The sequence below is a fragment of the Ruditapes philippinarum genome, unplaced genomic scaffold (assembly GCF_026571515.1).
Source record: "Ruditapes philippinarum isolate M1 unplaced genomic scaffold, ASM2657151v2 ctg2111_1_1_1_1, whole genome shotgun sequence".
Lineage (NCBI taxonomy): Eukaryota > Metazoa > Mollusca > Bivalvia > Venerida > Veneridae > Ruditapes > Ruditapes philippinarum.
This window is the reverse complement of record NW_026859386.1, coordinates 93,968-238,146: the sequence shown is the minus strand read 5'-3', so window position 1 is coordinate 238,146 and position 144,179 is coordinate 93,968. Positions and strand designations below refer to the sequence as shown.

General features: G+C 32.6%; 5 protein-coding genes across 14 annotated transcripts in view; 3 read left to right on the top strand and 2 right to left on the bottom strand.

Annotated features, from left to right (window-relative positions):
• The window catches only part of LOC132756325 (uncharacterized), a 44,187-nt gene extending 23,436 nt beyond the window's left edge, over positions 1–20,751 (bottom strand). The window contains exons 1-2 of one of the 2 annotated variants that reach the window (XM_060747368.1): positions 20,615–20,751; positions 17,385–17,560 (exon numbers count right to left, since the gene is read on the bottom strand). The gene's annotated coding sequence lies outside the window, so the exon portion shown is untranslated. Of the gene's footprint in view, positions 1–17,384; positions 17,763–20,614 lie in introns of those variants that run through there. The other variant, XM_060747366.1, reaches the window with a different exon arrangement.
• Positions 20,749–40,834, top strand: LOC132756324 (uncharacterized). Of its 2 annotated transcripts, XM_060747364.1 has the most exons (5): positions 20,749–21,045; positions 32,488–33,546; positions 34,744–34,874; positions 39,529–39,619; positions 39,790–40,834. In XM_060747364.1, the coding sequence occupies exons 1-5, from the start codon at positions 20,891–20,893 to the stop codon at positions 39,914–39,916; spliced, it is 1,563 nt and encodes a 520-aa protein (XP_060603347.1). In that variant the 5' UTR covers positions 20,749–20,890; the 3' UTR covers positions 39,917–40,834. The 2 variants fall into 2 exon arrangements, with proteins under 2 accessions (XP_060603347.1, XP_060603348.1); XM_060747365.1 differs by lacking the exons at positions 34,744–34,874; positions 39,529–39,619; positions 39,790–40,834 and adding an exon at positions 33,999–34,649.
• Positions 25,970–30,799, bottom strand: LOC132756327 (uncharacterized). The gene is made up of 3 exons (XM_060747373.1): positions 30,659–30,799; positions 28,865–29,002; positions 25,970–27,460 (listed from the first exon to the last, which is right to left on the bottom strand). The coding sequence occupies exons 1-3, from the start codon at positions 30,776–30,778 to the stop codon at positions 26,048–26,050; spliced, it is 1,671 nt and encodes a 556-aa protein (XP_060603356.1). The 5' UTR covers positions 30,779–30,799; the 3' UTR covers positions 25,970–26,047.
• Positions 40,835–51,667: 10,833 nt separating the features above from the next.
• Positions 51,668–67,694, top strand: LOC132756323 (lysosomal-associated transmembrane protein 4A-like). The gene is made up of 7 exons (XM_060747363.1): positions 51,668–51,834; positions 55,020–55,227; positions 55,985–56,061; positions 56,853–56,981; positions 58,515–58,610; positions 59,993–60,094; positions 66,136–67,694. Exons 1-7 carry the CDS (start codon positions 51,736–51,738, stop codon positions 66,211–66,213), a joined length of 789 nt encoding a protein of 262 aa, XP_060603346.1. The 5' UTR covers positions 51,668–51,735; the 3' UTR covers positions 66,214–67,694.
• A 2,434-nt stretch (positions 67,695–70,128) lies between these two features.
• Positions 70,129–110,922, top strand: LOC132756321 (cytosolic carboxypeptidase-like protein 5). 8 transcript variants are annotated; one of them, XM_060747360.1, is made up of 18 exons: positions 70,129–70,250; positions 75,657–75,795; positions 77,233–77,326; positions 78,421–78,592; positions 78,842–79,008; positions 79,829–80,012; positions 80,616–81,881; positions 83,969–84,138; positions 84,511–84,646; positions 85,348–85,532; positions 86,128–86,327; positions 88,217–88,425; positions 89,275–89,606; positions 89,870–90,099; positions 90,973–91,002; positions 94,589–94,649; positions 103,780–103,882; positions 106,370–110,922. In XM_060747360.1, exons 2-18 carry the CDS (start codon positions 75,690–75,692, stop codon positions 106,487–106,489), a joined length of 3,765 nt encoding a protein of 1,254 aa, XP_060603343.1. In that variant the 5' UTR covers positions 70,129–70,250; positions 75,657–75,689; the 3' UTR covers positions 106,490–110,922. The 8 variants fall into 8 exon arrangements, 6 of the variants coding, with proteins under 6 accessions (XP_060603343.1, XP_060603341.1, XP_060603340.1 ...); XM_060747358.1 differs by lacking the exon at positions 94,589–94,649 and adding an exon at positions 94,964–95,024 and having other exon boundaries at positions 88,217–88,455; XM_060747357.1 differs by having other exon boundaries at positions 88,217–88,455.
• The last annotated feature ends 33,257 nt before the right edge of the window (positions 110,923–144,179 follow it).

Below are 144,179 nucleotides of genomic sequence, written 5' to 3'. Positions count from 1 at the left end.
AATAATTCAATACCAGCATCATGTTTAATTGAAAATACAGTTACCGTTGCAAACATTTAAATCTTTAATTTTTTTCCAGTTTTACTAGTGCCCCTTTGGGTATCAATAATCGCACTAACTATTGATGTTTCAAAAGCTTTGAATATGTCGTCAAACAATATTTCGATACCACGGTCATGTTTAATTAAAAATTAAGTTGTTGTTGCTAGCACACACGTGGAAATAACTACGAAACTATAAATTTATATTAATTTATATTATAAAATACTTATTAATAAGTTATAACTTTTAAAATGTAATTAATAAATATTATTTATTATGTAATAGTTATAGTATATGAAACGAGTTAGTTACGAGGGTATAACACTGGCTGGGGCGACATCAAGGGGTGTTTCTGCTAAAAAAAAATGGCGAGGCCAGCCAGTTTTATACACCCGTAACTAACGAGTTTCATATACTATAACTGTTTTATCGCAATGGCATAATGTTTTCTTTTTTGTATAGAAACAAATAAATAAATTAATCGTTAGCTACATTACAGTTATTTATCATAAGGCAGTATTTCAAGTTGTTTTCGCCGCCGCAAAAAAAATATACAAAAGACATCCAATATACTAGTAAGAGGCCGATTGTATACTGATACCAAGATTGATTTAAGATTAAAGGGCTTTTTTCATTTCATTAATTATCTTTGTTTATATTTTTCATTGTATAAATATTTATTTTATTTTATTTTATTGATTTCATTTTTTATTATCTTATGGTTTTTTTTGTTTTTTTTTTTGCTACTGGGAATGGTCGTTACCACTGCCCCATTGGAGCCTCTATGAAAAATCTGTATTGATATATACAAGGTGCGAAAAAAAACTCGACTGATATTTAACAGTCGAGTTTTTTTTTTCCTATATGAATCAATGAAAAAACTGTACTGTTATATATCAATACAGTTTTGAAATGCTCATTGAAGTGTACTGAGCATAATGGGTTGGAAAGAACAAAGGAAAAGCTCACAGCCATGCGATAATGATAATTAATAAATGATACTCCCAGTCTTCTGTACGGAAATCATTTGTGGGTTACTTTATTTTGATATACAGTGGTAGCTGACAAGTACAATTATAATCTGCGACTGATCTCTGTGACTAAATCGGACAACCGTTTCCTACAGGTCATGTGATATCGACACATTGTTATAATAGCATAGCTTCATTCATGAATACTACTTATTTATGTATAGTCTGTATTAATATAAAAGTATACATACATTCATACTGAATCTATCGAATTAAACCTAACATAAATCCATATAGAGATCTTCCTTCGAATCGTAACATGATCATTGAGCCCACCCCTTTACCGTTTAAACTAGCGATACTAACTTACAGTACAATACATCTATAGTAATATTTATAGGTATAGATCTAGCCATGTAAATATTAAAATTTGTTAGGAAAACCACACATGATGTTTCCATGCTAGCTGACTAAAATAGATCTACGGCACATATAACCTTCGTAAGTAACTTGATCATATTAAATGAATAATAGATCTAATAATAATAATAATAATAATAATAATAATAATAATAATAGACTAATTAGATCTATTTAGTGACATTTATATGAAATCATAAAGATTTCTAATATTATCAATTGAGTGCTGTACAGTACAGTAGATCTATTGGTAATAGGCCCTATCAGTATAGATAAAACGTTGCCGATCTACTAGGATCCTACATATTTACTGGACAATCAGTTCACCGGACAAAAGCTATTACTGCTGAATAGTGCTTTATTTTTTGCTTCGATTAAAAACTCATACAGTCTGAATCGTACACATTTCTATTTTAAAGTAAATAATAACAAAACCACTCTCCGATAAATATTCTTTATCTACTAACCGCTAACATGCCCTTATGTTTACTAGTTATTTCATGACCTGGTCATGCGGGCGAATAATCTGTTCTGCGCAGGCCCGAATATGGAGACCCTTAATGGGGTTTTTTAGATTCTAATTTCTAAATCTACTTCGGCATCGTAAGATCTACACAGATCTAATAGTTCTAAAATTTCTAAATATCTTTACAGTATTGATGTTTCAGCATTTAACATTTTTACTTCTAAATCAATAATTTAATCTAAAAAAATAGATCTACACCAATAAAAAAAAGACCACCTACTTTTGTACATTGCGTGGCATTTTTCTTCAGAGCAACCTCATGGAGTTTCTAATGACAAGATTTAATGACATCATTGCAATGACGTCATAATTAGTACAAGTACTATCTAGTACAGCACGGACATAACAACGAATATTTGCGTTTACAACAAAGGTTCAAAATTATGTTTAGGTTAAAGTTTATTAGCACTTAACGTTACGTATTTACAAAATTAAATTAGGTTTTGTTTAAGTGCAAACATAAAATTAAAAATATGTAAGAAACTCAGCTTTTTAGTATATCTAGAATCTAATAGTTACCAGGGGCGTAGCTAGAGCAATTTTAAATATACAGTATGCACAAATGTACACGCAGGAGGTCAAGGGGGCCGCGTAGGCCCCCTTGCAGGTCCAGGGCAGAGCCCTGGTGGGGGTTCAGGGGGCGAAGCCCACGAAAGCTCCACGGATTTAGTCATTTAAGGATGATATGATTATACAATTTCACATGCATTTAATATCACATAAATGTGGTTTAAATCCTAAAAAAAGCAATTTTATTAAAGACATATATATAGTACTCCCAGGAAGATACTAAACGGTGGCTCTATCTTATTTAAATGAGAGTCCTCGATACTTCCGTTGTACATAGAGCTCTCGACAAGAACAAAACTGAAAAGGGTTATAATAGTTTTTTTTAAATAATCCGATTTAAAAACTTGTTTTTCAAAAGTCGGAGAATGTTATGCCAAGCAGAACATCATTCTTATTGTTTTGGATTTTTCTTTTACTATAAATTTCGCCCAAGCAATGCTGCTCGATTTAATAGTTTGATGTTCAAATCAAAACGAAAGGATAGTAAGAATACGTACCCAATGAGCAAAAACTAAATCAAATAATCTAGATTAAAGACACTCTTTTTGAAAAACATTCTACATCTAGGAAATGATTTAAAATAACATTGAAATCTGATATTGAAAGTCATCTAATTAGTCATGAAGAAGTTTTTGAAAATAGCACATTTTATAGATATATAGCGACGTATTACACTTCTATTGGATACTGAAGAACCTTGCTAGTATCTCAATGCATTTGGAGATTCTGTTTTAGTACATCCATTAATATTAATAGGCATAATTCCACAATTTCGACACTTCTTGAATGGTTGTGTTGGCTCCATCACATTTTCGAGGGCTCTTTCGCATTGCCTATGACACCAGCACCGTGTCAATTGCTCATATTTGAATAAATTTTAATACTTTATTTATTTAATCAAGCTCTGTGAAATGCGTTTTGTATTCAGCCAAAGGGGAGGTTAGGATCATGTTCCATCCACGATAAAATTGGCAGATATTTACGGAAAGAAATCACACAAGTTAATATTTGGTAAACGTTCTAGCAACGTAATTTTCGGGTATTACCATTTTTACTTCGGTATTTTTGGTGTGTTTTCTTCAGATTTTTTTTTTAAAAAATGAGTCATTTCACTTCAATGGTGTTTGCAAGAAAATAATTGATATTATTATTTATCCTTCCAAAACGCATTGTTGAAACAATTTGCAACAGATTGATTTTCAGACGCTCACTTGATGCGACACATTGAACTTGTATGTCTCTAAACCTATAACTGTCGGAACTTGCACACATATTTTGTTATATCAATCACATTTAAATTCAGTCAAATCAATTTGTTTTAATATTAAGTACGTGCCCTATTCCGCTCAAAATACAACTTAAGTCACTTATAGATATTGATGATACATTTATAATACCACAAATTTAAGACATTTCGTTTTGACATACATGTATTGTCTTACATGTTTTTTTGTGATATCTGTTACATATCGATATTATCAAAATGTCTGCATTATTTTCTTTTATTCATTAAATTAAAAAGAATTGCAACTTTTTAAAAAGCATATGTATTATTTCGTAATATTTTACGGAAAGAGCTTATATTCAAGCTACTTTTGAGGCGAGTTTAATGCAAAAGTTGATCACTTTAAAAACGAAACAGAGGTACCTTTATCCACATAAAAACCAAATGCATAATTCTATATGTAAAAATAGAACCTAGTACATTATAATCAGTGTCTTTCTATTTGAAAGGCCCTGTTATAATCAAATACTCGTACAATAAATTGTGGACTTTTTCATACTTTGCTGAAGTTGACCGCAGTCAGGCCGGAGAGCACTAGTTTTTAAGCCATTTTTCGCATTGAAATGATTTTCTATTTTTTCACCTCCCAAAATGAATTGTACGCACGTGCGTATTTGGCGTATAGGCAGCTACGCCACTGGTTACAACAACACATCACGGATATTGCGTTTAAAACATGCTGTTATAAACTGTTTAGTATGGTGGCTGATTTGTGCCATTCGTGTGTTCGCCCCGCGGGAGAGAAAACACGCTATTAAGCGACGGACCGCAAAACGTCCGTACCGCAAAACGTACGCGTGTGGACGTTTTGCCTCGCATATCGTTCACATGTGAACGTTTAGCGGTGCATATCGTACTTGGTACGTTTTGAGGCGAGAGTGTGTCTTTGCGTCGCATATCGTCCATATTTTCTGTATTGAAATATATTCATTATAAACATTACTTTTATTGGTTCTGTCACTTTCATATTGTTTCAGGTAAAGATATGACGAAATAAACATTAAAGTGCAATATTTTTGTGATCCTTTATAATTCTGACCTTTTTTTATTTAAAAAAAGAAATATGCTTAAGCCGAGGATGTTTTTCGATTAGATTTTTTTATGGAATGGAACCAAGCAGCAGCAACAGCAGAGATATAAAAACAATGATATTGAAATAAATGTTATCTTATAGACATACAGAAAAGGACGGCTATACGGACGGACGAACCGGAGATTGGACTTAGTGAATGACAAAAAATATTAAAATTAAGCTTAATCCTTAGGCCATGCTAAGAAGGCAGTGATGGTTTGGCAACAGATATAACAAGTAAAATATAATTACTAAACTGTGTCCGCTTTGCCGCTCTATAATTATTTCTTTCTTTCGTATGCATGAAAATCTTTTCCATCAACGCCGTTTATCTTTTTTAAAGATATTTCTTGAACAACATTACTTGCTGTATTTACATACTGTCACGTGGTATGGTCTCCCTGGTTTTGCTAAATTACGATGAGGAAGGTTTTCGGCGTGATAGAATCGTTAAAGGGTTAGATACCGTAATATACGGTTATGTGGGTAAGGTCCCGTTATGGTTCCTTAAAGAACCGTGTATCCCCGTATCGGGTCAGTAACTAACCCTGTAACTTTTAACATATTTTCTCAAAGATGAGATTGTAATTTTTGAACATCATCAATATGTGGAAAAAAATGACGATAGTGCGAATTTCTGCTTGACGCGGCTCAAATATTTTGAACTACAATGCAAGTTTGAAATTGTCATAAAATATAACTTTGAAAAATGATTTAACGAACAAAACATTTCGCCTAAGGCTATAAGTTACATAGATAATGTGTAATAGAGTATATTATAACGTTACATATATAATGTGTAATAGAGTATATCATAACAAAATTCTTCCGCATAGGAAATGATGAAAAAGAAGTTCAATGTGTTCTACTGATAAAACTTAAACATATTTTAAAATATCGTAATGTAAGCGTTTTGTTTGAATGTCATAATGCAATTTTATAATTGAACAATGTAATTTTATAATTGAACAAAGCAAAAAGGTCATGGTGGCCTTATATCGCCCACCTGTCTATAGAAGCTCCACATGACAAGGGTAGATAGCATTGAATATTACAAATAAAAAGCAAGTACATTTCATGTACTTGGTCAGAATCTGGGTAACTGATATCAGTATTCAATTCTACGTCTGAAATGGTCATCAATATCCAAATATCTGTAAATGACAAAGATATGGTAATTTAAGCAAAATTCAATAGTGACCTTGAGGTCAAGGTCATTTCAAGGTCAATATTACAGTTGAACTATTCAAGATGTCCGTCCTGTCATAAATGTATCATTGACATCTGATCATTGATAACAAAGAAATGGCAGTTTTATCACAATTCAAAAATTTGACTTTAAAATATTTCTTTATTTTATTATTCAAATAACTCTTGACAAATTCAGTCGTTTTAGCTCATAAATGAACTTGATCGAGACCTTATTGTTATACATATTCTGTATAAAAAAAATTAAGAATGGAGAAGAAACGAAAGCACTAACAAGGTGAAATATAGTGAGTTTTTTTGTTGTTGCTTTTTTGTTAGACTTAGCCTATAATCTAACTTTGTTGAGATTTTATAGATATTCTGTTGAAAATTGTCAAGATTGAAGAAGAAATGAAAGCGTTGGAGTGGTAACAATGTGAAATATAACATATATTGTAATTCAAAGGCAGATAACTCTGGACATATTACTTAGGGTATGTGGATGCTAGAGTGGCAACAAGCTAAATTTGGACGGACAGACAGACAGGTGCATACTCAGGTGAGCTAAAATTAACACACAATAACACCTGATAATATCTGGTCAAAATTAACGAAAATTATATAAACTTTAAAATATGGACGCTATGCGGCAGGACCATGCCTTTTTGACGCAAAAAGAACGTCAGAAAAATGTGGACGATATGCGCCGCAAAACGTCAATATCACGGGGGAGGAAGTGTTACACGAAGGATGGAGTTCTTATGATAACTTGTCCAGGAGTTCTTGTGATAACTGTCACGCAGTTCGTCGGAAAACATCTGTATATACTACAAAAACACTGGTTAAAAATGGTTATTTTCATATTTCCAAAATGAGTTTAAGGTGCTAAATTAAACTTTAATGATTAAGCTTGTCTTACATCTTGTATTATGTGTCAAAAACTAATTCACGGGCCATTTTTAATCGCTCTTGCTTCAAACCTGGTAGTTTTGAGTAAAATTTCCAAATTATTCGCCAATTCACAAGTTTTGACCGGTGTATTTCTGGTCTCCATCCTTCCATACATAATTACCTAATTATAATGCAAAATTGCAAACATAAAGCACCGGCTAACAGATTTATACCCGAATTTTCAAATGTCCCGGAGTTCTTGTGATAACTCTGAAGATGTCACAGTGTTCTTATGATAACTTTTGTTATTGCCAGTGCGCTTAATCACTGAGATTGTAAATCATTATGAAATATAGTACGCTCATCCTTTGCGCAAAAAATAAGATATATAACGTTGGTTTTGAGTGAATTTAATTTCAATAGATATTTTTTCTTTTCCCCTGTTTCTTCTTCATAGTATTCTTTTTGTTTGACGCAGATTTCGTAGACTGGAAAAAAGGATTTATGTAACTGGTTTCCTAGCAGTTTCCGCCCCTAGCAGTTTTTCTTGCCCTTTATCATTTTCATCCAGGCATACAGTCTATTTTTTCTCAGTTAAGCATCTATGTTACTGCATCAATCAGAGAAACATTTGTTTTCTATGTAAAACAACAGTTATAAAAGTACAGCGATTAATATGTTTCAAAGTTTTTGTCTGTTGTTTTAAGTTACATTAGAGAACTAGCGACAATTACAAGCAACACCTGGGGAATTCTAGTTTGAATGCCCATGCACAATAACAGAAATCCCATTTTAGGTAAATCTGGAACCTGGAGGGACAGTTCAATTTTTTTCGAGAGATGGGTAGTTAGAGCCAACCGCAGTTGAGTTTTTATCATGTATCGTACTTTTTAAGACATAGGTGTGGAAATCATCCTGGTTATATACTTATTTATTATGGTATAAAATGATACAAACTACTTAGCCCTTAGGTAAGGGAAGCATGTCTATATATTGTCTGCTTAAGAAAGGTGGTTGCTTAAAACATGTGAAACTGAGAACAACGTGTACGTTTTGAGACATTTTTGTTTTGTGGTTTAAGCCATAATACTGCTGAATATCAGAGGCTGCTGGTTCAATTTTACTGTAGATGATAGCCTATCACCTATTTATCCTCTGCAGACTCTTGAGACCATCGTTTTATCCACATTTTTGTGCATAAGATGATCGTACTGCATTTCATAATGATTTACAATCTTAATGAATGATAATAAAAGCCAAAACGTGCCGTGATTTAGCGCAAGAAACACACTGGCAATAACAAAAGTTATCATAAGAACTCTGTGACATCTTCAGAGTTATCACAAGAACTCCGGGACATTTGAAAATTCGGGTATAAATCTGTTAGCCGGTGCTTTATGTTTGCAATTTTGTATGGAAAGGATGAAGTCCAGAAATAAACCGGTCAAAACTTGTGAATTAACAAGTAATTTGGAAATTTTACTCAAAACTATCAGATTTGAAGCAAGAGGCGATGAAAATTAGCCTGTGAATCAGTGTTTGACACATAATACAAGATGTAAGACAAGCTTAATCATTAAAGTTTAATTAAGCACCTAAACTCATTTTTGAACAATGAAAATAACCATTTTTGACGAGTGTTTTTGTAGTATATACAGATGTTTTCCGACGAACTGCGTGACAGTTATCACAAGAACTCCTGAACAAGTTATCATAAGAACTCCATCCTTCGTGTAACACTTCCTCTCCCGTGAATATACGTATGTTTTGCGGTACGGACGTTTTGCGGTGTTACAGCGCGGCAAAGTTTAAAAATTAAAACTTCGCGCGGAGAGCGCAGCGAGAAACAAGAAATAAAACGGCGGGGTTGCGGGACGAAAACAAGCTAATTAGCGGGGGCGCGAGGCGAAGGTTAATCAATAAAGTACATTAATAAATAAAACTTCACCGCGCGACCCCGCAAATTAGCGTGTTTTCGTCCCGCGAAGCGAATAGTCGAGAATTTACAAGTTACAATGTTAAAAATTATTTATTAAACTTCCCCGCGCCCCTGCTAATAAGCGTGTTTTCGCTACGCGCTCCCGCCATTTAAACTTTTTCGCTTGGCGGGGTCGCGTGGCAAAAACACAAATTGCTCAAATTAGCTACCATAGTTTAGCATAGTTTAAAATATAATGTAATGCAATTAAGATAAAACAAGAGCCGGTTGAACCGGGTGATGCTCCCCGAATAGGTTTTGGACACAGGAAGATATACCTCTTGTTGTGTCAGAGTTATGCCACAGACAAAGTTCAAAGTGTAAAAACAACCCAAATATTGTGCACAACACATTGTCTCAATATGGTGATCATTTTTGTGAAATAGTTGTAAAATCAGACTTCAAATAACGAAGTAATGCGCCGGACATGATTTTGCTGCAAGGTCATGCTGTGACCTTGACCTTCAAGGTAGGGACCCAAATGTTGCGCGCGACACGTCGTCTCAATATGGTGATCATTTCTGTGAAAAAGTTTTAAAATCAGACTTCAAATAACAAAGAAATGGGCGGGACATGATTTTGCTGCAAGGTCATGCTGTGACCTTGACCTTTAAGGTAGCGACCCAAATGTTGCGCGCCACACATCGTCCCAATATGGTGATCATTTCTGTGAAATAGTATTAAAATCCGACTTCAAATAATGAAGTTATGGACCGGACACGTTTTTGCTGCAAGGTCATGCTGTGACCTTGACCTTCAAGGAAGCGACCCAGATGTTGCGCGCGACACATCGTCTCAATATGGTGATAATTTCTGTGAATTTTTTTTAAAATCCGACTTCAAATAACAAAGTTATGGACCGGACATGATTTTGCTGCAAGGTCATGCTGTGACCTTGACCTTCAAGGAAGCGACCCAAATGTTGCGCGCGACACGTCATCTCAATATGGTGATCATTTCTGTGAAAAAGTTTTAAAATCAGACCTAAATAACAAAGTAATGGGCCGGACACGATTTTGCTGCAAGGTCATGCTGTGACCTTGACCTTCAAGGTAGCGACCCAAATGTTGCTCGCGACACATTGTCTCAATATGGTGATAATTTCTGTGAAATATTTCTAAAATCCGACTTCAAATAATGAAGTTATGGACCGGACACGATTTTGCTGCAAGGCCATGCTGTGACCTTGACCTTCAAGGTAGCGACCCAAATGTTGCACGCGACACGTCGTCTCAATATGGTGATCATTTCTGTGAAAAAGTTTTAAAATCAGACTTCAAATAACAAAGTTATGGACCGGACACGAATTCGGGACGTTCGTACGGACGGACGGACTGACGGACGGACGGACGGACAACCCGACGACTATATGCTCCCCCGAAATTTTTCGGGGAGCATAAAAATGTTGGTGGCATTGAATGATTCTTTTTCCATTGCGAACCAACAATGTAACTAGACCTACTGGTGCAAGGAAATTTCAGATCCCCTTTCTAGCATTATATCAGGCAAGTAGAAAAGAACGTAAGCTAGCAACTGATATAACGAAAGTTTACTATCTTGTTAACGTTTTTTGTGTTATTGTAAATCTATAACGATCTGTTTGTTGTGACCAAACATACTGACAGTAAGAAACATCGGACATCAGTGATGACATGTGTCGTCTCATGATAGCCATAACTTTGGCAAAAAATCATTCAACCTAAAAACCTGTGTAATATGCACAAGAATTTGAGCTATTGATCAATCCTGTAAAGTTTCATTGAAATTGCATAAGTGGTATAACAGGAGTATTCCGGACAAATTCAGAATTAAAATCATGAAAGGGCAAAAACTCTGACAAAAATCAATGAACCGAAAAATGTTGATGAGATGCACAACTAGACATGGTATTGATCATTTCCCTAAAATTTTGATGAAATTGCACCAGCAGTTTCTGAGGAGTAGTCCAGACAAACTTCTGTGAAGCTGGCAACACAAAAAACACCTTTTTTATTCAAGGGTAATAACTCATTCAAGCGAAAAACATGTGTATTATGCACAAGTACTTGACCTACCTATTAATCCTGTTAAGTTTCATTGAAATTAAATTAATGGTATATGAGGAGTAGTCCGGAAAAATTTTATTATTTCAAGAGCCATAACAGTTTAAAAATCATTCAAGTGCATTGAATCCCAACCATTAGTTTTTAAGTTATGCACTTGACAAGAAACAGTAATAAAGGGCACTAACTCTGTAATTAGTCAAGATGGAGTAATGATTCTTGTGCAATGTACTTTCTCTCAATTTTCTTGACCATTGTATGAAGTTGTACTGAATTCCAACTAGTGGTTTTCAAGCTATATATAAATGCTCTGGACGAGAAAAAAGCAAACGAAAAGTATCAAAGGGCAATAACTCTTTAAATTTACTCTGGATATAATTATGGTTCTATGCACAGCACTTTCTCTTATTGTGCTTGACCATTGTATGAAATAATTTTTAAATTCCAACCAGTTTACTTTTCAAGTTATGCTCCGGACAAGGGTAAGTAACAAAGGGCAATAACTCTGAAATTAGTCAAGATGGAGTTATTGTTTTCATGCACTGCACTCTCAATATGCTTGACCATTGTATGAAGTTGTATTGGATTCCAACCATTGGTCTTACGCTCCGGACAAGGAAAAATGCAAACGGACCCAGCTTTAAACTGACCGAACTCCTACATACCCCCCCCCCCCCTCCCCAACTTCGTTTCGCGGGTATAAGAACTTCACAGGAATGTTGATGATCATTTATAATTGCGCATGAGGGTTTCGCAGGTGGTTTAGTTCAAGGCTATTAGAGTTATTGCTACTGACTTATAATTATAAATAATTTGAGCTATTGATCAATCCTGTAAAGTTTCATTGAAATTGCATAAGTGGTATAACAGGAGTATTCCGGACAAATTCAAAATTAAAATCATGAAAGGGCAAAAAACTCTGACAAAAATCAATGAGCCGAAAAATGTTGATGAGATGCACAACTAGACATGGTATTGATCATTTCCCTAAAATTTTGAATGAAAAATTGCAACGCAGCAGTTTCTGAGGAGATAGTCCAGACAAACTTTCTGTGAAGCTGGCAACACAAAAAAACACCTTTTTTATTTCAAGGGTAATAACTCATTTCAAGCGAAAAACATGTGTATTTATTGCACAAGTACTTGACCTACCTATTAATCCTGTTAAGTTTCATTGAAATTAAATTAATGGTATATTAGGAGTAGTCCGGAAAAAATTTATTATTTCAAGAGCCATAACAGTTTAAAAATCATTCAAGTGGAAAACCCGTGTAATATGCGCAAGTGCTTGATCTACCAATCAATCCTGTAAAGTTTCATTGAAATTGCATAAGTGGAATGTGAGAAGTAGTCCGAACAAACTTTAAAAGATAAAAATAATTAAAAGGGCCATAACTCTGACAAAATTCACTGAACCATAAAAAGCCAATGAAATGCACAACTAGACTTGATATTGATTATTCCTGTAAAGTTTGGATGAAATTACAATGGTAGTTTTTGAGAGAAGTATTCCGGACAAGCTTTTGTGAATCTGGCAACACACAGAAAAATCACTTTTTTTCTCGGCAAAAATCATTCAACCGGAAAAACCTGTGTGCAATATGCGCAAAGGACATGAGCTTACAGATCAATCCTGTAAAATTTCATTAAAAATTGCATAAAGTGGTATAAGCACGAGAAGTCCGAAATAAACTTTGAAAAAAAATTATTAAAAGGGTCAATTTTAAAAACCTCGGACAAAAAAAAATCATTGAACCGGAAAATGCTGATGTAGTGTACATTAATACTACATATCTATACGCAGTCTGAATTATAATAGTGTACATTTATACTACATATCTATAAGCAGTCTGTATTATAATAGTGTACATTTATACTGCATGTCTATACGCAGTCTATATTTTAATAGTGTACATTTATACTGCATGTCTATACGCATGTCTATACGCAGTTATATTATAATAGTGTACATTTATACTGCATGTCTATACGCAGTTGTCTGTATTATAATAGTGTACATTTATATTGCATGTCTATACGCAGTCTGTATTATAATAGTGTACATTTATACTTCATGTCTATACGCAGTTGTCTGTATTATAATAGTGTACATTTATACTGCATGTCTATACGCAGTCTATATTATAATAGTGTACATTAATACTTCATGTCTATAAGCAGTTGTCTGTATTATAATAGTGTACATTTATATTGCATGTCTATACGCAGTCTGTATTATAATAATGTACATTTATACTGCATGCTTATACGCAGTCTGCATTATAATAGTGTACATTTATACTGCATGTCTATACGCAGTCTGTATTATAATAGTGTACATTTATACTTCATGTCTATACGCAGTTGTCTGTATTATAATAGTGTACATTTATACTGCATGTCTATACGCAGTCTGTATTATAATAGTGTACATTAATACTTCATGTCTATAAGCAGTTGTCTGTATTATAATAGTGTACATTTATACTTCATGTCTATACGCAGTCTGTATTATAATAGTGTACATTTATACTTCATGTCTATACGCAGTTGTCTGTATTATAATAGTGTACATTAATACTTCATGTCTATAAGCAGTTGTCTGTATTATAATAGTGTACATTTATATTGCATGTCTATACGCAGTCTGTATATAATAGTGTACAACATTTATATTGCATGTCTATTACGCAGTCTGTAATTTATAAAAGTGTTTCATTAATACTACATGTCTATACGCAGTTGTCTGTATTACAATAGTGTACATTAATACTTCATGTCTATAAGCAGTTGTCTGTATTATAATAGTGTACATTTATATTGCATGTCTATACGCAGTCTGTATTATAATAGTGTACATTTATACTTCATGTCTATACGCAGTTGTCTGTATTATAATAGTGTACATTTATACTGCATGTCTATACGCAGTCTGTATTATAATAGTGTACATTAATACTTCATGTCTATAAGCAGTTGTCTGTATTATAATAGTGTACATTTATACTGCATATCTATACGCAGTCTATATTATAATAGTGTACATTTATACTGCACGTCTATACGCAGTCTGTATTATAATAGTGTACATTTATACTTCATGTCTATACGCAGTCTGTATTATAATAGTGTACATTAATACTTCATGTCTATAAGCAGTTGTCTATATTTTAATAGTGTACATTTATATTGCATGTCTATACGCAGTCTATATTATAATAGTGTACATTTATACTGCATGTCTTTACGCAGTCTATATTATAATAGTGTACATTTATACTTCATGTCTATATGCAGTCTATATTATAATAGTGTACATTTATACTGCATGTCTATACGCAGTCTGTATTATAATAATGTACATTTATACTAATATCTATACGCAGTCTGTATTATAATAGTGTACATTTATACTACATGTCTTTACGCAGTCTTAATTTTAATAGTGTACAAAATTTATACTACATATCTATACGCAGTCTGTATTTTAATAGTGTATTTTATACAGCATGCTTACAACACGTATTATAGCAAGAGCCGGTTGAACCGGATGATGCTCCCCGACTAGATTTTGGACACAGAAAAATATATCTTTTGTAGTTTCAGAGTTATGTCCCAGACAAAGTTCAAGTGTGATAATTCCAAACTTAGGCAATACAAAGTTACTGTTCTTTGCACTGCATTTTTACTCAATTTAATCTATCTATCGACTTGCGCGCGACACGTCGTCTCAATATGGTGATCATTTCTGTGAAATAGTCGTAAAATGATTAATCCGACTTCAAATAACGAAGTTATGGGCCGGACATTATTTTGCTTCAAGGTCATGCTGTGACCTTGACCTTCATGGTAGAGACCCAAAAGTCGTCTCAATATGGTGATTATTTCAGTGAAATAGTTGTAAAATCCGACTTCAAATAACAAAGTTATGGGCCGGACACGAATTTGGGACGGACGTACGGACGGACGGACAACCCGGCGACTATATGCTCCCCCGAAAATTTTCGGGGAGCATAATAACATGTATTACATAGTAAACATTTGTACAGACAGCATGTGAATGTTCAACATGTACTAAGTATTATAATAATCAACATTTGAACAGCATATTTATATTTTACCTGTATTATAATAGTTAACATTTTCTACAGCATGTTTATATTTTATATTTTAATAGCATTCATATGCATACCATGTTTATGTTAAACGTTCATTATAATATTATGCATACAGCATGTTTAATGACTGACAGCATTATAAAAGTATACATTTGAACATCATGTTTATATACATTATGTATTATAATAGCATACATTTAAACATCATGTTTATGTTCATTATGTATTGTATTAGTATACATATAAACATATTGTTTATGTTCACTATGTATATAATAGTATACATGTAAACATCATGTTTATACTCATTATGTTTTATACATTTAAACATGATGTTTATTTTCATTGTGTATTATAATAGTTAACATTTAAACATGATGTTTATGTTCATTGTGTATTATAATAGTATACATATAAACAACATGTTTATGTTCATTATGTATTATAATAGTATACACTTAAACATATGTTTATGTTTATTATGTATTATAATAGTATACATTTAAACATCATGTTTATGTTCATTATGTATTATAATAGTATACATTTAAACATCATGTTTATGTTCATTATGTATTATAATAGTATACATTTAAACATATTGTTTATGTTCACTATGTATTATAATAGTATACATTTAAACATCATGTTTATGTTCATTATGTATTATAATAGTATACATTTAAACATCATGTTTATGTTCATTATGTATTATAATAGTATACATTTAAACATCATGTTTATGTTCATTATGTATTATAATAGTATACATTTAAACATCATGTTTATGTTCATTATGTATTATAATAGTATACATTTAAACATCATGTTTATGTTCATTATGTATTATAATAGTATACATTTAAACATCATGTTTATGTTCATTATGTATTATAATAGTATACATTCATACTGTAGGTTTCCATACAGTATGTGAACATACAATTACACTCGTTATATGATATGTACTCACATAAATGGTTTCATTGTGTACACCATAGTCCATGTAGCAACCGTAATGGAATACTTCACAATAAATCCAGAATTGTTAAATTGCAGTAAATTATTAATATGCTTATCACAAATTATGACCAGTCTATGAATGACAGAAAGAGCAACTTTGCTTCAAGCTGTATTGATCATTTATATGAATCCTCCTCTATTGATTATATTACAGATGTACTTCTAGAGAAAACAGTTCTTATAGAAGTGTATGGACAGTGAAATGAAGCATATTCGTTTATATGTCGGTAATAAAATGAATGAAAGAGCTTCAATGGGGTCGAATGGCCTAAAATGTAAAATTTGAAATCTTACATTATCAACTGGTGCATTTTTATACGGAAAACTATGCTAAGGATAAAAAAGAAATTATACTAAGAAATAAATTGAACGCTATTCTTAGCCTGATTTGGGTTTTAACCCTTTCATTTTAGCATGCACACTAAATGGTTATTCGTTAAAAAAATTCGAACAGAGCGATCGATGTGTAATTTAGCACACAGGTTATTAGTAGTCACTATTGGTAGAGACCTACATCAAATGGTACAAAATTGTGAGGAAAATATATCCAACCCTTGTATGTGAAAAAGAACCTCAGTGGTGTGAATAGAAACAACTATAGATAATTCATCCCTTAGTATGAGTGGTCAATGTTGCTGAATTAATCACAGTTGCTGGTACGAATCTCCTAAGAGACCTTGGACAATAACATATATGTTGCATTTATATTTTATAATTAAATAAAAAAAACTTATTTCCTTTTAGAGAAATCTCGATGTAAAAGATTATTTTCCTGCGGTTGTTCTATCTGGGTGCTCACTGGTATTATGAGGACTTATATAAGATTTCTTTTCTGATTGCAACGGAAGGAAGTTATTTTTAAATATTGATAACATGAATGTGTGACTAACCAAATTCCATTATCATTTGACTATATCACGTGCGTTCGACATATTTGACTTGCCATTATCATTAAAAAAAATCTTCCCCTGATCACCAATTGCCAAATAACTATCAAGCACCCGACAATACATAAAGATATAAATAATATATGCCGATGAAGAAAACTACGGCAAATTCAAATTCGCGTTTTTAATACGGCGAATATACGGCTAATTAGAGCGTATATCTATAATATTATAGTAAACGGATGCTGGGTCTTCGTGATAAAGGGGAGGTTATTTTATGATAATTTGGCCTGGCAAGACAAATGTGCCTATACCTGTGGGTAATATTAAATAGGTTTACTGCAAGTAATAAAAAAGAAGGGGATACGTACTCAGCGGTGGTCAACGCCATGCAATGTTTCATGTCACGCCACGCCTTTTTTGAAACGTGTTTCTTTAACGCGTGGTTATACCGCTGATTATGTCACATATTCCGGGAACGATTTTCTCCGGCTGTAATAACGTTTGCATTCCTATGATTCTACACTACAAATCCGGTAAACATTTACTGAAAATACAAGACAATCCACAAAAGATTAAAACAATATTGTGTATCCTTTATAACATATCCTTAGATACCACTTATACAAAATGTACGATAAGTGATTCTACACAAACATTTGATGAAATGTCAGCTGATCTACTAATGAAAATAAACTGCCGGAAATATTGTGTTATCTGGAGTTGTGTTTATATATTGTGTCATTAAGTGTGATTATTTTTCCTTATTGTTTAAAATTACTATGCACTGAACATGCACTACATAAATGATAAAATTAATGTTTTATATTGTTGGTTATATCTAGTACTTTTGTACAGGTTGATTGGCCCTCATTGTTTGCATGTGTCAAACAGCTAGTAGAAAATGAAATAACTTTAAATGAATTTAGGTGGAAAATTTCGGGCCCCCAAAATAACCAATATAAACTAACTAGTAAATTTAAGCTGGTAAAATAATGAAAGGATGGAAAGTTAGGCATAACATGCTTTTCCCCGCATGTTTTTTTATTCATTAAAAAAAAATTAACTAGTTACGTAACTGTAGTTAACCACATAACTAACTAGTTAATTCGTGTATATTATTTATAAACGTCACGTTTATCCAATGAAAAACGACGTTACAAACGTGCAGAACTATTGACCATACTATCTATATTTTTTAGAGTTTGGCCAAAAACAAAAATTAAGTATGAAATTCTTTTAAAGGGCAATAACTCCAGAGTTATGCAACATGAGTTATAGTTCTTGGACACTTATTATTTTATAAATTCTTCAATCTCCGAAATTTCTAGTTGGTACCTCTAATCATTTTATAGCTATGCCAGGAAGAATTAATGTATCCAATTACAAAGAGCAGTAACTTCAAAGTTAAGCAAAACAACAAGTTATGGTTGTGAGCACTGCACCTTTCATAATAGAGATTTATCCTCCTTGAAGTTTTGAATCTATACCTCCGATTGTCCATAGTCCCGAACGGTCGCACGAACGGCCTGACGGACATGCTGAATGATATTTGTAATCCTAGAATATTTTACCATTGAAATATTGGGTATTTATGTAGATAATATATTAAAATGATATTACATATATTATACAGAACTGTAAATGTCACCTGTATGCCATTAGTGTTACGGCATTTATAAACAATCTTTATGCAGTGCGTGTTCATGATTGGTGTAAAACCAATTTTCATGTTGTCAAAGTTGTGGTTGTATGATAAGCACGCAGGTGATAGCGAACAATTGTGTTAAAATCAATGATTAATCTATCAATTCGAATATTCATATCTTTTTTAATAAGCAGGTTATCGTGATTTTCTATGAAATCTACAGATATTCGTTTATCTTACGATTAACAAGAGCGATCAGTAATCACATGTGTCGCCTCATAATGGCCAATTTCATGTTGGGACAAATTTTGTGACAGACGGACAGACAGACGGACAGTGCACAACTAGACTTGGTACTGATCATTCCTGTAAAGTTTGGATAAAATTGCACCAGTTGTTTATGAGGAGTAGTCCGGACAAGCTTTTGCGTATCTGGCAACACACAGAAAAAAAACACCTTTTTATCAAAGGGCCATAACTTGGCCAAAAATCATTCAACCTGAAAACCCGTGCAATATGCGCAAGGACTTGAGCTACAGATCAATCCTGTAAAGTTTCATTGAAATTGCATTAGTGGTATAAGAGAAGTAGTCCGGACAAACTTTAAAATTAAAAATTATTAAAGGGCCATAACTGTGACAAAAATCATTGAACCGAAAAATGCTGACAATATGCACAACTAGACTTGGTACTGATCATTCCTGTAAAGTTTGGATGAAATTGCACCAGTAGTTTATGAGGAGTAGTCCGGACAAGATTTTGTGTATCTGGCAACACACAGAAAAAACACCTTTTTATCAAAGGGCCATAACTCGGCCAAAAATCATTCAACCTAAAAACCCGTGCAATATGCGCAAGGACTTGAGCTACAGATCAATCCTGTAAAGTTTCATTGAAATTGCATTAGTGGTATAAGAGAAGTAGTCCAGACAAACTTTAAAATTAAAAAATTATTTAAGGGCCATAACTGTGACAAAAATCATTGAACCGAAAAATGCTGACAATATGCACAACTAGACTTGGTACTGATCATTCCTGTAAAGTTTGGATGAAATTGCACCAGTAGTTTATGAGGAGTAGTCCGGACAAGATTTTGTGTATCTGGCAACACACAGAAAAAAAACACCTTTTTATCAAAGGGCCATAACTCGGCCAAAAATCATTCAACTGGAAAACCCGTGCAATATGCGCAAGGACTTGAGCTACAGATCAATCCTGTAAAGTTTCATTGAAATTGCATTAGTGGTATAAGAGAAGTAGTCCGGACAAACTTTAAAATTAAAAATTATTAAAGGGCCATAACTGTGACAAAAATCATTGAACCGGAAAATGCTGACAATATGCACAACTAGACTTGGTAGTGATCATTCCTGTAAAGTTTGGATGAAATTGCACCAGTAGTTTATGAGGAGTAGTCCGGACAAGTTTTGTGACGGACCGACGGACAGACGGACAGACAGACAGACAGACGGACAGACAGACGACGGAGAAGTAATCCCTATATGTCGCCACTACTCTGTAGAGGCGACACAAAAAGGGGACCAGTGCCTAATCCGTGGTAATTATGCCTCTAAGACAAGTGTGATCCTTTTGTCTTCCAGAAAAATGTCTCCAGCTTGTAGTTTTCGTATTTTCAGCTTATTAAGCATTCACATATATAATATACATGTATATTATTTGATCATTTAAACATGATGATGTTGTACAAAACAAATGATGCCTACATGCATATGTAGAAAAGTCACATCATAGTTATTGCCCACGAGACACATCTGAAGTTCGTGGTTGCTAGGGGTTGTATATATGTGTGGGGGACGGCGTCATAACTTAGTATACCTACATTCAATAAGGCAATAATGTTGTACATGCATGCTTGGCTATATTGCTTGGTACCGTAGAAGTTTCTGATCGCTTTTGACAGAACAACAACAACAAAAACAAAAATAAACGTACCACTGAGTCTGTCATTGTGCTTATGTAAAATTATTAACAGAGACACAGGTGTAGCGGAACACTCATATTTTCCCGTTTGTGTTAATAAAATGTACATGACTCTTACACTATTTATCACCTGTCAACCTCGTGAAGCGCGTGCTTTTCGGGCCAATCATCGCTCGACCGATTTTAAAAATAGATTAACACAATCAAGTACATGTCATGAAATGTACATGATGGAACGCTTCTGACATATAGACAAGTAACTTATTTACAGTTGATTTCTCCCGGAAAATGGAAGGGTCGCGCCATCAGACATGGCTAACGGAGAATATTGATCACAGTGAATCAAAAGGGAGCTCTGAAAGGGTCCAAGATCAAAATACAGAGGGATCGAATTGTGATACTTCAAATGAAGACAACAGTAAACACACACCCAAGTTCAAAAGGTGAGTATTTTAAAACTGTTGTAGCATTTGATTTTATCTCATATGAAGTAGTTTAGAAGCAAACGGTTGTATACGAACAAGATATAAGATGAACTTGATGGTCCTATATGGTCGATTTGGCCAAATTGTTTTCAAACTTTCCATTTTGAGTCGTTGCAGGATTTGACCTTTATTTGACATTGTTCTTTTGTATTTCAATAATTATACAGCAGGGATTTTTTGGCTTATTTTATAGCCGTTATTGGGTCATATTATTTTCCCAATCCACAGTAAAAAATTCCCAATTAAAAGTTATAAAATAAAATTATTGAATAAAAATTTCTATAATCTTTGAAAAATAGGGGCTCATTCACTGTAATAGTGCTTAAATGTTTGAAGATGCTATCCTAGACAGTTATTATTTGCATTCATTTAATCACTTCAAAATTTCAGTTGTGCATTTTTACCCAATTTTTAACAAAAAATCCCTTAAATTCCCAATTCCATGGGTATGGGTCATTTTTCCAAAATCCTGGAAAAAAATCATTGATACAGTTTAATGGCCTCAGTACAAACAGATAGGGCAATCAAGTGCATATGTCCGGAAAATTACTTCTTCGCTCAATGTAGTTCAACATGTTTTAATCTGTTAATCAATTGTCTTTTTATTAGCATGTTAGAATGGAAATGTATATTAATTTTTCTTGCATTATATTCTTTTATTTTAATGCACTGTATTGCACGGTTAATAGTTCAAATGCTCTATGTATTTATCACTTGGGCCTATCGCCCTTCGTGATTATATTCCTGCACATCTGAATAGAGTTGTGCGTTATTCTACAACAATGCACTCAAAACTGATATCTATCGTGCATACATTACTCTGCAGTCATACGTTTATTTCCCCAATACTCGTAATATGGATAGTTTCAAAAATTTAATCCTTCTATTCATTAAATTGTTTTTAAACAACTTGTATTGTAATTGAGTCTGAACCACCTGATTGAAAACGCTTGTTTTCCCAACACATTTTTGGTTCCTTTTTTGGGGTATAAATGTATTATATTGTGTAATCTAAAAGTAGCTCGTAAACATACCAGTTAAATTGTCAAACTGCTTGCTGTTGTTTTCTTCAAAATCATGAAATTCAATATTGGTTGCAGATAAAAAAGTAGAAAATGACGTTTCATTGAGAACAAAGTTTTAACTGAACATTTTGCCAATCAAGAACTTCAGAACTACGCAAAATTCACGCAAGTTCAAATTACAAGTGAGCATATAAACTACGTCGATTATGTTAATTGCAAGTTAGCATATAAACTTCGTCGATTATGTTCATTGCAAGTTAGCATATAAACTTCGTCGATTATGTTAATTGCAAGTTAGCATATAAACTTCGTCGGTTATGTCCATTACAAATTAGCATATAAACGCCGTTGATTATGTTCATTGCAATTTAGCATATAAAGTTTAAATGTCGTCGATTATGTTCATTGCAAGTTAGCATATAAACTAATAAACGCCGTTGATACTGTCCATTACAAATTAGCATATGAGCCGCGTCACGACAAAACCAACATAGTGCATTTGCGACCAGCCTGGATCCAGACCAGTCTGCGCATCCACGCAGTCTGATCAGGATCCATGTTGTTCGCTATCAGTATCTCTTCTTGTAATAGGATTGTAAAGTGAACAGCATGGATCCTGATCAGACTGCGTGGATGAGCAGGCTGGTCTGGATCCATGCTGGTCGCCAACTAACTATGTTGGTTTTGTCATGACGCGGCTCAATTATAAATTACGTCGATTATGTTCATTGCAAGTAAGCATATAAACGCTATTATGTTCATTAAAATATAGCATATAAACTTCGTCGGTTATGTTCATTACAAATAAGCATATAAACTTTGTCGATTATGTTTATTACAAGTCAGCATATAAACGCCGTCGATTATGTTCATTGCAAGTAAACATATAAACAAATAAACGCCGTTGATTATGTGCATATAAACTAATGAACGCCGTTGATTATGTTCATTACAAGTCAGCATATAAACGCCGTCGATTATGTTCATTGCAAGTAAACATATAAACAAATAAACGCCGTTGATTATGTGCATATAAACTAATGAACGCCGTTGATTATGTTCATTGCAAGTTAGCATATAAACGCCGTCGATTATGTTCATTGCAAGTAAACATATAAACTAATGAACGTCGTCGATTATGTTCGTTACAAGTTAGCATATAAACGCAATTGATTATGTGCATTGCAGTTAAGCTTATATACTCCACGTTTGTAACGTCGCTTTTCATTGGATATTCATGACGTTTATGTAGTTTTATATACACGGCTGCTGTCGACTCATGAAGAAATCTTACTTTTTTTCTTTAAAAAAATGATGCTTGCTGTATTATAAATTCGTTATAAAGATTGTTGACAGGTTATATTGCCGTATATAAACGGCTGTTTGCAATATAGCCCACACCTAGCGGCTCGGGTTATATTTACAAATAGCCGTTTATATAGGGCCATATGACCTGTCAACAATCTTTATAACTAGTAATATAAACGCTGTCGACTGTGTTCATTACAAGTTAGCATATAAACCACGTCGATTGTGTTCATTGCAAGTTAGCATATAAATGTCGTTGATTAATTAAGTTCATTGCAAGTTACCATATAAACGCTGTCGATTATGTTCAGTGCAAGTTAGCATTAAAACGCCGTTGATTGTGTTTATTACAATATTAGTTTTAAAGATCGTTGACAGGTTATATGTCCCTATATAAACGGCTATTTGTAAATATAACCCGAGCCATCGGGCGAGGGTTATATTGCAACAGCCGTTTATATACGGCCATATAACCTGTCAACAATAATTATGACGAATTTATAGTACAGCAGGCATCATTTTTAGAGAAAAAAGTAAGATTATTCATGAATCGACAGAAGCCGTGTATATAAAACTATATCAACGTGACGATTATCCAATGAAAAATGACGTTACAAACGTGCAGTATTATAAGTTAGCATATAAACGTTGTCGACTGTGTTCATTTTAAGTTAGTTTGTGAACACCGTCGATTATGTTCTTTGCAAGTAAACATATAAACACCGTCGATTATGTTCTTTGCAAGTTAGCATATAAAAACCGTCGATTATGTTCTTTGCAAGTTAGCATATAAACACCGTCGATTATGTTCTTTGCAAGTTAACATATAAACACCGTCGATTATGTTCTTTGCAAGTTAGCATATAAACACCGTCGATTATGTTCTTTGCAAGTTAACATATAAACACCGTCGATTATGTTCTTTGCAAGTTAACATATAAACGCCGTCGATTGTATTCTTTGCAAGTTAACATATAAACACCGTCGATTGTGTTCTTTGCAAGTTAACATATAAACGCCGTCGATTATGTTCTTTGCAAGTTAACATTTAAACACCGTCGTTTGTGTTCTTTGCAAGTTAACATATAAACACCGTCGATTATGTTCTTTGCAAGTTAACATAAAAACGCTGTCGATTGTGTTCATTGCGAGTTACGAAGTATACTAACATATCCTATGAATTATGTTAGTTTTATTATGCTCCCCGAAAAATTTGGGGGAGCATATAGTCGTCGGGTTGTCCGTCAGTCCGTCCGTCCATACGTACGTCCCGAATTCGTGTCCGGCCCATAACTTTGTTATTTGAAGTCGGATTTTAAAACTATTTCACAGAAATGATTACCATATTGAGACGACGTGTCGCCCGCAACATTGAGTCGCTACCTTGAAGGTCAAGGTCACAGCATGACCTTGAACAAAATCGTGTCCGGCCCATAACTTCCTTATTTGAAGTCGGATTTTAAAAATATTTCACAGAAATGATCACCATATTGAGACGACGTGTCGCCCGCAACATTTGGGTCGCTACCTTGAAGGTCAAGGTCACAGCATGACCTTGAACAAAAATCGTGTCCGGCCCATAACTCCCTTATTTGAAGTCGGATTTTACAACTATTTCACAGAAATGATCACCATATTGAGGCGACGTGTCGCGTGCAACATTTGGGTCGCTTCCTTGAAGGTCAAGGTCACAGCATGACCTTGAACAAAAATCGTGTCCGGCCTATAACTTGGTTATTTGAAGTCGAATTTTAAAACTATTTTACAGAAATGATCACCATATTGAGACGACGTGTCGCGCGCAACATTTGCGTCGTTACCTTGAAGGTCAAGGTCACAGCATGACCTTGAACAAAAATCGTGTCCGGCCCATAACTTCGTAAATTGAAGTCGGATTTTACAACTATTTTACAGAAATGATCACCATATTGAGACGACGTGTCGCACACAATATTTGGGTCACTACCTTGAAGGTCAAGGTCACAGCATGACCTTGAAGCAAAATCGTGTCCAGCGCATAACTTCGTTATTTGTAGTCGGATTTCATAACTATTTCACAGAAATGATTACCATATTGAGACAATGTGTCGCGTGCAACATTTGGGTCGCTACCTTGAAGGTCAAGATCACAGCATGACCATGAAGCAAAATTGTGTCCAGCCCATAATGTCGTTATTTGAAGTCGGATTTTACAACTATTTTGGAATTATCAAACTTTGAACTTTGTCTGGGACATAACCCTGAAACTACAAAAGATATACTTTTCTGTGTCCAAATCCTAGTCGGGGAGCATCACCCGGTTCAACCGGCTCTTGTTACAGTAAGGTTTTGTTGAACATTTCAGATCGTTACAGTATTTGTTCGAGGTAATAATATAAATAACACATAGGCGTTTAACAATTAAATATCATCCCTCGTAAAAGCACTTAACCTGAACGCCTCGGGTAACAATATTTAAATACTGTAACCCATAAACCTATGTTTGACTGTTGTTTTAATAATAAGGAGTATTATATTATATATATACTTTAAAAAATGCAACTATCGTGAATTTTTACTGGTATAATTAAGCAAAGTTAAATTGTAGTTTTGGCTTTCGTATTTTATATAAAACAAACAGCATCCGGTTAATGATAACGAGAAAAAACAAGCAGAGTGTTGTTCTCGTTTGTCTCTTGGAAGGTAGCCGCACTGTATACAAACGTAGAATCTAATGTTTCCTTGCTGATAGAAACTTTAGACCCTTTAATGTTATTTATCTTGTTAAAATTTCTATGTTCGTCTGTTTGTACTAATTGAGTTAAATATCCTTTATCTGTATGTCCTATTGTTGTAGAATCCGGTCCTATTGTTGTAGAATCCGGTCCTATTGGTATAGAATCCGGTCTTATTGGTGTAGAATCCGGTCCTATTGTTGTAGAATCCGGTCCTACAGTGGCTGAAATACCTATAGTGTCAGACAGATCGTGTTCCGGTGCAGAGTCTTTGAGATATCCAGTTTTGAATCTATTAAAGGTGTACTTGGAATCTTTAGCTAGTCTACCATCATAATTCTTTGCTGTCAATTTAACATCTATAACAGTATTACCTTTAGCATTCGTTTTGATACACAATGCAGAATCATCTTTGGGCGACCTCTGAACGGAAGTTGGTTGGTTATCAGTGCCGCCAATTTTTATGGCGGAAATAGACTTTTCTGTAACACATGGTTTGAAAGCGAAAGCAGATTTTCCTGTATGTTTGATTTGAATGACACTCGATTTTGATTGTGCATTATGTAATTTATTTTCTGTGCTGTCAGTTTGTAGTTTAGGTGTCCTGTTTTCATTTTCGTTTGCCTTGATAGTGGATGCAGGCTTTTCTATTTCATCTGTTTTAACAGAGGATGCAGACTGTTCAGTCTCTTTTTGGACACTGTCTGTAGAAGTTTCCACGTCAGCATTTTGGACAGAAGGTGAAGGCTTTTTAATATCTTCAATTATGAGAGTTGATACAAAATTTTCTGCGTCATTTTTGACAATGGATAAAGGCTTTCCTAATTCATTTATTTTGATAGTGGTTGTAGATTTTTCCGTGCTATCTTTTTGGACAGTAGATGTAGACATAATGGATGTAGATTCATCTATTGTATTTATTTGGACAGTGGGTGTAAACATTTCTATGTTGTTTGTTTTGACGGCAGATGCATACTTTTCTTTGTCTTCTCTGTTGTTGTAAGATACAGATTCTATAGCCCTATATGTTTTGTCATTGCATACAGTTGTACCTATTTCACCTCTCTGGACAGTGTTTGAAAAGTTGTCACAGTTAGAAGTTTGGGCTGTAACTGGTGTGTTTTTTGGTGAAGGTACACTTTTCTTTTTAGGTTCTACAAAATCAGATATTGAAGATTGTATGGTATCTGTTTTATGAGTGGTTAAAGAATGTTTTTGGCTATCTGTATCGAAGGAACTTACTGACCGCCTGTTGTTTACAGGTTTGATTGCATTGTTACGAGATTCAGATATTCCTTTATAAACTGTTTTGTTCGTGCTTCTTCCCTGCAAAAGCAAACATATTAAGAAAAGATTATACACTTGCAAATGATTCGGCGTACGAGTTTTACCAATAAAGTTACAAATATTACCGGTTAAAATAGCAATTTTAGTATTTATGACAACTGCGGCGTTCCGTTTGTTATTCAATTGTGGACTAATTGTTTAACATCGGTATCTAATAGGTGATTCTCAACAGTTTTCATCACCTAAGCAATATCGATGAGCATTGGTCAGCCATATGCCCGACTTGTTTCCTCTGTTGTATGGGAGATAGAAGAACTGGTTTTTCAAAACTGTTCCGTGATATTTCACGAGCTTTCTTTCCCGCCCATTTTTGCGAGCTATTTGTCATTAGAGTAGAAATCAACAATATCATCTTGTCTTTAACCCATTGCTGTTATTTATTATTGAATTCGTTCCAAATATAAACGAGATGAGAACTGGAATTATTATTGTTAGTAATTCATATGTATTCATATAATGTTTAAAAACAACTTCAAGTAAAAATTCATTTAAGGATTCCACCGATCTCTCGAACACATTTGCGTTCAAGCGAACGAAGTTCGACTGTATCTGAAATGCACTTGTTTCAACACACTACCGCGTGACCTTTTCCTTTGACTTAATGGATAGATCTCTACTCTGACCTTTTATTTGAATAACAATCGATTTAACCACAAACATTTGCTTGTGCTCTTTTGTTAACAAATATGTTGTGTATTCACTAACCTTATAACTAGAATTAGACATGCATAACACAACATCATCTTGTAATGGTCATAAGTAACCATAGCTGCCTCATGAGTAACAGTTAATGAGACATTGATCAATGATCATACATGAACGAATATACCAGTGTTAGTAATACACTTTATTCCCATGCTCTCACCCTCACCTTGACATAGTTGTCATGTATAATTGTCATAAGGGAAATTTCATTTTGAAGTTCTATCATGTATACAGAAGTAATGTATAAGACATAAACTGCGATTAATAAATATGAGAAATACTCATAAGTTCAGTACCCTGCTATGGCATTGACCTTTTGACCTCGAGAGTCCCGGTCCGAATCTCAGTCAGTTTGCAACATCTTTCGCAACATGTGACACACACTACCACCTCCCGTCATTTCATAGCGAGATAATAATAACCATATTATCATAGACACTGATTTTTAAGAAATCTGTAATGTTGGACATATAACTCCGCTTCGATTTTAATATCTTTTATTCATTTTACAGTACTTATTTTGTACTTTCACTCACTTAAAAGTCGAAAATATATTGTTTTGCCCTTGATTGACATTTTGGCCACGTGACCCAAAAATTTTTTTTTTATAAAATGGCATGGTTTTATTATTATTCGGCTCAATAATCACCATTTTACCAAAGAAAAAGACCAACATACCGTTTTATATGGGGTTGGTACTTTCTTGTACGAATGACATTGTTGGGAGCATGCGTATTTATTGTTTCTACACTTGTTTTGTCTACGTGACCTTGACCTTTTCATACAATCGTCCTGGTATTGAAGTAAGGCAATGCCCTGAAAATATATGGTTTCTGCAGATATTTTAGACTGTATGTAACTAGGAAAATTAATTGTTTTATCTGATGAGAACAATACTAACTAATATACAGCAAAAACAAATTAATAATAAGGTAATAATTTTTTATAAATACACAAACAATATGGGCAATGGCTATAGCAAAGGCATAAACCCATGAAAACCGTGAGAAGGTGGTTAATGTGCCTGCCAACCGTCTTAAATAATATTGAGAGAATCTTTTACTATACAGGAATCTAAGCAAATATGTGTCACTGTTTTAGATGTTTTCGAAAAAACATTATTGTCATGACTGTTCGTCGGCATTGGCTTCAGTTGAATTTGTTTAGGTTCATTTTTTATACAGTTTAGGAAGAGTTATATTTTATCCATATCAACTGTTGGTCAATCATTATTATAACTGTCAATCTTGTGAAATATAGTGTTAATTTGACAATGAAAAAAATTAGCATGAATAGAAACCGGACGATCTGTAGGTCAAATTCTATGCACTTGTGTGAAGATGAAAAATCACACACTCCACTAAAAAAGTACAATTTATTGGAACATAATTTAGAGATCAGTTTGTCAAGGTTGACTCTTTGAATAGGTCCAGCATTGAAAACCCCATTTCAAGAATAATATCCATGCAAAATATCACAGACACTTGGGGTTTGGAGCTCAAAACGCCTTTAAAATCCAAATAAAATGCATATTTGTCAATCCCAGCACATGTACTGATCATAAATATCAAAAAAACTTAATAAAAGCCTTTTTGAAAAAAAATCATATTTCAACATCTATATTATTATTATAAAACATGTGCTGGGATTGACAAATATGCATTTAATTGGATTTTAAAGGCGTTTTGAGCTCCAAACCCCAAGTGTCTGTGCAAAATATCAAAAGTTCTTATTTTATAGCTTATAGGGAAAATCAATAACAAATATCATACGAGTATACTTTATGTATACATGTAATATGTATTTAATGTATGTGCATGTTCTACTCTTTAAAATGAAAAAAATAAAATCTAAGTGTAATTTATTTTTAATATTATTCACTTTGGATCATCGTGAAATATCTATGTTATATTTAGAATAGATGACATATATAGTTGCTTTGTAATTTTCTTTATTTTGGGTATGTAATAAATAGAATATTGAATGAGTGTAAGTTCATCACTGAATTTATTGAACTCGTTGAATAAAATAATATGCTCCCCCAAAGGCTCGCATAATATAATTGTATTCAACTCGTTCAATAAATTCAGTATTGAACTTACACTCATTCAATTTTCTCTATTTATTAATAACTTTAGTGTTTAAATATAATTAATTTACTTACTAATCTTGCCTTCCATATGTTAACCTACCTACTTATAATTAAGGAATTGTAAACAACGATATTTTACGATATCTTCATCGGTTACCTTATATTTATTATATTATTCTTTATTATATTTTTTCTTATATTATTATTATTATTATTATTATTATTATTTTTTATATTATTTTTTTATTATTATTATTATTATTATTATTATTATTATTATTATTATTATTATTATTATTATTAAAATTAGCTAGAGATAAGATTCCCTGACTATGAATTGAAGTTAAAAAATGTTTAAAAAGTATATACATTATACTTACAATTACTATTTCCTCCATTTTGTGGTAATGGTGGGAAGTCTTGTAATCCGCCTTGTCAATGATTTTAATATATATTCTAATACAAAAAAATACACACTTATCAAATTGAGTATAGGGCATTTAATGGTAGCTATGGTAATGACGTAATGATGTATTAACTTTTACGTCTATGACGTCAATCAACTCAATATTATCGTCAAACAGCTCACAGTAATTACCTTCATTGGCAGAATTTAAAGACGTCACATTTATTTCATGCTTTCCGGTGTTTTATTGTAATATATCAGATGATTATATTCCGATAAACCACTAGTGAAATTTATAAAATATAATTTTCACTGTAGCCGGACTATATCTGAATGCGGATGAAAAGAAAATCATAACTAAATGGAATAACAGACAGAAATAAATGCCGTCATACGTAAATTTTGTTGTTTCTTTAGGAAAGAAAGTCGATGTCATCATACATCATGTAAAAAAATGGTAACAAAATTAGAGAAATTTAACAGAACTATATTTCAAAATTGATGACGTGACGTCATGATGAGATGACGTCACAAAGGAGAATGCGCGACGTTACGCGGCAAAATCAGTAATCAGATACTTAAAATCACTTAAAAAGTATGAAATAAAAAGAAAATTTATTTGTTTTACATATAAGATTGAAATATATTTCATTCGTGAACACCAGCTATTATATTTTCACTCGTGGCTACGCCACTCGTGTAAAATATTGCACCTGGTGTTCACTCAGTGAAATTATATTTCAATCCTACATGCAAAACAAACAAATATCCTCTATGAAGATGAACGTCATTTTACGTAACAACGATATCGACCGTTAATTAGAAAACCTAACGTCATTTTTACTCTTTCTGGTGTGTTATAGTTTATCAATTATATCAAAAGTATACAAAATAATGAAAAATAAATTCAAAAGCTAAAAAAATATTCTTCACAAAATACTGTTAAAAATGTGTGTTGGCAGAGATCTTTGTACTGATAAGGGGTGATCACTGCCTATCGTATACCAATCATAAAAGCGGCGTTCTGAATGATGTATGTCTGCAAAAATGGACATATAAACCCGGCGCTTATTTCACAGATGCTGTCAGAGACAAAATAGAAACTTCTTAACAGTATCGATTCATTCAGAGAATATGCATAAATACATACCATATTGTCACATATATCAACTTGCATATATAAAACACACAAAAAAAGCAACAAAAAATTATTAAATTGATTTGTATGTTTTATGATAACCTAGGATTGCCCTTTAAGCTAAAAGCTTATTTCCATGGTCAATTCTTTGTAAATTTTAATCTTTGAAACACAGTGTTGACGAAATTTGTCCAATGGTCAAATATTTGTAAATTTTTATCTTTGAAACACAGTGGTGACGAAATCTAACAGAAATAAACGCATTTACTGTTATTGGTATACGAAACAACAGATTTTTTTTTGGACTTGAGAGGACGATTGTCGATTCACCAGGCCAGAAAAACTATATATCGACCTAAATAGTCTATAATTGTATGATATTATTTACTTTCTTTATGTCGTATTATGTTATCTGACAGATCGTATTGACTGTGCAAATGTTTTGAAAAGAACGGAGATCAAAATCAATAACAGGTACACAGAATCAAGTCTACAATACAGATAACACCAAGGGAGAAAACTCTATGTAGAGAAAGTAGTAATATGTTCGTTATAAGCGCGCACTATTTAATATTATCGTTTCATGCATGATTTCTTACAATTACTAATGAAGAATGAAAACTGACGGGAAGGGATTATGCAAAACTTTTATTTTTTAATTTCAGCCCGACATACAATGCAGACGACAGTGGATTTGTCGACCTGTGTCCGTCACAGGAAGTGGATGATGACGTGTGGCCTACACGCAGAGAAAGTTTTCTTCAAAGCTCCACACCAAATAGGAGAACTTTACCAGATCAACATTCATCACGTTTTGAGATAACACAGAGTTCCCCAATACAAGTACGAAGTTTTCAAGTCCCCCCTCTAGCATTAAGATCTTACTTTATTGCACAATGCGACACTCCAAAGTGGAATGTTGACCAGCCAAGAAGCATATCAAACACCGTCCTGAATAATGTTGTTTCTAATCAGTATACTGGTATAAATTACCAAGATTACCACTCTAATCGACTTCTAAGTGAATACGCCAAACTCATATCTCTAACAAGCACTGGCAATGAGCAGAGTCACGTCTCAGAGTTAACCCGTGGTCATAGCACCATAGCCTCTTTGTTAAACTCACGTCCATTACATTTGGTAAATATTGCTCAAAGAAATCCGGAACACAACTTTATAAATGATATTGCAGAGGCTCGAAAAATTGTCGAAAGTGTTACGAATGACTCTTCGGCTGATACTAGCACCTTTTGTAAAATTGGAGAAGAAAGTTGTAAAACGGCTACCATCACGAGCCATTACACAACACCTATAATCAGGGATACAGTTGAATCTCAAAATACAATCGCCTATACATGTGAGGTAGATTCTGAATGTCTAGATGATAAACAAAAGTTCACTTTGAACAGCATGTCAAATGAATATGACGATGACTCACTAGGCATAGATAAAAACAATAATCTACAACTAGTTCAAAAATATAGCGATATAAGTGACGCATGCGTGAGCGACACCGAAACATCAGTTGAAGCATCGAGTTCTGAAGAAGACCCGCCTAAAGCGAAACAGGACATCATAAATGTGTCAAACAAGAGCAAGAGAAAAGCCAGATATCCACGTCGTAGTGCGGTGAAAGATGATCCTTCATTTAAAGGTGTCACAGTGCGCTTTCAGACTTCATTTAGTAACGGACATAGCCGCTTACATATGTCCGCATTTTATAGGTATATTTATTTTATTTTAGAATTAAACATTTTATTATACACCCCTTTGAAAATATGGGGATAATTTTATATTGTTTAACCCTGAAGTCCACACCTTTTCCGACCAATTACTTAATAATACCTTTGCTTACAGTCCTATGGTTTAGTGTTGAGGGTGGTCATGACAGATGACCCATATTGATTAAAATTGTCAATCATTTAAAGATAGATGCCACAGTGGCGTTGACCAGAAAATGTTTGTCCGACCAATTTCTAGAGAAAGCATAACAAAGCATAAACCTGCAATATCATTATTTTGTGTGGAGGTTGAACAAGGCTACTATTGATTGTTTGGTCAATAGTTTAAAGGTGAAGGTAACTGAAGCCTTGGACACAAAATGCTTGTTTTGCTAATAACTTGCGAGCGCACTGGTCTGTAGTCATGACAAGTTGTTGATCTATTTTGATTTTAGGTCATGTAGTCAAATGTCAAGGTCATTGTCATTGATTCCAACAACAGGAGCTTATCCGACCAACTAACAAAAGAACGCGTCGGGCTTCAGTCATTAAATTTGTGGAGTCAAAATGTGTGGTTGTTGATCATGACTAGTAAATGACCATATTGATTTAATGGTCATAAGTATTTAGTTTACATAAGGGTAGGGGGGTCGGCATACATGTTTCATAAACATTTTTGTTTGGTACAGTATTTAATGAGGTAAACAATATTTATATATACAATACCCCATGTATGTAAGCCGGGTGTAAACATTGAACAAATTGTATTGGGGAATGTTGAATCTTACAATTTATTGGTTATGTTGTTGCTAATTTTCTACATTTTACAAAGCATGTTGTTGTTTTTATAATGTTTTTTTTTCTTTTGTTTGTTTTTAAATTCATTGAATGTGGTAGTTAAGTATACAGTACAGGGTCGTCTTTGTCTTCTTGTAATTGCTATACATGTACATCTATCTTTGACCAGACTAACAAAAAATATGTTGTGTCTCTGGCTTTGATCGGACTGTGATTGTAATTAAATAAAACGTTAATATTTAAAAAAAAAACACGATAATCTTGAGAGCTTTGTAGACTGGTACGAAAGTTTGCCGAAATCATACGAACTGTAATTACATAGCGTATTTGAATAATATAACGCAGGGTAGATCTAATGCCAAACTGTTCACATATTATTTGTCAGTTATATTTTTGAAAAAGTAATGTGAAGGTGCGGTCACCAAGAAGACGATCAACAGTGTATGGTAATAGATGTTCTACACCACAATACACCTCCGATACTGACGATATATCCCCACCACCTTACTGTCATAAAGATTGTCATACAACAGGTACAGTAGTTCATTACATACATTATGTTGATATATCCCCACCACCTTACTGTCATAAAGACTGTCATACAACAGGTACAGTAGTTTATTACATACATTCTGTTGATATATCCCCACCACCTTACTGTCATAAAGATTGTCATACCACAGGTAGGTAGTTTATTACATACATTATGTTGATATATCCCCAACACCTTACTGTCATAAAGATTGTCATACAACAGGTACAGTACTTTATTACATACATTATGTTGATATATCCCCACCACCTTACTGTCATAAAGATTGTCATACCACAGGTAGGTAGTTTATTACATACGTTATGTTGATATATCCCCAACACCTTACTGTCATAAAGATTGTCATACAACAGGTACAGTAGTTTATTACATACATTATGTTGATATATCCCCACCACCTTACTGTCATAAAGATTGTCATACAACAGGTACAATACTTTATTAGATACGTTATGTTGATATATCCCCACCACCTTACTGTCATAAAGATTGTCATACCACAGGTAGGTAGTTTATTACATACATTATGTTGATATATCCCCACCACCTTACTGTCATAAAGATTGTCATACAACAGGTACAGTACTTTATTACATACATTATGTTGATATATCCCCACCACCTTACTGTCATAAAGATTGTCATACAACAGGTACAGTAGTTTATTTCATACATTATGTTGATATATCCCCACCACCTTACTGTCATAAAGATTGTCATACAACAGGTACAGTACTTTATTACATACATTATGTTGATATATCCCCGCCACCTTATTGTCATAAAGATTGTCATACCACAGGTAGGTAGTTTATTACATACATTATGTTGATACATCCCCACCACCTTACTGTCATGAACATTGTCATACAACAGGTACAGTAGTTTATTACATACATTATGTTGATATATCCCCACCACCTTACTGTCATAAAGATTGTCATACAACAGGTACAGTAGTTTATTACATACATTACTAGTATGTTGATATATCCCCACCACCTTACTGTCATAAAGATTGTCATACAACAGGTACAGTAGTTTATTACATACATTATGTTGATATATCCCCACCACCTTACTGTCATGAAGATTGTCATAGAACAGGTACAGTACTTTATTACATACGTTATGTTGATATATCCCCACCACCTTACTGTCATAAAGATTGTCATACAACAGGTACAGTAGTTTATTACATACATTATGTTGATATATCCCCACCACCTTACTGTCATAAAGATTGTCATACAACAGGTACAGTAGTTTATTACATACATTACTAGTATGTTGATATATCCCCACCACCTTACTGTCACAAAGATTGTCATACAACAGGTACAGTAGTTTATTACATACATTCTGTTGATACATCCCCACCACCTTACTGTCATAAAGATTGTCATACAACAGGTACAGTACTTTATTACATACGATATGTTGATATATTCCCACCACCTTATTGTCATAAAGATTGTCATACCACAGGTAGGTAGTTTATTACATACATTATGTTGATATATCCCCACCACCTTATTGTCATAAACATTGTCATACAACAGAAACAGTAGTTTATTACATACGTTATGTTGATATATCCCCACCACCTTACTGTCATAAACATTGTCATACCACAGGTAGGTAGTTTATTACATACATTATGTTGATATATCCCCAACACCTTACTGTCATAAAGATTTCATACAACAGGTACAGTAGTTTATTACATACATTATGTTGATATATCCCCACCACCTTACTGTCATAAAGATTGTCATAGAACAGGTACAGTAGTTTATTACATACATTCTGTTGATATATCCCCACCACCTTACTGTCATAAAGATTGTCATACAACAGGTACGGTAGTTTATTACATACATTATGTTGATATATCCCCACCACCTTACTGTCATAAAGATTGTCATACAACAGGTACAGTAGTTTATTACATACATTATGTTGATATATCCCACCACCTTACTGTCATAAAGATTGTCATACAACAGGTACGGTAGTTTATTACATACATTATGTTGATATATCCCCACCACCTTACTGTCATAAAGATTGTCATACAACAGGTACGGTAGTTAATTACATACATTATGTTAATATATCCCCACCACCTTACTGTCATAAAGATTGTCATACAACAGGTACGGTAGTTAATTACATACATTATGTTGATATATCCCCACCACCTTACAGTCATAAAGATTGTCATACAACAGGTACAGTAGTTAATTACATACATTATGTTGATATATCCCCACCACCTTACTGTCATAAAGATTGTCATACAACAGGTACGGTAGTTAATTACATACATTATGTTGATATATCCCCACCACCTTACTGTCATAAAGATTTCATACAACAGGTACAGTAGTTTATTACATACATTATGTTGATACATCCCCACCACCTTACTGTCATAAAGATTGTCATACAACAGGTACGGTAGTTAATTACATACATTATGTTGATATATCCCCACCACCTTACTGTCATAAAGATTGTCATACAACAGGTACAGTAGTTTATTACATACATTATGTTGATACATCCCCACCACCTTACTGTCATAAAGATTGTCATACAACAGGTACGGTAGTTAATTACATACATTATGTTGATATATCCCCACCACCTTATTGTCATAAAGATTGTCATACCACAGGTAGGTAGTTTATTACATACATTATGTTGATATATCCCCACCACCTTATTGTCATAAACATTGTCATACAACAGAAACAGTAGTTTATTACATACGTTATGTTGATATATCCCCACCACCTTACTGTCATAAACATTGTCATACCACAGGTAGGTAGTTTATTACATACATTATGTTGATATATCCCCAACACCTTACTGTCATAAAGATTTCATACAACAGGTACAGTAGTTTATTACATACATTATGTTGATATATCCCCACCACCTTACTGTCATAAAGATTGTCATAGAACAGGTACAGTAGTTTATTACATACATTCTGTTGATATATCCCCACCACCTTACTGTCATAAAGATTGTCATACAACAGGTACGGTAGTTTATTACATACATTATGTTGATATATCCCCACCACCTTACTGTCATAAAGATTGTCATACAACAGGTACAGTAGTTTATTACATACATTATGTTGATATATCCCCACCACCTTACTGTCATAAAGATTGTCATACAACAGGTACGGTAGTTTATTACATACATTATGTTGATATATCCCCACCACCTTACTGTCATAAAGATTGTCATACAACAGGTACGGTAGTTAATTACATACATTATGTTAATATATCCCCACCACCTTACTGTCATAAAGATTGTCATACAACAGGTACGGTAGTTAATTACATACATTATGTTGATATATCCCCACCACCTTACAGTCATAAAGATTGTCATACAACAGGTACAGTAGTTAATTACATACATTATGTTGATATATCCCCACCACCTTACTGTCATAAAGATTGTCATACAACAGGTACGGTAGTTAATTACATACATTATGTTGATATATCCCCACCACCTTACTGTCATAAAGATTTCATACAACAGGTACAGTAGTTTATTACATACATTATGTTGATACATCCCCACCACCTTACTGTCATAAAGATTGTCATACAACAGGTACGGTAGTTAATTACATACATAATGTTGATATATCCCCACCACCTTACTGTCATAAAGATTGTCATACAACAGGTACAGTAGTTTATTACATACATTATGTTGATACATCCCCACCACCTTACTGTCATAAAGATTGTCATACAACAGGTACGGTAGTTAATTACATACATTATGTTGATATATCCCCACCACCTTACTGTCATAAAGATTGTCATACAACAGGTACGGTAGTTAATTACATACATTATGTTGATATATTTCCACCATCTTACTGTCATAAAGATTGTCATACAACAGGTACAGTAGTTTATTACGTACATTCTGTTGATATATCCCCACCACCTTACAGTCATAAAGATTGTCATACAACAGGTACAGTAGTTTATTACATGTACATTATGTTGTGATTAGACCAGATTCCAAGCTACAATCTGAAAACTTGTGTTATTTTAGTTAAAATTGCTGAAACATTCCCTCATAGCTGACCTACTCTTGCTCTAGTTATCGTTAGGTACTGAAATATATTCTAACCGGGATCTTCCTTAAATCCTTCCTCTACTTTGTCATCTGTTTACTTTTTGTACGTTTTTATCAGACACCTAATCAATACATAATGAAATAAAATGAAGAGAATGGAATATTTTACCTCTTATTAGTTTGAAAATATTAAACGGATGAACTTTGAAACGAATACATTTTTGGACTTTAAAATCTTTCTTACATTTGGCGTAAAACATTTGTGACTATTTCTTAAAGATATGACCTTTGGCATATAACTGCGCGCGGCATGCACTGGAGTGGTTCTTGGCAGTTTTTTTTTTGTTCCATTTGAGATTTAAAGAAAGAGAAACGCATATTGAAATTGCAGATATGATAAATTGAATACAAACAAGTGTCTGATATTATAAAATTAATCAGGTCCGCACTAAGCCTTGCCTATATCAGACACTAGCATGGTATTCTCTATTTATTTTCAGTGAAGACATGCACCTCATGTAAGACACGTAGAACACCACTGTGGAGAGACGCTGAGGATGGTACCCCGCTTTGTAATGCTTGTGGTATCAGGTAAATTTATAATTATTTAACAATGATTGTTATTTCTTTGGGAATATTTTTCAAAAGTTTCAAATTTATTTATTTATTTATTTATTCGAATTTACTCATGTTTTACTGTAATGGCAGGTTTTCATCTTAACTTTATACACCTGTATTTAAGTGTTTATGGTTATCTTCAGATATAAGAAGTATAGACTCCGGTGTAGTAAATGCTGGCATATACCAAAGAAAGAGGTGAAAACCTACCCTAACTGCCCTGCATGTGGAGCTTCACTGAGATTCTCTTTTCACAAGAAATCCTGGTAAATTATACTGGAAAATGCAGAAGATTGTTGTCCTAGGTGTTTCAATGTGTGAAGTGTTTACACTTTGCTAGTTGTGAATATAAAATAATGCGTCATGTTCATTTCCCACACAACAAAAGTTATAAATGGGTAGACTTACCGATTTCAGACTGACCATCCGGCCTTCTTTGAACGCAATCTTGTGTGCGCTTCTCAAAAACCGCACAACCAATTATGATAAAGCATAATAGGAGTAATTTTCATGAGGTGTACTTGCGCCTGCATATCGTAAGAAAGTTTACCTTCATCTATAAATAACCTTGATCTTTATTGTTAATTTCTTGAATTTGGGTGAAAGAAGCTATACGTTATCGGCTGTATATTGTATTTAAGAAATAATATATCCCAAACAGTGATTTTATCGCTCAATAACATCACTTTGGAGTTCGGATGCGAGGAATTATATCACGAGGGCGTAGCCCGAGTGATATAATTATGCGCATCCGAACGACAAACAGTGATGTTATCAAGCGATAACATCACTGATTTGGATATATTATTTCGATTCTAACACGACATCAACAAATAAATGTTGCCGTACTTGATAGTTAAGCAAAATTGCGCCTGATTTGTTTCCGTACTTATTTTCAGCGCGTCGGATTTTTAGTGGTTACGTCACGTGTATAATGATTACGTCACATGTCTAAATATAGAACGTCAAACTGTGCATCTGTTGCATAATAACACACACTTTCTGTTCTTATATGTTCAATAGGGAAAAATGCGGGTCGTGTTAGAATCATACTTTGACATAATAACCCTTTTGATCTTAATTTTAAGAATATTCAACCCAATTTGACCTTGACCTATAAATGAATTGGATCCTATGGTAAATTCATTGAATTGTAAAAAAGTTGCCAGAGTTTTATTATTTATGAATTGATATTTTATGAATTCTTTAAAACTTTGTAACTTATGCATAGAATTTATATTTGATGCTCACACAGAATTGATAGATATTTAGACACAATGACATGTTTATAAACGTCAAACTGTCGGAAGTAAATGATTTTCAACTAGGAATCATCTTAAAGCTCATATTTTTATTGATCAAATTTGGTGGATTTGGTTTATACTAGGACAAAGCATCATTCCTGGCCAAAATTTTTAATGGTTAATTCAAATATGATCTTGATCTTTGAAAATAATGTCTTCCAAAATAATGTCCCTATTCAGTATTTTTGCATGTCGTAATCAGAAAAGCGTGGCCTCTGCTTTTAGCGGCTCTTGTTGTAGGAATAAAAACTGTCTGCGGGGCTTGGGGGATATTTATCACTTTCAGTTGGACAGTTTTATTTGTCTAAAAAAATATTTTGTTATGATATTATTGTAATGAGATTATCTTAATGTTTTTTTTGTGTGTATTTATTTATTGTATCATTTCCACTAGAATAAACATGTATTTGATAATAATGTTGTGTGTATGTGAAAGAAAGATGTACTGGTATCAGATTGTATGTGCTGAAGTTTTCTTTATTGTACATACAAAAGTTTATCTTCATTTTTCTGTCATTTATTACATCATTTTATTCACGTATCATTTTAATGTTTTAGTTTTTGCCATGTAGGGCCCATTTTTAAATGGGGATGTTCTCTTGGATATGTGAGGTAGATGGTATTGTGAGATGTGTGAGAGAATTGTCATCATATATATACATGATACTGTACAGTTACTGACCACCTTAGAAACCGTTACCGTAACTATACACTGTAATTTACAATAAGCCGTTATATTTAAAAACGTTTTTAGTCCCCTACCGGTTTAACCGGAGGGGACTTTAGGTTTACCCTCCGTCCGTCTGTCCGTCTGTCTGTCTGTCCGTCTGTCTGTCTGTCTGTCAGTCCGTCAGTCCGTCCGTCCACAAAACTGGATCCCGCGATAACGCAAAAAGTACTGAAAATATTTTTATGAAACTTGATATATGGATAGATGGCAGTATGGAGATTATGCACGTCTTTTTTTTCTTCCTATGTTGAAAATTCTGGTTGCTATGGCAACAAATAGTCTGAAAATATGGCAAATTTAGCACATAAACTGGATCCAGTGATAACTCAAAAAGTACTGAAAATATTTTTATGAAACTTGAAATATTGGTAGATGGCAGTCTGGAGATTATGCACATCTTTTTCTTTTCTTCCTATGTTGAAAATTCTGGTTGCTATGGCAACAAATAGCCTGAATTTTCAAGATTTCTGATTTAAAATTTTTCAGCTTTTTCACTATATGTTCTTTATTTCTTAAGGTGTTTACTTCAAACTTTAAATATAAGTTTCTGGTCATCAACCACATCATATGTGACAAGGCTTATAACTCTAGCAAAAAAATATCAGTATTACCTCCCTTGAACTTAGATTTTTTTAGGGGAAAAAATGTTGTCTTTTTTAAATAACTTCTTTATTTCCTAATGTATCTACTTCAAACTTCATATATATGTTTCTTATTATCACTCGACATTTTTGAGAAGGTTAAATACTCTAGCAAGACTATTTCCAGAATTATGTCCCCCCTTGAACTTAGATTTTTTTCGAGGAAACTGGTATTTTCACTCCAACTTCTTCATTCCTTATAGGATTTACTTTAAATAATATGACAAGGTTGTATAAACATAATTTCCTTACTAAGCATGGAAACTTAACACATTACTGTGATATAGACAAACTTATTTTATTATGTTTTGTGGTTGATATTTTCAAATACAGACTTCATCCTCAAATTCATTATAAATGGCAATATACAGGAGTGTATGACAATTAAAGAACTTTTTGAGGGACCGGTAGGGGACTACTGTATTGCCCGCAATACTATCAAATGCTTGTTACAAGTAGATTTTCTAAAACAAAAATGAAAAATTAGTTAAAAAGAGGATTGTTTTATTGTACTAAGAGTAATAATTATATAATTTTGAAAAGTGTTAAGATCTATGTTGAAAGTAGATATTGCTCTTGTATATGTTATACATGTATATATTTATATATTTGTTTATATTATTGGAGGATATTTACATATCTTTCTGTGTCTATTTGCTGCTTTATTGATCTTCACAGAATAACTGTTTCCAATACCTGATTACAACTCTTGTTTATTTTGATTGATATAGAACCAACGAACTATACAATGTCTACATTATTGTCATTAGATACAAATGTACTGCTTTAGGAAGACAATCAATCATTATTAGAACCATGACAACATATCTCTAGAGAATGTGATACTGTTGTTTTAAGTCACGTGTATGTTTAAATTCTTCGGTGCATAGTTACAATGCTTTTGTATTAAATTGTTTATTTTCTCAACTAATTTTGATACTATATATACAATATATATGTTGTTGTTATAAAATTGTTTAAAGTTATTTTCAATAAAATATTCATATATTCATTTATCTGTTATTATAACAGTGTCTACACAATAGACATACAACTTTCACTCACAGCTGTGGGTTCGAATCCCGATAGTGACTTTCAGGTGGGGGAGCTATCCATCTAGCTTACGGAACGTCGATGGTCCTAATCCGGTGCCCATTTGTACCTGAAATATGCACGGAATGGCACCTGAGGTCTTCCTCTACCAGTAAAGCTGGAAAAACGCCATATGACCTATACTGTGTCGGTGCGACGTAAACCCCAATCAAAGAACACATTGTGGCAACCATCCCACATTATCTGTATTGTGGTCAGCGTTTCACAATATCAGTATTGTGGTCAGCATCCTACATTTATCTGTATCGTGGTCAGCGTCCTACATTTATCTGTATTGTGGCCAGCATCCTACATTTATCTGTATTGTGGTCAGCATCCTACATTTATCTGTATTGTGGTCAGCATCCTATATTTATCTGTATTGTGGTCAGCATCCTACATTTATCTGTATTGTGGTCAGCGTCCTACATTTATCTGTATTGTGGCCAGCGTCCTACATTTATCTGTATTGTGGTCAGCGTCCTACATTTATCTGTATTGTGGCCAGCGTCCTACATTTATCTGTATTGTGGCCAGCGTCCTACATTTATCTGTATTGTGGTCAGCATCCTACATTTATCTGTATTGTGGTCAGCATCCTACATTTATCTGTATTGTGGCCAGCGTCCTACATTTATCTGTATTGTGGTCAGCATCCTACATTTATCTGTATTGTGGCCAGCGTCCTACATTTATCTGTATTGTGGCCAGAGTCCTACATATATCTGAATCGTGGTCAGCATCCTACATTATCTGTATTGTTGCCACTGTATTGTGGTCGGCGTCCTACATTTATCTGTAATGTGGTCAGCATCCTACATTTATCTGTATTGTGGTCAGCATCCTACAAATATCTGTATTGTGGCCAGCGTCCTACATTTATCTGAATTGTGGTCAGCATCCTACATTTATCTGTATTGTGGCCAGCGTCCTACATTTATCTGTATTGTGGCCAGCGTCCTACATTTATCTGAATTGTGGTCAGCATCTTACATTTATCTGTATTGTGGCCAGCGTCCTACATTTATCTGTATTGTGGTCAGCATCCTACATTTATCTGTATTGTGGCCAGCGTCCTACATTTATCTGAATTGTGGTCAGCGTCCTACGTGTATCTGTATTGTGGTCAGCATCCTACATTTATCTGTATTGTGGTCAGCATCCTACATTTATCTGTATTGTGGCCAGCGTCCTACATTTATCTGTATTGTGGCCAGCGTCCTACAGTAATCCTAATTGTGGTCAGCGTCCTACATTTATCTGTATTGTGGTCAGCATCCTACATTTATCTGTATTGTGGTCAGCATCCTACATTTATCTGTATTGTGGCAAACATCTCACATCTGCTTGTATCGTGATAAAAATTCAATAAAAAATATCTATTTTACCTATAGTGTGTGTGGTCAACAATATGTACATGTGCTGTGGTGTGTTTTTATTGCTATAAATATATTGTTAGAAAATACTTGTATTTCATACCGCATTGCCATATTGAGAGATTTGACTAAAAATCATATTCGCGTCAGTAACATATGGAAAATCCTTCATTAATGGCGTCCGTGGCCAAGTGCATGGTTATGGTCGTTGACTTTAAACAACTTGCCTCTCAGCGCTGTGGGTTCGACTCCCGCCATGGACTTTGAATTCTTTTATGTAAGTCACATGTAACTTATGGGACGTCGGTGGTTCTATCCGGGTTCCCGTTCGTGCCTACAATTAAGCACGAAAGAAACACCTGAAGTCTGGAAAGTTGCCATATGACATATTAAAAGTTTATATATCGTTTAATCAGGATATACTTAATTACTGTCCAAGGCATTGTGATATATCCAATGTGAGCATGGCAGCACTGCCTTTATATCAATAAGACTCATTGTGTCAGATTCTGTCGGAGGAAGGTAGTCTAGTACTGGTGTAACTCTCCAGGAACGATGGTTAGGAAACTACCCGCCTATATGACTGAAATACTGTTGAAAAAGGCGTAAAATGAAACAAACAAACAAACAAAGTGTCAGATTCTGTGACAGTATGGACTTCAATTTTCACTACTGCCGAAATCTAAACAGGCATTTATCAAGGTAGCATTGTATCCGGTTCTTTTCAATGTATGCAGTGCATGGCTGTGATGTGAGCAGCCATTTTACACTAGCGTAAATCCTCGTTCGTTGCTATAGTTGCCAATGACATCTTATAAAATAGACGACACACACACGCACACGCACACACACACACACACACACAAACACATAAAATTGTGCATTCTACAGGGAGCTTAAATAAACGCAAATTTATAACTTTGTCGTTATTTCGCGCTTTAGGCCTTTGCTCCGCGGGGCGCAAAACGAAAATTATACTTCAAATCAGAAACATCTAATACAGATTAAATATAGCTCTATGGTCAAACTGATCATTTTAACTTATTTCGTGTTTCCACCTTACTTTCCGCGGCACCCCAGACGAAATCACGAAAATGCGACAAAGAAACAACTTGTAGCTCTGCGGGGCTCAATGAAACTCAAATAAATTAAACTGCTCCTTTGCAATTTACTAAAAGATATAAAATATATGACCAATTAAAAGTTTCAACAACTGAAATTCACACTCCTTAGTTCCATACAAAATTTAAAAACTCAACCAACAACTTAAACAAAACGTGTCTTACATGGAAGTAGCTGATTTGTACTATAGTATAAGAGAAATAATCATGATATATTTCAACCAATAGTACAGCTGAGTATTTCCCCTTGGTAACTCGCTTTCCAGCTTTAAGACATTATTGTTTTGCATATCAGACTAATAGTATCTTTCGGGTTCGAATATCCGTTCCGAAGGGACACACTCATTGGGCGGTAACTACTTTAAGCTTTAAAAAATGAGCGGATAGTTTTACAACTGGTTTATGTAAGATTTCGTGAATAGTAAATGTGGAGTTCGCGTGTACGGAAGAAAACGCAAATGTATCTATTTGGTCATACTCTGTTTAAAATAGAAGTGTCGGTAATGTAATTCATTTAAGGTAGAACGCGACACTTTGCGAACTTTCGAGTCGCGTCTTGAAAATTGGCATGCAAAAAGTTGACCATATTTCTGATTGGATTTCGTTGATTTTATGCCAATTTTTGTACACACGGCGTCAAAGTTGACCATCAAAGCCCGTTTTTGAACATGACGTCGTTGCGTATCCTTGGCAACTTTTACGGGTATTACAACGCCATTGCCGGACAAAATATCTTAAATTCTACAGCATTCGACAGAAATTATTTTTTCCTTTAAGCTGATATAAAATTTCTTGTTTACGCCGAAAAATGTTTGAAAAATGGAAAGAAAATTGTCAATTTTGTGTAAAATTTGACGTTCAGTTTGGCCGCATTTTTCGGCTTTAAAGCGGCTTATTTAAAAAAATTCCTGAAATAAATTTTTGATTTTTTTTTCTTTAAACGTCCTTTAAAATGTATACTTAGTCAAAATAACGAAAAAAAAAATGGGGTCACCGACTCAAATTTTTCGGTACTCATGATTTTATTTCCCCCACCCTTTGAGTAATTTTGTAACGAAATTCGACGTATACAGATACGTTTGAGACTTCAAAGTGCGGCAATAATGTTCAGCTTATGAGGAGAATTGTTCTAGAGTTATACTTATACATATGAAACAACAACAACAATGTTCCATTGCAAATGCTTAAAATTTGAAATGAGACCTGACGATGAGAAAGCATATTTATATTTTTAAAAGATTTAGGCGTTGATATTTTTGCTTATTCATAACATACGCGCTATTTTTTACGAGCACGTCACAATTTCGGATTAATATATACTCGATTTTCTGACCAGAAGCAATGAATGGAATCCAAATAAACTCTCAATACAGATACATTTCAATATAAAATGTTACTTGAGCAAAAAGGAACTGTCAGCAGTGAACGAAACTCCTAGATATGTAACAACAATTGTCTAACTATGATGGGCTTGGTCGAAGTGCAATTTTATTGAATTTATTATTGCCTTTCCATTTTGTGACGTTTATGTTTGCTGAAAAAAAATGTACGGAAAACAAAAAAATTTTCTTCTTGTTTTTAAGCATGATTAATAACTTCATATGGAATTGTAAACAGACGAATGTACAGAAAATGACGTCAGGCGTTCAACGGCAACGCGTACGCTGCGCAAACAAATACAGCGGAGTGTTATCATTGCGGTGTAACGTATCGATATTGTATTAAATTAAAATTAATAAACTTGAATCGAGAAATATGCCATAAGGAACAAAAAGCAACTATATTATTTATGTAACTTTAGAAATTTACGGAAATTCAATCATATATTAATACGCAGTGTGCAAAAAAATTCTGCAAAGCTATAAATTTTGTACATGTATTACCCACACTATGAGTGATATACTGTGAGTGATATGTATTTTATTTCACCTATTAAAAACCAGATTTTGAATTTCATTTGTAAGCAAAAACTATTACAACAATTTGACAGAGTATAGATCTACATTAAATGGAGAAATAATCTCAAAAAAATATTTCCAGACTCGTCATGTCAAGAAAACGTTAGTGGAGTCCCTTTAATAGATCTTGCTACCTTTTTATATTGAAATACAGTGTGATAAATGGAGATTAAGGTCTCTTAGCTAAGATACAACAAATAATAGAAAGTTATAATAAAAATAATATAATTAGAAAGTATCATGAATAAAGTAATATTTTAAATGAACAAAAATGTTTTACTCTTTCCTAGTTATTGTAGCACAAAAGCGCTGAAAATTGTTTCTTTGAACAGCTTTCAGCGTTATTCATTCTTGCCGATGAATCGCTGTCGATGTTATCATTAAAAAGAGGCGAACAGCTGATGACGTTACTAAAATTTTGATGACACTCAAACTTAAATACCTTATAACTTTAACAGAAAAGCTTTTTTGAAGGTATGGTTTGGAATATTTAATGACGAAATGTTGACGTTTACGAATCGTATGAAAAAAGGATTTATTATCATGAGAAAATATAAGTTTTTGTGACTTTAAACTAAAAATACCGCATCTCATCGGATAGTGTGGTTATTTTCAGTCAAAATTCACGTGAAGTAAAGCTTGCACAGGGCCAGAAATTTGTTAGCATGCTCCTTTGGATGTTGACTATGAATCCATAACATTGATTTACTCGAACACAGTTTGGATATGTTAAAAATAGATGAATACTTACCGTACGTCAATTGTATTCCCCGCGCCGACATGTATATACTGGTACAGCTGTCGACGCTGGAACAGCTGTCTGCCCATTTGATTGTACGGTGTGTTACTAGTCCGACGCGTTAACCACTCGGCCATGCCGCCACTGTTTTATTTAAAAAAAAGTTTATTTGCAAGAATAAAAAAAAATCATATTTTGGAAATATCTGACCTTGTAATTAAAAATATTACGTATTTTAGTAAATAGGACATCATACAAAATTCCAGTATATTACGCGTGTACGGATCACGGTATATTAGACATATTGCATGATACACGGTCCCGTACATCTAAGTATTCAAATTTCACTTATTTTTCCCTGTCTATCTATAATATTCGGTACTCCGTACCCTTTATTGTATCCATATATTTTCTGCAGTGATCATAATAGCATAAAATTCCGTTTATAGCGGGATTTTGACACAGGGCGAACGTTTTAATGACATAAAAATAACAAACGTCCCGTGATAGCGTGACTTTTATCCAAAGGGGTGGGGGAAATAAAATCAAACGTACCGAAAAAATTGAGTCGGCGTAAAACAAGAAATTTTATATCAGCTTAAAGGAAAAAATAATTTCTGTCGAATGCTGTAGAATTTAAGACATTTTAAATACCCGTAACAGTTGCCAAGCATACGCAACAACGTCATGTTCAAAAACTGGCTTTGATGGTCAACTTTGACGCCGTATGTACAAAAATTGGCTGAAACTATTGAAATAAAATCAACGGAACCTAATCAGAAATATGGTTAACTTTTTGCATGCCAATTTTCAAGACGCTACTCAAAAGTTCGCAAAGTGTCGCGTTCTACCTTAAATATGTCGCGAAGAATAAATGGAAATTTGATAAACATGTAACATGCCGTTACTATTTCTAATTCGAAATTTAGTAAGAGACAAGCAGGACCTTTAATAACGTCCAAATAAAGTTCATACATGAAACTTTTTATGAAATTTTAAATAAGTTCTAAATTTTCCACCGTGTTTTTGTAGCATGTATCTTATCGTTCTGCCCATTTGGTTTTAAACTCACTAACAGCTATGATTTTTAACAATTTTCGATAAATTCTTACTATAATACTGATGCTTGGTTACTTTTAGTTTATCTAAAACAAAGATCATACTTGATATCCAACTATATTTGTTGTTTGCATGCAAGGATAAATTTTCTTGAAATGCAGAGTATATCAGTGAATTTGGTTTTGAGTATAAAAGCCTTCTAAAGTATTTTGTTGATATTTACATAAAATGTGAAGCATTTTGTTGCTAAATAAAATCTTTTAATTATGGATATATAACAGGCTTTCTGATTGGTCCTTGTTAGGTTAAAGGTTAATTTCATGCTTGACAGTTTCCATAGTATTTGTATTACTACGCTTTTTCTTATAAATAGTCGTTTTTGGCGCTATTTTGGTTACAGTTTTGTAAGACACGTTTGTTGATTGACGCTTTTAAAAAAAAAATCGCCACTCCCTCCAACCCTTTTTTCTATTTTGTGTGTATTGTATTCTTGTATTTTGTTTGTTTCTTTTGCCATGTTCTTTTGTTAATGGATGTTTTCCGCTTTATGTACATGTACATTTGTTGACTTTTGTTTGAGCTTTCAATGTATACTGCTACACGTATATGCAGGGGTTAATCATATATGTGTATAATGCTTGCCTATGTGTATAATTGTATAGTCTAGTATTATTTAGGTTGTATTGTCTTTTATATGTCTTTCTTTCTGGTGGATTTGTAGTATTCATATTAGTTATTTTGCTGTTAATGGTCACTGTTACTTAATTCGATCTTATTTATCATGTGACTTTTGTTATAATAGAATTGTCGTAACTAGTATGAATTATTTAGGATAATCATTTTGTGTATTATTCATTTTATGCCTTTGTGAAGTAATAACGTGTCTGCCTGCTCTATAAAAACTGATTATTTCTTACTTTGAGTTTCTGGTTATGACATAATTGATAGCATCATTTGCGGAATATTTATGAACTCCAAAAATGCATGTGCAATTTTTTCACAATAAAAGTTTTAAATGAGTTTTCAACATCATCATCATCTGTTTTAACAATACAGGAGTTAATATTCACGGTAGAGGGGGTCTACCCCAAATTTCACATGTATATAAAAGAATGGGTTTAACAGTATGATAAAAATAAGATTAAAAATGTTGTTATACTACTTTTCACATCAACAAAATATCTTGGTAGTTTAAAGCAGGTATGTATGTTAATATACGTACCTGTTTAAAGTAAGCTAAAATTGCACGTTTATACAGATTTTCTGGACAAACAGTAAATTAACCATTTGAACTGATCAAAATACCTAAATATGTGTAAGATGTTACTTGTTGTAAAGTATATTTTTATTACTGTTTATCTATAATAAAGACTAATTGGGATCAAATTTGCCTTTCCCAAATACTAACAATTGTGTCTTTTTAAGATTAACAGTTAAACAATTTTTGGTACAATAATCAGACAAAGTATCAAAGCAGAACGGATGAGTATCAGTATATATAATATAACGGAAGTTAAACATACACAGTAAAAAATAAACGCAACCGAATAAAAACGTACGTGCGTGCACGATGTTTCCGCTTAAAAAAACTATGGAACGCCGTGCAACTGCCATTAACATGTATTTCAATCTGTGACATACCTAAACAATACAAAATGTTCACACTAAATTATTAAGAATTGCGTTTAATATAAATTATGTCGAATCATCAACTGGGCGAATCGTTATAATGTCCGAAGTGTCCGTGGTCCGAAAGACAATCGGAATATCCTCGGCTATTATTATACATAAACCGGAAATGGTGAAAAGTTGCGAGAAGACCGCATAACTTAGTAAAAAATAAATCCTAAGAAATTCAGAAATGTCCTTATGGAGAATTCCATGTGCCAGTATTTCTTTTGGAAATCCGTCTTGAAAATATTTATATAATATACGGGACCATTTCAAATCATAAACTATCGTAAATTTTCAAAAACAGTAATTCGCGAACTACTTTGCACATTAATAATAAATATTGTTGAATGACGTGAGGAAGAAAAACAAAACAAGATCAATAGACAAGAAAGAAAATGAGATCGAAATACGACTCTGAAGATTCAAACGCATATAAATGTTGTTTCTGTTGTCATGTTAGAGTTGGGACAATCCTGTTAGGGCTGTGGCATTTGGTAGAATCTACTTTTATATATTATTTTGTAAATATTCAGTTTTGTTAAACATAATAAAATGACTTGTGATGGGTGGGGAATTAAAAAAAAAAGCAAATTCGGCTAGTATTCATGAATTGAGGGACCTGGGACCATTTTTATGAAAATAATCCCGAAGCTCACATTCTGATCCGAGGTCAGGGCTATCATTTTTAGAACCTGCCACAGAATGTCATATATATATATATGGCACAAAAAAGTGGCTAGCCATTTGGGCCTGTACTTCTACCAAAAAGTTACATGAGTCACTATCTGTATCTGTGTGAATACGTAGGAGGAACACTTCTGGTATATGTCCTACGGGGGACCACTAAAATAATTTTCAATGCCCATTAAAGCAGCATGGCTCCAGATTCATGCTAATTTTCATGAAAGTTTTGAAAATGAATTTAAAAGTAAAATATTGTGAAGTGAACAAAAAAAAAATTTACACATTGTAAACGGCACTTACAATCCACGTAAATTAGTTACCCAAAAGCAGACTTCCCGACAGTTAAAAAAGACTGTCAGACATTCGGTCTGATAAACCATGAAAATCTGTCAGACCCAAACGAAAGCTGTCAGACCGAATAAAATTGATCAAAATCAAAGAAAAACTTGTGTTTGTATTTTTAAGACAGTTTTTGGCTTTTATATTTTCGCAGTAAAAATCTGCACATTCTGTACAGCGCATTTTCATCTCCTCCCTGTCGTACAACAATGATTCATGGTCCTGCTTCCATTTTTCATTAAATTTTGTCTCAGGTCTATTCTTTTCATCCTTTAGTTGCTGTTCTGCGTGTGCTCCTCTGACGTTACTAGATTTTCGTTTTCCCCAGGTTTGGCACCTTTAGCGACGCCATTTTGTATAAATGCGGCTTGGATAAAAGTCGGACCTATCCGGAATAAAAAATCGTCTGACCTGATCAAAATTTATCGGACATGTCCGTCGGACCGACATATTTAGGGAAGTCTGAAAAAGAGGTCAAAATATACATAAATTCTTCTTACTGTATTAGTAACGCAGTAGAAATTAGTGATTGATACTGCAAAATAAGTCATTAATCGCACATAACATGTAAATTATTAATTAAATATTAAATCTTTTTTACTTCCTTAAGATCTTAATACATTTTTCTAAAGACTAAATTTCTTGAAATATTTTGGCTCATCTGTAGGCGTGCAGCTTTAAAAGTGATAAACATAATATTTTGTTACAAATGTATTACTGCTATATTGTCCATAGAAATGATTTAATTATGTTTCAGTTTATTTCTCATCATATTTTAGCACAGATATTAAATTAATAATCAAAATCTGTTATGAGGGAAAAAAAACTTTCGATCATCATATGCCAGAAATTAAAATATCCACTGTAATTGATAAAGTTTTCATGATATTCAATAAAATCTTTACAAACAATAAAATCTTTAGAAATATGAATTTCAATACAAAAACAAACACAACATTCATTATTGTGTAACAGTATTTATAACCTAAACTATAATCGGCTAACAGTACAGGTTCAAACAGCTAGCCACCACTTAGAAAAAAGCCAGATCTTATATACATAATATAGCGTGTTAAAATTCTACAATATTTTCAGGGTCTGGTTGCTATCAGATATGCCATCAAAGAAAACTAGACCCCCTCTCCATATACATCATGCCATGGCCATCCCCTGAGCTATAAGTTATTAACGGCAACCTCAGCTACTTTACAAATTTTCTTCCTTTCCTAGGGCTGTTTCCTATTGAAACACTTGCCCATCTTAGTTGCTCCACTCTTCACCCCAGAGCAGTTCAGTAGACAGTACAGACATAGATAATCTAGCAATGAACATATCTAACCCTAGTTTTTCAGCCCTTTTGATTCTAACATTTTAATCTTAAATTCTTCAAACTTTTTTTAACCTTCTTGTACTCTTTTACATGTAGGCATGTCCAGGTACATGCCAGAGGTATGACTGTTAGATATATCTACAGTATATTAAAGGTTTTTTTTTAAACCTTACTTTTCCTGTAATAAAAATTGCATGTAATAGATTGCTTAATATTTGTTTTGAATAATTGATAACTAATTTATAAGAAATCATACAATGACTAGGATTTTTAGTTCTGTATTTTTTAGCTTATGGAACCAAAGGTTCAGAGTGAGCTATTATTACCATAGGGGGATGCTGGGTCAACATTCATCTTCTCTGAAACTGCTTGGCAGATTTACTTCAAATTTGGTCTTTAGTATCCTTGTGACAGTCACACTTAAAAGTTGCTCATATTATTTCAATTGCCCCTTTGAGGGGTCAACAGAGCAAAGAATAGAGAAACCTTAAAACATCTTCTATTGAACTAATCAATGGATGATCACCGCATTCTTAGATAGTCTTTTATCAAATTTGCTCGTATTAATTTTAATGGCCACTTTTAAGGGCCTCTAAAGCTAAAAGTAGAAAAACCTTTAAACATCTTCTTCTGAACGTATTGATGGATGATCACCAAACTTTGTCTGTAGTGTTTAGGTAGTCTTTTATTGAAAGTGTGAGTTGGCATGCTTTACTTGTTACAGTAGATGTACAGTAACAATGAACTTTGGCCATTTGTGAAAGGTTCCTTTTTTTATTATGAAGAAAAAAATCAGTGTCATGAAATTATATAAGTAGAGGGGAAAGTTGAAGTTGAGCTTTACTTGCCTTTTGGCAAGTTCTTTTGAAAAATTATTTCTAACACTGAAAAACAGTTGTTTCTGGTGAGCGATTAAGGGTCATTATAGTCCTCTTGTAGTAAGTTAATATTCAAAGCAAACTTTGGGCAAACAATAATGAGCAAGTAAGTCAAAATATTTAAATGATGTTTAAAACTGCATTTCAATCAGAACTGCATTAATCTTTTGACCCTCATTTAAAAAGCATCAGCAATCTGACCCCTACAGCTTTATTTATTAGGCAATAGACCTACTGAAGATTTCATATATATATATTGACTTGTAGTAGTTTTAATAGACCATTAAATAAATATTAATTATTAATGTATGGTAAATGTTTCATGTTAATGTTGTGCCCATGTGGAAGCTTTGGCTGCCATTCTATATTGTAATTGATGAGTTCTTTTTTAAAGAAATATTAATTGATAAGTTCTTTTTTAAAGAAATAAGTATTATATATGTTATAGTTGATACATTTGCTGGTGCTGGGATGTCTGGTGTCAACTTCTCTACATCCAGAGCTGTTACGTGACAGTGTACAGCCTGGAAGTTCAATGAATACAGATGGTATTGTTGTGTACGAGACGGAGAGTGCTGACTTGAAGAAAGATGACCAGGAAGTTATCATACAGTACGAGACACCAAGTTTTAACTCCACAACTAAACTTAGAAAAGGTTGGTACTTATTAACTTAGTCAACAAAGTTGATGACTATCTTTCTATCCCCTTATTAAAGGCAAACACCTGGCTGGGACTTTAAAAAGACGTTTTTGTTTTGCAAAATTTATAATGGTCATTTGATAATCAATTAATTTATTTGCTTGTTGTTCAAATTTAGAGAAAAGAAATCAAAGATGTAGATCTTTATTTTCTGTTCAATGCATTATGAATGTTCATATGTTAAAGCAGATGCTCGGCGGCAGCAACCTAGAGGAAGTTCATTGAGCTGAAAGTTGCTGATAACATCCTTTGTCTTGTCATACCAAGATCTATATATAGAAATATCATTTCTGCTTCTTTTGCTGAAGGTGAACTATTGTGATTGGGCTTAATTGTCTTGTGCTGTCAACTTTTTGTTTAAACAATTTAATTGCTGGGCCAATATTGTTATAACCTAGCAGGAATAATTCTGATATAAAGCTTCTTCAAATTTAAACATTGTCTAGTAGACTTCTACCAAGTTGTTATTAGCATGAAACATTGGCTAGTAGAAGAAGTATTTTGACTTCCATACAAAATACTAATATTACTATAGCTCGTACTTATTGCATTAAAACAGTGGATGAAAAAGATGGTTCAAGCTTGTGAGAATTAATAATAAAAGCATTTCTAAGGCATAATGGACCTTTAAAGAAATAGCCTGGTAGTTACAACATTTGTCAAGTTACCTGTCAGTGATACCTATAGTGTATTATCTTCACTTTGTTTACAGAAAACTTATGTTTGTTCTTTGCCCTGGTATTGTGTACATTCCTGGTGGCTTTGATGCTTGTATATGGTGCATTGAGGGTAAGTATCATGTACTACGTATTTATATGATACTTAATTCTCATATTTGAAGTAAAAATAAATTTCATTTGATTAAAAAGTTTGTAAATAACTTACACAGAGTTCAACTTCACATTGGACTATTAATAATTATATTGTGTAAGGATGGTGCTTTAATCTATTAGCCGCTGGAGTTGTAGAGCTTAAAATAGAAAAAAACCTTTTAAAGTGCTTGCATACAGTAATAGCTGAATCATCACTAGGTTATTCCGTTAAGTATGTAGCATTCTTAGATAGTCCTGTATTAATTTTGCTCAGATATGTACAGCATCCATTATCAGTACTCATTGTACATGCATTTAGTTTACACATGCTATATAGTTGTATATAGAGTTGAAACTGTTTGAACAATTTTTCCAAAACCAGTGTGGGTGATGCAAAGCTGTTGTGTTGCTGTCGTTTTATTATTCCGTTGATGTTGAGGATATACATTTCTTAAACGGGAATCAAACATATTTTGGAAAGAGAATATGTTGGATGGTAATTGAACATGAAAAAAGAGAGATTTAGTTACATGTCAGACTGATATTTGTAGACTTTGTGTGTCGGTCATTATTTATACTCTACAGTACTATCATTATTTATATAAAAAAAGGCTAATTTATGTTAAAGTATATTTTTTATATGTCAGAAAAAGCAGTGTCTATTTTCACCTGTACTGTACAAACACCTTTGTTACATTTTAAGAATTTCTTAGTAATTAATTTTGAATTAGAATTATTTTCCTAAGTTTTATCATGTTTTTGTTACAGAGTCGTCCAAGCTGCTTAATGCCATTCTTCTGTCTGCAAGTGTTTGATTTTTGTTTAACCTGTCTTACAATTGTTGGCTACATGACCTATGCTCCTGATGTCAAAGTCTGGCTTATTCAACAAGGATTGGTAAGAGATTATTTCATATACAGCTCAGCTGTTTTGGAGAAAAGGTCAAGCTATATTGATGAATGCCTCATCATTGTAATGTGCAAAATGTTGTTAAGTAGCCCGTTATTCAAACATTTGTAAAGTTCAACACAAAAGCTGGTCATGACAAGGTGCAGTTGACATAATTATGAAATAGTTATGCCCCTTTTTAATTAACTTAGAATCTTTCGCAATACTGGATAAGCAACAGGGTCTTAATTGAGGTCACTTTTCTAATTATTTAAAGAAGAATACTGTTTGATTCTTTTGAAAGTGCCATTTTTTATGGTGTTGTCTTAATTTCAGCATGGTCACAGAGTAGCATTTCACTTTTCTTCATATTTATTGCTCTGACCCATATTCAGTATAAAGTTGGTGATTTATACATAAAACTTGAAAATGATGATACTTTTGGTCATATTTTTATTAATACGAGGGTTGATCAATATATTCGTGGACACACTCCATAAATTGTTTTTTCGGGGAAGGAAAGTTAATATAATTATATTTGACATTTATTCAATCATTTATCAATTCATGTGTAAGTTTCAGATAAATAATTTGTATATTTTATCCTAAATGACAGTTTTTAAGAAATATATGTAAAGCTGATCGCCGCAGCTCATTCGCAACCTACATTACGTTGTGACGAGGCGTAACATCTTCTAAAAAAATGCAGCACCAACTTCTACACATCGTTCATGCCTGTGTACCCACTGACTGAAAATGTTCTTATAAAATGAAGTATCAAATGAACGCAACACAGACAATGCCATGAACTGTAAATCATGGAACCCGGTAAACTTGTGTCCCTTTAACTCTGCCTTCCATTTCACTCACATAACGTTCGCATCGCACAAGTTTTTGTTGGTCTGTAGCATCTCTTATCATCCTGAAGTTCTTCTCTACCCTCACTAAAGCGTTTATGCCACTTACAAACTAACAAATGAGACACGTTTTTTGTGCCAGATACAATTTCCATATTTTCTTTAGTCTTTATACCAAGATTTACACATAACTTAATTACTGCCCTCTGCTTCAACAACGTCGTGCTCCTCTCTGGTGACACATCCCTGTCACCATTGACATCACCAACAAACAATAGAAATCGTAGCGACGCTTGTTTTTTTAAATGTTCTATAATGGATATGAAAAACATTGCCGTCATTTTCATATTTTAAAGAAGCACGCCAAAATAAGGATATTTTTTAAGTATTTTAAAATGGTAAACATAACTTTTTTTAAGCTGCGGCGTTCGGACAGCATAGGGTTGCTATGGCGATACATATAATCAACAAAATGAGATTTTTTTTTAAAAATCACAATATATTTGTAATAGTATTCAATTCTTCTCCTAAATATCAAAAATTCTTTATAATATCTTGATTAGTTATTATTAGCGTCCATGAATATATTGATCAACCCTCGTACTAGTGAATTTTTTAGTGCAAAGATTGACAAAATATTACAGTATAAAGATGGTAACATTGAGCTGTTGTTTTTGTTTGACAGGCTGATTATCCAGGTATGACTCGTATCATGGAGATGGAGGAACAATGGTTGATGCTCTGGTGTGTTATTGTCTTTGTCCTTATAATCACTGTCAAGGTAAGTACAATATAATACATATTGTCAATGTAAAATAAACCTTATAGTTACTGTCAAGGTAAGTTCAATATAATATATACTGTCAATGTAAAATAAACCTTATAGTTACTGTCAAGGTAAGTACAATATAATACATATTGTCAATGTAAAATAAACCTTATAGTTACTGTCAAGGTAAGTACAATATAATACATATTGTCAATGTAAAATAAACCTTATAGTTACTGTCAAGGTAAGTTCAATATAATATATACTGTCAATGTAAGATAAACCTTATAGTTACTGTCAAGGTTGAGTTTAATAAAATACTCTTCAAATTAATGTTAACCTCATGGTTACTGTCAAGGTTAAGTTTAATATAATGCACGTTGTCAAAATAAGGTTAACCTTATTGTTACTGTATAGAAGTCTAATCATATTCTTGCTGTCAATGTGTGATTAGCACACAGTCAAGGTTAGTATAGCTTTTATGCTTTGCCAAAGACAGATCAACCTTGTACACAATGTAGAGGTCTATTGATTTTCCACTCACTGTAAGGTCAGTAATTGATTTGTTACTCACCCTCAGTTAAATATACACATTGTTGAGGTTAGTTCCACTTTATATACCCTACCATATTTAGTTTAAAGGCACATAATGCCTCAGAAATTTATAGTTTTTTTTCCATCTTTAGAGTTCTATAAGGGTATGGTAATGGTTTTAGAGCAAGGCACAGGTCTACCTCTGGCAGATGCTGATCACCAAAAAAAAGTACCTCTGAATGTGACATCTTTGGCCATAAAAGTAGCAAAATATAAACATAGAAGTATTTTGACTTCCATCCAAAATACTAAACCACTTTAACTATAACTTTAATTACTAAAAAGCATCAGAAGAAAAGCATGGTTCTGGTAATTGCCAGTTTGATTAACAAGTAACTTTTTGGAATCTATAACATGACACCAAAAATAAAAGTGACTGTCAAGATCAGTTAACCTAATAAACATAATCAGGATCTGTTTAACCATAAGTCCTTGTCAGATTTTGTTAAGCCATTTTAAACTTTGCCAGGTCAGTTTAACAGTTAACCGTTATACATTATCAAGGTTGGTTCTACCTTTTACTCAGTGCTAAGGTCAGTTTAATTATGGACACACTGTTAATGTCAAGATTAGGGCCAGGATCAGCAGTAACTGCTGAGCTAGCAATATAGGGCCATGTCAGCAGTTACTCTAGGCTAGCAATTAGGGGCCTGGTAAGTTATAAAATGTTTTTTTTTTAATTATACATTTGACAGCAGAGTCAGTACATAATGCAAACTTAGCAGGGTAACAGTTAATAAATCCGAAACCTTCCTGACAGGTGCTGTGTAAATTGTGATAAGATTATTGTATATTTGTAGGCTTACCTGATCAACATGGTGTGGGCATGCTACAAGTACCTACAACTGAGGAATATGAACAGAAGTGTAGTGAGAGAATATACACTTGATCCTGATAGTGAGGTACATATACAATATATTGATAGTATTCATAATTCTGCTTATAATACACCTTGAACCTTAAATGAAAACCAGACGGTAATCTATATACAGTTATGTGACCCCGATGTCTTTTTCCCTTTTATAAATAAGAACAAAACTGAGGGTTACAGGTTTGTAAATTTAATTTGTAGTGGACACTATCATTCAAACTCATATATATATATAGATATTAAACATTCCATACTATCATGAAATATATAGTTTTATACATAACAATTCCTTAAATATCATTAATCTATTTTATCAACAGATCAGTCTATAGGAATAGTCCATTCATTATATCGTATCTAAATAAATCATGTACACATGAAATACATATTATAAGAATCTTACACAGACTGCCGGTACAGACTGGAATATCTAGCTCGAGGGTAACTGTTTACGGCGGTAACAAGCCTCTGTCGAGTTTCTGCTAAACAATTACCCCGAGAGCTAGATATTCCCGTCTGTACCGACAGCCGGTGTTTGATTCTTTTTCTTGCATGTTACATGTCAATTATTTTCAGAACAGAAATTACGAAAACTGATATTCTCATTGTACACACTTTTTTCTTAAAGTAGCGTATGAACTTACAACTTCATTCATAATGATATAATGACGTAATCCTAAGAATGCAATTCATTCATAAAAGGCGCGCGGCAATGATGGGTGTAAGACAGGGTTTTCTAGCACCGATGTAAACGGTAGATAATCCTGTCTGATATACAAGAATTAAATGTATTACATCGTATTGTACCTGCATCTAGTGACCACTTAATCATTTACTTAAAAAACAATATATGCTTAACTTAAAAATATACATTGTAGCTTCAAAAATATATAAACAATGACATATAAATTACAATATAACATGCCATCAGACACTGTGAACTATACCTCTTGTCACTCACACTGCTGTATTAGCTAGCTGTACTGCAATTACTGTAAATTATAAACATCAGTGCATAACAAATAGAAACAGTGATTTCTAGGAATTTCTGTAAGATAAGAACATATGCTGCCATTTTGAAATCTAACACTCAAGAACAATACAAATTTATCAAAATAACTTTTATCAAATCCACAACTGTATAGACATTAGAACTTTTAAGAATAAATGAATAAAATATACCAATACCAAATTCCTCAAACCTTAATATTTAAATAATTATTTCTAAGTTAGAAAACATATACATGTCACAATGACCAACAACTTCTGATTACACATTTACACATTGAATGACCTCAGGTGACCCTAACTTTATATATATCAACAGATAGCAAATTTGGTCAAAGGGACATAATCATACCAAGTTAAGAACCAAACAAGATTGACAGAGTTGTCTTTCTTGGAAAATAACAATAAACTAGGGCCGGGAATTATATTCGAATATTCGAAACACTACCGAATATTCGAACATTGAAAAACGAATACGAATATTGGAAAAAAAAGAGCAATGTTTTATTTTTAGCTCACCTGTCACAAAGTGACAGGGTGAGCTTTTGTGATCGCTTTTCGTCCGTCCGTCCGTCGTCCGTAAACTTTTGCTTTAAATGACATCTCCTCATAAACCACTGAGCCAATTTCATCCAAACTTCACAGGAATGTTCCTTTGGTGGTCACCTTTAAAAATTGTTCAAAGAATTTAATTCCATACAGAACTCTGGTTGCCATGGCAATGGCAAAAGAAAAATCTTTAATATTCTTCTTTAAACAACCCTAAGGAGCTAGAGCTTAGATATTTGGCATGAAACATCTTCTAAATGAGTGTCTACCAAGTTTGTTCAAATAAAAGCCCTGGGGTCAAAATTGGCCCCGCCCCAGGGGGTCATAGATTTCCCTATATGCATATAGTAAAAACTTAAAAAATCTTCTTTTAAAGAACCCAAAGAGCTAGAGCTAAGATATTTGGCATAAAACATCTTCTAGTGAATGTCTACCAAGTTTGTTCAAATAAAAGCCCTGGGTCAAAATTGGCCCGCCCTGGGGGGTCATTGATTTTCCCCTATATGCATATAGTAAAAACTTAAAAAATCTTCTTTTAAAGAACTGTAAGAGCTAGAGCTTAGATATTTGGGCATGAAAACATCTTCTAGTGACTGTCTGCCAAGTTTGTTCAAATAAAAACCTGGGGTCAAAATTGCCCCGCCCCAGGGGTCATTGATTTTCCCTATATGCATATAGTAAAAACTTAAAAAATCTTCTTTTAAAGAACCCAAAGAGCTAGAGCTAAGATATTTGGCATGAAACATCTTCTTAATGAGTGTCTACCAAGTTTGTTCAAATAAAGCCCTGGGGTCAAAATTGGCCCCGCCCCGGGGGTTCATTGATTTTCCCTATATGCATATAGTAAAAATTTAAAAAAATCTTCTTTTAAAGAAACTGTAAGAGCTAGAGCTTAGATATTTGCATGAAACATCTTCTAGTGAATGTCTACCAAGTTTGTTCAAATAAAAACCCTGGGGTCAAAAATTGGCCCCGCCCCAGGGGGTCATTGATTTTCCCTATATGCATATAGTAAAAACTTAAAAAAATCTTCTTTTAAAAGAACCTTAAGAGCTAGAGCTTAGATATTTTGGCATGAAACATCTTCTAGTGAATGTCTATCAAGTTTGTTGAAATAAAAGCCCTTGGGTCAAAATTGCCCCGCCCCAGGGGGTCATTGATTTTCCCTATATGCATATAGTAAAAACTTAAAAAATCTTCTTTTAAAGAACCCAAAGAGCTAGAGCTAAGATATTTAGCATGAAACATGTTCTAATGGGTGTCTACCAAGTATGTTCAAATAAAAGCCCTGGGGTCAAAACTGCCCCGCCCCGGGGGTCATTGATTTCCTTATATGTGTATAGCAAAAACTTAAAAATCTTCTTTGAAAAACCCAAATTGCTAGAGTTTAGATATTAAGCATAAAACATCTTTAAGTAAATATCTACAAAGTTTGTTCAAATAAAAGCCCGGGGGTCAAAACTGGCCCTGCCCAGGGGTGTCATTGTTTTTTAACTATATGGTATAGTAAAAAACTTAAAAAATCTTCTTTTAAAAAAAACCCAATGAGCTAGAACTTAGATGTTTAGCATGAAACATCTTCTTATGGGTATCTACCAAGTTTGTTCAAATAAACAAATAAAAGCCCTTGGGTAAAAATTGGCCGGGGGGGGGGGGGCTATATACAGGTGAGCGACCTCAGGTTTCCATCATGGCCCTCTTGTTTGTCATTATTTTCAAATTTCAATGAAGATCGTAAATTAAACCTTTTTCCAATTTCCTTGACCAGGTGTTCAAAAATATTTGTATGACGCCTGGGCCAATTAAACTGTGAAAACCTTTGGGGTCTAGTTGCTGTTTGCACAGTTTGCAAATTTACCCGTTTAAACAGTTTAATGGATTTTAATTATCCCTATTATTTTTTCGTTATAATCTTTCTGATTTATCAATAATTGTGCTTAAAAATTTTGTGAATAAGAATAAATCGCACGCAAATTAATCGACTTGGTTATGAAGCATGAGGAAGTGGTGTAAATTCCGTCAGAATATATTTATTTCCGTACGACATTAGACTCCGTGTGATATTTACATTGTAACTCGCGTATAATTTAAGAATTATTTTAAACTTTTATTCTAAAATTATAAATAAAATATTTTATATCAAGTTAAGTTCCAATATAAATTATGTGTTTTTAAGCTGCAACCTGTTCACAAAGTGACAGGGAGAGCTTTTTTGTGATGCGCTTTTTTTCGTCCGTCGTCCGGCGTCGTGTACCGTGCAACTTTTTACTTTAAAATGACATCTCCTCATAAACCACTAAGCCAAATTTCAATCCAAACTTCACAGGATGTTCCTTGGTGGTCACCCTTTAAAAATTGTTCAAAGAATTTAATTCCATGCAGAACTCTGGTTGCCATGGTCAACCGAAAAAGAAAAAACTTAAAATATCTTCTTTTAAAAAAACCGTAAGAGCTAGAGCTTAGATATTTGGCATGAACATCTTCTAGTGAGTGTCCTACCAAGTTTGATCAAATATAGCCCTGGGGGTCAAAATTGGCCCGCGCCCCAGGGGGTCATTGATTTTCCCTATATGCATATAGTAAAAACTTTGAAAATCTTCTTTTAAAGAACCCAAAGAGGCTAGAGCTAAGATATTTAGCATGAAAACATGTTCTAATGGTTGTCTACAAGTTTGTTCAAAATAAAGCCGCTGGGGTCAAAATTGGCGCCCGCCCCAGGGGTCATTGATTTTGACCGCCTATATGCATATAGTAAAAAACTTTAAAATCTTCTTTTAAAAGAACCCAAAGAGCTAGAGCTAAGATATTTAGCATGAAACATGTTCTAATGGTTTGTCTACCAAGTTTGTTCAAATAAAAGCCCCTGGGGTCAAAATTGGCGCCCGGCCCAGGGGGTCATTGATTTTCCTAATATTGTGTATAGCAAAAACTTAAAAAAATCTTCTTTGAAAAAACCAAATAGCTAGAGTCTAGATATTAAGCATGAAACATCTTCTAGTGAGTGTCTACAAAGTTTGTTCAAATAAAAGACCCTGGGGTCAAAATTGGCCCCAGCCCCGGGGGTTCATTGATTTTCCTTATATGTGTATAGCAAAAACTTAAAAATCTTCTTTGAAAAAACCCAAATAGCTACAGTCTAGATAATTAAGCATGAAACATCTTCTAATGAGTGTCCTACAAAGTTTGGTTCTAATAAAAGCCCTGGGGTCAAAATTGGCCCCACCCGGGGGGTCATTGATTGTCGTTATATGTGTATAGCAAAAACTTAAAAAATCTTCTTTGAAAAAACCCAAATAGCTAGAGTTTAGATATTAAAGCATGAAACATCTTCTAAGTAAGTGTCTACAAAGTTTGTCCAAATAAAGCCCTGGGGTCAAAATTGGCCCGCCCCAGGGGTGTCATTGTTTTTAACTATATGTGTATAGTAAAAAAAATTAAAAAAATCTTTGAAAAACCCAATGAGCTAGAGCTTTAGATGTTTAGCATGAAAACATCTTCTATTGGGTGTCTACCAAGTTTGTTCAAATAAAAGCCCTTGTGTTAAATTGGCCTGGGGGGGGAGGCCTATATACAGGTGAGCGACCTCAGGGCCATCATGGCCCTACTTGTTAAATTTTGGGGCTTACAAGAGGCTACGATGATTCATATTACTGTCAGTCAAGTCACGTGAGTTACCTTCCCGTTGATAAGACAGTGGTCGGGTTTACCGAACAAAAAGACAATCAAATTATGATTTTATTCAAGTAAACATATATCTCGATTACAATATATAAAATAAAATTAAACTTTAACATAGCAATAAAGGTCTTTTTAATCGCCGATTATTCCAAGCATTTTAAAGTAGTATAATATTCGACGCAATCAATTTCGGATACGTATACGTCAAAGAGAAATATCGGAACAAATGTTGTAAAAAACGAATATTCGAATATATTCGAATATGGAAAACGAAAATTCAAACATCCAATTCCTTATTCATTCCCAGCCCTACAATAAACCTTAAATATAGCACTTGGTTACAGTTAGTTTGTTTGAACTTAAATATTTTAGTAGCATCATATTAAATTGTAAATTGAAAATAAAAAACTATACATATACACACATTTGACTATGTAAATCATTTGCACAGTTCAATCTATAACACAGATATTTTACAATTCCATGTGGACATTTGTATATTGAAGAAAGTCATTTAGTTTATTGACGTCATATCTGTCATCAAGTGACATCATAACATTTCTTTTTTATGCTGTGCATATATATCGTATAATTATGCACTCTACTGTTGAGTGTTCTATCTGTTTTATAGAAGAATAATCTGAAGTGTGTTTGAATGTTGGCTGAACAACATTAAATCAACATCTTTACCACCTCTAAAATATAATAATGTGCAGTTAAATAAATGTAAGCTGAACAGATCTGTTGTAGAAGTTCACTTGGTTATGGATTAAACAGTTTAACATTATAAAATGTGTGTAATGATATTAATATTTACAGTATAATATATATTTTCAGATGCTACTACCACCCAAGTATGAGGAAGCTATGAAGTGTCAACCTACAGGTCCCCTGCCACCACCGTATACTGCTTAATCTCTCCAGCTACACTTCTTCTATAAAAAAAACAGCAAAAATATACACATATGAACCAAATGAACTTTGTGAATTTTTTTTTTTAACTTCTCTTAATTATATTCAATTTATATTTGAGTGGAATTTCAAGTGATCATTGAATTGTAAATTAAAAAATGTGATTTTTTTCTTGTGATTTTTCAGTGGAATATTTCTGATAGTCTTTATGTTATTGATATGAGGGACAATAAATTACAATATATTTTACTTGCTTAATTATAAACCTTGGCACTGTTATATATATTTAAATCCTGGTTGACAATAGGGTAGGAACATTTTATTTTCATGTTGTACTTTTCATGGAAGTTTGTGAATGCATGTTTGTAAAATCTGGATTACATCCCTGATGTATACTTTATGATCCACAAGGATCATGTAATTCCATTGTATGTATGAAAATATATAAACAAACTTAAAAAAACACTTCTTAGGGGGAAAAATGTCTATTTTTTCTTAACTTTTGAAAGAAAAATAGGAAAATGTTAAGAACTTTCGTTTACAGTAGACAAGGGAAAAAGTGGATGATAAAAAAAACACTTGTAAGAAATATTCAGTTAACAAATTTAATGAGCAAAAAAAAAATAAAGAAAAAAATCCCGCAAGTATGCATCAAGTATATATTATAACAGTAATGATAAAGTGTGAGAGAGGATGAATCATTTATTTAATGTTGTATTTTATTTATACCTATTTACTATGCCTACATTCTTCTATTTTGTCCACTCTCTCTCTCTTATTTCGAATTGATTCAAGTGCTCTAGATCTTGTAGGTTAACACATTTATTGTAGAAGTTTTATACTAGAATTTATTACACATTTGTTTTTTTTATAAACTCGTCTTAACTAGAGTATTTTGACAAAATAATATTTTATTTTTTAAATGACATTCTACAAACTTTTTTGAAAACTGATTTATAACTTTATTTATGAGCACTTTCTTCTATGTGTATGTAAACACTACACCTCTAGGAATGAGATTTAATAAGACATGGGATGTGGAAATATTGTGATTGACTGTGATAGAACCAAGATGTTGATGTTATCATATGTTACTTAATGACTCATTTAAATATAAATGAGCCGCGCCACGACAAAACCAACATAGGGCGTTTGCGAACAGCATGGATTCAGACCAGCCTGCACATCCGCGCAGTCTGATCAGGATCCATGCTGTTCGCTTACAAACTCTTTTACAAATAGAGAAACTGATAGCGAACAGCATGGATCCTGATCAGGCTGGTCTGGATCCATGATGGTCGCAAACACATTACGTTCGTTTTGTCGTGACGCGGCTCAATGGGCATTTTTGTTTCATGATAATGTTTTTATTGAAATAGGGACATTTTTGTCAGAGTTTCAACAAAAATCATGATAGTAACAGAATGTGTTTGTATTGAAATATGTTTGTGGAGATTTCAGAGGTAATAAAATCTTTTGTTTTTTATGTTCTTTATTGTTTATTCCACCATATCATGATAATGTTTATTATCCCCCGCTGAAAGGCAGTGGGGGATATAGAAATAGTCTCCTTCTGTCCGACATTTTTGTCTGGAGCATATCTTAAAAAGTATTTGAGATATCAACTTGAAACTTCATAGGTGGATAGCTCATAGTGAGGAGGAGAGCATTGCACAATAATGAATACTCTAACCTGCATAATTTTTCAGTTATTGCCCTTTGTTATTTTTCAAACTTAATTTTTGTCCAGATCATAACTTGCAAAGCCTTTTTGATATCAACATGAAACTGCATAGGTGGAGATATCTCACTCAGGAGGTGTGCAGTGCACAAGAATGATAACTCTTCCCTTCATAATTTTTGAGTTTTTGCCTTTTGTTATTTTTCATACTTTTTCTCCGGAGCTTATCTCAAAAGTGTTAGAGGTATCGACTTGAAACTTCATAGGTGGATAGATCTCATTGAGGAGGAGTGCAGCACACAAGAATGATAACCTACCCTGCATTATTTTTCAGTTATTGCCCTTTGTTATTTTCAGCCATCAGTATTCACATAGGTTTCAAGTCTGTAATCACTTCAGCCATCAGTTTTACCCATTACTAAAAGACCTCTTAAAATTGAATTATTCTTCTCTACTACATTTCATTCTTCCATTGAGCAAACACATTCGGTGGGGGATGGCCATGTTAGCATGGCTCTTGTTTAATGTCCTACTGTATATTGGGTGCTGTGAGTTTCAGGTGTCAAGTGTTGTGTGGCAGCTGTAAAAAGTTGCCCGGTACTTCACTTTGTTTTTGTTATATTTTTCTGGTCGTTCAGTATCATTGATTCCAGCATGTTAGTGTTGAGAATTTACCACTTTAAACCGATGCTGTGAGGCAGGAGAGATGTTGCACTTTTACACAGAATCAAACAGAGGTTGCACGTGAGATGAGATTGTGTGATTTTTATCATGTTATTTTACATGGTTTGAAACAATGATTGTTAAAAATCAAATACGTTCAATTTTGCTTAAAGTTTAACTTTCAGTTGCGCAAAACATTAAATTTATTACATGTACAGGTTTATAAAAGAGAAATTTAAACTTTACGTGACAGAGTATGAAAAAAATATATTCTGAATGTACATGTACTCAAAAAAGTGCACATTTGCAAAAACATATTTATAAGTAAACCTTTTAACCACTACGCTACTCAGGTTAACCTGTCCATACCAACTTTTATTCTTCTATATTTCAATAAAAATCCAAAATGTAATAATTGAATAACTTGCAAAACCTATTATATCATAGTGGTACGACCGAATAATGTAAAAGTTTTCGTTGACGGTATTTTTAGCTTTTACTGGCATTTAAAATCAGATTGTCACTGCCATTTGTAGGTCAATGTTCAGCTGCCAATATCGTAGTTTCTAAGTTAAATTTTGCGAAATATACAGTATTTCACTCTAGATGACACTAAACAATGGAACATGTATTAAGTTGTCTTTTTCCCGATAAAACGGGACTTTAAACAATTTATCAGATGTCTGTAGTTATTCTGGGGTAAAATAAACAAATATCGCTGACCAGTGACATATTCAGAGTCTGGGTTAGTGTTGCTGCATTTTTTAGCCAAGCGACGTGTTATTACGCAAGCGAAAAAAATGCTCGACTATTATATTGACAGGGGTGCACCCAGTATTGCGATATATAACGATACAGACAATCCATATTACAATACATGTACTGATTATGAACAAAGTAATAGAAACATAAAGGTACTTTTTTTATTCAAAATTTATAAAATCTCAATAAACTACGAAAAAAGAAAAGAAAACAAACATTACATTCGTTAAATGTTTAAAACACGTAATCTCGTATATGTGTGTATTTGTGAAATTATCAATAAATAATAACATAACCGTTTCTTTTTAAAATAACAACAAATTTCGTCTGGCAGAGACAGACGTACGGATTGACACTTTAAAATCTCCGAAAGTTATGTCTTATTTTTTCAACTTGCGTACATATTCCAATGTTAGCACGGACAATTTGATTTAAAGAAATAATTGGGTGTAACGTGTAGTATAGGCTCAAAAGAAAATTATTTAAAGAAAGATCAGCATAAAAAACCTTGGTACTTAAGATAAATTTTAAAATAATTAAAAAATCAAGCCGGTATCGCCTCATCGTCTGTTTCATTAGATGCGGCGATAATATGCAAAAAGTATATTTTTATCAATAAAGTGTACTGTAAGGCTAAAAATGTTTTATTCTATGATTCCGAATGTGGTATCATACAATGTCATACAAATAATGCAGGAAAAGAATTTAGTTGTATTTTCTCTAAAGTAGTTATTTAGTGGATTGATGCCCTGTGTACAAATTTTTTATCATCTTCCATTTTATGATCATGTGACATAGTATATCAGCCAATAAAATGTGTCTGTTTATGTCACATGGTAAGCAACCACCATAGTTTACAAAATGGCTGCCGGCTACAAATGGCAATGTTTATGAAGTAAATTTAATAAGTGCTTAATTTATGGACGGTGTGATGGTAATTTGGAGTTTATTTTCTAGATAAGAAACTTTTGCTTAATCAACTATTGACCTACTCGCCTACACTTGGTTTGTTTAATTTATAATAAAAGACACTTTTGCACTAGGCTATGATCATCATCAAAGAAAAGAACATGTCAAGGGTCATGAGCTGCACAAACATGATTTTACTCTGTTTAAGTTAGTTAGGTACACCAAATCTAAACCACATCTCTGCCTTGACTTTTGTTCATTGACATTTATGTGAAGATCAGCCTTTTAAAAGATACCGATTTTGGCTGTTCTTCAAAGGTGACATATTCAGTAACCAGAGCTCCAGATAATTTTTTTGGCCAAGGGGTTTTTACCCCTCAAAATTTAGAGTGAGGGGTAAAATGCAAATTCTGAAAAACTTAAGGGGTAAAATCTGTCAAAAAAGCATTTTGCATTTTTTTTAAACAAATTAAACTTATTGTTTTGTTTGTTTGTTTATTTTCTTTTTTTAGAAAAACCTTTACAAATTGAATACTGATTTAATGTGAAACAATACAAAGCATGCCATGTAAAGTCAGACTTCCAGAGTATACTGGAACTCAAGTTTAGGATACACAGCAAAATTATCAGGGCTTCCATTTTCAAAATTTGGAAGTCAAAGACTTCAAAATCTCTGATATTGGAAGTCACATTATATAGGTAAATAATGAAAAGTATTGATTTTAGGAAGTCACAGGCCAAAATGAAGGAGTAAATGACTCCCAAACTTCCACTAGTGGAAGGCATGAAATTATTTTATTTTCTAGGAGTCAATATTTTTCTTTTTTTATTTCTGTTGGCATGCACCTTATCATGTTCTCCAGTTTGAACAATTATAGTTGAAATTAAAATTAAAGAAACATAAACAAGATTTTTTTTATCTTTCCTTAAAAAAGGTATTGGTCTGAGAGAAAATTGTCCGTAACTGTAGACTGGGTACGAAAATATTGAGTACAAAACTGCAGGTGAAAAACATGTTATTTTGTTCCAACAACAAAAGTTAAAGAAATTAAAATATATTTTTGTTTATATTGAGGCATAAGCATGTCAAATAGATGCCTAAACAAACTTAAAATTGTGTTTACTCCTACGATGATTATCTGGCACAAATTTCATCAATAATTTCACAGGTTGATCTACGGGAGTTACTTCCCTTCTGTATTTCCTTTAACATGCGTTGTTGACAACAGAATATTTAGTTTTCAATGCAATAAAATGGAAATAAATTGTATTTTTATGCTCAAAACTTTTTCTTTCTACATATCAAATGTTTACACTTCTACTCTTTTACGCATAAATTTTGACATACAAGCGTATTTTCATTTTGTTGTGCGTAACTGTGACGCACGAATTTTGAAAGTGATGCGTATTTTAGATTTTCTATGCGTATTTTACGCTTATACGCACGCTATCTGGAGCTCTGCAGTAACATGCTATCGTGACAAATAATGGAACTTACAGCAGATGAACAACTGTCACCAGAAATATTGTTAGCCTAGGTACAGACTGGGGTTTCAATTCAGACCACTTGTTTACTCAACAGTTTACTGGGCAAATACTTTAATAATATGAAATTAGGCAAAGCCTATGAACGGGGAAGTTGTTAAAAATTCCTTTCATTCTTTCCGTTTTAAAGGTGTCATTCGGTATTACATGCACCGCTTTTGTTACACTCGGAACACTCGACGATTATCATTTATCCGAAAAGTTGAGATTTGTTCCGTTATCGGAATACCCCGCCTTTTATCATTGAGTTACATTGTAAATGGCGGCGCCCGACTAGAACTGACACTGGAAATTTCATTGATAGGTATACTGGTTTGGGAGATAAACTCGGCCGAAAATCAGTGTTTTGGGGGCATATTTCATTTATTTGTTTACGTTTACGTTGTAGTTAAAGAATTAGTGATTAAAAAAAATTTTTGCTTAGCTTAACAGAGTGAAGAAGAAATTAATTTAGTGGTATTCAACCTACACATTAGCATATAAAAGGAGCAATTAACATCAGTCTTTCAATCCATTCCACTTAAAGATTACAATTGTGTAATCAGCCTTTTTTCTGAGTTAGCAAGACAAAGTGAGTCTGAATTAAATCTACAAAATGTATACGTAAACGTCGTCTTCTTTACCGGTACTCGGTCAATATATAAAAGTACCCATGTGCAGGCCTCAACATGAGCATCTGCTGCATGGGCACAACAATGGGATTCCTGTAATGTTTATAGGCATGTTTTGTAAACAAACAGGTAAAAGATTGTGTTATTATGCCCCCTTTTGAAAAAAAGGGGGTATATTGCTTTGCACTTGTCGGTCCGTCGGTCCGTCGGTCCGTAGACCAAATGGTTTCCGAGTGATAACTAAAGAACCCTTAGGCCTAGGAACTTCAAACTTGGTATGGTGATTAGTCATGACAAGTAGATGACCCCTATTGATTTTGGGGTCAAGGGGTCAAAGGTCAAGGTCACATTGACCTTGTAAGCAAAAACGGTTTCCGATCAATAACTAAAGAACCTTAAGGCCTAGGAACTTCAAACTTGGTATGGTGATTTGTCATGATCAGTAGATGACCCCTATTGATTTTGGGGTCAAGGGGTCAAAGGTCAAGGTCACATTGACCTTGTAAGCAAAAACGGTTTCCGATCAATAACTAAAGAACCTTAAGGCCTAGGAACTTCAAACTTGGTATGGTGATTTGTCATGATCAGTAGATGACCCCTATTGATTTTGGGGTCAAGGGGTCAAAGGTCAAGGTCACATTGACCTTGTAAGCAAAAACGGTTTCCGATCAATAAGTAAAGAACCCTAAGGCCTAGGAACTTCAAAACTTGGTATGGTGATTGGTCATGATCAGTAGATGACCCCTAACGATTTTGGGGTCAAGGGGTCAAAGGTCAAGGTCACATTGACCTCTTGGGTAAAAACGGTTTCCGATCAATAACAAAAGAACCCTTAGGCCTAGGAACTTCAAACTTGGTATAGGTGATTGGTTATGACCAGCAGATGACCCCTATTGATTTTGGGGTTAAGTGGTCAAAGGTCAAGGTCACATTGACCTTGTAGGTAAAAACGGTTTCCGATCAATAACGAAAGAACCCTTAGGCCTAGGGACTTCAAACTTGATATGGTGATTGGTCATGATCAGTAGATGACCCCTATTGATTTTGGAGTTAAGGGGTTAAAGGTCAAGGTCACATTGACCTTTGTAGGTAAAAAACTGTTTCCGATCAATAACGAAAGAACCCTTAGGCCTAGGGACTACAAACTTGATATGGTGATTGGTCATGATCAGTAGATGACCCTATTGATTTTGGGGTCAAGGGGTCAAAGGTCAAGGTCACATTGACCTCTTAGGTAAAAACAGTTTCGGATCAATAACTAAAGAACCCTTAGGCCTAGGAACTTCAAACTTGGTATGGTGATTGGTCATGATCAGTAGATGACCCCTATTGATTTTGGGGTCAAGGGGTCAAAGGTCAAGGTCACATTGACCTCTTAGGTAAAAGCAGTTTCCGATCAATAAACTAAAGAACCCTTAGGCCTAGGAACTTCAAACTTGGTATGGTGATTGGTCATGACCAGCAGATGACCCCTACTGATTTTGGGGTAAGGGGTCAAAGGGAAAGGTCACATTGACCTTGTAGGTAAAAATGCTTTCCGATCAATAACTTAAGAACCCTTAGGCCTAGGAACTTCAAACTTGGTATGGTGATTGGTCATGACCAGCAGATGACCTATTGTTTTTAGGGTCAAGGGGTCAAAGGTCATGTAACATTGACCTTGTAGGTTAAAACGGTTTCTGATCAATTAACTAAAAACGCTTAGGCCTAGGAACTTCAAACTTTGTATGATGATTGGTGGTGACCAGCAGATGACCCCTATTGAGTTTTGGGTCAAGGGGTCAAAGGTCAAGGTCACATCGACCTTGTAAGTAAAAAGGTTTCTGATCAATAACTTAAGAACGCTTAGGCCTAGGAACTTCAAACTTGGTATGGTGATTTTTCATGACCAGCAGATTACCCCCTTTCGATTTTGGGATCAAGGGGTCAAAGGTCAAGGTCCCATTGACCTTGTAAGTAAAAACGGTTTCTGATCAATAACTAAAGAACACTTGGGCCTAGGAACTTCAAACTTGGCATAGTGATTGGTCATGATCAGCAGATGACCCCTATTGATTTTGGGGTCAAAGGTCAAGGTCACATTGACCTTGTATGTTAAAACGGTTTCGGATCAATAATAAAAGAACCCTTAGGCCTAGGAACTTCAAACTTGGCATGGTGATTAGTCATGACCAGCAAATGACCCCTATTGATTTTGGGGTCAAGGGGTCAAAGGTCAAGGTCACATTGACCTTGTAAGTAAAAACGGTTTCTGATCAATTAAGTAAAAACGCTTAGGCCTAGGAACTTCAAACTTTGTATGATGATTTGTCTTGACCAGCAGATGACCCCTATTGAGTTTTGGGTCAAGGGGTCAAAGGTCAAGGTCATGGCCAGTAGATACTTGATAACCCTTATTAATTGTTTGATCACTGGGTCAGAAGTCATGCATAATTACCTTATCACATGAATAATTGGCTGCTGATAGGGGGCATACATGTTTTACAAACATATCTTGTTTTTTTAATATCTTACCAAACTTGACAAAATTTCCAGATATTGTCGAATTCCAGCGATAGTATGAGATGGTGAGCTTAATTAGATTAAAAATTCCGATAACTCGATTTAATTATAAAAAGCCGAGTTTATCAACCAGCCGAAGTTATCTCCCCAACCAGTAGAATTCTATATATTTTTTAATTGTTTTTTAATTGATTTTCTTTTAAATATACACATGTAGTCTATAGCCGGGCAAGCCAAAGCCCGGACCCGCTTCGCGGGCCCGTTCTTTGACTTCCCCGTATAACATATTGCGAAAAGGGTTGTTCCTATAATCGCTACACTTCTTTTACTATTTTGAAAGGCAATCTTTTACTAGAAAAGTTGTGACCTAATCACTGTTCATGATCAAAATTAATGCTCTTGATGAATGTTAGTTATAAAGTCGTCTGTTAAGGACCTGGTAGAGGCAATGGTTTATTTTTCTGCCTCTAAATGATTGCTAAGTCATTTCTTCATGCCTGCAAATGACACTGGAAGTATTGATATTAGTATTCTGGTTTGTAAAAATTCTTACTCCTTTGCATCTATTTTATCCTAATAGCGCATTAGTTTGATGTAAAGACCATCTACAAGTCACTATAAGAACAAAAACAAAATAGACTTAAGTTTAGTAACATCAAGAAGATAACTATACATGTTTATCTTTATTTCATTACATGGGATGCATAATTACTTAAAGCAAACACAGATTCTTTCTTAAGAATGTTAATATGTCCGCTTTTTTACATTCACAGGTATATATACAGTACTAACATTAACTAACAAAGATGGAGGCTAGATGTGGAGGTCTGCTGTTTACGTCCAAGTTTGATTCAGGCAATCTTGCACGAGTTGAGAAGGTTACAAAAGATGATGATGACGATGACTCTGGAGGTATGATAAATCAGACACTACTCATGATAGAAAAAACTCATAACTTAACATGTCTATCAACAGTGTTTTTTTTTTACACAGTTTTAGGGTAGAAATATGGCCCTATTTACAAAGCCAAAAAGTGTCCTTTTTTCACCAACTGCTTTATTAAAATTCACAATTTTCATTTTCTAGTCTTTGGAAAAGTTGTCAAGACCTTAAAAACATGAAAAGCAGACATTAAACTATAAGACTTTATTTTATAGGGTGTTACCAGTGAATTTTCCAAAGCATGATGACAGTTTGTTTATGTTATAGCTAAATTTTAGCTGTATAAAATAGTACTATTTTCATAGATAATGGCATTACGACACTTACTATCACAATTCTAAGGACCCTGTAACCATTTACAAAACACTGGGAAAAATCACTGATCAGTTTTGAAACATAACTTTAAAGTTATCAATAGAGACCTATTAATGATTTCTTCTGACAGACATAGCAACTTTCATTATTTTCCAAAGGATAAAAAGATCAAAAACCAACACTACTTATCAAAATATGTTTCGTTTAATAAGTTTCATCAGTAACAAAGGAATGATGTAAACACACCAAACAAACATCTATGCCTGTGCCGCATATGGCATGTTAAAGGAACGTTATTAAATAAAATAAATCTTCTATTACTGTATTATACAAGAAATATGTGCATTTGTATTTATAGATGTATTTTTTTTTAAATAATACATATAATTTCCGAAAAGATTTTATTCTTATCTGTTAAGCTTGCAAAAATGTTTCTATGTGGCAATATTTTGATAAAAATATGTGTCATAATTTCTGCAACAAGCTACAATGGAAAAAATATGTACCATTGGAATCACAAAATATTTCCCTCGAACATGGTGCATGTCTTTTATTCAAATATCGAAAGATGTAATGAAAAAATGTTAAACCTTTTAGCAGTGACCAAACTTAACCATAAACAAATACTGCATGTTCAATAGAATCTTGGGGATAAATATAAATGTAAAATAACTGTTGTTAAAGGGACTCCATTGAGGTTTTTTGAAATGATCGGACTGAAAATATTTTTTCCAGATAAATGGACCATTTGAAGTAGGTTTAGACCACTAATCTTTGTGCAAAATTTCAGATCATTCGCGCACATTGTTTTTCTGGAATAATTATTCAAATTGTAAAAAATATAACACAAAATGAAAGACGTTTAAACGCTTTTCACTCAAAACGGCCTAAGAAAAGCATAAAAATACAATTTTCAATTTATTTCAAAGTATATTTCTTAACTATCTTTGCATATATTTCTGTTTAAAGTGCCCCAGCTCATGTATGTAATAAATTCAAATGTTATGTTTTTAAGCTTTAAAACCTCAGTGGGGTCCCTTTAACTGTAGTTGAACAAAGTAAATAACTAATAGTGTTGATGTTGTTTTCTAGGTGGTAAATACTTCAGTGAGATAAAAGCAGACTATGAGTTTAATGTGTGGACAAAACCAGATTGTGCTGGTACTGAATTTGAAAACGGCAACAGGTAACATATATACTAAATGTAACAAAATATAATCCTTCCAGTGATTTTTCTTGCTTAATTGGGAAGAGGCCTTAGCCTCTTGAATTTGGGAAAAATTATCGCTAAAATTGCTTATTTGGGAAGAAAAAAAGCAGGTTTAAGTTCAGATTTTTGGGAAAACTGCATGATTTTAAAGAAAATTTCAATTGGGAATAGGCCCTTTTTCGGAGTCTGTTATATAAGAAGGAAAATCACTGCCTTCATGGCTTTATTGTCAACATGTGCAATAATATATCCTAACAAAGTAAATAAATAATAAACAGCACTTATATACATATATACTTGTGTACATATATACAAATTTATGATTTTTTATAGCTTAACCTTAGATAAAAATGATATTAATAGTTTAGATATGATTTACTTCGGTTTCATCATACAATAATTGATAACATTCTTTTATACAAGCATCAAATGTGTGTTGAATATTCAATGATTACAGAATGGAACAGGGTAGAATTTTAATCTTCTAGTCTTAAAACAAATATACATTATCTTAACATGAAACTAATTTATATGGACAATAAAAATCACATAAATATATGTATAGCAACTGTTTTTAATACAAGCATATTTAAAGCTTACAAGTAAAGGGCACAAACATTCTAAGTGGATAAAGTTGAAAATTGAATTTCTTGACATCAAAGCTTTTGCATACATTTATCAAAATATTTCTATTACTCACACAAAGTGATGCAATTATATATACATTTAATGATTATTAAAACTGAATTAAATAAATCTTTATTTATTTTTACATTTTTAGACAATAATTATATTATTTGCATTTATTTTGTGTTATATGTTATGTTTGTTCAGTCTCCACAAAGTTTTTATAGTGTATATACATGTATTATCAAAGACTACACTCACTATGTCTACGTATTGTACAATTTATATATACAAATTGTGTATGTATATTTTTGCATGAGCCTCTGGCCTTTGAGAGAATAAAATTTATGTCATTGTCAGTGTATGTGAAAAAAAAAGTTATTTTTAGTTACTAATTGATAATGATATAATCAAATTATGAGACTAAACATTTTGTACTTCAGGTCCTGGTTTTATTTTGGTGTACGAGGTTGGAATCCAGGTCGTCTGATCAAATTAAATATTGTAAATATGAACCGTCAGGGAAAGCTGTATAGCCAGGGACACTCACCTATAGTTAAAACTGTGCCAGGGCGACAGAAATGGGAAAGAATAAGAGATAGACCTTCATATGAGGTATACATGTTTTTAGATATATATAACATTATTTTGTTTTATTCATTTAAACTATGTATCATACGATGAAATCAACCCTCTGGTAACACTTTGTTCTGCCCTGTATAAATCTGTATAAATGATTTTCAAAATTTTAGGAAGTATGTGTTCGTGCTTTTTGTAGGTAAATAATTGTGATAAATGTTACATTGTAATCATGAAAAACGCAGTTTCATATTAAAACATCACTTTATTACAATATATTTACAGACTGTGGATGGACAGTTTATCCTGTCATTTACATATCGTTTCCCAGAATTCCGAGGTGCTACAACTTATTTTGCATTTTGTTATCCCTGGTCTTATACAGAAAGTCAAGATTGCCTGCAGGAACTTGATAAAAAGTTCCATCATTGTAAAAATGTAACAAGTGAAAGGTAATATAGTTAATGTAAAGTTTACTAAACTTGTTGTTGGTAATACAGTTGTACAGAATACCAAACTGTGCAAACACATTCTTGGTAATATAGCTATAAAACAGAATAGAGCAACACTTTATTAATACTATTACATGTAGCAACACAAGAGTACACAAAGTCTAGTATATCAATATGTATTGACAAGTACAATGATTGTTCTCACTTGATTGTGAAGAAGCCTAAGCCCAGTGAAAGATGTTATTCTGTATGATTTAGATATTACAACTGTTTACAACTTTTTTGTTCAAAGGAAAGTTATTCAGTTCTTTTATTTTAAACTAATAGAGAGATAATCAATATTTTCTTCAATGAAAACTGTATTTATATGCAATTAGTTTTATTGATGATTTATATAACTATCAGTTTCTGTATTCATCTGTTTGTATTTTAAATGAAAATATTTTACAATCAATAATCTCATTATGGTTGATATGAAAAGAAATTATTTATTCCAATTGAAATATTACCTTTACTTTTATCACTATCCCATTGATTTTAATTGATCTTGTGAAATACTTAAACTTAGTTTTATGTTTAAATATAAATCAATTTTCAAGAATGAAAATGACAATTGTCATGATCAAGTTGTAGGTCTATTCTTTACAGCTAATGTAAGGAATAGGTAAAAAGTTTTTGTGACAGAAATTGTATATAACATTAACTTATGTAAATCTTGTCTATTAAGGAAAACTATAGCAAAAATTGAATACTTACCTCAATAATGTATATAAAGTAGTAATTGTTTCAAGTTTTGACCTGTTGTGTATATTTATTTCAGTGCTGCAGATAGTATCTACTATCATAGAGAATTATTGTGTTATTCGCTAGATAAGCTACGCATTGACCTCATCACAATATCCTCGTGTCACGGTATTATCAATGAGAACGAGCCTCATTTTGACTCAAACTTGTTCCCAGAGAGAAATACAGAACAAAGATGTAAAAAATTCAAAGGCAAAAGGGTAACATCATGCTATACATTTACCTTAGTGTCTGACTCTCAACCCAGGGATCATGGGTTTGAGCCCTATTTGGGTCATGACCATGTTTCTTCATATGACACCAGTACTGGTTGGTTTCAGGAAGTGGACTCGAAAGTGATCAATATAAGTTGCAAGAACTTGTTTCCCAATCAAGCTAAGATAAATATGTTTCAACTAACCTTAGTAAACTATCAAAGAAAGTTGTTTATTTATAGCTGGATAATATGAGTTGCTATCACTAAAGCTATTCACTTGAAACTCCACACTTGTCTTTGGGAAAATTATATGAATTAACTTTGTAAGATCTATGTTTCTTGCATGATTTTTGCTTAATTATTCCCTAATGCGCAATACATTCATGTCCTGTATACTAAGATTTTATTGTTATGTTTGTACATTTGATATTTGAATATGTCTTTTGATGATTTCTTTTTGTTGAAACATTTGGGTTGACTATCCATTTTAAAGTATATGCTTACTGAGGGTAGATTAATCTGGTGATAAGTGTCCTTTTTACAAATATTATCTTTTGTTTAAAAAGAAACATATTTTGGTAATAATTCTGCTGTATTATATTTTCAGGTATATTTATTAAGTAGCCGTGTACATCCAGGTGAGACCCCAGCAAGTGCTGTATTTAATGGATTTATAGACTTCATTTTACGTGAAAATGATCCACGTGCCAAATCACTACGTAAACATTTTGTATTTAAGTTGATTCCTATGTTGAATCCGGATGGTGTATCGCGGGGGCATTATCGTACCGATCAACGAGGTGTCAATCTTAACAGACTTTATCTAGATCCAAGCTTCGACTTTCACCCGTCCATCTATGCATCAAAAAGTTGTTTAGTGTTTTACCATGTTATGAATCGAGTTGTTCATGAGGAAGATGATAATGTTGATATTGATATAAATTTTCCTGGAGGATTTGTATTGTCTAGTCACAACAGCCACAATCTCTATGTTCATAGAAAAGAGAAAAATAAAAACATGAATGCTAACCCTCTTACAGAGAGGAGCACTATAAGTGCACATAGCTCGCAGAGTTTAACAAGTAGTGAATCAACTTTAAAAAGTTATCATGGTACACCAAGACAACAGCTGAATGCAGCTGGAAATTATGACTCTAAAATGTACAACAAAACTCCTAGAGGTACACCCAGACATCCGGAACCAAAACCTGCCCATGACTATGAGAGTAGTCATATATCAAATGGAGATTTAGAAATTTACACCATAGAACAAACCAGTCATAATACAGTATTTATGTCACATACTCCAAAACCAAGTCAAATCTCAGGTACACCACGACACAGCATTACTAAATCAGAATCTCCTACAAAGTTTACTTCTCCCAAGGTGGAGAGATTAAATCTTGGAGATTTAGTAGAATCAGACAGTGATAATGCCCTACGTAAAGAGAAATCAAACATTGCTGATTCTATACGGCTATCATCTTCAACATCAAGTTTTGCTAGTAGTTATCAAGGTGAGAAAGAGAGAGTTGATAGTGATCTAAGGTTAAGATTGTCTCAGATGACGATGTCTGATGATTTCCGTGGTCGTCTCTCTAAAGGAATCAGTATTATGAGTCAGCATGTGATTGACTCCGATGATGACGAAGATATTAACACAGAAAATCTCGGGAATGAAGGATCTGAAGACGAGAACGATAATACTCCATCTGTGATATCAAACAATAATGCCCCACATTTACATCATGCCAAGTTAAGGGATATCCCTCCATGTGACAGTGGTATAGCATTCTATGTGGATTTACACGGACATGCTTCTAAAAGAGGATGCTTTATTTATGGAAATTTTCTTGAAAATGAGGACACTCAAGTAAGTTGATTTATTAGATAAGGTTTAAGGAATCATTTATTAGATAATGAATTTAGAGCATACCAATACCATGCCTTATTCTCATGTTATTTGTACATGTATATCATTGACATTTGATCATTTCTAAGATCCCTGTAATATTTCCAGAAACTGACTCTCTTAGAACGCATTTTAAATACAGTTAATATAATATAATTGATGGTAAATTCACTGAAAATACTGCACATCCTGGTTTTATTTGAAAATCTTTTTCAAATGTAATTTTAGTGTCTAGCAAAACCAATTTCATTGCATCAAAAATGTTTAATAAAGGATTTATATCAAGGATTAAATAAAGATGCTGAACTCCTAAACAGGTGGTTTATGATATTTAATGTGAGAAAACTTAATATTTTAGAAAATAATTTAAAAGGATAGGTTTTAATAAATGGTCAAATGAATTCTACATATTAGTTTGTCAAGTAAATCTTGTGTTTTTTTTGTTAAATTAAAAAAAATTAATTTGAAAAAACTAAATAATGTATTATTTTTATATATTTGGTAGAATCTTATTTTGTTTTATTACAAGTCTTTTTTATGATGCTTTATCGCATGACCGCCACAACTTTCCTTTGAAGATCTGCGTTCTCTAAATTTTGGAATTTGAAAACTTTGGGGGTGCTCTAAATGAGGTATCAGTACGCTTTGGGGTGCTCTAAATGAGGTATCAGTACGCTTTGGGGTGCTCTAAATGAGGTAAAGCGATTACGCTTTGGGGTGCTCTAAATGAGGTATCAGTACACTTTCTCGTGCATGCCCAGTTTATTATTTTATTTCAAATCATAAAGTGAGTATACCCGAAAAAGAGCATAACAAAACATTACACAGTTGACAGAACTCTTTTTTTTTAAATATTTACGTATTGTCTCGATCTTTTTTTTCAAAACTTGAAAATGCAGTTATTATAAAGATGTTGACTCAAGTGGAAAGTAATTGCCATTTTCTGCATCCTGACCTCGAGGACAAACTAGTCTGAAACAATGATCAAATTATTCATTTTTCAGTAAAGCACTACACGTATTCTAGCGTAATTATTAATAAATGGAAGTAGTGTTAAGAAAAAAATCACTACAATGTCGTTAGTTTTAAAAAAAAACGCGTACAAGATATACTTCTAAAATATACACCGGGGCTCTTATTGACAATATTTCCTAGATTATATTTTGAAAATGAGCTGGAAAGATGATTAATATTTGGCATTCAGAAAAATGTATCAACTTACCTCGTCCAATGGTTATTTCATTCCAGTTCCTTCAACGGCCTCTAATGGGTATATTTCTGCGGGCATTTATTAAAATATTTATATGTTTAAATAAAGCAAATATTACGAGAGAGCGTAAATCTCCAGAAAATAGTCGTGATGGTCATGCGATAAAACAGTTACAGAATAAATACTCGGACTTCACCGGCTGGTATCAGCGCATGGGGCGACAAAAGGGTCAATCATGGAAATTAACCTCGACGTTCCGTCTCGATTAATTTCCTGTGATTGACCCTTGTTGTCGCCCCATGCGCTGATACCAGCCGGTAAAGTCCTCGTATATATTCTATAACTATTACTTGCATAATAATTCTATTTGACTTTATATATATATATATATTTATATATATATAGTTTTCCTTTATAGTGGTAATTTCAGACAATTTTTGCTGTACATAAAGTAGTGAAAATACTCATGTCGTTAATAATTATGTATAGTATTTTATTTTGTAAAAATTCTGAAGTTATTGTTAAAAGGTCTCCTGCTTTTGACAGACCTAGGCAGGTAAAATAAACAAGAACAAAAAATAATATCATGAAAATAATTATTTTTTGGTGGGGAGGCGTGATATTCTTTTTTCATTAAAAAATAAGGGGAAAAATAGTTGTTGTTTCTTATGGAGGAATGATGCTGAATTTACACACCAAAACATGAAGTGAGGATCCAACTTGTATCTGGATATTTTATTCTATTCAGTCTAATATCATGTTATTTTATTCTGTTCAGCCTAGTATCCTGTTATTTTATTCTACTTCATCAAGTTATTTTATTTTCTATAAATTTTAGGTTGAGAACATGTTGTTTCCAAAGTTGATATCAATGAATACAGCCCACTTTGACTTTACTGGATGTAACTTTACAGAGAGGAACATGTACACGAAGGATAAGAGGGATGGTATGTCAAAGGAAGGTAGTGGGAGAGTAGCAATATACAAGGCATTAGGCATTATACACAGGTAAACTGGAACTTAACTGGTTTATATAGCTTGTAATTTATAAGTAAAATCATTTGTTTATATACAGAATATATTGATTTACTTACTTCTTTAAGCACACAGGGATCAGTTTTCTATACACACATTATCAAACTGATATAAAGTGAATTCTTTGTATAAAGTTCACTAGAAAGTTTGATGTTCTTAGAAGTTAAGACAGTACATGTAAATGTTATCATTAATTAATATCCAAAATTTCATTTTTTGTCTTATTGAGACAGTAAATTATTACACATTTTTAACAAAACAGAAATAACTCAAATGTATTGAAAGGAGAATGTTCAATATGAATGTATATTGTTATTGATATAAATTAATGCAAAAATCTTTCAGTTACACACTAGAATGTAATTACAATACTGGACGTATGGTAAACCCTGTACCCCAGGCGTACGGGGATGATGGGCGGGCTACACCTCCACCACTGGCTGGTTTCCCACCAAAATACACACAGGCACACTTTGAAGAGGTATTAATTTATCTGTAATGGTCTTGGACAATGGAATTTAAAACACGCAATCAATTATGATATAAATAAATGGTTATTTGACCAGTGATTTTGTAAATTTGATTAGTAATTTTTAGTCTGACTATTTAAGTAAAGTAGAGCTATTGTACTAAAGCTGGTATTGCCGTCAAGTCACACTTTGGTGAACTTTTTGCATGCATGTTGGTATCTCCAAAACTAGTAAAGGGAATAGATGAAAACTTTACACTTGTTCTTTGTGATTACAAAATACATAGGTCTGAAAACATTGAGTGACCTTTTTAAAGTGTTATGTCGTTTTCTTACTGTCAGTAGCACCGAGAATAGTCAAGGGGACTTTCTTATGGACAGGTTTTGTTATAAGAGTATCTTGATCTGTCACTTGTTTTTGACTTAAGTTCACCTATGACAGCATACTATGCTGAAGGGCCTACAGTGATCCATTCCAGTTTTATTTGTGATAGCCTTATACTAGTAATAGATTATGATATTCTTTCATTGACCCTTGCATTATATGCCACTTCTAATTAAAACTTAATTTTTTAAACATAATATTATGTAATGGCATTACACCTACATCAGCATAATACTCATATACAATATAGATGTTTTTGTTGTGTGGTTTTTGTGTATGTGAAACATAGCAAATTTAACAAATTTATTTTGTATATGTCATATTACAGGTTGGTCGGGCTCTAGCTATTGCTGCTATAGACATGTTTGATGTTAATCCATGGTCACGACTGACCTTATCTGAACACAACTGTCTATCTGGTGTACGTGATTCTGTGAGAAGATTCCTTCGAAGTATACGTGGAGGTCCCAGAATTCCTAGAAACCCGTCTAAACCTCTCTCCAGGAGTAATAGGTATATATATATGATATTGTTTGTTGATGTAGTATGATTTAATCATCACAAGGAAATTATACAGATCTTTCTTAAGCCATAAATTATTAGTTTGGCTACATTTCAAATGTAATGCAATTATCAACTCTTTATTCATTTCTTATGCTTACAAACAGTTTGATAGCTATTAACAAATAATACTCAAGGATGTTAACTTCAGACCTTTCCTTTCATTTGCTAGAAAGAAGTGAACATTGTGTGAAATTTTATGATCTATTTATGTTAGGATTTCTAGTTTTCATTTCAAGCCATTAACAACATATTTACAACTTTAATTTATAGAGTGTGATGTATAAAAGTATATATAGGTGTTGATTCTAGTCTGAAGTATTTCATTTAGTAGATGTATAACATAATGACACTGGCATAGGTATTGCTTTTAAACTTAAGGTGATTTTTTCACAGTAATCTAGAAAACAGAGTCAGGGAATGATTCATAAGTTATTGGTCTAGACCTACATCAAATGGAACATAAATCTCAACAAGTTATTTCCAGTCCTGTTGTGTCGAAAAACTACAGTGAGTCATTTAATAAAGCAACATTATTTTCTTTCAGTATAAATAGTACAAGCAATCAGGGTGCTACACGAGGGTTCAGATTTGGTAATAGTAATGACAATTCTGGACCGAGTAGACAAACAATGTCCCGTCACAACTCAACAGAATCAACAACCTCCATGACAAGTGTTGCATCACGCTACTCACGACGGGAATCTGTCAACCAGAACAGGCGGGAATTAGGACCTGTTAGAGAAAGTATGCTTCATATTTCAATGTTGCTTTTTGTATTTTAAAATCTTTTTTTTTTAAACATGCCTAGATTTGATCTTGATATAAAGGAAGGATGTGAAATGTTAATGCTTTAAGATGAAATGAATTGATAACTATTATCCAGGGACCAGTTATTGATGCTGAATTAAAATCAAAAGGCTGCATGCCCATTAGTACTTTGAAATTGAGATTTTGATGATAGATGTTTATTCAAGGTCAGCATAATGATTGATCATGGTTACAATCTTGTTCTGTTTCCCTAAATTTCTAAAATTATAGCATCTATTAAATACATGGGAAGACATAACGTTAAAGATTAATGATTTTATTATGAATGTAATATGTCATTCTAGTAAGCCTTGAAAGTTAAGCTAAAAAAATGTGATAATTATGAAGCACAAAGGTTTCTTCATTTCTCATTAAATACTATTCAATTATAAATCTGACATGTAAAAAGAATCGACATTTTCCCCGCTAGTTTTTTGTTTTCTCATTAATCAGCTTGGTGAAATTGAAATAACATGTTCACAACACTGTCAGGCTATGATTTGTTGATAATGATGATTAAAACAGAATCTGCAGACAGCAGTTAACTCTTTCATACATCACAGAAATCTTGCTGTGTTGAAGTTTTTATTGACATTTACACTTTACATCAACATGTTCAAAGTATATCATCAGAAATCAATTTAAAGTGTTCCTAATTAAGTTCTGTGATAAAGTATTACTGGTTTCCTGTCAATTCATAAAAGCAAATTAAATTAGATAATGATTAAAATCTGCAGGGAAAGTATCAATTAAATACTGCACACGAGTATTGTTCCACCATACAATATTGTAAATTATTACTGTATTGTCCTCTAGAAACTGATATAGTGCATGCTTGATGAAAAATAAGAAGTTTTTTCACAAGGACAATTTTAAATCTATTTTCTATGTAACTGTACTCAAGACTAGACATCATTCTTATTGAAATATTAACATTTTTTTCAATTAAACAAGAGTTTCTGGTTGTTTCCCTTGCTCATATTTTGTAATCATGAACTTTGAAATACAATGTCTGCCATTTAAAGGAAGAAGCAAATACATCTTACAATTATTCGCAGAATAATCAAGCTAAAGGAGTCACCCATTTGTCTGCGTCGTCGTCGGCGTCCCTTTGTTTAAGTTTTTGCATGTAAGAAAGTATCTCCATAACTACAGAAGGGAATGGATTGAAACCACACACAATTGTTCTCTGTGATTATCTTACATGATTGGCACACGTCCTGTAACTCTGATTTGTTTTTTTGCATAATTATGCCCCTTTTTCAACTAAGAAATTTTTGGTAAAGTTTTTGTTTGTAAGCTGGTATCTCTATAACTACTGAAGGGTTTGTGCCTTTTTGGGGGACAATTTTATGCATTCACAATAATAAAGCAGTGATTTGCTCAATAAAACATCTTAATAACAAACCTTTGTACCTTTTCTAACAATTTTATGTATTCATATAGGTAAGCATTATTGTACTCAATGAAACACACTTGTGACAACTTTTTGAATAGGCGGACATCGCTGTCCTCTGACAGTTCTTGTTATCTATAAAGTTTTCTAATTTTTGACATTGAAAAGTTGCTATACACAGATAAAAAAAAAAGAATTTGTTGATTTTGAATATTTTAGATGGAGTTTAGTTTATACAAATTTATCTGTTTCAGAACAGCAATGAATGTTAAGTTTCTTGCTCAAGGAAACAACGGCTTGTCCCTGACAGGGTTTGAACCCACGTGGTCAGCAATCCTTACATTACTAGCCTGACGTGTTAACCACTTTGCCAGGCTGCCAATAAAAAGTATTTGACTTGTACATTAGAATAATGCTGATTATTTTTCAGCCACTCGGTCAAACATGGCACAGAATAGAAGACGTCCAAATGTTCCCAACAGTCAACCAGTGAGTAGATCAGCTCCACAAGCTTCATCATCCGGGTCACAACCAGTCAGTCTCACCATGACAACAGCTGCCATGGATACAAAAGAAGGCAGACAATATTCCGCTGGTAGTAATTTATCACAGTTGTCTAGAATGGCTGAAGAAGAGAAGGTAGAACAATTGAAGAATATGTCAAATTTGGTAAATCTTATTGTTAATTATATCAAATGAGTCGTGCCATGACAAAACCAACGTAATGGGTTTGCGACCAGCATGGATCCAGACCAGCCTGCGCATCCGCGCAGTCTGATCAGGATCCATGCTGTTCACTTACCAACCCTATTACAAGTAGAGAAACTGATAGCTAACAGCATGGATCCTGATCAGACTGTGCAGATGTGCAGGCTGGTCTGGATCCCTGCTGGTCGCAAACACACTTGGTTTTGTCATGACAAGGCTCAAATATTCTTGAAGAACAGAGGTCACATCATTGTCCCAACTGTGTGTCACATGTCTGGAGCATAACTTGAACAGTATTGGAAGAATTTAAGGAAAACTTCACATTGTGATCTAAATCAGTAAGAGGAAGTGTCATAATTTCTTCCATGCTTTTGATGGTGCAAGGGGTCACTTGGGTAAAGATCACCTTTGCTGAAAACATATTTTAATAATTTGCTTATACAACCTTTATTTATTGGCTGATATGCATTGAAATACATTGACAGATGTGTAGGTTTTGTGAGCATATATTGCTTTTAGCGATATTTATTGTTTTTAAGTTCCTAAATAGTTTTGGTAATGTAGATATTCAGTTTGAAAGTAACTTTTTATCTTTAAAAATTATCTTGTTAATAAATGAAGCATTTTACTAATTTCAAACTTTGATTATTAATTGATGAAAAATTTGGCAAAATTATTGTGAATAAAGGGTTTGAATGGAAGAAATGTGCACAGTATGGTATTGTTTGTTGTAGAAAGGTTAATTTTTATATTATAGAAAATTATAATTTTTCATTGCAGATGAATTTGGCCAAGAAAGGTCCAGGACCAAATAGTCGTATACCTCTTCCTACAGGTCGATATTTCCTGAACCTATCTCCTTCAGAAATCCCGCCTCCAAGGACTCCTGTTCACAGCAATGTCCGCCCACCTAAATCAGGTGGTATGCGCAAAGCTAGCATGGAACGAACATTACCTTTAGAATCACCTTCCACATATAGAGGTTTGACGCCTGTAGGTCAGTCTGGGAGAGAAATACTTGATATACCTAAAGCCAGTGCTACATCATTATCTCATCATCAGGCCAAACCTACAACCATTGAAGCTAACATGAACGTCAATAACAATGAATCGTGAGTTGTCACTCTAATTTTTTGTAATTTATATAATATTAAATGTATGAGTAATTTGAATATACTTATATCGGACAGATGATTTCTATAGACTTTTTGTATGTTTTTTATCAGTTACACCATGACAAGACATGTAAAAATTGTTAATGTTGATTAGAATTCTGCAGTTTAAAGATCTAGATATTGTAGTTACATTACTGACAATTTTATATTATCAACAACTTTACTATTTGGTTCGTTAACAAAATATATCAATTAAACAGAGAATCTCAGAAAAGGCGTCGCAGATACACGATGTTGAAGAGACGTAATTTAACAAATCAATCTCCGAGTTCTGGTAAAAACAGTGGTGGTAATATCCGCTCTGTTGTACGCCCAGCACAAGATTCAGGAAGTGAGGCAGATAAAGGCGGGAAATCAAAAAGAAAAAGAAAGAAATCCTCGAGAAAAAATGTTTCCATGGCTTCACCATCATCTGATGATACAGGCCAAGGTGAGAAATGTCACATTGTGTGGTAATTTATTCCCTTTAGCATGTTGTGTGTGAAGTCTGTGAAATGATATGTTTGTATTAATTAAACACTTCAGCATGAATGATTTAGTTCACCTACTGTTAACTTATACAGTAACACTTGTTGTCTGTAAATATTACTTGTAGAATTATAAATCTCTAGAAATTAACATAAGTCTATATAAGTCATGTTTTGACTGGCCTGATAATAGGTTTCAGTTAAAGTATGTCATACACAGATATTTGTTTTCTAGATATAAGGTATTGTTCTCTTTAGAAAACATTGTATTTATACTGATAGGATTATTGAGCTCCTTATTGAGAATAAATCACTTCAACCACTAGGCTGTCTATAATCTTTGTATGAGATGACAGTTATTATACAGCATGCAGTTTGAATTGAGCATGTTAAACGAGCTATAGAAACCTGTTTTATATTGTATTTATAATGAATTAATAATCTATATATAATTGAAACATATTCCACACAAGTTCATTATCTGTTTTATAATTGGAGAAAAATGATTTTCTATTGAAGATCTTTCTTACAAAGAAATCACAAAAGAAAACAGTTTTCTATAGTCTCAAATATCTGAACAAACAATTTGCTTGTTAGAAAAAGTATGGATATGTTTTATAGTATAAAAAATAATACTATAAATGATGAGCAGTAACAGCTATAGCCATCAAGTTACTTCTTTAATACTTAACCAATCTTAATAACAAAGTGTCTGCTGTTCATTTTATGGGAATGAAAAAAAAATGTTTTTTTTTTATTTTTTATCCAGCATGCATTTTGAAAAACTAACAATTAATATATTTTACTATTTTATCATTTATTTACTTATTTCATAGTACAAGGACCCTTGTTTAAGCCCGTGCCAGGTATAAATGTTACAAAAGTTGTTTTATTTATGTTAAGCTTTTCTAACTTGTCTCTCTAACAAATCTGTAGTGCAGATTTTCTATTTATACAGGGCTTTATTTAATTGTCTGATTTACACATGTATATAGAAAATATTAAATCTGATCTCTTATGTTATTTACTAAAAGTTAGTCTAAAGAATGTTGAAAAATTTAACATATACATGTATATTTAATGTTGATGATGTGATAATTGAAGGTGAAATGTTTGAGTTGTCATCTCTGTGTCTGCCTTATAAATCAACTATATTATCTTAAGTTTAGGATATAATATATGTTATTTTGGTTTTGGAGTGATATATGTGGATATATTACCTGCTAAGATTTTATATCACCCGAGCCGTTAGGCTCCAAAACCAAAATTTTATATCACTCCAAAACCAAAATAATAATTTTATTACCCTTCCCCTGCCGAGATTAGACAATTTTTTAAAAAATAGTTGTTTAAAATGAAACGTCGAAATAAGATTCCCTTTAGGGTACCCCTTCATGACAACATGACGTCACATAAATACATAACGTATTTTTCCCCCGTACCTAACGAATGTAAACAAGAGAAAAGGAGTAGTCTATTGAACGCACTTTTTTGTAATTAATATCAAGCTTTCACAAGGTCATATTTGTTTTCAATACTGATGAGAATATGTATCATTACTTTACTTTGGTAAATATTTATCATTTGACAGTTAAAAAGTGCTTTTAAATCGGAATTTACACCGTGTAAAATCGAACCGTACGCGCATCACCTCAGCGCATGTTGTTTACAACGTTGGGTACCCAACGGGGAAATTTAATGTGTATATTACCCGTCTGGCTCAGTTATATCAATTTCTCTTGAATTTATTTCAATAGAATATAAACTTCCAATTTCTTTCATACAAAACATATTTTTTATATTGTATAATTAATGTATTTTGTTATTTATGAATTTCATATTAGTTGGAGATATATGAGTTGTTAAAGTTTAATGAGCAAAAAATCTTCTTTTATCATGGTTTTTGTTTTGGTTTAAGTTTAGGTCTTAAAAGAAAAAAAGATAATTGAGAAATATTTGTATAAATTCCTGATAAAGTGAGGCCAATTTTTAATACAGTTAGGAAAATAAAATGTTGAATGTCAGTTATATGAATTTCAATTCATGATTTATGTATGTCCGGTATTGTTGAAGCAGCTACTTGTGTAAATCAGATATAAATATTCAGCTTCCTCTAACTATAAATATATATATCTAGTGTTTTTATCTGGCAAATATTATAAATATCATATTTTAGAGCTGTCTTAAAATGCAATAACAAATTAATATATGGAGAATGTTCAACAGTTCTCCTAAATAATGCGGTGTTTATGATGGTGAAATATTGTGTGATCATTGTTGCTTATATCATAGACTTGTGTCACAAAAATGTTATACACAGCAATGTTATATGTAGCTTATCTTTTTATATACCGGTACTTAATTTGCTTTACTTATTATGGCAAGGGAACTAACTCTTTGTAACCAAAAGATCTTGCTTAGTGACAGCAGTGTCACATTGTTATTGTATTTCTGTCCCCATTTAAGTGGGAAATATTGTATTTTCCACCACCAATAAAGTAAGAAACAAAATGTTTAACCTTTACAGTTTTTATTTGCAATTGAATACTCAGTTAAAAGATCATTCCTGACAGGTGGGCATTACTCAAATAAGTAAATATAACAAGACATAAACACAGAATTCTTGATTTTCATGATATGGCACAGATGTAAGACAAATTGGCATTATTCCAAAAGCTATATTTCTATGAGTTAAACTCATTTTTAAATGGTATAGACCTATATTTAATGAAGTAGAATTTAAAAACAGTAAAGTTATGTTGTTTTCATTTCTTATGGTCAACTCTACAAAGCATTGTTACATAGAAAGTCTCTGTTATTTAATATGCATAAAAAACTGTATATAAACAGAATAAAATATTATACTGCTATATCAAGTAGGTTTTTAATGGTACAATGCACCATTCACTCAAAATGAAATATATCAACATATTTCTTTGATACAGACAGTTTGGAATTATTTTTTAAAGAAATTAATACAAAATTTTTTAATCTGCGGACAGCAAAGATAGCTCTAGTCACTTTAACTCAAGATATTTGTAAAGATTTGATACTGATACTTTTTTTTAGAATTATCATAGATATTGTACACAATCTTTGCATACTTGAGTATGGGACATGGCAATTACTTGCATATTATGGGGACATGACATACTTGCATATGGGGACGTAACATATTTGCTTAATGGAAGGCATATTTGTAGAACAAGGGACATAACTAAGTGACCAGTATTTCTAGAGTTATGTCCCTTTGAACACATGGAAAATAAATTTTGTATGTGTACCAACATCTGGAATATTTACATTAACACAATACTATTTATCTCATTGAGATGCAGAGTGCTTAACATTCATATCACCATGACAACTAGTTGAATTTAATATTTTTAGTTATTTCCTTAACATAATGAACATTATTAATTACCACATGCAGGTGCTCTTGTTGTTATTATTGGTGTTGGTAGGATGATATATTGTTCAGATTAATCTTTCTATAATACTGTTCACAAACTAAACCTAAAAATTTATAAATTAATTTGTTTTGTCAATTATTTCATGAAAACCTTATAAAAATACATTTTGTATGTGTACGTGCACAGTACCTTTCTATGTAGCCTAATAAATTTTGCGTGAACGATTTGACCCAATTTACAGACTTTTGTTATGCTGTCAAATGATCCAAAATTATCTCAATGTCTCTTGGACAAGTCTAATTAGTTGAACTACTTTCTATTTAATACTTGACCATATATTTGATATCTGTTGATATATAACAAGTTTAACTCTGTCTTTGCTGCTAGAAATATAATTATTAACACTTATAAAGAGATATCTGAGCACATTAAAAACACATTAATATCTCTTTCATTCTCGCCTGTCTAGAAATATGAATGATTAACTGTAATATTCCACTTGTTATGTAAATACAAAATTAGAAATATGATATTACATTTTGATTAAGTTGTCATAGAAATAAGAAACATAGAAATGATGATGTTAGTTGTCATGGTAACCACAAATATATGAGGTAATAAATGTTGCATTTTATATGAGAAATATCTTGTTGCCAGTAATTATAACACATAAATGTGCGGTAATATCATCTGATGTAAACGTTGATTTAAAAAAAGCATTTATATTTCTGAAAATAAACGTTTACTTAAAACATTAGCTAGAACAATAAATATTTTGAATTATTTTAAGTTAAAAGTTTAAAGCAAACATTATTGATTTGATATTTTTCTTTCTGAGAGTTATAAAAATAAGTATGGTAAAGGTATTGCAGTTGAATTCTAATTCTTATTTTGCAAGGCCTTATAAGAAAAAGAAAAACTTTGTTTTGTTGAAATACATTGTATTTATATCTTTAATTATTAAAAAAAAAGGTTTTAAGGAATACCCAAATGTATTTGATAAGACTCTGCTAAACTATTTTGTACTTTGTTGCAACAGTTGACTTTACTTTGATCACTGGGGTTGGTGTAGCAGGAAGTGCTGTGACCCTATCACCAAGGTAACAAGTCACATGTTCAAGTCATGTGACCTCACCATTACTGAAATGGTGACCTTTGAACTTTTGCAGCTTCTTATTGTTCTTGTTTAAAGGTGGCATAATCAAAGTTACATCTGAGCAAAAATATAATGAGTAATTCACCCAAAGTAATTCAATATATATCTTGTAAGCTAACAATTTGTATCTAGTTTTAATTTGTAGAACTAAACAGTAGTTTTTTTATATGCATCTTAGAAGTAAAACTTTAGTGAATTGTTAAATTATAATGTAAACTTTGATAATGCTGTTTTTTTTGCTAACATTTAATCTTTCAGCATGGCATGCAATGACTATATTAAACAGTGGTAAAAGAAACCTCTTACATCAGACTTCAAAGTAATGACATGTTCTTTGTTTATACATGTTTACTGCAAAAATATTAGAACTATTGTTACACATTTTGTTATGTTTTTTTTTTATTTGAATTTCCAGTTATATAAATATCAGTAAAATGTTATTACTGGTTTATATAGAGGTTTCTTTATTCCAAAGTTGTTTTTTATCTTTACTTTGGATCAGGTATTGAAGCTGTTTGCTTGAGCAGAATCTGTAATAATTCCATGTATATTTACTATATCACGGTGATAGGGCGATAACCACAACTTTTCCGCGCAACGTCAAAATATCATCCTTCTGACCGAGACACTGTATATTTCTGGACAAAATATTAATGGCGGGATAACCAAATTCCAGGTAATATCTTACAAAATATCTTACTGCTGGACATTGCAAGATTATTCCAATTGTTTAAGTATTCCATCGAATTTTTGAGACAATTTATTGTTAATCTAGCACAATACAATTCACACAAAAACACATACTTCGAAGAAATAGTGTTTACAAAAGATTGTGTGTACCTCAACATGACTCGTACTTGTCACAAAAACATGTGTTATAACGACGATGTCTTTGTTCTATGACCTAACGAGCTCGTATATTTATTATGGTTAACCCTAAGTTCAAGTTCCATACAAAATTGTGTGTATCTATCGTAAATTTCAGGGAATATTTGTTGAAAAAAGGCCTACTGACCCGAATATTGGAGCACCGTACAACACTGAATTCAAACACCGCATTCTTTTTCCGTTAGACCGATAAATACTGGAACCGTCTTCTTTTGAATTATACAATAATCTTACAAATATGTTTTATAATAAATTTTATTTGATGAAAGTTTGATGAAAGATTGTTAACTTGCTGTTATGTTATGTTGCTGTTGTATCATACGTTATGTTATGGGAAATTTCTGAAGGTCTGATCTGTGTTAATACTACCAGTTAGATAAGTGCAATGGTATCTATATATAGATAAGGATGTCTTTTCCTTTTCCAACTTATTCAAACTGATAAACCCCACATGGAAAGATTGAAGTTCTTGGCAGACTATACCATCAAACAACATCGAGAAACAAAAGGAATGAACTATTTGTTAATGGGAATTTCTTATTGCATACTAATTTGATAAAGTTGCAAAAGTCATAACACAAATTTTCATGGTGTAGTTTTTGCAGGAACCCGGGCAATATTTCTTTAATCTCTTCAGTCATCGTCTCCAACAATGTGCTTTTTTTAAACAATCTTTTGCGAAAGTTTGACTTCATATTCTTTTTCTTATGTGGTGCGTTACGCATATCGTCCTGAAATACAGGGAGGCGCTGATCCATTGGCGTACTGCTGATATCAGAAGACTTAGTTGGGCGCTCTCCAGTTGCTGCAGTATCTGCAGCTTTGCCAATTTCGCACGTTGCTTTGGCTTGTTCAGACATATGTTTGAACGTATTCTTTTTCTGAAAGCAAACATTAATATCAAAAATCAACGGTGCTAAAAAGACAGAAAAATGCGGTGATTTTAAGGAGGAATAATGCGGTGCCCTAATCTTATGATTGACAAAGTTGTGCGGTGCCTTAAAATACACACTTGGAAACATACAAATCATACCAAATATACAAAAAACGAATTATTTATGTATTGTAACTTGTTCATACGACAATAATGTACATATTTATATTGTATTTTGACCAGTTGTATGAACTGAACGGACTAGAAATACGTTATATTTCGTAATCAAAGCAAGATTTTTTTCAGTATGCCCTAAATGTTTTCACTATCCTGACTTAATTAATGAAGCATTTTGCATGTAGTAAAGATAAATAAGTTTCAAATTAAATGGCACGTTCGATGAAAAAGAAAAACTGATGATTTTACCTTGTTTTGAGCAAATTATATGCTGTTTTCGTCTCGGTTACAGGCTTGCTGTCCATTTGTACCACAGAAATATACGGTGTCTCGGACAGAAGTAAGATATTTTGACGTTGCGCGGAAAAGTTGTGGTAATCGCCCTATCACCGTGTATATTGTAATATATAATTATGTATATACAATATATTACTAACTGTATAAATACTGTAATTATTTCATATAATATCAGCTGACTCGGACAGGTATATATATAACTATATCCTCAACTCACACATATATTATATACATTGTGTATTATATACATAGGAACTTTATTTATTTATTGTGACTTGAATGATTTGAGCTATATTTACATGATTTAGTCACATGGTCAATATATGAGCCGCGCGATGACAAAACCAACATAATGGGTTTGCGACCAGCATGGATCCAGACCAGCCTGCGCATCCACGCAGTCTGATAAGGATTCATGCTGTTTGCTATCAGTTTCTCTACTTGTAATAGGGTTGGTAAGCGAACAGCATGGATCCTGATCAGACTGCGAGGATGCGCAGGCTGGTCTGGATCCATGCTGGTCGCAAACGCACTATGTTGGTTTTGTTGTGACGCGGCTCATATTTTAATTGCTTTAATTGCTGTACTATATTTTAATATAGACACATCGTGTGGCTGCATTATTTCTGTCATCTTTATATCACCAGACTTTGTTTGCATAAGAGAGATTTGTGCTTTGGCTAATATTCCTGTAGTTATCACTTCAATCATTACTTAAATCATTACCACAAACATTTCCAGACTATTATTATTGTATGTATAAGGACAGAGTTTTTTCAACAGTTTTTGTATGGTGACAATGGTTTTTAGCTCAACTATTGGAAGAATATGGAGAATCTTAGTACTTGCCATGACATCAGTGTAGGTGTCACAGTGTCACACTTTGCCAGCAAGTTGTTATCTCCTAGAAAGGGAATAGGTTAACACTTCTCACACTTAAATGTTCTCTATGATTATCTAACATGATGAGCATAGGTCCCATAACTCAAAGTTTCCTTTTCATAGAGTTTTGCTCCTTTTTGTGTCGCTTTGAAAAGGTGACATATAGGGGTTACTTTTGTCGGTGGCAGCGTCTGTGTCAGCGTCGTTGTCGGCGTCCCCTAAAGCTTGTCCGGAGCATAACTCAGTCACTATAAGTCTGATTGACTTCAAACTTGGTATGCGTGCTTCTTTCAATAACCCGAAGTGCAGTGCACAAGGACCGGTACTCTGCAGTTCTTATTTTTTGAGTTTAATTGCCCTTTGTTAATTTTCATACTTTAATTTTGTCCGGGCCATTTCTCTTGAACTAAAAAAGCTATGGACTTGAAACTTCATAGGATGATAGATCTCATTAAGAAGAAGTGCAGTGCACAAGAACCGGTACTCTGCACTTCCTAATTTTTGAGTTATTGCCCTTTGTTAATTTTCATACTTTATTTTTGTCCGGGCCATTTCTCCTAATGTATAAAAGCCATGGACTTGAAACTTCATAGGATGATAGGTCTCATTAAGAAGAAGTGCAGTGCACAAGAACAGGTACTCTGCATTTCTTATTTTTTGAGTTATTGCCCTTTGTTTATTTTCATACTTTAATTTTTGTCCAGGCCATTTCTCCGAAAGTATAAAAGTTATGGACTTGAAACTTCATAGGATGATAGATCTCATTAAGAAAAAGTGCAGTGCATAAGAACTGATACTCTGCATTTCTTATTTTTTGAGTTATTGCCCTTTGTTGATTTTCTTACTTTATTTTTGTCCTGGTCATTTCTCCTCAAGTATGAAAGCTATGGACTTGAAACATCATAGAATGATAGATCTTATTGATAAGAAGTGCAGTGCACAGATATGCTGCTCTGCACTTATTATTTTTTTTGTTATTGCCCTTTGTTATTTTTCATATTTCATTTTTGTCCTGGCCATTTCTCCTAAACTACATTGTTCACAAGGCGACACATCCAACTCGCGGAGTTCTAGTCTTACTGTCAAGCACTCAGAATAGTCAAGGGTGCTGTCGTACGGATAGCTTTTGTTTTAAATCTCATTAATGTGTATAGTGTGAAGAAGGCAAAAGATAATTTAAAGACATCATAGAATTTTAGAAAAAAAAATGATGGAATAAGTTTTAAATAAGATTTTATAAAATAATTCTGTCAATAAATATGTAACTAATAATAACTTTTTATGAAACTAGGAAAAATATGTACTTTCATGATAGGGATATTTGGCTGAATTTTGGCTACAGTCTGGCCTTATTATACCCCCAAAAACGAAGTTTGGGGGGGTATATAGGAGTCACCCGGTGGTCGGTCGGTCGGGCGGTCGGTCCAGACGTCCGTTGCATTTTCCTTGTCCGGAGCATAACTTGAAGACTAATGGTTGGAATTCAATATAACTACATACAATGGTCAAGCACATTGAGAGGAAGTGCAGTGCACAAGAACCATAACTCTATCTTGACTAATTACAGAGTTATTGCCCTTTGTTACTTTTCCTTGTCCAGGGCATAACTTGAAAACTACTGGTTGGAATTCAAAACAACTTCATACAATTGTCAAACACAATAAGGGGAAGTGCAGTGCACAAGAACCATAACTCTATCTAAAGTAATTACAGAGTTATTGCCCTTTGTTGCTTTTCCAATGCTTTTTTTTTGTCCGGACCATAACTTGAAGACTAATAGTTTGAATTCAATATAACTACATACAATGGTCAAGCACATTGAGAGGAAGTGCAGTGCATAAGAACCATAACTCTATCTTGACTAATTACAGAGTTATTGCCCTTTGTTACTTTTCCTTGTCCAGGGCATAACTTGAAAACTACTGGTTGGAATTCAAAACAACTTCATACAATTGTCAAACACAATAAGGGGAAGTGCAGTGCACAAGAACCATAACTCTATCTAAAGTAATTACAGAGTTATTGCCCTTTGTTACTTTTCCATTGATTTTTTTGTCCGGACCATAACTTTAAGACTAATGGTTGGAATTCACTATAACTACATATAATGGTCAAGCACATTGAGAGGAAGTGCAGTGCATAAGAACCATAACTCTATCTTGACTAATTACAGAGTTATTGCCCTTTGTTACTTTTCCTTGTCCGGGGCATAACTTGAAAACTACTGGTTGGAATTCAAAACAACTTCATACAATTGTCAAACACAATAAGGGGAAGTGCAGTGCACAAGAACCATAACTCTATCTAAAGTAATTACAGAGTTATTGCCCTTTGTTACTTTTCCATTGCCTTTTTTGTCCGGACCATAACTTGAAGACTAATGGTTGGAATTCAATATAACTTCATACAATGGTCAAGCACATTGAGAGGAAGTGCAGTGCACAAGAACCATAACTCCATCTTGACTAATTTCAGAGTTATTGCCCTTTGTTACTTTTCCTTGTCCGGAGCATAACTTGAAAACTACTGTTTGAAATTCAATACAACTTCATACAGTTGTCAAGGACATTAAAAGGAAGTGCAGTGCACAAGAGCCATAACTCCATTTTGACAAAATACAGAGTTACTGCCCTTTGATACTTTTCCTTGTCAGGAGCATAACTTAAAATGTACTGGTTGGAATTCAAAACAACTTCATACAATGGTCAAGCACAATAAAAGGAAGTGCAGTGCACAAGAACTATAACTCTATCTTCAGTATTTATAGAGTTATTACCCTTTGTTCCTTTTCTTTGTCTTTCTGGACTTATTACAGAGTAATTCAATTAAACTTCATCAATGGCTAACCACATTGAAAGGAAATGCAACATATAAGAACAACAACTATCTTTAATTGCCCACAACCATAACTCTATATTTCAATTCTTTTACAAGGTAGTCTGTTACTAGTAACATCCTGACATTTCGGAAGCAGTCTTGTGGGGGTATTAATCACATTTAGTGATAGTTCTAGTTTTAAGCTTAAAATTATACAAACATTTGAGAGAAAATCAGTGACCAGTGTCTGTTTGATAGTGAATTTATCTAATTGTTTAGTATTTTGTGATATTTGAATGGAGCATCATATGTTACAGTGTAATGTTTTCTTAGCGGGGCGGGGGGGGGGGAGGAGATGTTATCATCAAACTGGGATTTGTATAAGGCAGTTGTCACTGTATTTGTCTGGTTTTTGTCCTGATAATTAAAGATTTAGTTCTATATAAAATTAGTAACAGTTCTCTAGTGTACTGAACTTGTCTCCGGGATGTAAAACTGTAATATAGATATTGAACATCTTATGTGTTACATGTATATCTCATGCTACAACTTATAAATCCTACATTAGTTCTTGTAATAGACATAAAATTTCCCTTGTTATTACTTTGATTCTTTTTTAAGAAACTTAATGTCACATATGAACACATGTTTGGGACTTACTGTAACATTCTGTAATGATTTATTGAGGACCCAGAACTAAATGAACGTCTCTGAAACTCTTCTTTCAGCAGTAATTTGAGCTGGATAATGATTAGACCAAAAAAAGGAAAAAGGTCAGAAATTATGATTAAGACAATTTGTTGTGGAAAAATGAATTTAGGATATTTAGTGAAAAAAGGAATTAAACCAATCTGATGAAATATCAGTTCTCAAGTAACATAACATTTTTGTGAAACACTTGATTAGGAAGATCTGACAGTCAGAATTGAATCAAACATAAGGAATAAAAGAGTAAAACATTAAATGATGTAGTTATAGTTTGAAAGACTTAAATTTCCTCAGGTTTCTTCTCAACATAAACTTGATCAATTTGACCTGGTTACTCAACATTGGTTTTATCTTATACACAGAGGTTTTTCTAAACATTCTGCCAGAAAGTTTTATTAATGAATTTTACTAGTTCACTCATGTATAGGTGATGAAGAAATATTATTTTTTTCCAGTGCCATATCGATTCCGACTGAGTATGTATATTTCAAGAAATAAACAATGTAGATTTTGGTTGATTATATCTTGAAATAGTAAAAACCATTTAGATTCCCCACCAAATGAATTAATATGGGCATTTATTTTCATTTTCCTACCTTATCAGCTATTGCTTTTTACATGTAGAGAATAATGTATTTTGTAGAAGGTGTTTTAAATTAGTCACAACAGCTCGTGTGAAGGACTTAGTTAATGATATAACATTATAACCCCTCACTATTTTTGTAATATTGATTTCCAGTATTCTCTTGTTAATTCAAGTGTACCATGTGATTAAAAATTTTGTACTGTTACATAGGTAACAGTACTTTTTCACAGTAAAAAGGTGAAAAATAAGAACCTAGTATAGAAACAGTGTCCCAATGAAGTATTTGTTCGGGGGTAATAAAATAAATGACACACTGGTTTGTGAGTAACAACAAAAATATCACTCCTTGCAAAAATACTGTAAATCTTGCTAAAGCCTCAGGTAACAGTATTTTCCTTAGATAATATTTTTACTGTTACATGCAAACCTATGTGTTTAACTTATATACTTAAGAGTATCACATTAGAATTTTAACCTGGTAGCTTTTAGGTTTTATCATCTTACAGAATGATAAATTAAGTCAATTCCATCAACACTGTAACACTGTGTGTCTACTAGTAATTTATAACAAAATGTATTTTTTTAACACTTTGAGAGTTTAATGGCCATAATGAAAGACCAATGTGATTTCACTATACACATCCAGCAAGTGGAAGGCCATTTTGCCTTCACTTCTAACTCAATACAATGTCAGAGTAATCTACATGATTTTGTTGCACTGATATGTTTTACTGATTAGGTTTATAAACTTTTTTCTTGGGTAAATGTTAGTTCTATGGTAAGATGATGACTGACTACATTATACATAGTTACATGTATGTAGATTATATGGTATACAGGAATGTAGATTAATGTAGATTTAAGATGACATAATTTTTAATCCAGTACATTTGCATGGGAAATGTTAAAGATGATGAATTATAATCATCTTTTAATACTTCATATCTAGTTATTATCCTTTAACAATTTACAATAAAATTATTATACTATGTAATTATATGTATTTGTATGATATTCAAAACATATTTTCTAAGTTATTTGTTCTTAATCAAAATGCATACTAAGTTTCATGATTTGCAAATTGCTAAGTGTTGCATTTTCTCATTCATTTAACAAATTAATTTACACATATTACATTTACATGATAACTTGTTGTAATAGGTAAGAATTTACAGTGGAATTAGCTACTGTATTGTTTAAGTTATAGGAAAAATATGTTCTTTAATCAGTGGTGACAGTTCATGTTCTATGCTCAACTTTGTTGATAATTTAATTGTTTTGATGCCAATTAATATTTAAAACATATATAAATGAAAACAACTGTAAATCTGAAGGACTAAATTGTTATCATTTTAGTACTAGTGAGGTAATAACTGCTTATTTCTGTCATATAATGATCACCTTTACTATAATTTATATCTTAGTAATATTTCAGATGATATAATAATATACATGTATTAGTTTTGCATGTACATTCCAATTTTTCAAAGTATTGAATTTACATAACCCAGAATTCTTGAGTTGCACAATTAAGTAAGATCTGTTGATAAATGTTTATACATTGAGAGGTCTCTTTATATATACAATTTTCATTTCACATTTTATTATAGAAACAAAGATTACATGTCACATTATTATATGATACTTAGTTTACTAAAGTAACATTGTAGTTGTTTAATTGAACCGATTAAGAAGCTCTCATAAAAACTTTTGATGAATCTTGAAAATAAAATTTTAAATCTTAACTTTACATGTAACCCTTTAATATTGAATAAAATTTATTAAATATTTATATAATTACTGGTTTGTACACTTGGTCACGGTGAGATATTTTGTGTATTATAGACACGCCACCAATATCGGCGACGGGACAGTTCCGCGATCACATGGACAGTTATCGGCATCATCAACAGCAACAACTTACAGACAGGCACCACAATCAAACAGAGTAAATATTTTACTTCTTGTACCTAAAATATTAGAACAAAAGTCTCAAATCATTATAAATTACCACCTGGTCTTTTGGAAGAAATTGGAAGCTGTCCTCATAATGACTTTAATGTTACACTTCCTTTTTAGCTCGACTATTCGATAAGAATAAGTAGAGCTATTGCAGTCACCCGAGCGTCGGCGTCGGCGTCGGCGTAACCACTTATGTTAAAGTTTTTGTAATAGTTCAAATATTTTCAAAGTCCATTGACATATGGCTTTGAAACTTTGCACACTTGTTCACCATCATGACCCCAACCTGTAGACAGGAGGAGGTAACTCTATCAAGCATTTTGACAGAATTATGCCCCTTTTTCGACTTAGAATTTACGTTAAAGTTTTTGTAATAGTTCAAATATTTTCAAAGTCCATTGACATATGGCTTTGAAACTTTGCACACTTGTTCACCATCATGACCCCAACCTGTAGACAGGAGGAGGTAACTCTATCAAGCATTTTGACAGAATTATGCCCCTTTTTAGCTCGACTATTCGATAAGAATAAGTAGAGCTATTGCAGTCACCCGAGCGTCGGCGTCGGCGTCGGCGTAACCACTTATGTTAAAGTTTTTGTAATAGTTCAAATATTTTCAAAGTCCATTGACATATGGCTTTGAAACTTTGCACACTTGTTCACCATCATGACCCCAACCTGTAGACAGGAGGAGGTAACTCTATCAAGCATTTTGACAGAATTATGCCCCTTTTTCGACTTAGAATTTACGTTAAAGTTTCTGTAATAGTTCAAATATTTTCAAAGTCCATTGACATATGGCTTTGAAACTTTGCACACTTGTTCACCATCATGACCCCAACCTGTAGACAGGAGGAGGTAACTCTATCAAGCATTTTGACAGAATTATGCCCCTTTTTCGACTTAGAATTTACGTTAAAGTTTTTGTAATAGTTCAAATATTTTCAAAGTCCATTGACATATGGCTTTGAAACTTTGCACACTTGTTCACCATCATGACCCCAACCTGTAGACAAGAGGAGGTAACTCTATCAAGCATTTTGACAGAATTATGCCCCTTTTTCGACTTAGAATTTACGTTAAAGTTTTTGTAATAGTTCAAATATTTTCAAAGTCCATTGACATATGGCTTTGAAACTTTGCACACTTGTTCACCATCATGACCCCAACTTGTAGACAAGAGGAGGTAACTCTATCAAGTATTTTGACAGAATTATGCCCCTTTTTTGACTTAGAATTTACGTTAAAGTTTTTGTAATAGTTCAAATATTTTCAAAGTCCATTGACATATGGCTTTGAAACTTTGCACACTTGTTCAACATCATGACCCCAACCTGTAAACAGGAGGAGGTAACTCTATCAAGCATTTTGACAGAATTATGCCCCTTTTTCGACTTAGAATTTACGTTAAAGTTTTTGTAATAGTTCAAATATTTTCAAAGTCCATTGACATATGGCTTTGAAACTTTGCACACTTGTTCAACATCATGACCCCAACCTGTAAACAGGAGGAAGTAACTCTATCAAGCATTTTGACAGAATTATGCCCCTTTATCGACTTAGAATTTACGTTAAAGTTTTTGTAATAGTTCAAATATTTTCAAAGTCCATTGACATATGGCTTTGAAACTTTGCACACTTGTTCACCATCATGACCCCAACCTGTAAACAGGAGGAGGTAACTGTATCAAGCATCTTTTTTACTATCAAGCACTAAGAATAGTCGAGCGTTGCTGTCCTACCGACAGCTCTTGTTTGACTTAGAATTTACGTTAAAGTTTTTGTAATAGTTCAAATATTTTCAAAGTCCATTGACATATGGCTTTGAAACTTTGCACACTTGTTCACCATCATGACCCGAACCTGTAGACAGGAGGAGGTAACTCTATAAAGCATTTTGACAGAATTATGCCCCTTTTTCGACTTAGAATTTACGTTAAAGTTTTTGTGATAGTTCAAATATTTTCAAAGTCCATTGACATATGGCTTTGAAACTTTGCACACTTGTTCAACATCATGACCCCAATCTGTAAACAGTAGGAGGTAACTCTATCAAGCATTTTGACAGAATTAAGCCCCTTTTTCGACTTAGAATTTACGTTAAAGTTTTTGTAATAGTTCAAATATTTTCAAAGTCCATTGACATATGGCTTTGAAACTTTGCACACTTGTTCACCATCATGACCCCAACCTGTAAACAGGAGGAGGTAACTCTATCAAGCATTTTTTTTACTATCAAGCACTAAGAATAGTCGAGCGTTGCTGTCCTACCGACAGCTCTTGTTTGTTCTCTTTTACTTGTAATTGGTTTAATGCAATTTGTTTAATCTTATTATAATTGATTTGCTTTACAGAAACATGCCTTTTACCTAAAAAAAGATTTATATTAAAGGATTGGTGTTATTTTCTTAATAAATTCACTAATATTTTTATACATCTCCAGGTTATAAGATATTATTTACATATATTACAGGGTAGCTCAGGTTTGGTAAATCTAGAGACATATTTACGTCAAGCTGGAAATCTTCGACCACCACCAAGACCCACAAATATCAATCCTAATAAACTGAACATATTTTGGGTAGATTACTGATGAATGCAGTTCAACAATGTATAAACAGCAACAGTTATAAGTGACCTTAAGAGTTACAGTATTCAATTGTTAGCTTTTAGTGTATTTATTTAACTTAAAAACAAAGTGATCCTGTTTAAACCAGGTTTTGTTTTGTTAAAGATCATTTCAAATTAATCATCACTGGATAAGTGAAAGATAAATTTGAGAAAAAAATTGTCAAATCTTTACCTCTAATGAACAATTTTGACTGATTTAAGGCGAAAGTATTAAAAGGTATTCATGCAGCATTTTTGTTAAGTATATACATGTATAGGTAATTGATTGTGTTAGTAAATGAATTACTTAAACCATTTTAAACTCTATTGGTACGGCTTGTATAAACATAACAATGAGATCAATGTCTCTACTGTAGTCCCTACCATTTATCATTTGATCTAATGAAAGCTGCTGGTCATATATTAATCGGCATGCATCTATATTTTGTTGTAGATTTTGATTAAGAAAACTTAATGGTTATGATTTTCACATTTGATGGTTTTGTTTCTACACAGTTAAGCAAGTTATGTATAACTATTGACTTCATGCCTCTTGCTTCTCATTGCTGATAAAGCTGCCCAGCTAGCTTATGGATTGTCATGGTTTCTCCTCCTTTGTGCCTAAAATAATGCATAGATAAGTGCTTCTGCTCTCTTCCCCTTCCTCCACCAGTAAATTTTCAGCACCATATGACCTAAACTGTGCGCCATTAAACCAAACAAAACACCAGTAAAGCTTGAAATTGACTCTACAGTGTGAGTTTGACTCAATACGAAACCAAAAATGGCAACTTATATGTCACATGTGTGTTGAAAAAACATGTATCAGTTAATAAGGGACAGTACAGATATTTGATTTTAAAAATATTCAGATGTATTAATTACATTTAAATCCCTTCTATATCAATATAAGCATTTTATAAGCATTACTGCAATTTAAAAAATAGTTAAAACTGCAATTTAATGTTAATGTCAGCTTTTAAGATCTTTTTTTTAAAGACAAATGGTATCATTTTATATCTTTTAACAATGTTATCATTTAATAATGGTGTTTAGGTATTTATACACATATTATAAAGGCATTACATCATACATGTACTCAAGGCAAATCGTTATTGTTTTTTGTGACAATTTGATGGTTTTACCAGTTCTGTTTTCTTTATAAGCATTATCTAAAATTTGCTACAATTCCTTCAGCATTTTTATACTAGATAAATTGTCTTGTTTTACCATACATTTATATTACATATTGTATAAGTGTTGAGTTAGTGTTGTAGAAATATTGTGTTAACTATTGTCACTGTTAAAATCACACTAGAGTGTTTATGATAATTGTTGTCCCACCCTTGTTTGCAGTAGGTTAAGGTCATCCTATGGAGAAAAATAATAATATTGGGATACAATGAGTTAAGAATAAAGTTTTATTGTGAATTTTAACATAATTTATAGGAATGTCTTGTATTTATTGTTGTTTTTTTATTTTATAAGATACAGATATAAGATCTGACATATATTTTTAGACAGGTTGAATTTTTTTTAAGAATTGAAGGTTTGATCTATTTGTATCTAGTTCATTGATTAGTTTTTTCTATAAAGTAAAAATTGATCTTTGATCTTACATTTCTTATAGGGCATGATTTTTTCTGTATATGGACACATATTTTAAGGTATGACCATCCTTGAATACTCTTCAAAGCAGAGGTAATGCATTAGGATGGTCACACCTTAATGTGAACTATGTTGACAGTTGGTTTTGATTTCTCTTAATAAGCAGAGAGATTACGGGTTATACTGTACATTGTATTAAGATAAAACTGCTGTGATAGGTGATAAAATATCTTCATATACATTAGTATAACACCAATATCAGGTTATATGTTCGGTATTGTATTATAGGGGTGTCACAATTAGCAAAATGCCAACCGTTGAAACGGCAACTTAATAACTGTGTTAAACATTTAAAGGACCATACAAAAAAAAATCTTTGATTTTAATTTTTAACTTTGTTCTTTTTTTATTGTAAGATAATACATTTTTGTTGTATTTTGTTATACTTAAAAACAATTACATAACATCTGATTATTGAGAAACTGATAAGATAAGATAGCCTGCAATCAGAAAAATTAGAAAAAGTACATTTGAGATTCAAACACAATGTCATATCTTGTCATAAAGAAACAAAAGTTATGTTAAAAATTAATCTTAAATTTCTTAATCTGTTGGTCTTATACGAGTTCAGTTTTTTGGTTATTAAATTTTCAAACCTGTTTTTGGTTATAAACTGACTGAACCCATTTAAACGTGACACCCCTATTGTATTATGATGATATAATCATATATGATATTTTTGTCTTCCAATATTTTGCTGTTGTGTTGTTTTTTTTTCCTAATGACATGTTTCTGGAACAGTAATGATTTATTATAGAAGGTTGTAGGGGTGGTTATAATTAAAGTTTATTAAATAAAATTGAGCCACGTCACGACAAAGCCAACATAATGGGTTTGCGACCAGCATCCGCGCAGTCTGATAAGGATCCATGCTGTTCGTTATCAGTTTCTCTACTTGTAATAGGGTTTGTGGATCCTGATCAGACTGCGCGGATGCGCAGGCTGGTCTGGATCCATGCTGGTCGCAAACGGACTATGTTGATTTTGTCATGACACAGCTCAAATATGTCTGGAGTTTCCTAGCGAGATGTTCATTAATGTTTGTATGAAATATAAATTTTCTTGCCATAATAATGTTCTATGATATATACTGTATAGAAAAATAAAGACAATAAGTTATTTCTTGAAGTAGAAGTATAGAAAATTGACTGTAGAGAGTTGATAACTAGTTGTAGAAATATTTGTAATCACATGTTCACATATAGAAAGTTGTTGTGAGTTACACATACCTATAAATAAATATTATAATTTAATGTATTATCTAGATGATGAATGTTTTTAGTATGAGAAACTGATAGTTTTCATCAGTTTACAGAAATTTCTTAATGTTTTTTCTAAAATACTTGTAGGTATTTTTTAGTCTGGTCTTTAGTTTATTAGGTAATGTGATTGTTAACAAACTAACAATTGAGTGAAATGTTGTGTTTATACAATGTTGATAATGTTCATTTTATATGTTATCTTCTTCTTTATAACATCTTGTTAACTAAAGTTGCCGGTTAGAATTGTTATTCTAGCACCAGTGATAGATAACTTAACTACTTGAAGATCAGAAACTGAAAGTCTTATTTTGAAAAAAAGCAATAATTGTCATATTAAACAGTGAACAAAATAAACATGTTTTTATCATACTTCATGTATTTCATTAAAACATAGTGACAGTGAACACACTGCTGTTGTAGTAGAGAATATTGCACATATCTGTGGACTATATAACACACAGTTTATAGTATACTGTAACAGTTAACATTATATAGAACAGTGAACATGTACGGTACTTATATACTGTAACAGTGAACATTAAATAGGAAAGTTAATATCTATCATACATATATACTGTAACATTAAACATTATATTGAACAGTGAACATGCAAGATATAATTATCATACTGAAATAGTGAACATTATATAAAAACAGTGAACATGCAAGATATAATTATCATACTGTAACAGTGAACATTAAATAGAAAAGTGAACATAAAAAAGTGAACATAATTATAGAAAGAGTGTACATTTTAGTTATAAATATAATACATTGTACTTTAACATAGACCATTGTATCAAAACAGTGAACATATTTGTTATTAACAGTGAACATTATGAATCAGTGCTTTTATTAGCTCACCTGTCACAAAGTGACAGGGTGAGCTTTTGTGATCGCTTTTCGTCCGGCGTCCGTCCGTCGTCCGTCCGTCCGTCTGTAAACTTTTGCTTTAAATGACATCTCCTCATAAACCAACAAGCCAATTTCATCCAAACTTCACAGGAATGTTCCTTTGGTGGTCACCTTTAAAAATTGTTCAAAGAATTTAATTCCATGCAGAACTCTGGTTGCCATGGCAACCAAAAGAAAAAACTTTAAACATCTTCTTCTAACAAACCCAAAGAGCTAGAGCTTAGATATTTGGCATGAAACATCTTCTAGTAAGTGTCTACCAAGTTTGTTCAAAGAAAAGTCCTGGTGTCAAAATTGGCCCCGCCCCAGGGGGTCATTGATTTTTCCTATATGCATATAGTAAAAACTTAAAAAATCTTCTTTTAAAGAACCCAAAGTGCTAGAGCTAAGATATTTAGCATGAAACATGTTCTAATGGATGTCTACCAAGTTTGTTCAAATAAAAGCCCTGGGGTCAAAATTGGCCCCGCCCCAGGGGGTCATTGATTTTCCCTATATGCATATAGTAAAAACTTAAAAAATCTTCTTCTAAAAAACCCAAAGAGCTAGAGCTTAGATATTTGGCATGAAACATGTTCTAATGGATGTCTACCAAGTTTGTTCAAATAAAAGCCCTAGGGTCAAAATTGGCCCCGCCCCAGGGGGTCTTTGAATTTACCTATATGCATATAGTAAAAACTTAAAAAAATTTCTTTTAAAGAATCCAAAGTGCTAGAGCTAAGATATTTAGCATGAAACATCTTCTTATGGGTGTCTACCAAGTTTGTTCAAATAAAAGCCCTGGGGTCAAAATTGGCTCCGCCCCAGGGGGTCATTGATTTTCCCTATATGCATATAGTAAAAACTTAAAAAATCTTCTTCTAAAAAACCCAAAGAGCTAGAGCTTAGATATTTGGCATGAAACATGTTCTAATGGATGTCTACCAAGTTTGTTCAAATAAAAGCCCTAGGGTCAAAATTGGCCCCGCCCCAGGGGGTCTTTGATTTTACCTATATGCATATAGTAAAAACTTAAAAAAATTTCTTCTAAAAAACCCAAAGAGCTAGAGCTTAGATATTTGGCATGAAACATCTTCTTATGGGTGTCTACCAAGTTTGTTCGAATAAAAGCCCTAGGGTCAAAATTGGCCCCGCCCCAGGGGGTCATTGATTTTCCCTATATGCATATAGTAAAAACTTAAAAAATCTTCTTCTAAAAAACCCAAAGAGCTAGAGCTTAGATATTTGGCATGAAACATGTTCTAATGGATGTCTACCAAGTTTGTTCAAATAAAAGCCCTAGGGTCAAAATTGGCCCCGCCCGAGGGGGTCTTTGATTTTACCTATATGCATATAGTTAAAACTTAAAAAAATTTCTTTTAAAGAACCCAAAGAGCTAGAGCTTAGATATTTGGCATGAAACATCTTCTTATGGGTGTCTACTTAGTTTGTTCGAATAAAAGCCCTAGGGTCAAAATTGGCCCCGCCCCAGGGGGTCATTGATTTTCCCTATATGCATATAGTAAAAACTTAAAAAATCTTCTTTTAAAGAACCCAAAGTGCTAGAGCTAAGATATTTAGCATGAAACATGTTCTAATGGATGTCTACCAAGTTTGTTCAAATAAAAGCCCTGGGGTCAAAATTGGCCCCGCCCCAGGGGGTCATTGATTTTCCCTATATGCATATAGTAAAAACTTAAAAAATCTTCTTTGAAAAAAAACCAAATAGCCAAAGTTTAGATACTAAGCATGAAACATCTTCTAGTGATTGTCTACCAAGTTTGTTCAAATAAAAGCCCTGGGGTTAAAATTGGCCCCGCTCGGGGGTCATTCCTTTACCTTATATGTGTTATACAAAAACTCAAAAAAATCTTCTTTGAAAAAACTCAAATAGCTAGAGTTAAGATATTAAGCACGAAGCATCTTCTAGTGAGTGTCTACAAAGTTTGTTCAAATAAAAGCCCTGGGGTCAAAATTGGCCCTGTCCCGGCTGACATTGATTTTCCTTATATGTGTATAGCAAAAAATTAAGTCTTCTTTGAAAAAACCCGAATAGCTAGAGTTTAGATATTAAGCATGAAACATTTTCTAGTAAGTGTCTACAAAGATTGTTCAAATAAAACCCCTAGGGTCAAAACTGGCCCTGCCCCAGGTGTGTCATTGTTTTTAACTATATGTGTAAAGAAAAAAACTTGACCAGCTAGACCTTGGATGTTAAGCATGAAATATCTTCTAATGGGTGTCTACCAAGTTAGTTCAAATAAAAGCCCTGGGGTTTAAACTGGCCCCGCTCCAGGGGCCTATATACAGGTGAGCGACTTCAGGGCCATCATGGCCCTCTTGTTTTATCCTGTAATGAGTTTTTGCACATAATAAATAAACTTGTTACATAATACCACATATCATTGGATCTCATTTACAGTTTAATGTTTGATTATGGTATGGAAGGTTTGAAATCTTCTACATTTTAATGCTATCGTAAAAATACATCTAGACCAATAGCATAGTTTAATAATAAAAGAAACACTAAAAAACCCAACTAGATCTAGTATATAGTGGTATCTTAGAATTGTTGTAAACAATTTATATATATATATGATAGTTTTACTTACTTCATAATATTTTATAAGCTTATTATATTTATCAAATCATAATGTGAAGCAGTGTTTACTTTTTGGTCATTTGTCAGTAAGTTTTATGGGAAAGTTATCTCAGTCTAGTGTATAACTCCTGTATCACATTGTCATACATAATTGACATTTAATTGTTGCATGATTTTACTTTTAATGAATGACATTTAATTATTATCAGGCTCATTTTACCACACAAACTTTACTTTTAAATGTTTTAATGAATGTTTGATGAACAAGATTTCATTTCAAAGTGATATTTTATGTCCCATAATTCAAATGTGATAGCTCTTAAATTATAGACTCTATATTTATTTTATTTTTATTTTTACAAAATATACATTTCTTGATATTTTATTTAATCATATTGTGCCACAGTTTATATGTTGATTTTACTTGTTTGGATATGGACAATGCCTGTGTGTAACATATAATACATGTATTTCTTCCACCTACTAGCTGTTACACTGTATGTCTTTTTTGGATCGCATAATCGTAATCATATTTTAAATCAATAAGAGCTTCTGAACGATGTTTCCGAAATCATTTTTTCTCTCTTCTTTGATATGTATTTGATTTGTCTGCACATGATAACAAATTATTTGGCTGTCAGAAGTAAGAAATTGTAATTGTAAATCTATTTTGACCATGATTATCTGTGATAAAATTAAATCAGTTTTTCTAAATATAAACAATCTCGGTTATTTTATTTTGCTTCTCTCATCAATACAGTTGTGTTGCTTAGAATGTGTTTTATGTGAAACTCAACTTGTTCTAATAAATTTTGTGAAATCATTTATAAGATGGTTGTTTTATTTTTGCTATCCAGCTTTGCTAGTTAATATTCCGTCTGTATTTGTACACAAACTGAACTTGCCTTGTTTTTAACAGTCCCTGTAAACATGTAGTCTATCTTTAACGAGCGCCCGGTAAGGCACAAAAAGCAGCTTGAGCTGTCGAGTACAGACCCCGGACATGTCACCACTCATGTCCTTAAAGAGTTAATTTTGAAGCACAAAGTGGTGATGATTTACCTCCATGCAATTTCCACGTTGTATTAAGAATGAATTAAGCCAAAAGAAGGTCACTGTACGGCCGTCAATGAGAACATAAATGTACAGTAACTTGGTGCCAAGCAAAGGGCCTGCCTTACGAGCTGTCTATCTTAGGTAGAGTCTCACACACCCTAGCACACCATCTTCGTCGTCTCTGCCTACATATAGGGCCACTCCCCTCGGCTTTAGTCTTGACATCGGCAGCTGGTCCCCAGTCGTCGACGAAGTAGCAGTTCCGAGAACGGGTAGAGTAATTTAAGTTTATTGCCCGCCAAGTCTCAGCGACGTGCACCGGACAAAGGGGAAGTTGTGAAGCTGTAAATTTAAGGGATTTTGCGTCGCATCATTGTTTAGTAAATAAACCTTCATGATTATAAATTCTGAGAGCGCTACTGTACATCAGCAGTTCAGTTCAGATTACAAACACGGTAGTCATACATTTTAACAATGAACTATATATAGGTATTATTGTACAACAACGCAAATATATTTTTCAAGATCAAAGCGATATTGGCTTCTTGATATCCAAAATGCCAAACTTATACTGTAGCTTACATTCAACTCAAGGTATGAAAAAAAAGATAGTTTGCTAAGAACGACTTATTGAATAATTAATATATTGCAAAGTAGAGTCAGTTTGAACAACATTCAAATTATCTATTTTTGTTTTGCGGTTTAACAAAAGTTTTAATTTAATGATCAGTCTGGAGAGTTGTTTTTGCTTGATATTAATTTCATAGTGTGGCTGAATAAATGAGAAGTTTATGTCTAGATGTAGTCGTTATAGTTATGATTTATTTCAAGCCAAAATATCATACTTCTCTCTGATGAATTAAAGGACGTCTCGAACTTTTCCTTTACTTTACACTTTTAATGACTTTTATCTTGATGTATCTGACCATTAACATTTTATGTAGATTTTACCATGATTTTGTTGTAAGTTTTGAAGAAAAATTGGATTTGTTACATTCAGACTTTTAATTTGGGTATTGCTGCACGACTATGAATAATTCTATGTGTCTTGAGATGATTAATAATTCTAGATATATACGAGTATCAGTGCAATTATTATCTCTGAAAAAAATAAATCTGTTTAATGTCTGAACCTAATTTAACAATAACATACTTACCTAGGGAACATTTTAATCAATTATGGTAACATTATGATGAACGCATTAATTCCCCTTCATTCCATATCTGCTAACAGTTTTGTTGTAGGAATATATGAGCCGCGTCATGACAAAACCAACATAATGCGTTTGCGACCAGCATGGATCCAGACCAGCCTGCCCATCCGCGCAGTCTGATCAGGATCCATGCTGTGCGCTATCAGTTTCTCTACTTGTTATAGGGTTGGTAGCGAACGGCATGGATTCTGATCAGACTGCGCGGATGCGCAGGCTGGTCTGGATCCATGCTGGTCGCAAACGCACTATGTTGGTTTTGTCGTGACGCAGCTCATATATACTCTACTGTCTTCCGGTGATATTAATGAGTTAATTAATATTTCTTAACGTATATAAGTCTTTATTTTTTAGGGGAACTAGAAATTGCTGATGGTGAATAAATGTCTCACAGGGAACAATTATCAATTATGTTGTATATCATTTTAGTCATATATTTGTGGTAATTTAATTATAGATACAATATATATGATATATTTGGGGTAATTTACCTATACAATATATTTAATACATGTGTATTAATTTACCTATACACATGCACTAAATTGATTGTAAAGTGATTTGCATGGATACAAGTCTAAAACTTAGTGGTATATTTTAAATATATCACACAATAAAATAAATGATGCTCATATCGTTTTCTTTACCTTGATCTAAGTTCAGAAAGGAAACATTATGTAATTTGTGATGTAATTTACTAAAACGCCAATACATAAATGTTTGCGGTTGTCGTTTAAGGAAGTGGTGAGCCCATAAATAGAGCGAGTGGAAAAAAGTAGATTTGTACAGATTTATCTTTAACCAAAAAAGTCTGTGTTTAAAGAAGGTCAAATATGTAAGGATATGGAAATAAAACATTTTTTTTGTTTCATTAATTAATTTTAGTAAAAGTTATATCGCATCAACAAGTGACTTTTTATTTACTTTCCTCAAAGTTTGACAATCGTGAAATGTATATAGTTTTCACATGAAAATTTGTTAACCATTTCTTTTATGTTTCTTGGTTTATACAGAATTTATTTTAGTTCCATTGTGTAGGAAGCTATAAGCTTATAGACACACTTTCGAATCCGTTCCTGGAGACAACCAGTACTGAGCAATGAGTGTAAAGTTTCTTGCTTAAGGAAACAACGACTTGCCCCTGATGGGGTTTGAACGCATGCAGCTAGCGATCATGAGATTACTAGTCCGACGCGTTAACCACTCGGCCATGCCGCCATGTTACTTGGCTCGTATATGCTAAATTTGATATACTGACAGAACCTCGTAGTTTATTAACCAGCATAATAAAACATTTTATTTTATTCTTCTTTACTGTATTCCAAAATAATTTATTATTGAAAGCCTTTTATTATTTTTTCAAAATTTGTTTATCTAATTTAGATGAAAGTTAGATTTTCTACTTACTTACTATTTTTCAATTTTTAAACCCGGTTATTTGATTTAAAATGATATTGCCTTTAATTTGTTGCTAAAGCTTATTCTTCGAGATATGGAAATTTCTATTAGTTACATTTTTTTCTTTTTCTTAGGAAAGTGGAATTATTTCTGATTTTTGCCGTAATTTCCGGCTGCATGGCAAGTCATTTCAGCTTGAATAGTTTGAATCGCGCTAGATTCCCTACAGTATCATTTCAACAACAAAATTTATATAATCCAATGACAACGCCAGCAAACCCGGGAACCACACCAAATATTATGGTGTTGAACGAGGAGGACGATAAACAGGCCTCGGACAATGGCGTCAAAATACCACTACAAAACGAGTGTGTCATTACTTGGGATCAGTTTAAAGAACATGTAAGTTGAAATTGGTAAAACATTGCTTTTGCAGTAGATATATTCGGCATTTTTGTTTATTTAGCCATCGGCAAAATATTTGCTAGCAAAATAATCATTAATGTTATCTTCATGTGTAAGAGTCTTACTAGTATATGATTTTGAGTAAGACGCATGCTTTACTGCGTGATATCACGATTAATTTGCGAGCATTAAAAATTATTGCAAAGTAAATAAAAACATTCACACACATATGCTAAAATCTCTGTATCCATTTTGGCAGGACGACTATATTTAAGCATTTTAGCTCGACGGTTTTTTGAGATAATTATAGATATTATCCAGAGCACATTTTGTTTATTATAGGAGATAAATACCCAAAGCTTTTACCTCTTAATTGGATTTCAAGTGAATTCTGACCCTTTTTGAATAAGAACAATCCTTGTTAAAGATTAGTATGCAACACATTGAAAATACAAGTCTTTATGAACCGAACTGGAGTTCAATATCCAAGGTCTATTATCCTGACATGGGTTTTTACTAAATAAAGTGAAGCCCTTTGTGAACTTTGTAATTGTTGGTTAAAGTTGTGTATGATACATCAACCTTCAGTGCTACTGAAGGTATTTACTAATACATGTCTTGTAGTGGGATCATATGGTGCTTGAAAACAGTGAAATTGTTCACCTTGTGATAAAAGCATGAAACTTTGCACTATGGTAGTTCAAAGTATATAAGATTATATAGGCTATGGACCCAATTTGAAAAATTCAAAATGGCCGCCATTTTTCAAGATGGCTGCCAATATGTCCGAAAATTAAGAAAATACCCTTTTGTTGACTATTTGTGGTGATTACTTGATAATACAAATGGAATATTACAATATTTTATTATCTATTGTGTTGAAATTGAAATTTAGATAAAAAATAAATATGTTATTGAGACATTTTGTCAATTTTGTGCTTTTTTAAGGTAAAAAGGTGAAAAAAATATGGTAAAAATCCTTTAAAAAAATCACATATTTTTACCTTTTAATCATAGATTTACACAATTTGTTGTCTTTTTGAAATACTTTAATACTCTTTATTTGTTTATACACTTAACACAGTACTGTACAAGTCTGACTGACGAGTTGCATGCCTGATATGTGCTACGTATAAGCTCAAATCCAAAGAAAGCTCATAAGACAATCTCGAAATTGGCACGCAGACATTTCTTAGGTTTTCAAAATATTTCAAAATGTGCATTGCATATTGGTGAATATAATTGTCATGGTCTTTTTTTTATAAAATGTTCTTCTTTGTTAATTGTTTCGTTATTCAGCCTTTTGTTTTACTCTCAAGCAACGAGAATAGCCGGGCGCACTGTCCTTTTATCTGTCCTGTGAAATTAATTTCCATACTTTCCGTGTTCCCGTGTATTCTCAATATTTAAGCTACACCAGTCGGTTCCGGTCAGAAGAAAAAGATCGTAAATCAATACATCAAATTATATTTTTATAGTTTCCTTTTAGTTTAAACATATTTTATTGCAGCACATATTGTTTAATATTATACAAATGATAAGTATATTGCAAAGATCAAATACGTTGGGCAACAAATTCTAGCAACATTAGATTAAGCCCTTCTCATACATTAATATCATAGAAAAATACTATTAAGGCAACACTAATTACTTTTAACATGTATATAAAATTGAGAATATGTAATTGATTTTTACAGTTCAACGTTTCTTGTATTTAACTGGAGGGCAATTAAAACCGCTTTTTATAATAATATGTAGAACACCTTTCGTTTTTTTTCTGTCTTGTTTTATAGGTGAATATCTTAAATATGCGTTACACGAGGTAAAATCTTGTACCATAAATGCAAAGGATTTCAATGAATGCTTACTTATCCAAAATATGTTGCATTATTTTGTGTTGACATTTTTACAAAGCAAATTATGGTATATTTAAAGGGACATTTAAATTCGCCAGTCATATCAGTCAGCACATATATACAAGTATCGATATAATATTGTGATAAAAACTTATAGCCTTATATTTATTGCAAACCTGCATTCTAGAAATCTTTTCTTAGTGATATGACATGAAGCACTATGTCCTTGTTTGATGACATAAAGTTAAAGTTCAGGCGGATATCAACTGACTGAGCGCACGTTTTATTATTGTCAGAATTCTTTTGGGCGAAACATAGATATTTTGTCTTACTAACGGTTAATACGATCTATGTTACAAACCTGCTGGAATAGTATATAGAAATGAAGGAAAGAAAACCCAATTGAAAGAAAATAAAACTGTGTTCTTATTTTTAAATTTATAGCTACCCGTTTTACCATTTAGATTGATCGCATATCTTTTTTTCTGTTAGATTGATGGCAGAAACTTGATTGATATATATGGAATAGACGAGGACATATTTCCAGGAACACGTTTTAAGTTATCTGTGATTTGGTCTGTAGTCAATGAAACAACTGTGAGGAGGATAGGTAGCTTCTGGTAAACATATAGATATGCTTCTGACATTATATAGGTTGTGAAACTTTTGTTCCGAAAATGACAGGGGTTATAGCATTTGACAAGGATGTTTCATTCTAATTAATTATACCAGTGATTTTTTAATCAAGGTTTGTTTTAGGATTTTTCTCACCATTCCCTGGAGGTGGGAGACTTTGGTTGTAGAAGTGTTATGGGAATTTGTTCTTAAGTCAAATCTCTATGAATGCGTTGTATTGCCATCAGTATTTTTTACTTAAATATTGCGAGTTCCTTTCAGTGATTTTTTTGTTTGCCTATATAACATGTTTCGTTACTAAAAGTACAAAATGCCAATTAAACAGTCCTTTTTTTTATACATTTTTGTATTCTTGTATTGAAAAAGTTCGAATTTAACGTTAAACAAATTACATACGAAATCATTTGTCATTTATTGTATTTTGTTTCTAGGAATTCTGCTACAAAGAGATGTACGTTTGTTGATAACTTGTTTGTCAGGACTGACGACCATCTTGCTATATTTCAAGGTCCAAGAGGAGGTTAGAACTGAATTTATTAAATATGTTAAAATTGAAATGTAAGAAATTAATATTTACATACTGCTGTACTACAAATACCTGTTTCATATATATTAAAAGGAGGTCTTCAACAAAAAATTATGCCATGTAGAACATTTTTTTTTTCAATCAATCATACATAAAAATGAATATAACGCGATCAAAACGTTCGACAAAAGTTGTATCAAAGATAGTAAGAAGTGATTTTAGGTTTTATTTCACTAGTAAATCACCCTATATGTCATTTGTTATGGCAAATATTTTATGATTGTTTATATTTAGACAGTATGAGAGTTTATTTTATGAGTACTCAGCCTAACAGATACATCATAATCCATGCCTGCTTTACGTTCTTAAACATTGTTGACGGTCGTTGCTCCGAAACACTCACTCATCTCATGGTCAGGGTAAGTTTTTATATTTGTTATTGTTGAGCACAAACATACACTTACATATATTTTTTTCTAAAAACTAAACTAAAGGATATCAACATATAATATACATATATTGTGTTACGATGTACTTATACATAAAAACGACATTTCTATATTTATCTTGAACCATTTATTTTAACAGAAAACTTAATTTGTCATGTGCATCAGTTACAACTTGTGTTTTGGTATGATAAAATATTATACATCTTTGTTATTTCTACCAGGAACAAAGAGGTAATGTAAATAGTGAAGGTGTTCACGAGGAACCGATCATACTTAATGATATACCATGGACTCAGTTTGAAAAAGATTCACAGACATGTTTGGGGCAAATGTTTTCTGATGACACCGACCCACAGATAATCTGGACTTGGACAACACCAGACAATTCAGGTTGTTTACATAATTGTTCCTTCGTTGCTCTGTAATATAAAGATTTATTCTAGATGTATCTCAATTATTCTTATATTCTTATATACCTCGAGCTTGACTAAAAATTGTAGGAATATAATAACAATGTAGCAAATATTGCACCTATTACAATGTTGACATTTTGTTAGATAAACAAACCTGTAATGTACTTAATTAAGCTTGACTTTCCATCGTTTTGCTAAACTTCATCTGAATGTAAGATTTTAAACCAATATAATGAACGGAACAGAAAAGAAATTTTATTAAGACTTGTGTACATCATCTACAATACATTATATTCACATATATTTTAGCCAATATAATGTATATGTTGTTTCGTTCAGAATGTGCAATGCCAGGAACAGAAGCCTTTGACAAAGAACTGTCAGGATAGAAGTACTCATGTGAACAGTTGTCGTTGATGATACATTCAATACATGAAATATACAACTTATATATATATGAATTCTTAGAATCAAAATTAAATATATATTGTGTATGTGAAAATACTAAATAAAAATGTATATTATATATAAAATTTTAAGGAAAAGCCATAAATCTGTAATAGGATGACTTTTATTAACTTAATTTTCCACAAATCACTTAATATTACATTCTCATATTTTCCTTCATGGAGCCATCCATTTTGAGTCTCTTACCAAATGTTAAAAACGGGCATTAATAAATTGGATTAAATTATAAAATTGTCTTGATTATATTTTTATATCAAACGACAAACCCACATAATACAAACTAGGCGATTAATAAATAACAGTATAACATATTAACCCGAGAGAAATACTTTTACCCGAGGCGTTATTCCGAACAGATACTTGATTGGGACACTGTTTCTATAGGTTTTTATTTTGAAAAAGTACTGGTAACAGTACAATATTTTAGCCACATGGTACACTTGAATTAACAGTAAGAATAACTTCCATCGGCCTGTGGCAAATTAACATTACAAAATAGTGAGGGGTACAGCTCGAATTAAACCGCCTCCGTGGTCGAGGGGTTAGAGTCAGTGATTTCTAATCCAGTTACCTCTCTGGCGTGGGTTCGATCCCCGGGAGATGCTTTGGTAGTTTAGCGCGGAGGAAGGTAGTCTAGTACTGGTGTAACTCTCCAGGAACGATGGTTAGGAAACTACCCGCCTATATGACTGAAATACTGTTGGAAAAAGGCGTAAAATGAAACAAACAAACAAACAACTCGAATTCGCTATTCCTTTCACTATCTGTTTACATCAATATTGACAAAAAGGGGTGTCGATAATTCTAATATAAAAGCATACTATTTACCGCCTAAATCTTTAACTACCTAAACAGTTACTCATTTTTTAACCGTTCAGCGTAATAGCGTAGTCGTTGAGTGTTGGCTTCGTCAGTGTAGAGACCGTGGTTCGATTCTTGGAAAATGCATTTTTTTCTTTTCTTTTCTTTTTTGTTTAAGAACTGGATTTTAGTTCCTCGGGAATTTATTTCACACAATACTATTTCAGAACATTAAGTTTTAAATGTGGAATGGGAGAAATTTAAATATATACATATACAAATGAGCCGAAATTGTTAAAAAATGTAGCAAACTGAATTCAGAATTTTAAATAAAATTAAATTGACACTACTTTTCAATCTGTTTGATGATTGTTAAAATCAAATTCATTCAATTTATTCATGTATAACAATACTATAATGTAACATTGTATAATGATATTTGACAGTGCGATTGATTTGCCACAGACAAATTTCATGTATCGTTTAAGGTATGTTAAAAAGAATGATCGTATTAGGTTTGTATTTAATCATCTTAAACTCCGACCAATTAACGTCGTGATAATAGCTTATCAGATTTCAATAATGAATATGCCTAAACAGCCTTATAGTTTGCTTATGCAATGTTAAAATATCTTATTCATACGAAGTATCTTGAGAACAATCTATTTTTATAACGTTAAAAGCCTCTTTCAAAAAAATTCTTGGACAATTCCCAGAAGAGTTTGCGATATAGAAATCTTAAACCATTGTCATTAACAATCTCAAAGTACATGCTTTGATTCTTAAGTGGTTATAATTACAATAAGTGTCCCTGCAGATTTATTCCTATTAACTTGTTATATAATATTCTTACACACTTACCAGTTTAGTCGCTGTCACAGCAGCTATTACGGTCTTTAAAGAAAAACAACTTAAACAAGGACAGACTACATTGTGTTTATTTGATAACAAACAACCTATTCAAAAAGCAGTGCATACTTGGTTATTGCTATTTATCACATACCAATGCCGCTTTGACGACTCCTCCAAAAACATTTATTTTGACGTGACGTCATTTACGTTTTATAATACTGCCCGTTTGTAACGTTGCTTTCATTGGATAAAGTTTTTCTTGTAAAAATGTGTGTTTCATATGTGACTGTGGATGATTCTGTTTGTCATCATATATAATCTATATTGTTATAATATTGTTTATTAGAGTACATGTATACATAGTCACAAATATGTTCCGTTATTTTTGTTATATTTCATAATGAATATCTTAAGGCGTTTACAATATTGTAATATTGTTAAAGTGTCTAAAGCTATTTATCCACTGCAAAACATATTGTTTCAATGTAAAAAAGAGAATTTTTCCATTTTTTGTATGAAATAAATGTAATAGTGAACTGCCTTATAAAAGATTGGCGCATACACGAGATAATTGCTAAACTTAAGATAGCAGAATATTTTATTTAGGAACATTTTATTCTCTTTAGGTACAATTTTCACGTGTGTTAATAAAAGAGACATTCTATGTAACGCTTTTTAAAATCGACCTTAAGATAATGGAAGCAATATAATTTTACTGTTGATAAATTTTATAAAAATATTTCGTAAGATTTAGCTTTATAACAGAAAAATTACGACACAGACAAATGATTTGCAATTTCAATATTTAATTTATTTGTAATTTTAAAAATGACCAGACTGTTTCATGATTATATTGATTATTATAATTTAACATTTTCAGAAGAATTTCCTGGGAAATAGTGTTAAATCTATATAATTCTTTTTATAAACAATCGGACTTTAAATTGTTGCGTAACTGGCTAAATATTCGAGTATACCAGTAAATAGACGGTGTAGACAGAGCATAGATAATAGCTTTCACACCTTAAACAAGGATCGACGTAGTGGTATTATTTGTGCATACACTGCTTAATCCAAATTTTCACCCAGTTGATTTGTTATCATAGATGGCTTAAATTTATGTTAGTACATCATGACTATGTACAGTTAAATTCAACCAGTGACATTCGACAGTAGTGTATGAAAATTGAACTTTGAATATCAACAACTTGAAAAATCTTGGAAATGTATGATATTACCAAATCCTCAATACAATGTAAGTTTCATACTTTATATTATACGAGTTTACAGTAAATATGAACAAAACTATAATTTTTTTTAACACAAATTTATGATATAATATTGAAACTCTTTAAATGTTATTATTTTACTGATATTAAAAGACTTTGCAGACTTAAATGCCCTGTTATTGTTGTTGTTACTGTTCTATTAACTGTTATAGTTATTTTACTGATACTGTTCTGTTATTGTTCCTGTTACCAACTGTTATAGTTTCTGTTACTGTTCCTGTTCTGTTATAGTTATTAAGTGTTACAGACCTGTTATCATTCTTGTTCTGTTATAGTTATTTACTGTTACTTTTCTGTGACTGTTCCTTTTCTGTTACAGTTATTTAATATTTTTTATTAGTTATTGTTATTTACTGTTCCTGTTCTGTTACAGTTCCTGTTCTGTAATAGTTATTTACTGTTACCGTTTTGTTATTGTAATAAACTGTTATTGTTCTGTACCAGTTCCTGTTTTGTTCCTGTTCCTGTTTTGCTACAGTTATTTTCTGTTACTGTTCTGTTACTGTTTCTGATCTGTTATAGTTATTTACTGTTACTGTTCTGCTACTGTTCCTGTTTTGTTATAGTTATTTACTGTTACTGTTCTGTTACTGTTCCTGTTCTGTTATCGTTATTTACTGTTAGTGTTCTGTTACTGTTCCTGTTCTGTTATAGTTATTTACTGTTACTGTTCTGTTACAGTTCCTGTTCTGTTATAGTTATTTACTGTTCCTGTTCTGTTACAGTTCCTGTTCTGTTATAGTTATTTACTGTTACTGTTCTGTTACAGTTCCTGTTCTGTTATAGTAATTAACTGTCACTGTTCCTGTTTTGTTATAGTTATTTACTGTTTTTGTTTTGTTACTGTTCCTGTTCTGTAATAGTTTTTTACTGTTCCTGTTCTGTTATCGTTATTTACTGTTACTGTTCTGCTACTGTTCCTTTTTTGTTATAGTTATTAACTGTTACTGTTCTGTTACAGTTCCTGTTCTGTTATAGTTATTTACTGTTACTGTTCTGTTACTGTTCCTGTTTGGTATAGGTATTTACTGTTACTGTTCTGTTATAGTTATTTACTGTTACTGTTCTGTTACTGTTCCTGTTCTGTTATATTTATTTACAGTTACGTTACTGTTCTGTTACTGTTTTGTTATTGTTATTTACTGTTTCTGTTCTGTTACAGTTCCTGTTCGGTTATAGTTATTTATTTACTGTTCTTGTTCCGTTACTGTTCCTGTTCTGTTATAGTTATATACTGTTCTGTTACAGTTCCTGCTCTGTTATTATACTGCTGTTGTCACTTTACTGTTTTTTTTTCGTAGTCAAACAGTTATTTTTACTTTACTAATAGTGTTTCTTATTTCTTACCTTTACTGTTATTGGTTTTCTTCTATAATTATTTGTTTCAGCATTAATGATTTATAACTGTTAATTCTCTCTTAAAGAACTTTGAAATTTTTTAAATATTAAGTGACTGGTTTCTTACATGTGTTTACTGTTTTTGTAAAACTTCCTGTATTGTTTCAGTTTAAATACTATTATGCTACTTACTAACACTTGTTAACGAGTATTTTTAATTAATATATTGCAGGAATCACGTGACAGCAATATTTGATGAGCACTGAGGATTCGTTAGATTCGAAACATGGATGCTTACCATTTTGTACTGAAGAGATTAAAGAACGGTGCATGTTCAACAAATCTTTGAAACAATCACTTCTTTGCTATACTGAATCACCAGGGTTGAGAATACATTATAACTTGCATTAAGAGGTATGAAACTTCGTATATGTCAAGAATGATACTCAGAAAAAAGTCACATGTTTACAAAGGTCACATTAGTTAGAACCACGTTGCCGATGTCTATTTATTGAATCTCAAATGCTTAAACGACATCTAGCTGTATCTATAATATTATGTCAATCTTCATCAGCTAGTTTAGTGCTGTGCTGTTTACATGTTACACAATATGATATTGATCTGCTCGTAAATGTAATTGTTATTGCATTGGTGTAATATGAATTGGTAATACTTTTACTAAGGTTCTCCACTAATGAATTTGACATGACTCGACTGAAAATATATGTTGTTTAAAAGATTTTATGCTATTTGATCTCGTAGTCTATGTGAGTGAAAAATGGCCTGAAATAATAATTTTAAATCAAATTAGTAGAACTACTTTTACATCGTTAAACACATCATTTAAATATAGGATAAAAGATATGATGGGATGATAAAACAGATCGGTATCATGAAGATCGTCATTATACAAGGAAAAAATATGACAACAATTTTTGCACATAGTGTTTTATCGTTTGTTAGTTCAATTAGCAACGACAATGAGGTTAACTTTTTATTCGACTATTTGCTGATTTTGCAACAATTCGTGATACAATCATAACTTTGTCTTTAGTAGTATAATTTTGTTTGAGTTAAAATGTTGTATCCCGCTGAAATAGATAGACCTCATTCATTTAAAACACTTTTAAAAAATATTTAAACATGCATTTTCTTCTTTCTTCGTATAATTTGGGACAGCTGGCGAGTTAACAGCTAACAAAGTGGAATATTTACTTGATTACATTTTGCGATATATTAAAAGCTATATGCAAACATCCATAAAATAGTTTGGCATAAACGTTTAAATACATGTCATGATCATTTGACAACGTGTAAATTAATTGAGTTGGAAGGTTTGAAGCTGATATGTTAACAAAAAAAATGATTTCCCGTATCAATATGATTAAAATAAATGATTGGCAGAAAAACAAGAACATTATTTACTCAAGACATGTTTTATCATAAAATCATAGCTAAGACAAACATCGATATTGTAACAAAAGATTACGACAAAGAAGTGTTCTGCAAATATTTGATGGCCAGCATGTTTGAATATCCTATTCATAAATACAATTTACTATTTATACATAGATTGTCTCAGTATTACTATTATAATGTCTTGGCGCCAACCGTTCAGTGCAAACATTTCCACACAATGTGCAGTTGTTGTTCCATAATAGTGTCAGTTGATTTAACTTCATAAAAAAACTGGCATTTTTTTAAGTGAGGACCACCTTACCCTGAGTTTTATAGGCAATGAAGCTTACCGAAAATTTAGTACATTCTCTTAATCAAATTTGACACTACAATAAAATAGATATTATAGTATAAGGTAGTAATTATTCATGACGAAATAATTGAATTTAATGGGCAACATTTTCAATTCTGCCATTTCAGTGTTCTTTACAGTTTCCATTTTTTTTTCTATGAGTAATTGCTCAAAAGTAAGACATGTCTTTGTCGCATCTGGTTTAAACAAAGGCAATATCCTGATGATACCGGTACAGACATAGACGCTGTATTTTACTGAATCATTCATATATTTCTTGTTATGGACATTTAGTGTCATCTGACCTTTTCTGGTACAAGCAGAGACATAGATAACAGAGATAAGCAGCTCCTATATATTCCATTGAAATATCACTCATGCCTATCAAAAAGTGAAAAAATAGGCATTTTGTAGCAAATAAAACTTAATAGATGTACATTTGATCCTTTAATATTATATACCATTTGAAAGGTAAATCTTTTATCTATTGCTGCATGTTAAAATATTGGTAACTTTCCATGCCTTTCACTTAGAAAAACATAGCAGAACATACACACTGAGCCTGTTTTTTTGTCAAATGAATAGTTTTGTAACAAAAATTAATAGGAAGTGCTCTTTAAAAATTGATGTATCATTTATTTAAATGGGAACTGTAAATATTTTTACCTGATGCATAAGCTTTTAGAAAATGTATCATTTTCCTGATTTTGATATCTGGTTAATAAGTTTTACTTGCTACAAGTTTTAAGTTTAGCAGGAACACGTGATATTTTTACTGGTTAGGAAGTTGCCTATCTCTGTTATCTATGTCTCTGGTACAAGGAGACGCAGGTGCTTCTCTGTAAATTATTTTACACCGGAGAGCTATCTTTTGTTGAATCAGAGAGAACTTTTACGGCTAAATTAATAAAAATATCTTTTTAGGAGAAAACGTTAGCACACATCTTATGTAGCGTCTCATTTTTGGTGGTTAACATTACGTTTTTGTCAATAAACCGGAATTTTCTTATTACGGAATTATTATTTTCTACGTCGTTAAAGTATGTTTTAAAATACAAATTATATTTATTTGTATTTATTCTGTCATATCCGCATCAGCTGTGGAGCTTATAACAATTGTATGGAACTCAAAAATTTTCTGAGACAAATATATATAAAAACTAAATAGCTAATGACGTAAAAACTCTTACTTGAAAGAATTAATACATGAAAATTGCCCTTTTTTCAAATAATTAGTTCTCGAATTTAAAGAATAAAGGTGTCTATAGAACACATATGTCTCTCAATTTACGAAAATTTATGTAAGTTTCCTGAATGTGAATCAAAATAGACATACAACGCAAAAATGAAAATAAATTACGACCTATTATAGCACCAAGTCATAGATAAATTTAATATAATTAAAAATGCTCATAAGGACAAGAATGTCTTAACATTGAATTAAAACCCTGTACAAAAATTGATACGTACAAATATAGCAATTAAACTGTTTATATACTATATTTGGCTAAATCAAGGGTCATAACTCTGCTAATTATTTCAATGAATTTCCGACAAATTACCGGGCTGCGTCAGTACACGTGATGACAAATATTGCTAGAGGATTTTTGCTATAGCAATTAAACATTTTTAGTTACACACGGCATAAACATAAAATTCTTATTCTGGCTTCATGAAGGGACATAACTCATATCAATTATGTTTAACCAAAAGACCGTCGATTTGTATAATAACCTACTAATCGAAAATCTCCTCTCTAAAGACCCACGACCGTCGAGGATCGGAGCCGGATACCGCGATAAGCATACCCTCATAATTCTGCTGTATGTGTCAAATAGCGCTTGCAGGAGCTCTAATCTGAAGAGTGTCAACTATTCTAAGAATGTTTTATAGCCCTTGCAGTTAGAGTTTTTGAATTACTTGCTGCACAAGTCTTAACATGTTTTGTGTGCTTGAACAGGAGACACTACTGTGTCGATCGCCAACCAATTTGCGACGAAATACCCAGATGAGTAAGGTCACATGCTAACAATTATTCTTAGAAAATTTAATGACACTTGCTATTCACACGGGACATAAGTGCTATTTTTTTGTTTAAACAGTTGGCATATCACAACCGATGATTATGGAACGCCATAGCTGACTCATGTTGTTACATTTCGTTTTATTTTCCCTAAAATCGTCTTATTATGTATAATAAAAGTGTTGGCTTGCCAACGTTTGATGAGAACCTGTCTGAACGAAGTCTTATTAGGTCAAATATTCATTTTATCTTGTCAAAACGTAGTGCTGACTTGTCTAAACACTGTCTTATTATTTCAAAACGTCATGTTATCATTATCAAATTCGGTGTTAACATGCCGAATGGAAGTCTTTATATGTCTAACATGCACGCCATCTTTTCGAATTAAGATTTCGATATGTCTGAACACAGACTTGTTTAAATGTGGTGTTGAATTGTCTTCAAATTGTCTTATCATGTGAAACAGTAGTGTTATCTTGTCGGAAGTTGGTGTCATCTTGTCCAAATGTGATCCTGGTATGTTATTACACTGTTGTATTATGTTATACTGTCGTTTTGTATTGTCCAAATGTGATATTGACTTGTCTAAACACCGTCACATTTTGTCAGACTGCAATGTCATTGTGTTCAAATTCGGTGTTATCTTGCTTAAAGAATGTCTTTTATGTCAAAATAGCATGCTGTCTTGTTCAACTGTGGTGGTAATTTGTCTAGAAAGTGTCTTATTATGTGAAACAGTAGTGTTATCTTGTCGAAACTTGGTGTCAACTTGTCAAACTCATGTCTTATTATGTCGGCTAGGAGTGATATCTTGTTCAACCGTTTTATTGACCTGGCTGAGTTCTGTCCTGTTTTGTAAAACTGTTATGTTGCTTAGTATGAGGTGGTGTTATTCTGTCTTATTGTGCCAAAACATCATGCTTTCTTGTCTACAATGTTGTTATCCTGTCTAAAATATACTTATTATGTGAAATACTAATGTTGACTTGCCAATAAATTTTGTTTGTTTGTGTAAACGTTATTTTAATATGTCAAACAGTATTGTTGACTTGTCGAAATATGGTATTGACATGTCTAAACACTGCCTTATTTCCTCAGATCGCCATGCTATTTTATCCAAACTTAATGTTAACCGGCCTAAACACCGTCTTATTATGTGAAATAATGGTTGAATGTTTACACATTATGGTTATGAACTGTTAAAACGCTATTTTAATTTGTCAAACTGTCATGCTATTGTGTCCAAATGCAGATTCAACTTGTCGATATTCGTCTTATTATGACAAATAGTCATATCATCTTGTCGAAACGTGGTGATGACTTGTCTAAAATTAATTTTTTGTCAAAGAGTCATTTTATTTTGTCAAGGTTCGGTGTTATTTTTACTAAACCTCGTCCTTTAATGGCGAAATATCATTTTTCATGTTTACTTGTTGAAACACAGTATTATTATGTAATACAGTGGCGTTGACTTGCAGTTTAAGACGTTAACATGTCTAAATACCGTCTCATTATGTCAGATAATCGTGTTGTCCTGTCCAGATGCGATGTTGTCAAAATTTAGTATCACGTGACCAGAGCCCGCGCGGAGCGTGAAAAGATAGAGCAAAAAAGATAACGGGACAGCTTAGCAAAATCAGACAGCGCTTTCTCAAGACAGAAATAAATTTGAACAAATTTAAACAATTATTAGACATAATAAGACTGTTTCTGTGTTTAACAAGAAAACATCAAATTTTGACAATATAACAATTTTGTTTCACATTATAGGAAAGAGTTTAGACAAGTCAGTACCACATTTGAACAAGATACCGCAATTTTTTGACTTTATAAGGCTGAGTTTTAACCAGTCAAAACCGCTTTTTGACAAAAAAGCATACAGTTTATCATAATAAGACATGATTTAGCCCAATCAACATCCCATTTCGGCAAGATAATTCGAATATTTGATATAACAAGACAATTCAGCAGTGTACACAGTTGTTTGACAGAATAAGACAATGTTAAGGCATTTAAACACCGTATTTTGACAAAATAACATGGCAGCTTAATAACATAACACTACTGTTTCAAATGATCAGACAGTCTTTTGACAAAACAGCTCCAAAATTTGACCACATAGCGCGACTAGTTGACATAATATGACACATTTCAGACAAGCCAAAACGACATTTTGACATGATAACACTACTGTTTGAAATAATTAAACAATGTTAACACAAATCAACATCACATTTTAAAGAGATAAGACTAATGTTACGCATAATACGGCAATTTTTAGACAAGTCGACAAATTACAATGGCATTACAACGCTTATATTTGACATAATCAGACGCTTTCTGGGCAAGATAAAAATAAATGTAATAACATGAGGCAGCTATGGCGTTCCATAGTATGATCTTCAACAATTGTTTTTGGGTTACAAACCGGTTAACGTACCGGGATCAAACAAGCGGGATTGGTCGTGCTTACAAGACCAAATCTAAAAGAAACGGAGCAGCGGCGCGACCTTTAAATATTGAAAATGCTTACTAGGTATGATAGGGGGATTAATAGAAATTGATTAAGCATGTTAATATATTACGATACATTTTAAATAATGAAATATTACTGGACAAAAAAATAAAATACTAAATAAATTGTTACTATCCCCCATACTAAATCAGTCGTAGAAAAACTCCTGCGGCATTTTCCAGTTTAAAAAACCTTTAAATAGCATTTAATAGTTAATTTATTAGATAATCAAGATTTCGACACGATTATACTGTTCTTTAGGACACAGTATCTTGTTAACTTTATATGAGATGAAGTAATTAAAAAACAAGCTCATCTCATGTATTTAATGAGATAAAGCCTTCTAGATGAATGTACTGTTATATTTATATATCTTCTCTAAATATTAGCCCTCTTCTGTAAATATAACAATCTAAACAAAAAGCGTTTACCTAAACATATTCATATAGTTTAAATTGAGTTAAAATATACAGTAAATGACATAATATGCGTTTTTACTAAAAATATTCAATGTTTTAAAAGTAATTGCATTTTTGAAACATCACATTGCCTTTGGTTACTGGGATGCTAAATATGATAAGACTATATTGTGCATATAGAAATTCCCCTTGTCAGTCTTAAAGTTCAGAAAAAAAAATGAATTCCTTATTGATTTATAAACTATAAAAGCATGTTGTGAATGTTTTAATGAAAGATAACGTTGCTTTTTTCGTTGTTCTAAAATCTAATTTAAACACTATTATGTTTGACTAGATACAAATTGAGAAATCATAAATAAGAAATTGCTATATACGTTTGATAGGCAGCTGTGTTTCAGGTTTAATTCAATTATCAAGAGACTTCCTAACAACATCTATCATTTTACTGTTGGATGTGACATAAATTGTGAATGTCTAAACTTGTGAGAAATAACCACAGATAGCTATATCAAAATGAATAATGTATGCATGTTGAGAGCACATCAAATACTAAAGCATTTCTATCAAATATGATTTCAGTGTTAATGGCAGCACTCTCAAAAAGTTAGGTAAGGTAGGAATTGAGTTATGATTTATTTTTCAGCATTACATTGTATTTCAAAACATGTCGCCATACGTTTTCAGTAGTTGCCATATCAAATTAGTGCTGGTTGCAATTCTTTTGGCCTATCTTTTTCTCTGCAATAAATAAATAAATAACGATTTTAACTATGACTAAAAGTTTTAAAAGTCATTTGAATGCAAACTTCAGAGTTGGGGTTCACTTAAATACTGTATTGTAAATTGAATATCAAAAACAGTTCCAAAATTTATTTACAGAAGTGCAGCTACATTAAATGTTTGGTTTTTGAGAGATTTCCTCTTTCCTATAATTATGCGTTGAAAGAAATATGCGGTGTAACATGACATGACAATACCCAATGAAAACGTTCATTTTTTGTAGTTGCAAGGATGCAGACTTATTTGTCTATAAAATACAAAATGTTTCAGCCACTGTGCGGCTGTATTTTACTAACCCGTAATAAAGGAATCTTTGCACGAGACACGTAAGCTCGTGTCAAAAATCAATCAAAGTTACATTTAGGAATGTATTAACAGTCTGTTCGGTAATAGTTCTGACTTTATACCTTAGCATGAGTGTAGACGAAATTAATTTTGAATACTGATCAAACATGATAAATTTTAGCACTTTAAGTGACTAAGTCATTAATTAAAAGAACAACATAAAGTGAAAGTAATTCATATATATATTTGTCTTGTAAAGAGTCATCATCTATGTCATACAGACGTAAAGTTACATAAAACTTATGCTAGTTACCGCTTGCGGATATTGACGATCACTCTTAATAATCAAAAAAAAATTTTGGCCCGACTTGGAAAGGCATTGCTTTACTTAGAGTTATCTAAAAACTTTTTAAATCAATGTTTTGAAATAAATAAAACGGAATGGGTAAATACATTTTAGTTATAGAGATTTATTTATGGATTTTCTTGTTTGTAAGTTCAATGGAAATACCTTCTCTAAATTGTCCTTTCGTTTGATTCCATACATGTAGTACATGTGTATGTTACTAAATACTTTTACTGAGAAATGTAACATGATGTATGGTAACAACATTTATAGGTGTTTATACACACATAGTAAAATATATTGTCCTTTACAGGTATGTACGAGTAATTTATTTGGGGCAAGGACATTTCTCATGCGGTTTTGTCAATTTTTATGAAATATTTATAAGGTCTCAATTTATTGTAAATGATTTAGTTAGTTGTCGAAAATTTATTTTAATGAGATGAAATATTTATATTAATGCGAGGAAACATATGTTACAATACACGTGTTAGCAAACACGACCCGTTTCGCCAATATTTGTCGAGCTATTACAAAGTGACAGTTATTTAAAATTTATTGATAAATTGATAACGATTATGGTCATTGTAAAACTATTTTTGAGTATAATCTAGCCATAAAATTGACTAGAATAGAACAGAATTGTCATGATGAAAAAGTGTACCTTTTTAAGGTTGAAGAATATAAAAAATATACTGTGTGCCGTGTTGAGGCCGTGAAAAGTCACCCCTTACATATAATCAAAGATGTTTTATTTTCGATCGTTAAAGATCACAAACATCTACACACAACAATAATGTCGTGGTATTTAAGTTCCTTCTATTTGACCTTTTTCAACTAGGTTGGTTCCAGCATTCTTACTTGAATACTGTATAATCACCCTTACGAATGTTGCCTGCTTTTAAGCAGGCCTTTGATATGCAGGCTTCATAACTTCTGATCGCCTTTCAAAATTTTATTTTATTTAGTTCCATCCATTGATATTTCGTTTAGGGCACATGGACAATACGCTGCTTTTCGTGGAATGGAACTGACGTGTCACATTGAAGGTTCCATGATAACGGTTGTATGAACACATCTGCGTGTGTTTCTAAATTCAAAATTTCACCATTTTTTCTGCTAAAATATTGATTTCTGAAGCCAGTGCTAGGGGACGTGGATAGTAGCTTGCACTTTTCAGAACCGTCCATGAACAGGCTGAATTAAACAAAGCCTGCAATGTTTTTAATTTAAGGATTCTGTTTTTCTCTATTTTGAAGCAGTTGTGATGAAAAATTGTCGGCAAAATATAAATACGTTGAAAATTACCACAAATGTGTTATCGTTAAATAGTTTCCTATGCAATACACAATCCTATCACTATTATCATTAACAGTAGAATAATTTCCATGTGTCAAACATTTAGTTGATTTATCATAGCAAATAATGTTAACTGTTTGTTTTAGGTGATAGAGGACGACACAATCAATATGAAACAGCTGTATTATTCATTAAAATGTTCGTTGCATTGTTTAGATATGAATGAGATTACGGTTCTGTAGAGCATTTACATTACAGTTGTTTACATACTTGCTTACTGACCTTCTGCGATTATTGCGAACTTTTCATCAGGTATGAAAATATAAAAAAAAAATGTCACAGAAAATATTTTCATACTTAATTTCTAGAACATTTACAGCTTTGAATGACATTTAAAAGCAAAGTTTATTACACTCTTCTCGTCTTGGATTCCGTCATAATTTAAATGTCATGCAATTTATACACATATTCATCTAACCTTCCAATTCATGGACAGAATGCTTTTTTTTATTTAAAGCCGTTTATAGTCTTTAATAGTTAAGTGGAAATTAATCAAATCAGTAAATTCTGTATCACATCACATTTCGTAGATTTACTGTATCATTTCTTATTGAACTGAGTTTTACAAAAGTTTATATAATGCTATGTATATATTATTCTGACACTTATGTGATATATCTGTAATTATTTGGAGTTGTAGACGAGTTGTTAATAAAAGCTAATCTGTCCACCTATTGTACTTCACGTTCAAGAAGTTCGCCTCCCCTTGGGGTATATGTATATCATGACAAAAACGAGCAATAAGATAATAACACTGTAACCTCAACTATTGACTGGCAACATAACTGTACACAGCGAATAAGTTTCAACATAAACATGAGGTACAATTGAGTGGCAACACACCTTTATAACAAATTCTCATGACAACACCAAAACTCATTCTAACGTTTTAAAATGTTAAATAGCAGCTTACATCTACAGCTTTGATAAATCTATATGTTGGTCCTAAAGTGCAATCAATTATAAACTATAGATATTGACATTGAAATTGTATATATAACACTAGACAATAAAATCATACACATTATTTAACTTAACTATAATAAATCTTATAAGATGTTCTTTACATTTATAAGATCGCTTTAGAAGAACTAGTCGAATCATCAACATTTTAAAGATTTAAAATTGTTTTAATACATGCTCAAGATGGTGTGATGTATGAAGAAAGAGATCTAGTTAACATAATAGAAGGCAAGTAATATGTCTTATTAATGGTTGAAAATACATTCCAGGTAAAAGCCAATGATTTTCTTTTAATAAAAACAAAACAAAAAAACGTAATGTATTTGAATGATTAGTCCAATGAAAATCCACACATTCTATAAATATTAAAATGCATGAAGAAAAGTACTGTCATTTAAAAGTATAGGATTAAGATTACGAACTTCAATTTAGGAAATATATAAAATTTGTGGCAAAAATTGGACCTAAATGTGTAATTGCATATCATTTTCTTTTGTTTTGTCTTTGTCAAAATCTAAAGCACTTTTTTAAATATGATTTTACTACTTATATGAGTAGAGGTTCTTTTGGCAATGTAAATAAATGCACAGAACATGTAAGATGTCTTTTTACATTGAACAAAAGTCATCATTCAAGAGGTAGTCGCTTTCTATGGTAGTAAGATAAAAATATTATACAATCAAAAAGCTGCAAGCTCTGTTATTTTCTGATCTTTGCAATCTAAATCGTACTGTATGTCTGTATATACTAGTATTTACCTGTACAAGTTTATTTTTATGTACATAATTCATCTTGAAGGGCACCAGAGTTTGATACATACGGAATTTTGCATGACTAGAGTTGAATCAAAAAATCATTTATGTTCATTTGTTTATGACAGCCGCACTTTATCCTTGCATAGCGTGGCTACTTCCTAAACAAAGACACTTAAAAATAAAAAAAAATATATAGTTGCCTCGACGGGGATTTGAAACCCAGACCTCTCACAGATTAAAGGAGCACGTTACCCCTGCACCACGGAGAAGTCATACGAAGAAAGCCTGAATAAGATCAAGTAATTCTAAATTTAGAATTTCCAATGCATTTCGGGTTTGTAATCCTTATTAATTTCGAGGTATTTTGTTCACGATTAACCTGTTGTTTAACATTGGTCTGAATAATTTAGCGAAAATCTTCTCACAAACAGTCCGACATGTATATACATGTATTCCACTTCTTGACAGTCAGAATTATTTGTGTAATACGCGTTGTAGTATTCGGTAATCGACAGCGGTAAATTAACATTTTCATTGATTAAAATCATACTCATCCGCGTAATTTGTGATTGTGCATTTATTGACAATTCTATAAGCCAACGCTACTTTTAAACTTTCAATGCGTTGTCATTTGTTGGATACTTGTAACAAAATAAAACTATTTCTTTCTTTTAAATCGCTAGTTTCAAACTGTTTTGAGAACTAATTGTTGTTAGGTTTGTCGTGAAGCGCTGTGTCTGAGACTGAATGTCAGCTTTGTCGATCAGAAAATACAAAAATCTATTAATACTAACTTAGACAATACTCACTACATTTACAGCAATTCTCTAGTGGGCATATAATTACGTTAGAAACCTGTCTGTCATTGGTATTTTTACGAGACAAGTACACTATTTTTAGAATATTTAAATCTTTTAGTTTTTACGAACCTTACCAGTTTATTCATTTACAGTTCATCGATTTCTGGCACGAGCACGTTGTCCCCTACAGTAGACGAAACACCTAGTGTAGCGGATATAACACCCGCATCTCTGCTACCAGACGAATAATTAAAACAAAGACAAATAAAAGGCATAAACTGAAACAATTATTAATTAAATGTTTATCACATTATTTGCTTTTATATTTAATTTAAACTTCTAAAAATCTAACATACACTGTTTTTAAGTAATGTCCATATTGATCGCCTACAGTAAAAAAAATAAATAAAAGAAAAACACAGTCTTACACACATTTAATTTCTTCTCAGGATACACTCCAAAAATGAACAAATAAAAAGTTCTTTTTCAGAAGAAATATAACATTTTCAAAGAACCTGTTTCCGGATAATGAACTGCTTTTATAAAAAAAACTTTATATATTCAATCGCATTGAGACTTAAAGTATCAGAATTCTTCCCTCTTGTCTATTTGCTCCGTTCACATCTCTTTTTCAATACACAACAATCTTTATAATAAATGGGACATATTACATATTTTGACATGTGAGACAGTCTTGAGCAATAATGCTTTTAAACTGTACTAAAATGTTTCGTCGAAACATTTATTCACCGTGAGGAAACATATGTTTCAAAACACATGTGAATAAACATGCAATGTCTCATCTATTTGTTGAGCTGTTATAAAGCGCCTTTGATATTAAGATAAATTGATAACAGTGTTTGATTTCTCTTGTGAGTTGTCCCCAGCAATCATGTCCAACACAACATTTTATGGTTTGATAATTACAAATGTGTAACAAAAATCAATACACGTTATCACGTGATAGCATCGTGCATCTCTATCCACATCTGTATTGCAATCATTGTTCACATTCTTTTTCACTGACATTACACTTATCAAACGTAAATTGTTCTATACGTAAGTGAGAAGTTTTGAGATGTGCTCACTTGTATTTTAAATGGAATTTTATCAATTTTACAAGTTTAAGCCATGAAAAGTTAGCATGCTCACACAATCATGTTTGCGTAATGAAACCATTTTACCCTTATTAACAACATTTTTATCCTTATTAACAACAACAACAAGAAAAACATCAACAATAACGACAATACCAACAGCAACATATAGTTTCATTTGCAATCTGGTCAAATAAATGCAACGAGATGTAAGAGGATGTATCATTTATATTTAAAACTATTTACAGTCGATATTTAAAATATATATTGTTTCTAACATCATTTTATCTTTACACAAAATAAAATCAAAATTTTGACTCTTACACTACAATACTCAGTTTAATTGCAAATATAGGCCATGTTTTATATCTTGTGAACTATTTAACGGTGTAATCACCACAATATTGTCTCTGGTCCAGTTATGACAATGTTAATTCCCTTTAAAGGCATTATGATAGAATAATCCGAATTTTAACAATATCTAATTTTGTAATTTTGCTTGTCAAGGATTCATAAAATTGTTAACATGCAATTTGATAATGTTATAATCTTATTGAATTTAATGTTTAAATTATAAACAGAGAAGATTCTTCAAGAGCAGCATCCAATTTCAATAAATTAATTATAGAAAACTGGGATAGGTAGAACCTCGTGACTTCATGCAATTTGGCTTGAGATGCATGCCATGTGTAATATTGAAAATAATAGATTCCCCAAGAGCGTTATTTATCAATGAATGAAACAATAGCAGACTGTTCGTGAGACACAGTTCGCACAATCCTAGTATTGAATCAAAGCACGAGTATTAAGATTATACTAGAATCATAATTAATTAGAAACATGGTGCCCTTGTTGTTTTGTGTAGCAAATAACAATGTCTATTAAATTTGTAAATTTGAAAGACCATTACTTAAGTAAATTCAATGCGTAAAAAAATCTCCAAATCTTATATTCTGATTTGAGAAAGTCACACGAAGATGTGCCTGCCAGATGGATTAAAAACTAGACACAGATGAAGCAAGTTACAATAAACCGAAACATATTCAGCTGTATTATTACATTTTGTTATTGTTGTTCTTGATATTTTTTTAATAAAGCAATTGCAAATTTCTATTTGAAATAAAGATTATTTTGGATAATAATTAATTCAACGCATGTTATTGTACAACTTCGCACAAATTCGCATAAGATACGAAGTTATTGACACGAGAAAACTGAAATGCCAATAAAAAAATCCCAGGTGATACATACATAAGCGAGGACATGATGTGTTAAGTTCTAGCGTAACATTTTAATTAACGCATCAATTATTCACATACATACCGGAGAAGAAAAAACAACGTGAAATTCTTAAAATATCCTCGCATGGGATATGTTGTCATTAGAACAGCTAACAGTGTATTCTGAATTGTGCAGTGTTAATGTACATAATGAACGTTTATTTTAACGAAACATTAAAGAAATAAACGGTAAAGGTTTCATGTTCAGCCAGCATGTAAAGATAACGAAATTAACTACACTATACAAAGTTTGATTTAAGATGGATTGTTGGATATCATGCTAGCTTGAATTTATTTTGTTTCAACACAGTCAAAATATGATAAACAAGATCAACAAGGAAAGGCGGCGTTCAATGAACGCAACTGAACGCCGAACAATCCCTTGAGGATGAAAATATAACAACATTGATTGCATGTACGGGGAGACTTTTTACAGCCGCCACACGGCACAAACAACACGGTTGTGAGTGTAAGTTCTAGTAAGTTAGGTGAAATATGTTCAATATATATCTATTAAAAATTGTTTTATAAAAATACGAACAAAACTAAACATGTTTTATAATTTAAAATTAAAATTGTCCGGAAAAGGGGTAATCCATCGGAAACAATGAAAATACTTCAGTCTCGGTATGTTTAGTCTGTTCAAGAGAAGTAATATAAAACTGAACATCTAAGGTTCTGGAATCAAAGATCCAGAAGGACCAGAAAAATTAAAATCGCTGAAGTAAAGATACAGCTGCCACATGCTGTTGGTAATTAATACTAAATCTGGATTAAGGGGCGATCCTTCGGAAGCAATATTATATAAAAATTGCAGTCAGTGGTTATACATGGCTATACTTAACTTTAAATCATCTTTCTATAAGATTCATGAAACGACATTTTCTCTAGCCCACAAGTTTTCATGTCTGGAAAAAGTACAATAATGCTAAGACAAACATCGATATTGTAACAAAAGATTACGACAAAGAAGTGTTCGGCAAATATTTGATGGCCAGCATGTTTGAATACCCTATTCATAAATACAATTCACTATTTATACATAGATTGTCTCAGTATTACTATTAAAATGCCTTGGCGCCATTCGTGCAATGCAAACAATTCTGGACAATATGTAGTTGTCAGTAGATTTAGCTTCATTAAAAACTGGCATTATTTTTAATGAGGACAACCTTAGCCTGAGTTTTATAGGCAATGAAGCTTACCGAATATTTTGTACATTCTCTTAATCAAATTAGACATATTCAAAAATAAATTTCTGCAATAAAATATGTATTATAGTATAAGGTAGTAATTATTCAAGATGAAAATAATTGAATTTAATGGGCAACATTTTCAATTTCGGCATTTCGGCGTTCTTTACAGTTTCCATTTTTTTCTATGAGTAATTGCTCAAAAATAAGATATGTCTTTGTCGCATCTGGTTTAAAGAAATTAATACACAGAGGCAATATTCTGATGATACCGGTACAGACATAGACGCTGAAATAAACGATTATCAATAAATTTGCCACTCTCTTCTACGTCTTTGATGTGTTCCCGCTGTTTGTGTTTTTATTTGTTTGGGTCGTCAGATCAAACAAATAATGGTAGCGAAATTTCAGAGCCTAATGCTGTTAATTGCAAATGCCTAAAGTAGTCCACTTTTTTGAAGCGGTTACTTCCCTTTATATGTACACTAACGGCGAAAAATTCAGGGAAGATCAATGCGTAAAGATTGTCAAATGACAGGCGCATTAATTTTCAAGCAAATTAGTTCCCGAATGGTCGAATAATTCAAATATTGTTTCATTCTTTATAGATATACATGCTTACAGTAAGCTCCATGATTATTTACATCTGTGTTTAGCGTCGAAATGATAAGAGTTACAAACCCTAATTTAGAATAATATGGTTTTTTTCGGGACGTTGATATATAACTTCACCACGGCCAAGGGGTTTGCACGCTCGCTTTTGAATCGAGAGGTCTCGAGTTCAAATCCAAGTTGAGGCAACTCATTTTTTAAAAAATTTTTTTTAAGTCAAATAGACATTGAATTGACTATCAGTGTTGCAATTAGTCTTAAAGTTAAAAAGACTGGAAAGCATTGGTGGCACTTTACAAAAAACAAATTGGTTTATAATCTCACAACCTTCACCTTTCTGACATTCTGAGACCCAAACAAATTCAGCGCCTTCTGTGCTTTGATTACTCTTTACTATTTAGTCACCCACTAAATCCCTAAACGAATGTTTTGTGTATCGAAAGCACGAAAACATTCAGAAAACATAAACATTATTCCCTGCTGTTGTGCTCGCTTATTTTACATTTTCCACAAGAGGATTATGGGTCTGTGGAAAGTTTACTAGAAATTGTTATAGTAATTGCCTCTTTTCTATTTTCGTTTTCTACTAATTATAGAGTTAGTTAATTGTAAAAAAACGTTAGTTATAAGATGACGCTAGTCTTTTAAATATCTGTTTAATTGACAAGTAACATAAAAATCATGGACAGTCATCTGAACATCATATCCTTTAGTAAGGATTATTTTCTTTAAAACTTTACATGTATGTAGCTTTTCCGTACGCACTGTGTTCTTTTCTTTTTCTAGATTAGATTCATAATATATTTTACATCTTTATCTAATTTATTACTTAATCTTAACATAGTATAAAATTACTGGATTTTTTTTTCTAATTTTTCAAAAATTTCTCATCCTTTTAGTAGAAATGAGATTGTTCTTAGTGTAAACATAAGTGTTGATCTTTGTTAGAATTTCTCGTTACATAGATATTAGTTTGTGAACAAAAGTTAATTAACAGAATAAAACATGTAGCTGTATTTGGGTAAGATACACCTTTTGTATTATGCAAGTATGTTGTAAAATATTTTGAAATATCTAATAGTTAATATAAAACAGGAGATAGTTCCGTAGTTAATTGAACATCTAGATTAGAAGTATAATCAGATAAACAGTATTATGTAAACGTAAAATAATTCTTTCGACTTTGGAAGATGTTTGATGGGCATTCAGCTACAAATCAGATCCAAGCTAAGCATCGTTTGAAAGTGATCTTGTCACGTCACACTACACACGTCAAACAAACTAAAACCATCCTGAAAATACCAGCAAAATGTCATTTAGACTTCGATTTAGAGTACAAAATCATTCAGGTTTCGAAATTCCCTCTTGTTAATTGCAAATGATTTTTGTCTGTGAAATTTGTCTTTCCCACGAAAATTGTTTACATGTATATAGAGGAAAATGCTGGGAGAACATGCTGGATTAACCAGATGGAATAGATATGCATTTGTTATATGTTTTAAAGATATCATAAATGTATTTTTAAAGGTTTCTTGCTTTAAGTTGATAATTTGTTTGCTTTCTAAAGGCACAATGTCCATTTCAACAATAAAACTGTTCATTGTGCAATCACAGTCTTTTCATATTCATGATATTGTCATATTCAATTTCATCTATAATAAATCATTATATTTGATCTTATTGAAATATGGTAAACAACTTCTAAACAGTGTTGTTTGAAATAATGTGTTTGTATTACACATCTAACGGGTTTTAAATAAGTGCATTGCTTAGTGATACAGATATGGGACTGCCAGTCATAAAACAAATATTAGTGAATACAACGTTTATCTCTTGTTAACAAAGCATGCTGAAAATCGGAAGTGTACAGTAATGGTGTTCATTGATCAGTCTTCATACATTATATATTCAAAAGAATTAAACCAGGTTTATCCCACAACACAATCATTATACTCAAGGTCACGACGAAATGGTTGAAAGTTTTATTAACAAGAATTGTTCGGAGTTTAGTTTTGTTTAAAGACGACATTCTCGTTAAGAAGTAGTTACATAGTTGCATTTTAAAACCTTTAAATAAGCTTCACTGAGGTCAAACAACCTAAAACTAAAATAACATGTTTTTGAGAGTAAAGTTTAATTAAAGAATATAATTTAATTTCTTCTTTATAAAATATTTTTTACAAGTTAAACGTTTTAAAACATGTTGTCAATAGATATATATCTGCCTTACATGTCATGGTTATGTTTAATATCTTATACTTATGTCTGATAACCGCTTTATGAACACATTTGCGGATGTTTCTAAATTCGAAATTACATCATTTTCGCGTTTAAAAGTTGAATTCTGCCTAAGCCGGTGCTAAGGGGTGGAG

Bases quoted from the DNA above. Each gene is read 5' to 3' on its own strand.
- LOC132756324 (XM_060747364.1), top strand. From the start codon at position 20,891: ATGGAAGGGTCGCGCCATCAGACATGGCTAACGGAGAATATTGATCAC. The intron at 33,547-34,743 runs GTATATTTATTT...TTTTTGAAAAAG, and splicing joins CATATGTCCGCATTTTATAG to TAATGTGAAGGTGCGGTCAC. The intron at 39,620-39,789 runs GTAAATTTATAA...GGTTATCTTCAG, and splicing joins TGTAATGCTTGTGGTATCAG to ATATAAGAAGTATAGACTCC.
- LOC132756327 (XM_060747373.1), bottom strand. From the start codon at position 30,778: ATGCCCTATACTCAATTTGATAAGTGTGTATTTTTTTGTATTAGAATA. The intron at 29,003-30,658 runs GTAAGTATAATG...ATATATTTTCAG, and splicing joins AAATGGAGGAAATAGTAATT to GGCATTGCCTTACTTCAATA. The intron at 27,461-28,864 runs GTATGTTGGTCT...TTGCTTTTGCAG, and splicing joins TACCAACCCCATATAAAACG to GGAAGAAGCACGAACAAAAC.
- LOC132756323 (XM_060747363.1), top strand. From the start codon at position 51,736: ATGAGATCGAAATACGACTCTGAAGATTCAAACGCATATAAATGTTGT. The intron at 56,062-56,852 runs GTAAGTATCATG...TTTTTGTTACAG, and splicing joins TTGTATATGGTGCATTGAGG to AGTCGTCCAAGCTGCTTAAT. The intron at 56,982-58,514 runs GTAAGAGATTAT...TTTGTTTGACAG, and splicing joins GGCTTATTCAACAAGGATTG to GCTGATTATCCAGGTATGAC.
- LOC132756321 (XM_060747358.1), top strand. From the start codon at position 75,690: ATGGAGGCTAGATGTGGAGGTCTGCTGTTTACGTCCAAGTTTGATTCA. The intron at 84,139-84,510 runs GTAAACTGGAAC...AAAATCTTTCAG, and splicing joins GCATTAGGCATTATACACAG to TTACACACTAGAATGTAATT. The intron at 89,607-89,869 runs GTGAGTTGTCAC...TCAATTAAACAG, and splicing joins AACGTCAATAACAATGAATC to AGAATCTCAGAAAAGGCGTC.